The sequence below is a fragment of the Lemur catta genome, chromosome 22, assembly GCF_020740605.2.
Source record: "Lemur catta isolate mLemCat1 chromosome 22, mLemCat1.pri, whole genome shotgun sequence".
Taxonomy (NCBI): domain Eukaryota; kingdom Metazoa; phylum Chordata; class Mammalia; order Primates; family Lemuridae; genus Lemur; species Lemur catta.
In genome coordinates, this window is record NC_059149.1 from 30,586,428 (window position 1) to 30,697,223 (window position 110,796).

General features: G+C 51.9%; 2 protein-coding genes across 2 annotated transcripts; both read right to left on the reverse strand.

The window, feature by feature from the left end:
* Nucleotides 1-21,239: 21,239 nt before the first annotated feature.
* On the reverse strand, nucleotides 21,240-76,582 carry MYOM2 (myomesin 2). The gene is made up of 37 exons (XM_045535284.1): nucleotides 76,543-76,582; nucleotides 72,189-72,409; nucleotides 70,670-70,846; nucleotides 68,868-69,006; nucleotides 68,607-68,764; nucleotides 67,520-67,612; nucleotides 61,378-61,466; nucleotides 61,247-61,297; nucleotides 60,023-60,187; nucleotides 59,645-59,806; nucleotides 57,712-57,853; nucleotides 55,570-55,769; nucleotides 54,926-54,979; nucleotides 53,511-53,638; nucleotides 51,711-51,894; nucleotides 50,267-50,441; nucleotides 48,678-48,799; nucleotides 47,014-47,201; nucleotides 46,278-46,404; nucleotides 44,729-44,907; nucleotides 43,643-43,757; nucleotides 42,839-42,995; nucleotides 42,640-42,746; nucleotides 40,493-40,537; nucleotides 39,838-39,974; nucleotides 37,235-37,379; nucleotides 37,066-37,125; nucleotides 35,956-36,023; nucleotides 33,868-33,981; nucleotides 33,593-33,680; nucleotides 33,022-33,060; nucleotides 27,363-27,468; nucleotides 24,782-24,945; nucleotides 24,493-24,529; nucleotides 23,686-23,708; nucleotides 23,094-23,149; nucleotides 21,240-22,028 (listed from the first exon to the last, which is right to left on the reverse strand). Exons 2-37 carry the CDS (start codon nucleotides 72,293-72,295, stop codon nucleotides 21,711-21,713), a joined length of 4,419 nt encoding a protein of 1,472 aa, XP_045391240.1. The 5' UTR covers nucleotides 72,296-72,409; nucleotides 76,543-76,582; the 3' UTR covers nucleotides 21,240-21,710.
* Nucleotides 76,583-90,933: 14,351 nt separating this feature from the next.
* On the reverse strand, nucleotides 90,934-96,007 carry KBTBD11 (kelch repeat and BTB domain containing 11). The gene is made up of 2 exons (XM_045535405.1): nucleotides 95,834-96,007; nucleotides 90,934-95,749 (listed from the first exon to the last, which is right to left on the reverse strand). The coding sequence occupies exons 1-2, from the start codon at nucleotides 95,879-95,881 to the stop codon at nucleotides 93,905-93,907; spliced, it is 1,893 nt and encodes a 630-aa protein (XP_045391361.1). The 5' UTR covers nucleotides 95,882-96,007; the 3' UTR covers nucleotides 90,934-93,904.
* Between the last annotated feature and the right edge of the window lie 14,789 nt (nucleotides 96,008-110,796).

The window sequence follows — 110,796 nt, forward strand, 5'->3', positions numbered from 1 at the left end:
GGTCTAAGGAGCCGGAATCGGAAAACAGTACTGAGCCTTCGCACAACCTCAGGAAGTGCCCACCTCGGGGTAATGTTTATGGAGGTTTATTAAACTATTTACAATTAAAATGGATCTTTGGAGTAATTGATAATTTGGCCTGGTAATTTCATCACATTCTGCTGCCGGATGGAAATTATGATTTAATTACGACGGCCTGATGAAAAACATACTAGATAATTCTTCAGATAATTTCCTTTTTATTCCCGATTAGGGGCAAGGTTAAGCAGATGCAAGGTTATGGCTTTGCCATAATCTAATTTCCCTGCTTTGAAAACGGAAAGCTTTCCGGGTCTTAGAGTTTGCCGAGAGGAGACACAGAAATGGCAGGAGATGCCTCATCTGAGCTGTGACTTCCGTCATCGAGAGCCGTCAGGGGTCCTGAGCAATCAGCCTCCGTGAGAGGAGACAAGGGCTCTCCCATTAATGGCGAGAAATAGCAAAGGCAACAGGTGGGGAAGAGCAGATACGGTCCCCGGCCTTCCTTCCCTGGGGCGTGGGAGATTCAGAAACACGGAAGGAAAACCGCAATAATGAGAAACGGGGAGTCGGCCCTGGCAGAGGGCAGGGCCCCGAGTGCCCCCAGCACATCTCCGCACGGGGACCCCCCAAGGGTGAACCTGGCCCCGCACGGCGTTTCCGCCTACAGGCAAAGTTCACCAACAGCCTCGAAGGACGGGCGTGTCCCCACTCCCCAGAGAGACCCTGAGCCCCTGAACTCAGGCCAGTTTCCTGCCCTCCCGTGGCTCAGCCGGTTCCTAACAGGCTGCAGGCTGGTGCGGCCCCCGGCCGGGGCTTGGGGACCGCAGGTTTAAGCTGATGAGGTTTAGTGAGTCGTTCCACCCCAATCACCACTGGAAAGGCAACCTGGCCAACGCAGAGCACAAACTAGTGTCTCTACCCTCCCCTACAATGGAAATACTGTGGGTGAGGGTCACCCCATGAGGTCTCTTTGATGCATTCTCATTTCCGGTCAAAATCTCAGAGAGGAAGGGAAGATGTTTAACAAAAACTGCTAAGACACAGGTTCGCTACGAGCCAGAGTGGCAACACATCAGCTCAGGAGTGAGTAACTCACGACCAGGAAGGTGAAAGAAGACCCCTGTGGTCACGAGTGAAATAACTGCAGAACCAGGACTCAGACCCAGGTCTCTCCACGCTTCAGTCCAGCCTTAAAATGAGCATCTTTGTAACTCAAAGGCTGCCGTGAAAATGTCCTCTTTGTCTTCCTGGTCCTAATGAGCAAACCACAGGTGGTTTATATTTTGATTATTTTTGCTCCGAAGCAAACAATTACCTATTAATCTTTTTTTAATCAATTAAGCTATGGTTCTTCATATCAAGAAATCTCATTAAAAGTAACGGTCTTTTCTTGCTGGAATTTAATCTTGTTTTCTTTATTAAAATGTTTTTTTTTTTTTTTTAATGCCTTCATGAAAGCCTGAAAGGAGAGGAAACATTTCCGATCAGATAGAGGTAATTTGTTTGTGGGTCTTGGCCGCCGTGGGTGCTGCACTAATACCTTTTTAATGAAATGGCAAGTTTGGGGGGCGTATTTCACAAATTGGGAAGCGTTACTGCATCTTATAAGAAACTTCAGGCTGTAGAATATGAAACAATGTCTAAAAACACGTTCAACTCTGTTCCCAGCAGTCCTGCTGGACTATTAGTGCTCACAAGCGAGCTGTGTGTTTCTGTTCCACAGAAGCACAGCACCAGGGCCCAGAAGATTTCTGTCTTCTTATTCAACATGCAGAAGCCCAGAGATCGTCTCCCTGAGATGTCTGAATTTATACTGAATATATGAGGGACGGGCGAAGTGGCTCACGCCTGTGATCCTAGCCCTCTGGGAGGCCGAGGCGGGAGGGTCGCTTGAGGCCAGGATTTTCAGACCAGCCTGGACAACATAGTAAGATCCCATCTCTACAAAAAATAGAAAAATTAGCCAGGCATGATGGTGGTACCTGTATGTAGTCCCAGATACTCGGGAGGCTGAGGCAGGAGGATCACCTGAGCCCAGGAGTTTCAGGTTGCTGTGAGCTGTGGTGACGCCACTGCACTCTAACCCTGACAATGAAGCAACATCCTGTCTCCAAAAAAATAAAAAAGAAGGAAACCTCTATTGTTTCTTTTATATTGAAGAAATTGCTTACTCTGTCAAAAAAAAATTTTTTTAAATGATTCAGATTCATCACCAGTTAATATGAAATCTAGAAAACAGGTTGCAGATGACCAATTAAGAAAGGAAAATGAATTAAAGAAAGTTAAAGAAAACACATAAAAACAATAAACACTCAAAGACGTTCAGCTCAAATATAAACAGGCTTGTTTCATTCTATAATTGCTGGAGTAACTCCTTTTTTTAATAAACATAGGAAGTATGCCTTATATATCATGTAGCAAATTTTATTATAACTGAGCCATTTTTAAGTAGCCAAATAATTAATATAGTACTGCTCTTCCAATTGTTCCCTCTATAGAAGATTTTTTTCAGTGTGCACAATGTAAAATAATAGCTTGCTCTTAAAACTCAAGTGATTGAATGACCTGCAGGAGAGAGAACAGTTAACAGAGTGGGGCAATGCTTACCTGTCTGAGTGAAATGTACAAGTCCCATTAAACATTAATGAAGGACTCTGCCGTATTATCATGCATTTCCCCTAAAGAGCTGTCATCTTCTTCCCATCAGGAATTAATCTCTGAATTCTAAAATCTACTCATTTACAATACAGTTTAAGCAGCCCAAGTGATACGTAGGGCTTTCCTGCTAAGAACTACAGTATGAATGGTAATATAACCTAAGAACTGGGAGTCTTTTTAGAAATAGCGTTTCCTAAAATAAAAAATTCAATTCTTTTTCTTACTTAGAATTCTGCTGAAACTAGAATCAGCATTTGTAACGTAGAGGCATTGAAACAACATTAGTCAACTTTTCCTTTACATACCTGAGGATTTTTTAATACAGGAAAAAAAACAGTTGTCTAGCAATTCAGTTAATAATTATAGGACAGGAGAAACAGTGACTAAACTTCCATTTAAGAGAGCAAACTATTTTGGAGCACTTTTAAAGTTCTGATTTACATAAAAGCAATTAATATGTTAATTATAAACAAATCCCATTCATCTATTAACTCGAACCTTATCCACAGTTGACGTTTAACCTACTTAAACTTTCTGCATGTAGTAAAATCTATAAAACTGCATCTTTGTACTCTTGTGTATCCTGAATGGCACCTAATACTAATGATAATAGTAAATGCTAACATTAATTAAGTAAGGTTTTCCATGCGTTAGGTGCTTTGTTAAACACCTCACTACAATCTTACGTGAACTTTTATTCAATAAATGTTTACTGAGTTCCTAACTCTGTCTTAAGTGCCAGGGATAAACTAAAGAACCTCACAGATCGAGTTCTGCCCTCATGGGACGTAAATACCAGGAGTGAAAAGGAAGATAATCACACAAATAAACACATTAAATGCACAGTGTTAGGGGCTAAGATGTGGAGATAGCCTTAGAAGCAAAGTACAATCATTACCCCCATTTTATAAATGAGGGATCTGGGATTAAAGGAACTTATTTAAGGACATGGAGTTAATAAGCCACAGATCTATAACTTAATGAGCAGTTTGTCAAACTCTACAGCCAAACTCTTAATCATTGTGCTTCGTTACTTTACCACGACTTGTGTAAGGTAACGTATATATAATACACACACACAATATATACGTATATGTTTCATAATATACATTGTATATCCATACATAAATACTGTAGACATATGTACATATCTGGGGTTGCTTTTTATTAATTAGGATCAATTACTAATTATCTCATTCAAAAGCATACATTGAGCACCTCCTGTGGGCCAGACATCATGAATACAGAAATAAATGGATACAGGCTTCTTGCGACTCACGCCCGGTAGACTTCAGAGGCAAGAAAAAGGGAACAGAAAAGAAAAGGTACAAACTACACTTGTTGCTCCGGAGAGAAGCAGGAGCCCAGCGGGACCAACGGCCCCACAGTGAGCAAGAGCTTCGCACCTGTGCTGTCCTGCCCTTTGGCCGATACTGTCTCATTCCATCCTCACAAGTTACCTAAATATCTTATCTGCAAATTGGAAGGGTTTTTGCAAGAATAAATAAAAGAAACGCTAGTCAATTATAAAAGAGCACAGCAGGCACGTAACCTTGTTGTTAGTTATTCGCAGCCTGAATAGGGACATGAGAATGGGAGATGCTGTAAAACTGGCAGAACCTCCTCTGTTTCCGTCAGATGCCTTTGTCATTGTCTCTGATGCCACCAAGTTCCCTGTCTTGAAAATACTCTTCAATTCATTTCCGAAACCTTAACCCAGCCCTTTCCCGTGGCAGCTCCTGTGAGCACACGGTTGCTTTCAGGTCTGTCTAAACAGAGATTATTTGGGGGTAAATTTTTCATTTGTCCTTTCAGCTTCATTGCCCGCTAATTATCATTTTTTTAAAAAAAAAACTTAATAGTTTACAAAAACACTTAAAATTCCCCATCCCTGCCAGGACTTTTAATTAATCCCTCCTTCTCCCAGGCTTCCCCCGACTCCTGATATATTTGTCTGCTCAGCCCCGTGTTTTCAGAGCAAGGAACATCCTTCTTATTTTAATCTCCTTTCCTCCCACTCCTTTGCTTGCGCTGTTTGGATAAATAACTTCAACGTGGAGAGGATGATAAACTCCGTCAGAAACAACAAAGGAGGCCAATTGCTTCCCACCTACGAGGCAACCTAATAGAACTCGTAATCTCCAAAGACATCCACCTGATTTACAGGTGCAGCAAGTACCTGCCTCAGGATGTGTCTGCTTCCAGGATGTGTGTTGGGAACACTGAATATAAAAGTAATTAACGAGGTGTCTTGGTTTTTAATAATGTCATTTACAATTCAGCCTGCGCTGTGGGTGCACGGGGGTGTGGAATGACCCAGGGCGGCACGGGTGGGTCTTCTGAATCCCACAGTGCGTGGCTGCAGCCTCGGCTGGGGCCATGTCTTGAGCCCCCCACAGGAGAAGCCCCTTAACGTAGACGACCAGCCCAGACCAGAGGGCAGAAAGGTGATACAGGGTGAAATCCATTCAGTTTCCCTCCTACCTTTCCATGACCCGGCTGTGAACAGCTTATAACTCTGAAAATGACGCACGTTCTTTTCCTCACAATGGCCCTAAATCTGGGCTCAGACAGCATCCCTGCCTTCAGAACAGCCAGTGGAAGCATCACAGCCTGCAGTTTGCTCCCGAATCTCGCTGTGACCAGCCCGGAGTTTGCACAGAAGCTGTCTGTGCACCAGCCCACCCGGCACCACACTGCGGGAGGGTGGGGAAGACCAGGCCGCCGCCCCCTTCCCTGGCCTCGGGGCCCAGCCCCTCCCGGCCCGAGTCCTCCCACCTGGCCCGAGTCCTCCCACCTGGCCCGAGTCCTCCCACCTGCATCCTCTGCTCAGGGAAAAAGCCCCATTTCAGAGCCCTGCGGGCACCGCCCCTCCCACCTGACTGAGCTGCATGTTTCCGGCACAAACCCACCTGGACAGAGGGCAGGTGGGTGGGCTCAGAGCTCTGCTTCACTTCCTGCCGACCAAGGCTTGTGGCACAGAGGGGCCCTTTGTAGATTTGGGGACTGGGAATTTCTGATGTATCTGATATCTTCTATGGACTGTGTCTTCGTGGATTTCCTAAGCTCAGGCACTTGGATGTTAAGCCTCATGAGAGCAGGGCTTCCCGGGTCCTCACTCACTACTCTTCCCACGGAACTCGAAGAGTTTTGGCGATTAGAAGGAACACGACAATTGCTTATTGGAAAAAGGGAGTGTTGCCCTTTAAGAAGATAAAGCCAATGATCCATAATCACTTACGGTACAGAATCCTCACTTTCGACATTCCCTCAGTAATGGCAATAATACCTCCCTGAAATGGGTGAGGTTATACAGATACAATGGGGACCTAAAGTAATGAAGTTTCAATCCCACAACATTGACGATAAGCTTCGCATATTCTTCTTTGATACTTTTGTCTGTCAATCTTGAAAAGCCACCAGGCCCAGGTTGGGCTGATTTCAGAGGTTGCCTCGAGGCCACGCCCCACTGGGGGGAGCAGGTGTGAGCTCCAGGAGTACATGTCGTGTGCTAATCCTCTACAACGCAATCAAAGCTCACATTGATCCACATCACCTGAACATATTACCTGCACGTCTGAGTCGACTATACAATTCTATGATTAATAATGTACCGTCACTTCCTAAAAATCATTAACTCCTTAGACTGCACATTAGGCCTCTAGTATTAATAGTAGCTAGGCATAAAAATGAGAAGGATTTCCACAGTGCACACCGTATTTGATGCAATTTGGAAGTAAAGTAGATGTTATGATAAATGCCATTCGGAACAGTTCTTGATTATTAGAATGCGTTTCAGACGTTGCACTGGGAAAGCAGGATAGTTTCGATCCCAGTGTACGCTTACCTGGAAATGCTTCCCTTCGCATCACTGGCCAGAGCTCTGCAGGACCTGAGGCTCCGTGGACTTCAGGGACGCTGGCCAGAGCCACGGGGTGACGGGGACAGAGAAAAGGCTGCTGCTCCTCACAGGCAGAGCGGTAGCTGGAGTGTCGGTGTCTACCCTGGTCCCTGCAGGTCCCATTCCCCCCAGACAACGCAGACAGGGCCAGGGACACCCGCACACTCACAGGGCCCCGTTGCAGGGCAGGAGCCCCTGGCTCAAAAGACCCACACGTTTTATGGGGGCAGGTGGTCTGCCCGGTCATCGCCCTGGTGGGAGACACAATCTTCACGCCAGGCCGTGAACAAACCTGCTGGGATACGGGGTTCTAAGACGAAGGGCCCTGGAACGTCCCTTAACACCCGGTGTTTATTGTCACCATTCCTCTGATGGACTCGCTGTCCGCCCAGGAGCTCCGTGCCCCGACCGTGCACACCTGGCTGAGACTCGTGACGTCACTTGGCCCTGAGTGAGCAGCCGCAGACGTCCTTAGGGTCCCAGAGCTGATGGCAGAGGGACAGGATGATCACCCAGAGGGGAGAGGGAGCGCTGGGAGGTGAGCCCTGAGTCGCTCCTGTCCCGCCTGCCAACCTGCAAACCCTGGGCGCGATGAGGAGCCACAGGGCAGAAACTGAGTCACAAGGGGAAGGAAGCCCCCCTAGGGAGCCACTGGCCAGCTTTTTGTGGGTGCGAAATAAGTCTCTGCTGTGCTAAACCACGCAATTTCAGGGTTATGTTGCAACTAAGTGTATCCTGGCACTATGCAAACTTACATAACGACAAAAGCTAATTTGATTTTCTTTTACCAAACTCTCATGTATTTACTAGACTCGTGCATTTACACGCTTGACATTTTTATCAAAATAGAACACATTTTTAGGTCAATGAAACGACTCTATGATACTACCCTGGTGGGTACATGTCATTACACATGTGTCCAAAAACATGGAATGTACAAAACCGAGAGCCAGCCCCAGGGGAAGCTGTGGATTTGGGGTGATCATGATGTGTCAATGCAGCTGTGACAAATGCACCCTCTGGGGGTGTCGATGTGACGGAGGCTGTGCATGCCTGGGGGGAGGGGTGTGTTAAAGCGCTACCAAGTATGTAGGCGTATGTCGCAAGGAGCACGATTATCTTGCTTCCCTGGGGACACGTGCCAGTGCCAGGGTCCCATTCCTAAAGGATAAAGGTGGCCTGGTTGGCAAAGTGATTTTCGTGTCACCACGAGGCAGGAGGCCCCGGCGCTGGCTGCACCCTCCCCCCTCAGAAGCCTCACGCAGAGCTCTCTGCAGCCACGCCCACCTCTGCAACTGACACGATGGCTGGGAATTGAGGTCGCACCTGCTGAAATTGCCGGTGGATGTTCAGCCGGCGAGAAGTGTCATTAGGCAGAAAGAGAGCATGAAATCTGGAAACCCAATTTCTGCGCAGGTCGGCGCCTGTCCCCACCGGGGAGACGCTCGGGGCTGCTGACGGCTCGCTCCTTCCTCAAAGGAGAAAACGGGGTGTTAATGGCCAGCTAAAACCACCTAGCATTCGTAGATTTTATTTTTAAAAAACAGTGTGGGGCAGCCTTGTATCAGGAGGTTGGTGTTTTATTTATGTCACACATCGTGTCGTTTGATTCGCCAGGAATCCTGCAAAGGAGGAAAGAACGGGGCCTTGTCTCACCGTAGGGATGGGAGGACGTCTCAGAGACGCTAAGGGCTTTTCTCATCATGCATAGTGCAAGTCACGTGCTAACGAGGCCAGGAGAGCCGGGCCACGCCAGGGCGGGTGGGAGCTGCACTGTCGCAGAGAGACCTACGCCTCTCACCGGGGAAGAGGGTCTGGGTGACCCCGGCCCCCTGTTAACCGAGCGCCTGTCAGGGCCGGGTGACAGGGAGTGCCCTCGGGGTCTGCACGCCCAGCCAGGGTCACTTCCGCGGCTCCCAGCTGCAGCAGCTACCCACGGCCCCAGCTGCCCAGTGCAGAGGCCAAACAGGAAACTTCTGGAACCACCCCAGGCCTGCCAGCCCCGGCCACACAGGAGGCGGGAGCGGAGCTCAGGGCCTGAGCAGGGCCAGGGCAGGGGTCGGCACGCCTGCCTCGCGAAGGGCCAGGGGGTAAATATTGTAGATTTTGCCGGCCACAGGATCTCCGTGGAGACTGCGCAGTTCTGCCGCTGCAGTGTGCAGCCAGCCGTGGATGGAGCACACGACTGTGCTGGCCGGGCCCAAGCAGCGTCACTCGCCACGAAGGCAGAGGCTGGGTTTGGCGCCGTGGGCGTAGAGTTTGCACCCTTGGCACGAGGCTGCAGGTGGTGCACTGACCCCCCCACCCCCGTGGAGACGGCAGACCCGGCAGAGCAGAATGAGGATGCTCGCGACTCCCCGGGACATGAGCAGTGAAGACAGGGCTCGGGGAAAGCCGGGAGTGAGGTCACGCCGTCTTGCTTGTGGTCACTAGACTGGCAGGTCAGGGACAGGACCGGCCACTGGGGCCAGCGGCTTGTGTCCTGAGAGGTGACCGGGCACGGGTGAGGGGTCGACCGTCAGAGCGGCAGCTGCAGCTACGGCAGCCGAAGCCAAGAGAACTCTTGATAATTTAGCTTTAATCTTTGCATTGCCCTCCACACGGACAAACGGTTTCATGTTTCTAAACCTGAGCAACGGAGCATTTGTAACTCTCACATCCTCACTTTAGAGGCCCTCGTCCTAAGCAGCCTCACCCTCTGATTGGCAGAAGGAGGTGTGTTTTCAGCGTATTTCCTGCAGCCCACAGCATGCGTCTACCCCCATAGTAGGCGAGCAAGTCGTTTTCGTTTAATTGAATTCAAGAAAAAAACAATCTTTCGCTTTTTTTCCACCAACCTAGCTTCCCGGCATACTACTTCTATATTTCATTGCAAAAATAGCCCATAAATATGAAAAGAAGCGGTACCATTGAGAATGTTTTTTTTTAAAAAATGTTGACGGGTGATTTATGGTTATTTCTGTAAATAACAGATGTGATGCTGTTGGAATTTGGCTGAAATGATGGTGCTCGAGTCACAGGACGTGATTTGTGTGGCTATAATCTGTCCCACCTATGAATCATGTAGCATGATTTCTCTTGCAGGCTGTCCTCAGCTCCACGCTCCAAAACACGGGCATAAATCTCAAAGGAAAAGATACTCTTAAGAAAGCTGAGTGTGATTGAGGATAAATACATGCATATTCATGAAGGAAACGAATAAATAAATGAGAATATTGAAACATGTGGGTAGAAGATGTGGAAACAGTCATCTTTGACCCTGGAACCATGATGCCAGTTGCTCACTTGGACACAAGTGTTCCTTACAATACCGTTTTATTTTTTATTTAACAATCCCCTGGTTTTGCTCACCTTTGTTTGTTCGCACCCTGAAAAACTACCATGCTAAATAAGTCTCAAAAGATGCATTATGATGATGAATCGTAACTAATCCTTATGATGTCAAACCTAGGATATAGACAGATCATTTTTCCAAATATATGCACATACGGGGGTTTTTTGCTCTGTTTATTTAAACAAAGTACTCATACCATCATCGTTGTATAGCAAGTTGCTTTTCCTTTTACCAGTGTCTCATAAACAACCAACTCTACCTTTTTATACCCAAATTTCTGTGTGCACCACCTCTGCCCATACACAACTTTGTATTGATGGTTTCATATTATCACTGCTGTACTTTTTCATGCATTTTTGTTGCTTGTTTTCTCTCTTGCTCCCGAGACTACACCCACTGGCATGACACCTTCACCCCGACACACCCAGCTCCCCCCGCTCCTCACCTGAAGGGGCCTCTCTCTGAATCCCACACTCAGCCGGCCTTACCTTCCTCTTGCTGTGCTTAGTCTTGTCTTTTTCGGATGCTGTGGACTGAGCTGCATCCCCCAGAATTCATACGTTGACACCATCATGGTGGGGTTCTGTCTAACGGGACCTGTGTCCTCACAAGAAGAGTAGGAAAGACGGGGGGGGGATGGGGGGCTCATGCAGAGGACAGACCCACGAGAGGGTGGCGTCCCCAAGCCCAGGAGAGAGGGCTGGGGAGGAACCACCTCGACCTGCGGCTCCCACCGTTTCCAGCTGTGGGGAATTAAACGTCTGCTGTTTAAGCCCAGTCTGGGTGTTTTGTTACGGCAGCCTTGGCGGGTTGACTCACCTGAGAAGTAAAAATATGCTCTTCCATTTATAGAACACAGGTTAGTACATAACGTTTGCTTTCATTTTATAAGGTGGCATGCTAGAATCTCTGGGGACGCAGGGCTGTCACCTCGTGTTATGGGGCCAAGTTTCACCATCGTTGTGTCTCTGGGGTTCTGTCACTGTGGCTGCAATATCATTTCCGTATGTGATGAGATCTATCTTGTTGCTCACAATTTAATTCGCTGATCAATGTGTTTATTCTCATGCCAATACTCTATCGACTAGACTGCACTGACTTCGCTGTGTGTTTTTGCCAAGGCAAATTCACCCCTCCCGAGATCAGCTATTGCTCCTTTTAATTCATTCTTGGCAATTTTGAAGAATTTATTTTCCAAGCCCTTTCTCAGACAGTCCTGATAGGATTTGACTTTGAATTGAATTGAACATACAGGAATTGGGGAAGAATTAATGTTTTTACTACACGAAATCTTCTCTTCCAAGAATCTGGAAAGCCTTCCCATTTTGTCAGAACTTTGTAAATGTTTTTCAAAAAATGCTTTAAGTTTTTTGTATCAAGGCCCTCAGTTTATGTAGACTTATTACTATGATTGCTAATACTATTATAAGTGGAATTTTTTTCTCCTTTCCATCTCTAGATGTTTAAAGAATGCTATTGAGTTTTACATATTTATTTTGAATATAACCAGCTTAACAAATGTATTTAACTCTAGTTTCTTTTTAACCAGAGTCTCTCGAGAAGTCTACGTATACAATCATGAAATCAGCAAAGGGCGATGATATGATATCTTTTGCGCTATATTCACCTGGATTGATTAACTTTATTACGCTATTGCTAGAAACTTTTCTTGAAAAATAATGATAATCCTGGGGTGACACATTAACTCCTGGATTTAACTGAAATCTTTTTAGTGTTTTGCTGCTTGGATGATAGTGTTTGGTTTTTGCAGCATTTTTTATTAATTTCATATCTATCTAAACTTGTTGTATTCCCGATACACATGGAAGAGTTTGGGGACTGCCTGCTACATTTTACCAAACGTATCTCTGGGATGCAGTGACACGGTTATCTGATTTCTCTCTTCTGACTTATTGATGAATGAGCTGTGTTAACAGATCTTCTGAAAATGAACTTCCTTTGACTGTTGAAATAACCCATGCCAGGCCTTCGTGTATTACTCCATGAATAATGAATCATATTCCATTTACAAACACTTTCATTTGGAATTTCACACCTCTACGCTGAAAATGAATCAATCTAGACTTTTATCTTTATAAAGTTTTGATATTAAAGTTGCACTGAACTTACAATTCACTCTATATGCTATAGATTAGTTGAAATAATGTTAGAGTTACCTGTTCTTTAAAGCCAGTTGGATATTCGTGGAAAAACATCAGATTCCGGTGGCTTTTTACATAATAAACCTTCTATCAGCTTTCCAAGTTCTAAAACGATATAAGGTCTGCTCGAGGTCTCCCCTTCTTAGATTCTAATAATTTTATTTTGCAAAGAAATCAGTTTCTCCAGGTTTTCAAATCTGTTGTGAGTGACGGGTGACAATCTCTTCTGTTTTCCACATCTTGTCTCCTTGATACTATTTCTCTCTCATTTCTAATCGTATAAATTTCCCTCAATTCCTTTCCTTATTCAGACTTAGAAAAATGGATTTATTTATTTAGTTGTTCCCTATTTAGTTGTTACCTACCCATTCTACATTTTTAAAAATTTTGTTAATTTGAGCTTCTCAATTATTAATCTTCTCGTCTTAATTTTTTGGTTATTTTGTTATTCTTTTTAAAAAATTGTTGACACTAATACTAAGCTCCTCTGCTGCAGTTCGTTCTCTGCTGCCGATGTTATTTCAGGGTGTGCGTTGTCCTGCAAGCACAGCTGTGCTGTAAAGATCTGATATCAGGTGTGCTGATATCAGTCGTTCTCATTGTTGGTATCAAGTCGTTCTCATTGTTGTTTTGGTGGTTTTGTCAGCAGACTCCTTCAGACATGAGAAAACGGAAATTTAGTTTCAAGCAGTGGTAAGTTTGGCTGCCTGTTGCTTGCAGGCAGATGGGCTCCTGATTAATTCAGAATTAAGCAACAAGAACAGGTGTGTGCCAAGCAGCGGACCCTGAAATGTGCAAACAGACCCTCAGGCTTGGCTGAGGGGCAGAGGCAGGGCGGCCGGCAGCGAGGCTGGGCACGTGCACCCCTGTACTTCCCGGGGGGGGGGGGGGGGGGGGGGAAGGGGCATCCTCCGATCCCTGCTGTCCATCACTCTATCCTCGTGAGGGTGCGAGGTACTCATGGCACAAACCCACCACATGACCCTGTCCGCTACCATTTTTAATTCCAAAAACATAACTTTCTACTCATTATTAAGTCAGGGGTAGAGCTTTGTAAAGCTTTCCCATGATATTTGCACATAGAATTATAAATTATATATGTGCGTTTTATATTGCGCCAAGAATCCTTTATAATTTATGCCACACATTCACGCCTCCAATAGTGAGTGAGCCTCCCGGCGGCCCTGTGGGGCACGGCCAGTGATGCACAGCCCTTCTGTGATGGTGGGGAGAGGAGGCTCTCCATGGTGCCCTGGGTGTCAGAATCAGAACCTGAACCCTTGGTTTCATTCCCCCCAAGCCCACTCCTAGAGCCTCCCATCCTGGCTGCCTCAATGGCTGTTACTAGAAAACACCTGCAAATCAGCATCTTCCCCTGGCCGAGCACAGCATTCCTGCAAGACTGGGGCTGTGCATGAATCCCTGGAAACATAAAAGTAGGGCCAAGATACAAAACGTAGCTCCTGCCCCCAGACCAGAGCACCTGCTTCCAGCCCTGCCCACCTCGGACAAGGATCCCAGCCTCGCTGCTCCATGGCACCCCTGGAAAGTTAAGGGGCTGCCTTGGGTAATCTCAGGGTCGTTTGTGAATCGGGGACCTCGTGAGTTCTGCAGAGATGCTGCCCGAGGGTCCGGGAAGCACAGCCAGCGAAGCTCCCTCTGGGCCCAGAGAATCCAGGAATTCTCCCTTTGCTGTGCGAATCTTTACCTGCAGTGTATGGCTGTGCCCCGAGCTTGAGGCTCAAGGTCACAACCGCTCCTGCTGAGCCGCCCTGTGTTTCGCAGTAGCCCTTAGGGAGCTCCCCGGAGGGTGTCAGGTCTTCCTCACTCCAATCACCCCTAAGCCAAACAGGATTCTGGAGTGAAGCCTCAGTTCTAGGACTCTTCCTGCCTTTTATTGTCTTTTTTAAAATACCAAGATATCAGACTGCGTCTACCAATACACACATAACTCAAGCTTTAATTGGAGTGAGACTAATTATTCCCATTTACGTGCTAAGGATAATGTACTGTGTGTGCTGCCCTTTCTTAAAATGAAAGATTTATAGATCATTTTAATAGCATTTTAATCATTTCATTCTGTTTTCTAATTCAGCATATTAATTTGCTGAGACACACCGGCAGCATTTAAAGTCTCCGTGTACTTGGAAATAAACACGAAAGGAGGCACTTTCATTATTCATGAGGCTGAACAAGGCAGCCGGGAAGGCAGAGCCTGATGCATGGGCGTCTACTACGGAAAAGCCCACAGTTTATGTCAGAGATGACCAAACAAGCAGCTTGATGAAAAGCCTACTTTTCATATATTGTCATTTGTCCACAAAAGGAAGGAAGGGACCCAGCTGCACTCTCCAGCACTCCATAAGAGAGCTACGTAGGTGTCGGCTGTTTGTTAGGATTTTGCAGAAAAAAATGAGTTGAGTGCTGTGAGACAGATGCACAGGCAAAATGAAACAAAAAAAGACTGGCGGAACCACCGGGTTAAATCAGCAGCTACTTAGTGAGACGCTGCAGTGATTCTCAGCTTTTGCAGACAATCCAGATGGACGTCCTGGGAGTGGAAGACAAGAGTGAGGAAAAAGGATGACGGTGAGAGTCACGGAGCCGGGCAGCCTCTCCTGCTGCCGAGGCCTCCTGGGGGGAGGGGTCTCTTTACCTGTAAAATGATGGTGAGTCGTCCTCACTGGATGCCGTGGGAGGAGAAAAGGTAACTGTGACGTGGTGAGCTGTGCTCCCCGCCCCCCGGGAGGGTGTCAGCCGTGGAAAGCACCGGGCAGGAAGCTAAGTACTCACAGCCCTGACGATTGTTCTATCTGGTGATGTGTCGAGATGTGTTGCCATTGCCAGTTTTTTTTTTAAATAAAATATTGATTCTTCTACAATAAAAAGTAACAGGAAATTGGTTTCTAGATAAAGTCCTAGTGGGCAGCATTACCTAACACGCCGCACACCCCCACCCCGCCCGCCTGCAGACCTTCCCCGGCTCCGGCTGATGCCCGCAGGGCACACTCCCTCGTGGAGTCACAGCCGTCACCTTTCACGGTGACTGGGACAGAATATGTCTTCTGCCTCCTCATCCCCAAGTGTCAGAAAAGATCCAGGACCCAATCGGAGGAGGTAACGTTTGTTGTCATGGTCACAGTCATAGTCACAGTGTCATAGTCATCACCACCATCGTCACCATCACCTTCATCACAGCCACCACCATCACCTTTTGTTCCTAGGTTGTCCCACGCCCCATCAGGTGAGTTTTGCAGGTGAGTCGCACCATTATTCTCCTGCACCCGAGCTTCTTTACGATTCCCCTCTCACCGCCCACCCCGAGGAGTTTTGCCCTGGGACTGTGGGGCCGGGTCCTGACGTCTCCCGGCTGGTTTGTCTGCTACGATCCCCACCCGGCTGCGTCTCCCCGTAGCCCTCGTTCCCGGATCGCCGATGCAGAAACCCTGAGAGACGTTTCTGGCACTAAGTGGTTCCTGGAACCCCACCTGTCACGAGCAGCTGTCGTTCCTGGTTTACTAAATTTCACCTGGCTGATGTGACATCATTCCCTCCTCAGCAGTTCCCCGAAATAGGTGGGTGAACACTAAATCCTGTCTCTTCTCGCTTGGCCAGAAGCTCACAGGTCATTAATCCTTCGGTGCCTGGCAAGATCGCAAACTGCGCCACAGTTGCATTTCAGGAAATCCGAGGTTTGCGTGTCAGCACATCCTCTATAACACGTGCGAGGCCAGGCACGGGCAGAAACGGCGCTCCACATAGCACATCACGGAACACGTTAAAGTTAAAATCAAGCTAACTAGCAGTGAAGTAGAATGTTTTGGAAACCCCATCCTACACAAATATGTCTTCATAATGTCCAGGGAGGCCAGATTTTAACTGACAATGGCCTGTCCCCTCTCACTCTGCCCCTGAATGCGGTGACATGCAGCTAGGAGACCCAGCCCATGCCCCGCCCAACACCTGCGTCGACACCCACACCTGCTCATCCAAGCTCTAGCCACCTGGCCGCCCCACCAACAGGTGCCTCTTGGGTGCACAGAGATGAAGAGACATGTGCCTGCACCACAGAACCTGAAGGAGAAGCCCAAGAATACCCAGAACCAGGACCACACACCTGCTCTGCTAGTGCCCCCTGGCCTTCCAGCGTCACCTGCTGGGGGTTCTCCACCTGCACCCCCTGTTCTGGCAAAAAGTGGTCTCTTCGCTCACCACGAGCCCTTCCCTCTCCTGGGACTCCCCGGGGCTGCCCCTCCCCTGGGGCTTCTCCTCTGCACCCCCTGCCCCTGCCCCTGCCCCTGCCCCTGCCCGTGTTTGCCAGAGGACCGGCTCACCTCACGCCACACCCAAAGTCGTTTTTGATTCCTCTTCTGAGAAGTTGAAGCAACTTACTCTATACGTTCTCTCCTTCCTGGGACCAGTCGGCTCGCATTGCTATATGACATTTATTTAGTCTGACGGGAGAGTGCTGACCCCACGCTTTCCTTTTCCTTTCCGCGTGAGCGGATTCTTAACCCCGTGAAGAGTGGGTGTACCCTCATCCATCTCAGTGTTGCCCTTCTGTGCTTCCATCATCCCACGTTCTCCCTGATTCAGCTCAGCGCCCGCTGGAGCCTGCTGTGTGCCTTGGCATGGTGGGGGGAGGAGTGAGCCCTGGGCCAAGATGTGCCAACAGGTGAGCACAGGATCCGAGGGCGAAGGTGCGGCAGTGAAGCGCTGCAGTGTGCGGATATTAAAGATTCTGTGTGCTAATTGCCTGCATGTTTACAACAGTGCTTTAAGCTTACTGGAAAACAGACCCGGTGCATGCAAATATTTCTCCTGCGATCTTGTTTGCATGCGTTATTTTGCTTAGTAAATCCTTTGCTCGTGGATAATTCCAAATAAAATTTACCTTGGAGCTGAACTAAGTTATCGCCATTTCACATCAAAGGGGTCCAAGAAAGTCAGATCTGAGCGGCTGGGAGAATTCAGTTAATGGAGTGAGGTCTTGCTGTGAGAAATGCCACGTCCACCCCCGATTCCACGCTCCAGGCACATCCCTAGGGAGAGGCCAGCTGCCCCTGCACGATCGCAGTGGGCAGGGGACAGACACGAGGACTCCAGTCCTTGGAGGCAGGCGGGACTCACTTTCTCGGTGGGCTCTGAGCAGGTAGCAGTGGTGTAGGGTGGAAAATTTTTTTAAGCACCCTTTTACTTAGGTAGCCTGGCTGATGGATAAATAGAACAATTCGAGGTTTTTATTCCCTTTTCTTTCTCTTAATCTATAGAAGTAAAAACACAGAAATATATGCCAGTGAGTTTTCTTCTATTTGGGCAAAAGAACTGGGGGCATCTTGAAAACAGAGTCACTCTATGGCAGTGTTGGCAGCCGGGAGGTGGGACTGGAAGCTGCCTGCCCCCCCCACAACCTGCTAGCACAGGCCCCACCCACCTGCTGGCCAGGCCCCGCCCACTTGCTAGCACAGGCTCCACCCACCTGCCAGCCAAGCCCTGCCTACCTGCCGGCCAGGCCCCGCCCACCTGTTGACCAGGACCCACCCTCCTGCTGGCCAGGCCCCACCCATCTGCTGGCCAGGCCCCCAGGTCTCTGTCCCTCTGGCTGCCACACCCAGGACATGACACCTGCACCCCCAGGGAGCTTAAGGTCCCCAGGGCCAGAATCCTCAGAAAACGTCCCTCATTTCCCTCCCAGATCCCAGCCGCTGAGTACGCATGTGGCAACCCCTCCTGCTGTCCCAAACTGGCACCTGCTTGTGAAGGGCCTTCTGCCTCCTCCACGAGCTCACCTGGGCTAGTTCCTGCGGTATCGCTCCGCCCTTTCCGTCCTGTCCGGGCCTGCTTTCCGCAGGTGCCGCTGAGTCCTGAAAACTCAAATATGTCCTGTTTCTTAGCTTCTCACCTAGTGGGGCCCGGAACCCAGCCACCCCTTACCTTGTGGCGACCTGTTTCTTTAAGCGTTTTTAATGGTTTGACGAGGCCGTAGAGAAAGCCGAGGGAATAGACACACAGCGATGGCAGCTCCGACAGCGGGTGTAGAAGTGGGTGTCCGGCTTCCGCCATCCTGGAATCAGGAGACCTCTGAGGACTTAAGACTTGTGCGAACCCTCCTGGACATGCACAAAAGGCCACAGAGTTGGGGTGTGCCTGGTGGGCGCAGCTGCATTCCACCCTCGGCACGGCTGACGGTCAGGAGCTGAGATTCTGAATTTACCCGTCTTCAAAATGAGAACGACAGAAATTGTGGTATCCGAAGATTTTAGGTCTGAGAAGTACCTTAGAAAACCCTTGAACCACATGATCCTAACGGGAAAACAAAGATTCCAAGAAACCGTTGGAAAGGGGTCTCACGGGGAGGTGCGATACCCAAGACGCCAGCCGGCTGGCGTGGAGGGGCAGGTGCGTCCAGGGGTCCCAGGTGACGCACGTGAAATCCCTCTGGGCACACAGGTGGAGCTCAGTTTGAAAACTGCGGATCCCATTTTACAGATGAGGAAAATGAGGCACAGAAAAAGAAACAGGATTTGCCCGAGGCTGCACAGCCGGGTTCTGACGGACTCAGGACTAGAGCTGAGTTCCCTCCTTCCCGCTGCACGCTGGTTAATCACTTCCCTACAAGCAGTGTGTTAAAGGAAATCAGAGAAATGATATTTGCATTACTGGAGAAGTAGGCTCACAGCTTCAGTAAAATAAAGGCAGATATAAATTAACGTGAACGGTGAATCAGAGTTGAAGTCGGGAACCGAAGCTTACGGAGGAAGCTGAAGGGCTGGGATGTTTCTTATGGTGCCGTCAGGCGGAACTGACTTGGAATTGTCTGTTTCAATTTTAATATTTAATATACCTTTTTAATATACTCCCCATGATACACCTGCCATATGCCTTTTTAACGTGCTCCCTTTGTTTTACAAATGCGGTTGTGATTCTACGGGTAAAATGATGTCTAGGTAGGATTTTAATCTATTTTTAAGCCAGTGAAAAATGAGACTATTATATGTAATCTCTCATCCCGTTCATTATTTAACTATGCCTCAACAGGGCAGTTAAAATTAAAAAAATAAAGACCTCAAGAGTTAACCATGTTCCGTTGCTTTAAAACAAAGGATGGGAAAAGTTTCTAATGCCCCCCCAGATGCCGCTTCTCCCAGATATACAAACTAAAAGATTCTTTTTTAAAAAATCAAGGAGCAGAACAACCGTGGAGAAAGTATTCAAGGACAAACCAGGTCGCCTGGGTGCACGCGGCTCCCTGCCTCATCACCACCCCGCGATGGCTTTGCCGTGTCAGATGCTCAATGGGAAGATTTTCAGCGCTGTAATTTGCCGCCTTGAAAAACGAGCGAGCCTGCTGCCTTTGGCGCGCCTCTTTGAAACATGGAATGTTTAAAATTCATGCCCAAACTTAATGCATAGATAGATCACACGTCTTTATGACTCTGCTGATATAATAAGAGCCTTGTAATATCTCAGAAGGCATGTTTTATGCCTTCTAATGTGTATCATGTGCAGATTAAGAAGCTCTGTTAGTGCCTTCAAAATGACCTGCTATTTCCTGGAGACAGTCATTTGCCGGACCTGTCCTTGTCGCTGGGGTGAGCATAGTGCCTTTGATAATCTCCCGTTCGCTAAGGGATGCGTTTGCATCGGACCCACGGATCCGGGCTCCGGCTGGCGCAGGGTCTGCTCTCCAGTGCCACCTAGAGGCCGCGCGGGGCCAGGCAACCCCCGCCCGCCCGCGGGGCCTTTCTCCAGGTTCATGCGATTCAGCGACAAGAATTGCTAAAAGGCTGCGCACGAGAGCGTCTAAGGCTATGATTGTCGTGCAACTTTACTCCAAAAGAGCGCTGGGAGGCCAGGCTGGGACAACTAGTGACATCCAGGCTGGTGGCGGTGACGTGTCCACGCGGGTTCGTCAGGTGTAGGGAATGCTCTGGGGGGGTGTAGCGGGGGCTGCACCTGTCGGGGCAGGGAGGGCTTGGAGCTCTCTGCACCTTCCGCTCAATGTTGCTTCCAACCTAAAACTGCTCCAAAAAAATAAAGTCGGGGGCGGGGGGGGGGGGCATGGGCAATATACCTAACCTAAACTTTTGTACCCCCATAATATGCTGAAATAAATAAATAAAATAAAGTCTGTTTAAAAATATTACGTGGCTTTAGGAAATTCACAACCATTTTAATCCTTCCCTGTGACCCATAATTGCTAAACAAAAATGACTCTTTAAGCTGAAAAATAGCAAATTCTGTTTAACTAAATAAAGGTTAAATATAGAAAGGTCTGTCTGCCTCCCCCTGCCAGGGCTGTTTTTGGAAATGCTGCTCTGCTACGCGATCGTAACAAACCCAGCTCAAGTTCACCATGCAACAGAGAAGGGAAAAATAAAAATTAAATTCTCGTTGACACTCACTTTACTGCTACGGAAACCCGCTCAGCTGGCTTTGTGTTATTAGGGACATATTTAAATTTTAGGATTTTTGTATTATTACCTTTGAAAAATACAACAAAATATTATAAAATTTGGATTGGCCTTAAAGACACAGAGAGATAAAATATTCTTAATGGTCAACGCTGTATCTGTTATAAAGCAACTGTAAAACTAAAATATTAAAATAGGTTTTTTATGCCAGAGGAAGTTTGGCCTCTTTCCAAACAAAGGAAGGAAAAGTTCAAAGAAAGGATATGTGGATCCTAAATATTTTTTTAACTGCACCAAGAGACCTTCTATAGTCAGTCACGTTTTAATTTTTCTTCCATGGGTACCATGATCATTTCAAATGAGCATCTTTCTTTTAAAACCACTTCTGCATTAATTAGCACACTAAAAAAGGAAAAAGCCACCTACACATTTTGTTTTCCTCTGCAGAGATTTTTAGATCCCCAATATAATCACCAGGTAACATTTCTAATCCTCGCACAAAATGCAGGCGCCCTGGCAGTTGTGCTGTGCTGGGCGCGGCTCAGGGCCGGCACCTGTTGTCTGACGTTTGGGTCGGAACCGCCGGAACCAGCTCCCGGGCGGGCATGACTCACCGGGCCTGGCGCTCTGGGCCGTGCCCACGGTCCCCGACCAGCTGTTCACCTGCACTCTGATCCATGATTAAACAGGGCAGGAGCGTGAGCAGATGGGGGGGGGGGGCGATTTGGTTCAGGAAAACCACAACAAGGTGCCTTTTACAGTTTTATTAGCCTAAAGCAAGAGAAAACACAGTGTAACCAGGTAACACATGCTTCAGAGGCTCCACAGCGGGAATTTCAGAGCTGCTGGATCTTGCAGCCCCCAAAGAGCACAACCGCGGCAGGGACGGCGCTTTCCGCAGAACACCACACGCCATGCACGCCTGGGCAGCGAATCCGTGTCCTCGGAAACATCGGCACCGTCTGGCGACCCGCTCGCCTGCAGGTACCTGTTGTTCACCCTCCTGTGCACGGAAGCTGTGCAGCCTTGTGGAAAACATTAGCTTTTCCCCTCAGAGAGATATAAAATAATAATCACCCAATGCAAAAATTAAAAGCACGACATCGAACCAGCCATCTGCCCACACACGAGGTCACTCTGGTCACGGCCAAGCATCAGGAACAAACACACGGCATTCCTGGGATTTTTTTTTTTTTGTCTGCAGGCTGGAAAAACTAATTCTATTCGGCCGGAGACGAGGCGGAGGCCGGGAGGAGCTTGGGCTTCGCCTGCTGCGGCAGGGACACCTCCGGGATCTTCTCCCCGTGCTTGTACACGCTGACCGTGACATCGATCTTCTCGCCGCCGTACTTGTTCTTGACGCTCATGCTGTACTTGCCCGAGTCCTCGGAGGAGACGTCCTTGATGGTCATGCTCACGAACTTGGCCTGCTCCACCTTCACCGAGAAGTGGTCGCTGAGCGGTATGTCCTGGTCGTTCTTGAGCCAGACCACCTCGGGGTCGGGGTTCCCAAACACCGTGCAGGTCAGATTCAGCGTCTTTGGGGGAGAGGTGAGCGGAGAGGGAAGAGTCAGAAAAGGAAAAGCCACATTACCGCCCTGGGCGGCGAGCCCCAGCCACACGCAGTCACATGTGTCATGCGTTCCTCAGCAAGCCTGTCGCACACGGACACACCTGGACCCCAGGGGCCAAGGGACCGCCGGGTGCGAACAGGCCACTGAGGGGGTGGGGCACTCGTGAGAAAAATCAGTGATAACCTGTCCTGCTTATTCTCAGTTTTTAGCCCCGGCCTAAGCTGATTAAAGAATTGGAAGGTAATGAAGCTCTGCAGTTTGCAGTAGATACATTTAGCTCGTTTCTAAGTTTCCTCAATATTTAGACGTGTGGGTCCCTTCCACAGCTCCTCTGGCAAATCCAGAGAGTATATGGTCTCATAACTAGCAAACGGCCGCAGCAAATACATCCTTGACGCGTGGTTAAAACACACTCGCAGTGTATGATGCAGTAACACGACTGCTAATTTCTCAGTTTCCCCAGTATCTACGTCGCCATGACATTGAGTTGGAATCGTTGAAGCAACCCAAGATGCACGAATTAGATATCAATGATTCTACTGACAGGCGACACAGTAAAACCCCAATAAGTGGTTTCCGTTACATGTTCCAAAATGACCTTGGGAACCGGCCCAGAGATGGTTTTTTTCTTTCATTTTATAGAAGCTGCGCTATTTCAGGGTGGAAGCCGGCGGCTTGCACCTTGCACAGATGGGCGGGGCGTGGGCTGTGGCACCTCCTCCCCCTACAGTGGCTCCTCCGAACGAACACGGAGGGCCCCCGGGAGCTGCCTGAGCCACACGTGGTCCCTGTGGTCCCAAAGGCTCGGCCTGTGGATCCGGAACATTAGGCTGTTCTGTGCTTGGATAATACAGGCTCATCAGAGGCAGCCGGGAGTAAGGGAAGGTGGGTGGGAAGTCCAAGTCCCCCGTGGGCCAAGCACGGACACACGACTCTCTCCCCAGGTTTCCCTTCTCTGGGCCCGAGAGGAGGGCTGCACTGCGTGCTGCTTAAATCCTCACTCGTCCCGGCTCTGCCGTGCGCTCCTACCTTTCCTTCCATGATGGTCACCACGTCAGGCAAACCGCCGACCACCCTGCCACGATCTGCAACAAGGAGGCACTCGGTTAAGAACTCGGTTAAGAACACCCCGAAGGTCCTGAGCAGGTGCCTTGGGCACCGGGGAAAGGCGGGGAGGAGCTTGCACTCTCCTGAGAGAGGACCAGGGGAGAAAAAGCTCATAGTTCACACCGAGGGACGACCCACAGGTGAGGAAGCCACTGATCCCGTGAGCGGCAGGTTGTGACACTGCAGGACGGGACCAGAGCTGGGCTTTAGGCAGGAAGAGTTCACCATGGACCGAACGCAGGAGAGCTGCCTGTGCCCCGGCTGGGCACACGGGGACCGGTCCCGCCCCTGCACCGCAGGTCCCCAGGGCAGAGGGTGGCAGAGCTGACATGGGGGCAGCAGTGCAGGACGCGTCCCCACAGGGCAGGGGTGCAAGTGTTGGGGGCGTCGTCGAGTGAGGGCGGGAAGGTTTGCTGGCAAGTACTTAATGCACAAAATCAATTGTCTACAATACGGGCCCTTTTGCCCACCCCAAATTATACATCATTCTTATTACAATCTAACATGTACTTACTCTTCTCTGCAAAAGCAGCAGCCCTAAAAATTAAAGGGGGAAGAGAGGAGAGAATAAAAAGAGTATTAAGAAAGAGCTTCCAACAAAAATGCACACACACTTGTGAGTTCACTAGTGGTAGGGGCAGAAGAGAGCAGGAGGGTGGACGGCTTTCTCCTAGAACGCGCTCGGATCACCGGGTCTGGGATGTACATCTAGATATTTTTCCTGACGGCTGCCCACGATTAGGGGGAAAATGTCCTGATACCCAGATGTTAAAACCCACAGAAAAGTTTCGCATTCAAACTCGTAGATTGAAGGGATTTATTTTTTTTTCACCAAATTCACCAGATTGCATTGGAAACTTTTAGCTATTTTTGAAATTGTCCATTTCTGATTTATCTGACTTGTCCCTGCACCCAATCAAGAAATATTTACAGATTAACGCAACGTGGGCCAGAGACTGTTTTCAGCTTTGGATACGCTAAAGCTCAGACAGACATTTGAAAATCCTGGATTATTCTTTAAAAAGTTGCTCTGAAGGATGTGTTGCCAAGATTATGAGGATTTCAGAAATTCTTCATTTTAATCATTTCAAATAATCCAGGGTTATTATGACTCCAGAGAGCTAATTTATAAATGCATTTCTGGTTTAGGAGAATGCCTGCCTTCTACATGTGGAATTATTAAATTGTCACCTTTATCCCAGGGGCAGCAGGCTCTTTGGGTCACCAGGGCATCTACACATATTCCCACATGTGGCCAAAATGACTTGGGGTGAACTGGACCCTTGCATGATACAATAATAACCGAATACGAAAATCTTACTTGAGTTGCTGGAATTCTGCAAATGCTTCGTCGAAAGCTGCAAGGCAATAGTTCATATGTTACTAACTGCTGCAATGTTCAGCTTTTGCTGATTCACTCTGATGTCCTACTAGTGAATGTGGTCAATGAAAACTGATACACAGCTAAGTGGATACACTGATTTTTCAGAGATTATTTTCTCTGGATGGAAACCACAGAATCAGATGGTCTCCCGACATAACGCCGTCCCTGTTAGCACCTAAATGGCTCCGTAAATACAGAGGGATCAGACGCCGAAGAGTGATTCTACCTTGTCCAGACAGGTCCAGTGAGCGCTGGTGGTTGCTTTTGCCGTCAAAAATCTCGAAGGTGTATTTGCCCTTGTCCTTCTCCGTGGGCTCGCAGATCTGCAGCCAGGCCATGTCCTCGCTGCCTCCGATCCGCATGTGCTCGCTGGACGGAATCTTGGCATCTCTGTTGAAAAGCAACAGGACACACGCAATTTAGGGTCTCTGCGTTACACACACAGCCCCGACGGGGCACTGTCCTGCCTCGGTGGGCAGGAAGCCGTGTCTCACTCGCTGACGCTAACATCCAAACAGAGTTTTCTGTCGATTAACAAATGGACTAACTACATCAGTAACTCAGATCTGAAAACCTCCTAAAATTAAATGACACCTCATTTTGAAAGATATACTATTACTTATTATATACCTGTCACAACATGAGGGACTCTAAACAGTATGGTAATTCCTCAAAAATTGAAAATAGAGCTACTGTATGATCTAGCAATTGCACTTCCAGGAATACACCTGAGAGAAACGGAGGCGGGTCTTGAAGAGGTATTTGCACGCCCACATTTTAGCAGCGCTGGTCACAACAGCCGAGAGCTGGAAGCCACGCACGTGTGCACCGGCAGATGAGGGGATAAACAAGACGCCGTCCATGCGTGTACAGAAACGTTATTCAGCCTTAACAATAACATGTTTTATAGTTTCAGATAGCTGAGCGCCATCTAGACCCTGCCTCCCCGTGTTAAGGGAAGTGTGGATAAAAGGGGAGATTCCCAAATGGAGATGGCCCAACCTGGCACAGCCTGAGGATGTAGCGTGTCCGGCCACCTCTGCTTTCCTACAGCGAACATCGGGAACACAGGCAGGGACTGGAGACACCCTGCACCTTCTAAGTGAGCCTCTCGCTCTGGGGGGCTGTTCCGGAAGCCCCAGGGCACCTCTTAGCAGCTGACAGCCAGGCTCCAGGGAGGGTCCCACCAGCCCCTCGGCCCCCACCCGCCCTGTGGACCCCCAAGGGCAGAGATGCCAGGGGGGGGTCTATGAGGCACCGCAGGCCCCTCCCCTCCGTCAGCCCAAGGGTGCACTGCGGTTTCAGGGGAGCATTTGCACAGCCGACCTCTGCGCGTGACATCTCCTGAGTTAGATTAAAATACACACCCTGAGGCTGAAGCTTGCTATCTTCTCCCTTCTATAAAGACACTATGAAATTGTCTTTAGTTTCTGAGATACTTCTGAGACTTAAGTGGTCAATACTTCCACAATTTGAGGTCTAGCAGTGTCTGGGTGATAGATGAATTTCACCTTTGAGCAAGAGAACAAAATCCTTTTTCCGAAGAGCATTTCTGCTGAGTCCCTCTCTGCCTGCTCCTAACTCAACACTGAACAGGTTCCCAACCCTTCCTGTAAAGTGGTATTTTCTACAGTCCTTGATATACGTCTCGGCATTTTTAACCAAAGAACAATTGTCTTTGCTTACGCTTGCATTTTGCAAGATTCTCATCGTGCTCTATCGATCTGATGTCACCCATGAAAGCAAAATATGCCAGTACGCACGGTGCAAGCCTCAGCTGCTGTCTCCTGGCATCGCAGATTTCGTGAAGTGGCTCATTTAGCCCCAAAAGGCTAAACTGTATTTCAACAAATTTTCATATTACTTTCTATGTCTCCAACTGATACCTAATAAGAGCTCACTTAATTGTCAAATGGTGAAATATACCCAGATATTTTAGTTATAGAATATAACTGCATAATATAGTTTAATGTATAGTCTAAACTATAGTTCAGTATCGTTTAATAGTCAAGAAGTAAAATAGGACTAAACGTTATATACTTTTAGACAAAAAATAAGAATCATTAGTTTTAATGATTGGATTATTTTGGTCCTTTTACTTAGTCTCAAAAAGAGTCTCACTCTGTTGCCCAGGCTAGAGTGCCGTGGCATCAGCCTAGCTCACAGCAGCCTCAACCTCCTGGGATCTAGCGATCCTCCTGCCTCAGCCTCCCGAGTAGCTGGGACTACAGGCATGCGCCACCATGCCCGGCTAATTTTTCTATATATATTTTTAGCTGTCCATATGATTTCTTTCTATTTTTAGGAGAGACGGGGTCTTGCTCTTGCTCAGGCTGGTCTTAAACTCCTGAGCTCAAACAATCCTCCCGCCTCGGCCTCCCAGAGTGCTAGGATTACAGGCGTGAGCCACCACACCCGGCCCCCTGGTCCTTTTACTTTTAATCAAGCCCAGTGGGGAACTGACAGACTGGAAACGTAGAGCCTGGTTGTGAAGTATCATTTCCGTGTTGGCTCTCTGCTGGCGGCAGGTAAAATGCACGTTATGAGCAGAGCCACTTTTGGTAAACTCGGGACACTGGAGAAATCTGTCTCTAACACCTTCAGGCATTTCTTTCTCTTTCTCCTTCTTCCAAGTCCTCCCCACGGCCACGATGGCTCCCTGTGCTGAGCCAGAGGTGGTCACAATTGCTCAGAATCGTATCGTTTTGAGGGACTGGCAGTGCCCCGATGTGTCCCCTGCAGCTCAGCGTCCCAGCCCCGGCTGCCCCGTCCCGGCTGCAGCCTCCGTGGACTGCAGGCACACTTACTTGTGATACCAGTTCACCTTCATTTCCTCCGTAAAGTACTTCATGGAACACTGCAGTCTGATTCCCTCCGGGGTGCAGAGCACCTTCAGTGGAGATGCAGACATTCCTGTGGAAAACAAAACTCAGACCTGAGAAAAGCGGTGTGTGCTGTCTTGAGGGCAGGTGCTGCGGCCGGCACGGAGCATCCGTGCAGGCGTCCTCCCACGTGCGCGTGTTAGAGCCGGCCGGCCACAGATTCTTACGTTTAATTCCCGTGCCGTGTCCATTCATTAAATAGCCACTCGCCACAGTAGAATTATTAGAAAACCTCTTTGCAGAATACTGTGAGAGACACATTATTGTTAAAAAAAAAAAAAAGAACCAACATCTGCCACTTATCAGTTTGCCTTAAGAGGAGACAAAGTAGTATGAGTAACAATGTAGCGTGGCGAATGCTACATGAATGGCTCCAGGTCTCAAGCATCGAGGAGAATCAGCAAAAGGGAGATTAGGCGTTAGCAGAAAAGTTCTAGGTAGCGGGCAAGGAGCTGGTAGGACCCAGGTTGGCCATTCAAGACAAGTGAAAATTGGGTCAGAGGATAGAAGGCAGAAACCACAGGCAATAAGAAAAATTTAAGAACTGAGAACACAGGTAGTGTGTTTGGATACAAATTTAGACTGATTTGATCTATTTGGGGTGGATGGTCCGGGGTGAGAGTCAGAAAACGAGGTTAAGAAGCAGCTTATGGTTATATTATGGCAGTGGCTCTGAGTTTGAAGCAGGGACTGCTAGGTATGCCTCCTTAGAGAATTTACATGACTTCTGGTGTTTCCTTACCTGAAAATGATACCATATAATAGCAAAGATAAAGGAAAATAATATGATTGCAAACTGCTGATGAGGATGTTATGGCAAGGAGGCTTTTTGAACAGCATTTCTTAATTTTGGCGAGCAACTTTAAACTTACATTAGGAATCTTAAAGCTATTCATAGTATTCTACATAGTAATTGCACTTCTAGGAATTCACTCAAAGGAAATATTCCTAAATATTGAAAAGCCTCTCCTTGGCCACATATGTGCATCGTACAGTTATTTATACTGAAAAATTGTTACTATCCCAATAGAGAAGAGTTTAAGCCATGGTCCTGTGATTCCATGAAACATTATGCCATTATTAGAAAAAATAGATATAAAATCTAAATAAAACAAAGAAAATTATTAGAAAATGTGTGGGGGGAAGAAATAATAAACAAATTATTTATGACTCCAACTAGGTAGAGAAATAGACACTGAAATAAAAATGGCCATGATTGTGATGTTCTTTGTTTTCCATTTATTCTTTAGTGCACATGGGGTAAGAAAGAGCATCACCCAAAAAGTAAACACATAGAAGCCCCCTCCATGGAAGCTGAGCGAGAGGAGAAGAGGACAGAGGGGGGGTGGGATCCCAGCTGCAGGCTTCGGGGGGTGCAGGGAAGGGCGTGACACGGGCTCACCCCTCCCACCTGCTCCAGCGGCTCACACCCTCGCTGGGCAGGAGGAGAATAAGAGACGAGGAAATGGAGAAAATTGTAAACTGAAACACAGGGGTGCTGAAAATACTCTGATTTGCTAGAAACTGGGGCCATAATTGAAGGCCCATGCAGAAAAACAAAATGATATTTGGAGACCCCTCCCTCCTCTCTGTTTCTCCCTGAAGTTTCACGGCATCTGTTGAAGAGGAAACAACCCCTAAAGCTCTCCCTGCATAAAACCACAGAGGGGAGCGAGCCAGACAGCCTCAAGCAGAGAAGGATGGAAATCACATCATCTTAAAGAGGGTCAAAGAGTGGCAAATCGGTGCTAATTGATCAACACTTATGTGTACATAAGGTAGTAACATTCATCGGTGTTGGGCAGATGTAGGGGGAGGAGGGGATGGCATATTCACACCTAATGGGTATGGTGTGCACCATCTGGGGGATGGACACGCTTGAAGCTCTGACTCAGGTGGGGCAAAGGCAACATACGTAACCTAAACATTTGTACCCCAGTAAAATGCTGAAATTAAAAAAAAAAAAATCAGTGGCACTGAGGTTGATTCTGTATCTTTGCTATTGTGAACAGTGCTGCAGTAAACATGGAAGTGCAGGTATCTTTTTGATATATTTATTTGTTTCCCTTTGGGTAGATACCCAGTAATGGGATAGCTGGATTGAATGGTAGTTCTACTTTTAATTAATCTCCTATGTATGTAAGTGAAATGCTATAGAACTTCTTCCATGGATATGAGTTACAGGGTTAAAATAGATCCACAGAAGAACAAAGAGATCATAGGTAAGAATGAAACTGACTTGGAATGGTGAAACAACAGAAAACTAAATTAAAATTGCTTGCTGATTTCAAAAACAAGCAAACAAACAAACAAACAAACAGTGGCAAGTTCCGAGTCATCTCTCAGACTACAACTGGAATCAATAGGCGATCATGAGCCCAGGAAGTTTCCAACGAAGCCCAGAGGACGGGCAGGGAACACAGAGAGACCAGAGGCTGAGCAGAGCAAGAGCAGCTCTAGACAATTTCTCCACTCACGTGTGAGGACCCGGCCCGGTAGCTTCCCTAAATACCGAGCTGCATCTAGGTTAGGATACACCCTACAGATGCAGACACCTCTTTACAGCCACAAAATCCATGGGAATTAACTCTGCCACCCACAGAGAAGAGTCACCCACGGGATGCCTGATCCAAGCAAGCGGATTACACATGCCTGAGTTGCAAGAATGATACTGACCCGGCCAAACGTTAGCCTGCAAGTTGTGTTCCTACTTTCTGGACTTAGATGGACTTATACCAACACCCCTAATCATTAGAGAAACGCAAATCAAAACCACAGTGAGACATCACCTCATGCCCTTTAGGATGGCTACTGTCAAAAAACAAGATGACAAGTGTGGCGAGGACCTGGGGAAACCGGAAACCTTGTGCCCTGCCGGTGGGAACGCAGAGTGGTGCAGCTGTTGTAGGAAACAGTATGGCAGTTCCTCAAAAAGTTAAAAATAGAATTGCCATATAAAATTACCATATGATGCAGCAATTCTATTAATACTTCTGGGTATACATCCAAAAGAACTGAAAGCAAGGTCTTAAAGAGATATCTGCATGGCCAGATTCACAGCAGCAGAATTCATGATAGCTAAACTGGGGAAGCAACCCACCTGTCCTTCCTGAGGCGAATGCATGAATGAAATGTGCCATTTACCTGCAATGGAACATTACTCAGCCTCAACGTGGAAGGAAATTCTGGCACATGCTACACAAGGGATGAACCTTGAGGACATCATGCTACATGGAATAGGCCAATCACAAAAGGACAAATACTATATGCTTCTACTTTGACGAGGCACCTAGAGTATTCAAATTCACAAGAACAGAAAATAAAATGAGGTTGCCAGGGGCTACAGGGAGGGGGATGGGCAGTGAGTATTGAATGGATACGGAGTTTCAGTTTAAGATGAAGAGTTCTGGAGGTGGATGATGGAGATGGCTGCACAACATTGTGAATATATTCAATTCCCCTGAATTGTATACTTGGAAATGGTTAAGAGCGTAAACCTTACGTTGTATATATTTGCCACAATAAAAAATAAATTAAACAAATCAAATAAATGATGAGCTCTCAGTGCATTTTGTTAAATGCAGTTAATGAAGATGTCTAAAACTGGCGTATAAATTTTCCTTTGAGTGATAATCCTTATATGCCTTCTGTCTCTCCTATATCTCTCTCATCGTTCTACTTCTGAGAAACTAACTTTACGATTGTCTGAAGACCAGAGATGACTCTACGAGCAGCAGCAGCTACAGATGAGTGACTGACTGACTGACAGGTGACCCAGAAGTGAGCTCACCCACTGACACCCGACTCCCACATTTGGATCATCGATGCTTCCAAGAAGGAAGACTTTTGATCAAGAGAAAGAAATGAAGAAAGAACTTTCATTTGAGGAACATGAGCCCTTTCAAATGATCAGCCCAGAGACATCAAAACGAGACCCCAATCCCACCCCACTGCCCCCTAGAGCGACATATTCACCTCTGGAAACTGCTTGCTTTGCCACAGTAGCTGTAAATTAACCTGACAATGCCACACGCTGTGGCTTAACGATGTATAGCCAATAACTGATCGATGTTATCCCTGTACGCCAGTCAGAATTCCTGACACAGGACTGCCTATCTGCCCTCCCGCCCTCCTCCTTTTGGTTGCAAATCCACCCGCAAGCGCTGCTGACAGCAGTGTGCCCTCAGGGCAACCCGAGTCTCTGCTCCCGGGTCGCAGCCGTAAGCTTGGTCCAAATGAATGCTCTCATGTTAATCTTGCCTCAGCTTCTTCCTTTCGGGTTGACAGCTGAACCTGGACAACCCTGCACGGTATCACTTATACGCAGGATCTACAGAAGTCAAACTCACAGCGACAGAGAGTAGCACGGCGGGTGCCCGGGGCTGGGGGAGGGGAGAGACGTGGGGGAGGGGAGATGTCGGTCCAGGTGGGCACCATCTCAGGGGAGGAGTCAGTGTTAGGTCTACCGCACTGTGTGGTGACCACAGCTAACACTAATGTGTTGCCTATTTCAAAATTGCTAAAAGAATAGATTTTTAAAATTCTCACCACAAAAAAAAAATGATCAGTATGTGAGATGATGGATACTTTAATCAGCTTGATGGAATCTTTCTACACTGTCCACGTAGATCAAAACACCCCCTTTGTACCTTGCAAACATACCCAATTATTTTCTGTCCATTAAAAATAAGTAAATATTTTTCAAAAAAGAGTGAAGTCACTTTTTAAGGGGCTTCATTTAGCTTCACACAGTGGCTGGCACGTCCGTGAAGCGGTATTTGGCCCATTAATCATCACCGAGGGTGAAATTCTTATAAAACGTGCCATTCTGACCAAGCAGAAGCAGAAAGAAATAAAGTTTACCTTATGGAGATGTTCTGAGAAAGCAATGAGAAGTCAACATAAAACGGTTTTCACAAGAATGCCAGAAAAACTGTGAGATGAGAGAGCAGTTTGGGACGGAGAGAGACATGTTCGCTCCTCGTCGGGGTCCGGCTGTCCTGGCTGCACACGCGGTTAGACCACCCGGCTGCCCGGGGTTTAACTACTTGCCCTGAAGGTATAAATTAGGCAACCTCTAGAGAGCCCACAGTAAATGAAAATTGTATAATGCTCAGTATAAAGCGCTTTGCAACTATAGGGTATCATTATGGAATTAATAACTAATATCTTTGTTCTCACAGTTTCCATGGAAGGGCCAAGGCGGAGGGAGAATGCGTGTGCAAAGCTAACACGGCTTAACACATATGACGCAAAGTGAGAGGCTTAACGATTCATCATGGCTACCCACGCTGCAGCAACTGTGCACAAAGCAGGCGTCCGAGTTAACCCAAGGCAAAGTGGACGGGAGTCCACACGGGGCTTCTTAAAGCAAAGCACAGACTCTAGACATGATGCTGAAAAGCCCTTTAAGAAAAAGTGTCACCAGGCAGCATATAACTGTCCTGCCTTGTAATCCAGGGCCTGTCATGGGGCACCCACTGTGGTTCCATTAGCTTCCTCCTTTGCCGCGGTGAATGCCCGTCTCAGGAAACAGCGAGGTTAGCCCCCAAAATGACTTGAAAATGAGAAGGCATTTACTTACCACAGACTCTGCTCATGGCCAAAATTATGTCCTCATACACTAAAAAGGAGAAGGGAGAAAGCTGCTGTTACGATGTATCGTTTTAACAGAAAGCAGCATTTTCAACGTTTAATTAAATTGATACAGGAAATTGTGATGTTCATTTGAAAAACGGATCGTTAAAACGGCAATATTTATCCATAAAAGGCAGACGTGTGCGATAAATCCTTCTCACCTATTCGCTTTTTAAACAAGGAACAAGAACATTTCACTCAACATAAACCCAGCTACATGTTTAATTGAAACACTGCAACAGTGTGTCAATCATTTTAAGTGTGTTAGTAATGGGGTAAAACTTAGCCTCTGATGATGGGCTGAAACGACATTTCATATAGGTGCAAAATAATATCATGCACACATTTTTTCTAAAACATTAGCAAGCCTTTGAATGCAACTAAAGAACAAATACATCTTCGTCTACAGTGTTACAGCTAAAGAAACAATGTGCGCTATGGCTAAGGACACGGATGAACGTGTCCCATCCTGTCGGCAAAATGGATTTCTCTTTAGCAGCTCAAAGACTTCCTGTTACCTTTGCCGGCGATTTCGAGGACGGAAGCGTCCTGGCCTCTCTCGTCCTTCAAGGTGGCCTTGTATTCACCATGGTCCTTCTTTGACAGCTACACACAAAACACACCCCATGTTGACGAAAAATCAACACCCCAACATAAAATGTGATAAATGCTAATGCAATCTCTTTGCAAATCCTGGAAATTCAGGATGCAAATTAGAAGAATGCAGAGTTTCTTTATAAGTTATTGGGAAGCGCTATTTTTTTTGCTTGGTGTTTGTCTCCGTTTGTGGTACCTTGGGTATAAGGAGCTCGCAGACCCCCTTCTCCAGGTCTGGCGCCTTATCTGTTTCATAGAGAACATCATCCTTGAGCCATTTGAACACTGTTTCTCTCTTGGTGTTTGCAACCTGTGAGATGGAAACCCAAAGTTTAGTATGTGAATCCCCCTGGCTCGTAAGAAAATAAGTCGATTAGGATTTCAAATCACAGACCTAAAAAAAACAAAAATCAATTTTTACTATGTATCAGACAGAGGCTCATGGAAAAGCTGTCACTTCCAATAATGGCAAATACCTTTCTAAATCCCAGCATCTGAAATAATTAAGCCCTTGCAGGTGCACAGGGAAGGATGGCCGAATCTCATTCTATGAAATTAGAGGCGTAAAGATCTTTTCTTGTATATGAAATGTCGCTAATACAGACAAGTCATAAGCACTGTGTTTTGGGATTTGCAAATAATATAGAATATTGCTAGAGCTCTGTGAAACTATCTGGCAGCTGCTTTTTTGGCAACATGACACTTCAGGTGCACGGACACAGAGGAGACGAAACCTTACCCCAAACAGCCTCCTGGAGATGAGGACATTCCCTGCACTGAAATTCCTCACCATTCAGTCACTGGCAGTAGCTTGAATTAGACACAAAGCTTTTCAGAATTCCAGGGGTGGGTGAGCATTGCAGTTTGCATGCTCTGACATGCGTGTCTTAGGGAGGAGAAGGAATTCTGATTCCCTACAATGGAGTGTGTGGGTTGCACCTAAAGTGTACGTAAGTATCCAGGAAAGACCACAGGATGCTCCCTGACTGCACACGGCTCAGCCTGACTCTCACCTCCTGGGAGCCCTCTCGAATCCTCCACCTGTGTGTGTGAGAAACTTTTAACAGATTTTCTTGTTTATGATTGAGGTCTCTCTTATCTTAAACTTTTCTTTTAAAAAATGGTTTTCAGTAAAGTATAACATGAATGTATAGTCACATAAATTTTTCTCCATGTATTTTCTCATGTAAATAAATTTTAAGTAACCATCTGCCATGGTATTTTTAAACAAAAACTGTGCAGAAAAAGCAGACACACGTGGCGTGGAACCAGGTGAGCAATGGACACACCCTGGGCGGGTCCAGGTGGCTCCTGGGAGTCCTGGTGACTGAATCAGCCCGACCAGCACCAGGTCCTCACCCAGACCCAGTTACTCGCCAGCTCCTGTACTTCTAACTCCTGAATATGTCTCCAGGCCCCTCCTGCTCTGTGCGTGTTACCTCTGCCCTGTTGGAGCTGCCCTCACCTCTCAACAAGCCTGTGGTCACACCTGCTCCACCTGGCAGCCCAGCCTTCTCTCCTCAGCAAGCAGCCGAGGGGCCCCTGTGCACCCCAGTCCCCTCGAGGCCCCTCCTCTGCAGACCCCACCGGTCTCCAGACCCTGCCAGGGGACGGGCTCGTGCCTGGCCTCCCCTGTCCTGCCAGCCTCGCACGGCTGTGCTGTACAAACAGCACAAACATAAGATCTATCCTCATGACAGTGCAGCTTCCTTGTCCTGCTGCCGGGCCTCCCGGGACAGTCTCTCTGCCCTTGTTGACCTGCGTGATTCTTGGTCATCTCAGGACCTGCCCATCAGTGAAATCACCTCTCTTCTCCACGGGACTGCAAGCAGTTTGAGGACAAAGATAACGCGTCATCAATCTTTTCCTCCCAGCTGCCCGCACAGCGAGAGTCGCAGGTACTCGTTAAATTAAATGTGTGCTGCTTAAAACGCAGGTTTCACAGCGAGCAGTAACTGCAGCGTGTTGGATTACTGAATCGTAATACGGGAAAGCGTCCTGCGCCCAGAGCAGACCCTCGTGCCCTGATGCCAACCCGTGAGCCGCACACGGGGCGACTTCCCCCACACCTGCGCGAGCGCACACACTGAAGCCCTGTGCCATCAAACCCTCTGGAATCCATGACACCGCGCCCTCCTCGTGGGGGAGAAATGACAAGCACGACGTCTGGGCACCAGGCAGCCCACGAGACCCAGAAGCCGCTCTGCCCCCTCCCGCCCGACGGTCCCGCCCTCAGCGGGGCCTGACCCCGCCGCTGCCCTGAACGGCGGTACCCGCGTCCCACCTTACAGACAAGTCGAACTTCGCAATCCTCCGTGACGTCCCAGTGCAGATACTCGGCGAAATGGGGGCCTACGGGGGAAAACAGGTGTTAAAAAAGGAAAAAAGTAAAATAAATAAACAAATAAATACATGATATAGATATTACACATACACATATACATACGTGTAAGAGGTGCACGTCCATGCACTGGGGGTCTGTATGATACGTGTTTACATTAATGCGTTTCTGGCGGCCTGAGACCGAGAGGGTTTCCGGGGCTCAGAACCGCGGGTTAACGCTGGAATCTGCACTTCCCGGCGGGAACAGGCCGCCCCCTCCTCCCTTCTTGCTGACATCTCATCTCTACTGCTCTTTAAAAAGAATATTAAACTCCGTTCTATTTTCTTTCTCAAGGCATCTGCCTAATTGACATTCAACAACATAGTCCATAAAACCTTTAAGAGAATAGAGATGAGATTAAAAAAACAGCTTGACCTAGCGATTTTGTCAACACGTATTCACGGAGCATTCAAATGCAAAGATGGATTTATGAATGTTTTTCCAAAATATCAACCATTTTCATCTGAAATAAGTGTGGCGGTTAGCCTTATGCTAATAACACCATTTTCCCATTCAACATACCAATGCAAAGCGGGTTTAGAAAGTATGTGTTGATTTCTTTCATATAAATACAGTCTAGGAAGTTGGTAAAAAAAAAAAAAAAGGTCGTCATGCGGAAATGAGTGAAATAAAATATTTTTGACCATTAGAAATAAAAATATAACAAAAACTAATATCTTGATCTTATATTTCATAACCCATCTTCTGATTTTTTTTTTTTTTTGGTCAGCAGAGGGTGGTCACAGGGACCCCTCCCTTGACAGGGACGACAGCAGGAATGTGAAAATTATTATTATTACGTCTGGGACTTTTAAAGGTAGAAGCAAGAAAAAAATACAGACAGAAGACATTAAAGAGTCAGGCAGAAAGGTACCCAAATTTCCACAGCTAAGAAATGACCTAATTCGCTGATCACCCAAGATGCCTGCAGAGCCTCTGGGCATCACCTGGGGTCTGGGACAGACAAATACTCAAGTCACACAGTTGGGGGACAGCCAGTCAGCCACTCACCTTGTTTCCTGAGAAATTCTTTTCTTTGAAATTCAGCTTCATCTAGGACAGTCCTGAATGCTGAATTCAATATTTAAGAGAAAAAATAATGTGAAATATGCCTACTTCTCCCCAGTCCAAAGAATTTGAGTTATTTTTCACAGACACGGAAACGTCCCGCACAGCGTACCGTCCCCGATGAGCACCAGCGAAGACTGGCTCTTGGCTTTCCCGTCGTGAATCTGCACCGTGTAGGTGCCCTCGTTCTCAATGGTAAACCGATCCATCACCATCTCGATAATGCCGGTGGCCTTGTCACATTTAATTCTGTGTGCCTGGGAGCCATCGGGGAAACAGAGTTCCACAGTGAATTCCCCAAATCCCTTCCCGCTGTCTCTCTCCACATTTCATAGCTGCGTCGACTATTATATCTTAAGGGATTGTGACACAAAGAAACATAAAATGGCATTTTATCGATGAAACCGCTGGGTGAACCAACGACCAAGCTCAGGGTGCCAGCTTCCACTCAGTGACAAAGCCCCGCTCTGCGTGGGGGACCCCCGAGGTGCAAACCACTCCAAGTCCCAGCTGAGCAGAAATGCTACACGTTACCCAAGAAGGGGCTTCTAATGTGAAATGTTAAAATCCACGGGAGAAAATAACATAACATGTCGCCAGCTGTGACGGAAGCCCACGTGGACAGCAGCAATGGAGTGAGCTCCATGCTGTAGCTGTCCTCGCTCCCAGGACGGTGACAACAGACTATATTTCAGGCCACCCTGGGACAGTGCGGGGTCTGACGTTAGGCAGAGCCCTAGAGGTGGCCGGGCCACATCCAAACACGGGGCTCGTCCTGAGGCAGTGGACACAGAGGACCTGCGCCCGGGCACTTGCCCCAGCGATGGTGTCAATCACAGGACACTTTGTCCCTGTCCCTCAGACTAAAGCAGCCCTGGGCAGGGCACAAGCTGGGGAGGGAACTCGAGAGCCCAGTGAACTCCCTTTGGTCCTTGGATTTCTTTACAGTTTCGAGCATTTACTTTTGAATACCAAGGGTGAATTTCAAGTTGATCAGACCAAGGCACGGTCCTTGTTTGTATGACGTTATGCTCACGTCAAACATCTGTCAGTGGAGAAGGGCAGGACCTTACTCTAATTAGCTCTGAGAAACTGAAGGATGTGATTCTTGCCCATCAGACTCTCAACAAGACAGTAAGTAGCCTGTCCTGTGCTCTCAGCTACCGCACTGCAGAGTCTGGGCAGGTTTTAGAAAATAATTAGGCTCCTTGCTATGGCCAATTATGCAGCAAGATGAAGTTCAATGATTTTACGAGTGCCATAAATACAGGCTTTTATGGGACTTTCACAAAACAGCATCAATCTTCAAATGTCAAAGTCACCTGTGGATTGCTAATTAAAGAAGTGAAATAGTGAAGCCACATTCCAAAAGATTAGCCAGGGAGCAACGACACCCATTTTTAAAGCAAGCTCCACACGGCAGGCAGGAAACGTGAAGCCAAAGGCCTTCTGCGAATAAAGAGCAATGACACTGAATTCCATTCCGCTTCATAGCGCGATCTCTGCTCAAAGAAAATTCCTCCAGTTACCTCGATCAGACAGTACTCTCCCACAGATAATACTTACACCGTTGTTTTTTTGGCAGCCCAAAAGAAGTTGCATATTTTCTACTTTTTTAGCCAGCTCTCTCATTTGTAGGAGGCTTAAAGTATGTCCTGACTCCCACGGGAAAGGCTGGCTGGACTAGGAAAATCATGTGGTCCTCGTCCGTGCAAGATTTCCGTCCGACGGGCATCCCTCTAACCAACCGAGCTTTAGTAAACACCCACCAGACGCAAAGGCTGGGCTGAGGATGGCGGTCCAGGCTGGAGAAATCTCAGCGGTGCTGCCCTGAGGCATGAGAGATTCCTGCCTCACACAGTTTTGCTTAGTGTTTGTGCAGTGAGCAAATGAACTCAGCACGTAGGACTTAGTAGGACAGCCAAGCGTATCGACACCACTACACGCTGGGTAAAGGTGGGGTTCTAGAGACCCCTGGCCCCCTACTGAACAATAAGGAAAAACCCCCTCAAATAGGCCGTCCTCTAACTGTTGTGCTATAATTAGACAAGAGGAAAGGCATCTAAATGCAATCGCTGTCTTCTAAAATACTCCACCGCCAGAAAAGGTGCGCCTGCTACCATCGTGAGACTCACTGTATACCATTAAAAGTAGAGCAAGGGCCAACGTGTTTGTACCGAGGCAGGACAGGCACTTTTGACAGTTGTCCTGCCTTCTTCGTCCAGCTCAGCTGGCCATTCCAGGAGGGTGGCTGATATGGTCACGGCAGTTGCAGAAACTTATTTCCCAGCCGGGTCCTCCCTGGGCAGCTGTCAGGGGTGGGGGACGCAGGCAGGTGTTTCTCGTAATAGGGCAGAAAACATACGCCCTCAAAACCGGCATCAAGAATAGATGAACTGAGCCATCAAGGACATTCCCCCTGTGTAACCTGAACCTTTTCATAGAAGGGAGCTCAAAGTCTCTAAACATAATCTGTCATTTTCCAATTGCAACAGGCTTGGATGTGAAAGGCTGCTGATGTCTCATCTGAGCCCAACCACAGCTCTGAGCGTTGCAAGAACCAACCGTCTCCAATCATCTCGTCAACCTTCCACACCCCGATCTTGACAGCTCAAAAAGGGATGGAAACAAACACCAAACATCGACTTAGGTCACCCACCTAACAACACAAAACCGGCTCCCTCCAAGCCAGAGATCAGCCACACCAGAACTCACCTCGCTGTCAGAGACTTCTCTGTCGTTAATAATGAACCGGTAGCTGGCGTCTGGTGACAGGTGCTCGGCCTGCAGCCAGAAGCGAACCTGGCCTTTATCAAAAATCTCATAAGCTAATTCCGATTTCAGAGGGATCGCTACAGGAAGAAAAGAAATCGCAAGTCAATAATGCATGGATCCTTGCGAGAAAGAACAGCCGCATATTGTAGGAAAATATCAACCCTAGTTATTGAATTGTTTGAGAATGTGAAACCCTGGAGTGTCAGATTACGCAAACTAAAAATAAAAAATAAAACTCTGGTTAGCCTGAGGCTGCATTTAAAGCCTCGTGCTACCTGTTTGCTTTCTGGATGTTCAATGATAGAAGATGCTGGAATTCTTTCTATACTGAGTGCAATCCAACAACCGAAGGTTTCATTGGGTAGACATCTCACCTGGATTAGGAACAGCTATACAAAACCCCAAATTAAAAGCACTCTCTAAGCAATACAAGTTTCTAGGAGCTGCAGTCTGAGCTACCATTTGTTGTAAATCACCAGGTTACAAGCCCTGTAATCTGGGAGCGTGAGACAAGGCTGCCCCCTCCCGGGCTCCTACGTTAACAAACATGCCCTACGGGGCTGCGGTCACGCACTCGGGGCCGGGGCTTACTTACTGGGATTCTTGATTTCATTGCTCAGTAGCATCAAACGTTCAAGCTCTGAAATTCAGAAACAAATATTTTAACTGGCTTTGACCTGTACGTTCAGGAGTTTGTAGACAACAGCGAGGCTAAACCAAGAGCCAAGATTCCACAGCACCAAGATTTAACTTGAGGACATGAAAGAAATTAGAACTCAAAGTGAAAAGGACAGAAAGGAGACCTTTAACACTTCAATAAACTGCCAGCCGCCTGCAAATCAGAGCTTCACCAGGTGAAGACCCCACTTCCTGCAGGGACAGCTGGGAGCACTCGAGGGCCGGGTCTCGGGGAGCGTGGGTGTGTGTGAAGCAGGTGTTTCATGGGATACAGGAAGCTCTGCACGAGGAGAGACTAAAGGGAGATTTTCCAGGTCCCCTAACTCCGTGTGAACTCTTTTCCTAAGCCGATTTGGTTGGCTGAGAATGTGCTTGTGGTCTATGATTTTCCTTCCCCTTTTCAAAATTTCTTTCTTCAATTTCATTAAAGAAAAATGTACATATTAATACTTCTCGTGGCACCACTGTGGCATATCGCCACGAGTAAAAAGAAAGAAAGAAAACCAAAAAACCGAAATGTATTGCTCCTGACAAAGTCCCAGGAGCAAGGTAGGAAAACTGAAGCTCTGAGCTCTTCCTGTCTGCTCCTTCCTTCTTTCCTTCTTAAAATTGGAATTCGAAAATGAGATAGTGGGCACAGAGGACATGAAGACCTTTTTTCTGAGCTGAAAAATGAAGTCAGACTTCTCCTGACCAAAAGAAAACTTACTTTGGCAATTGGTTTCACGGCGAGGACTTTCCCAATTAGCTCTCCTGTAGGAATTCCCATAAACGGAATGAGCTACACCTGCAACTCCAAGGTGTTGCCTCAAATATACTTAAAGTCCATATTCAATATAAGATAGGGTAGAAATTTCATCCTTTGCAACTATTTAAAATAAAGATGAAAACTTCACACATACACTTAAAAACGGTGCAGAGGAATGTGTAGCTTTTCAGAATTTAAGGATTTTTTTGTGAGTGTAAAACTTTGAAGACCCCGGAGCCAGGGCCGGCAAAGGCAGCTTTAAAAGCGTGGGAGGTTTTCCGGCCCGTTCCTGTCCCTGTCTGGGAGCAGCGAATTGAGGGCCAGGAAAAGAGAGACAGTGTGATCTCCTCACTCATTCGTTCCGCTGTGGCTTGTTCCACTTGCACGAGTTCACCCAAATTTAACCGACATTGAGCCAGCCCTGCCAACGCCCTAAGCGGCCTTCTCCTGGGATAGGTGCCTGTCCCCCCAGGCCCACCCTCAGCACCCACCCTGGGTCAGGTTTTCTCAGCTCATACCCTCAGCGCACTGTCAACGGGACGCCGAGGATGACTAAAGAATTTGCTTATAAATCTTAGGGCATCCCAGGAGATTTTGCATTTTAATAGAAAACTCCGGGAGGCTCAAAGGTGTAGAGTTCACTCCACATCCTGACTCCTCCCTTTAAAAGGGCTTAAGGCTGGCTCTGCCCTGTGGGCAGGGCGGATCAGGGTCACACACAAAATCCTCACGATCCCAGGCAGCTAAAAACACCAGCCTCACTTGCCTGAAGCCGGTTTACCCGGTGAGCTCAGATCTGTGAACCCGCCTAGGAAAACTACTGTTTTTATCTGGATTCTACTAAACAGGCTGTTCTCACTTCTTTCCCCTGTCTTGTATTTGTAAAAGAGCAAGAGATTTTGACTATGGCAGTTAAAAATTATTTCACCCACGTAAAAAACTTTCTTCCATCACCCCGATTTCCCTGTGTTTGGGGCGGGGAGTCTCCCATGGGTGTGTCGGTCACTTACTGCAGGGACTTGTGTGCTAGTACCTGGCTTCCCGCTCAGCTGCGCCTGAAACTCGACTTTAAAGAAGCAAGCTGAAGGCTGTACAAGCAGCATGTCCCGGACCAGTGATTATTTGGTAGATACGATACAAACTCCAGAGTTAGTTTAATTTCTAAAGTAACTGTCGGCTCATAAAAACACTCCCCCCGCCTCCCACAAACACGCATTGTTGTTTTTCTAAGCAAAGAAGTCTTTTCAGTATTGGTGCCCATCTTTGAAAGTGCGACAAGACCTTCCCCCGGCCAGCCTGCACCCCGTGGGTGGTACCTTCCGCATCCAGATTGAAGCTGGAGGACACGCCGTCCGTGTCGCTCACGGACACAGAGTAGGTCCCCACGTCCTCCTTGTCTGGGTTCTTAAAGTACAGCTTAGAGCTGGAAAGGAAGACGAGCAGGTGAGCGTCCACGGTCCCCGTTTGCGGGAGTGTCTGGGCGTTCCCGACCCGCAACTCGCCGGCCCGCCTTACTGATCCCCGGCGGTCTCCACGCGGAACCTCCCCTCGTCCGCGATCTCCTCGTAGGACTTGCACCAGGTGAACTGAGACGCGTCCGTCATCTCCTGGCAGTCGAAGGCCAGGTAGATGTTGCCTTCCTCGTCGACGCCAGCGCTGATTTCCTTGGTGCCTGCGCGGCAGGAGCGTGCAGTGAGCAGCGTAGGAACGTGGGGGGGGCTCAGAGCTCTGTTTGGGGGGGGCGTGGCGAGCAGAGAGCTCGGCTTACGTGGACTCAGCGTCTCATTTAATGCCCACCCAGGGCTGCCGCGGAGCAGCAGGTGGGTGCTAGAGCCGCTTGGCTGTTTTGTTGTTGCTTTTTTTTTTTTTAATTTTCCCTATTTCTGCCCACTTCCTTTTCTGCGTTTGACACCACGGTAGAGAACGTCTGGCACTGCCCGGCCAGGTCCCTGAGACCCCTGCTCTCTCCGAGACGTCCTCCCCTGACCCTGCAGAGGAGGCCCTGGCAGCCTCTCGGTCAGCTTTATAATTTTCTGATCAAAACGCAGCATTAACATAGAAACCACCTTCCTTCCTGCGCACTCTTGGCTGTGTCAAGAACGATCCCTGCCTGGTGTGACGATGACCTACGCCGGGTCACACTGCACATGCCACTTCACTTGCTGACCCACGTCCTTTTAAAAACATGACAAGATGTCCATCCACCCATCCATCAGCACGCACGTATTAACACACACGCAACGCACGCACACCGTCCCCCCACATTATTGCAGCTCCGGGACGTTTGCTGTTTCGAGTGGCTGAAAGGTAAAGTCGCACCTGGCCTGGCCTCCACGAGCACCGGCTCGGACGTGTCCGACGGCCGCCCCACGCCGCTGGCGTTCACCGCGCGGACCCTGAAGACGTAGATCCTGCCTCGCTGCAGGTCACAGGCCTGGGAAGGACGGGAAACGCCGTTCGCGCGGACACGCAACAGGGACGACTTTGTGACTTTTCACACTGTCTTACAAGTACACCCTCTGTTTTAAAATAACTTATGTTTCCAGTTGGAAAAACTAGACACAGTAAACCAGAGGAGGAGGGAGAAGGGTTCACAGCCGTGCACGATCTCACTTTGCAGGAATTAGCAGATTTGCCACAATTTCACCATAACCTCTTTTGTTCCTTTTTCTTCTGAATTTCTTTCTCTTTTGTTTTTTTCTTTTTTCTGATTGTTTTAAAGCAGAATTAAAATCACATCAACTAGTTTGTAATCTAGGGTTCATATTTAATATAATTCTCTGGGACTCAATATTTTAAATGTGACGTTTAACTGTGCAAAATCATCATTGGACACGTCAAAATGAAACCAATCACTTCTTATACGTACATAGATTATCCATACTATAATCTGCATTGATAACCATAAATACATACTAACTAAATTTCTAATTGATTTATTTCAATGGATTCTTAGAAGCTGATTCGTTCACTCCAAAGAAACCATTTCATATCGTCCGGTCATTTTCTAGAGGCTGTCGCCCCTTCCCGCCTCCCTCAGCGTGTGCGTCTGCCCGGCTGGGACGTGCCCTGGCTCTAAGTAAGGATGCAGGTTGCAGCCCTGTCTCGCCACACCTCAGGGCCGGAACGAAAAGAAGGAAACCTCTGGATTGAGGCAGCCGGCAAATTAGCTGAGGCGTGTGAGCAGAGTCAGGCTCAGCTCCGTGCGGACAAGGCGAAGGCGCCTCCCGCCGCCTGCTGGGACCTGCAGACCCGCGCAGGTGGGAGATGTCCCCCCACCCCCCCTACCCTGTGCGGCCCCTGCCAGTCAGGCCGAGTCATCACATTTGCACAGGTTCGCCCTGGGGTCTGTCCCGTTTGCCCTGGAGATCAGACACTGTCCCACAAAGCCAGGGGACGCGTCACCTTTAGATAGCGGTTCGCAGTTGCCGTCTGGTTCACGGTGCGCCACTCTCCAGCGTCCTCTTCCTTAAAATCCACAAAGTACCCGGAGACGGGGCTGCTGCCGGAATACACCGGGGCCTTCCACAGCAGGACCAGGGAGGAGTCCCTGACCTCGCAGAACGTCAGGTCGTAGGCGGGACCTGGGGGTCAGACGCGCCCTGAGTCCCCGCCTGCACTCGCCGGCGCACACCTGCTGCCCCAAGGTCAAGCACCGGGGACCACTGTGCCCTTGGCAGGTGCCACCCTCCAGGAACGTCACTGCGCCCTCCTCGTCACGTCACCCTCTCTCCAAGACAGCTCACAAGGAGGGCGCTGTGCCCGGCCTGGGGGGCCAGCTCAGTGTCACCAAGGCCTCCTCTCTCAGGCAGCCAGGAGACTGTGCGCGTACTTGGAATAGTCCACAAGGCCACGCTGCTCCCTTGGGACCAGCAGGTGCTGCCACGGAGGACAGGAGGGGCTCGGGTCACCCTCCCACAGGGCTAGAAACCTGTCGGCCACAGCGACCACTCAGCCCGAGCACCTGGCCAGCCGGGCAGCTTCAGCCCTGCTCACTGCAAATAGCCCAGGCAGCTCTGGAAGGGTTTGGAGCTGGTGGCCTGGGCCCAGGTGAACACCAGGCGGGAGAGGGGACAGGTGCCACCACCACCCCTGTCCCCATCCTAACCATATCACACTGCGGCCTTTGGGCCTGATGAAGCCATTTCCTATCAAACCCTCCAAAAGGCTCTGGAAACTTCAATGGCTTTTTCTTCCACTGATTTTTCTAAGTAGCAAAAATTAATTTCACTAAAACAAGAAAGGAAAGAAGGGAGGGAGGGAGGGTAAAAAGCAGTATAATCAGGCCACAAAATTAAAAGACACTATGAGCTTTTTCAGCTTTGACTTTTAGATTTTTCTTTTGCAAAGAATGAGCACATTCTCCATTGCATTTGAATTCCCGACAGGTTGGAGACAAGAACCAGAAATGGATGCCTGGTGCTTAAGAATTTGTGAAAACAGTTAAAAAAAATGCAGGTCCTCAATAAATGCAGATTTGCAACAATTATGCATTTTAGAGCTGGAGGCCCCCAGATGCCCGAGTGTTGGAGCAGGGGACGACCCTGGCTAAGTGTCAGATGAGAGCCGATGCCACGCTCTGTCTCACACCAGCCCCCCACCCCGGAGCCTCTCACCCCCACGCTTCTCTCTGCTTTGGGAGAAGGTGCTTGTCACACGGGTCGGGTGGGGCTGGTCTGCGTGTCCCTTCCCTCCTACCTCCCACTTCAGGGCGTCCCACTCTGCCCCCAGCACCTGCTCCGTGTCCTGCGGGGCCCAGACCACAGACACTGGGTGGGCCTCACTCACCACCTCCCCCGGGCCTGGCACCCAGCGCCTCACCACAGCGACACCACCGGTGTCAGGTGAACACACGCTCGCTCTGGGAGGCTGCTGAGGACACGCTGCAGACAGCCGCCACCGCCACGGAAGCCCCTTCCCGGCCACCCCTGCATGCGGGAGGGAAGCGGCTCACCGGGCTCCGGCATGGTCCAGGCCTCGCACTTGAAGTGCTCGCTGGGGTCCGACGGCTCCCCGATGCCAGCAAGGTTGGTGGCAGCGATTTTGAATTCATAGAGCGAGCCTTCCGTCAGCCCCTCCACCTGTTTGGATTTTGTTTAAATTAATACTTGAAATACAAGCCGCATTGCAGGGCCCTAGGCAAAGGTGTGTTTGAAACTGACTCTTAATAGAAACGTGAGTGGAGACGGAGCCTTCTCAGCAAAGGAGACAAGTGTTTGGAGATGTTTATGCACCTGACCAGCCACAGTCGGGTGTTAAAGCTGCCGGGCTTTGCTTCGGTCATGCCCTGGTCTCCCCCCAAGGGAAGGAAACTGAGGCCCACAGAGGCCGCGCTGGCAAAGGGCAGAGACCCCGGGAGCAGCCCCTGGCCCTCGGCCGTGGGGCAGGGGCCGGTCCCCGCTCGACATGCACAGCCATGAGGCGAGGGACCCGCAGGCCATGAGGTATCTGGGTCCCAGCGTCTAGGCCACCCCAGAGCCCTGCACTAAGTGTGGGACCCACCCAGTTACTGCGCTTGCTCCTCGGGGGAAAATGGTCCCTGACATCTTTCTAGTTCCAAACTCCAGGGTCTCACGATGCTGTAACTTGTTTCCGTACCACATGCTCTAACGTCATCAAACGGAAACACTGGGTGAAGGACGCCCCAAGATGCAAAGTCACCCAGGCAGAAATGAGCAAGTGAAACCAACCGTGAAGATGGTGTCTTTAACGGGCGAAGGGTTGACCTCGTGCCAGTTTGCGTGGTGCACTTCCCGCTTGTCTATGTAGTAGCCCAGGATGGCCGCGCCGCCGCTGAACTTGGGCACCTTCCAGCCCAGCGTCATGGCGTGGCCGTCGCAGTTCAGCAGCGTGATCCCGTAGGGGTGAGACGGCGTGGCTGCAAGCGAGCACAGCACGGACGTTACGGGGCCCCGCAGGCGGCCTGCACACGCCTGCCCACCACGCTTGCCTGCTGTGCTGTAACTGTTGGATTTTACATCTTCCCGTAAAGGGGGCAAGTTAAAACAAAAGGTTTCCCTCCTACATGTCCGGTGCTATTTCTAAATACATCCACCAACCGTGCAAAAATAGGGGGGCAGTGAATTATTTAAATCTGGTCTGAATGTTCGACAGGACAGACCCCTCCCTGCTCCCTTAAGGGGATCTCTGAGGATCTCTCCTCCACAGCCACGAACAACACCTGTGCCTCACAGCCGGGGACGACAGGCGGGACCTATCCGGTACCTTTCAGTGTCCTGCACAATCATGGAAACTTCAAACGAGTATGCATTCACATCTCCCTGATTTAGCACCAAATTTGGAAACGATCGTGTTTTCCTAACAGGTGGAGAGAGGATGATGTGTCTGCTCCTCCCCGGCTCCCAGCAACCTTGGTGCGGTTGCCCCCAGTTACCTGAGATACCCAGGACCGGGATAAGGGATTCTTTTATTGTGGAATAAAAAGGCAAATGGTGGCTTTCATTTAGTAGGCATGACTTAAAAACACAAATGGGAATGTTTGAAACCCTCTCCTGGAAAAAACTGAGAGGAGATTAGAACAATGAGCTTACAGCAAAAGAGATTTTGCTATCGTGACTGCCTAGAAATTATCCGATTTGACATTCCTTGGAAATCCCAATAACAGTGTCATTAGAAATTTTAATTTCTGAAAATGCTCGTGAATGTAGTCGGCAATGAAAAATAATTAAAGAGCAAAACATTTTTTCTCAGGAAGGAAGAGATTCAAAGTGTGTAACATGTAACGTTTGTGCTTCAAAATGTTGCTAAATGTGTTTATGGGCATAGTGCCGTAAACTGGAAATAACTAGAGAAACAATTGCAAAACCCAGAGGATTGAAGAGCAACTGTGCTGTGAACCCTCACCAAGATTTAGGACCTGAATTGTCTCATTGATCAAAATAATAAAAGTTTAAACATCACTATTTATGAACAAAGCCACAAAGTTACACAAACACATGAAATTCTCTGAAATGATTCATTAAAGTTCTTTAAACTAAGAATAGCTAAAAGGCCACTGATGTTGTTCTATTTTAGTATATATTTTTGAAAAGACAAATCCATACCCTATAACATATATTTTAATGTGAGTACAGGCATTTGGAAGCAAATGTGCCCTCTAATAATGTTTTCTATTTTTAATTTGCATTTTATTAGCATGTTATCGTTTCTCCCTCTCATACCATCGTTTCCAAGTAGCCAATTAATGAGGTTTAATTGCATGTTCTCCATTCAACAATTTGCATAACTTTTCCCCTCTGCTGATATCCAAACGGCATCATAAATGTTTAATTCATGCAGAAATTACGGTGGGCGGGGGAAGGGAAACCGGTGCAGGTTCGCGTGAGTGACTTACTGAGCGCTGCCTGGACCTGGATGGGGTCGGACTCCTGGGAGTTCTCGCTGGTGCCCACGGCGTTGACGGCCTTCACCCGGAAGATGTACTGCTCGCCCGTGGTCAAGCCGTGCACCACAAACCTGAGGAAAGCTCCAATCAGGCTCTGAAGTACCCGGCTACAGAAATCATCCTGAACACGCCGTAATGATTTTGTACTTGGACTAAAGCAAAGTGCACTTCTTGAGCGCCTTATGTATGCATAACATAAACCCTTCGTTTTCAGGGTGAGTTAATTAGTTTAATATGTAAGATAAAAAAACTAACATCACAGCACCCCGTCCTACCAGGGGCTGACTACACTTAGCGTCAAAGTCATTTATTCTGTGACTCTGCCTTCATTTTTGCATTTCCTGGGTCTTGCCTGGATCAAAGGGTTATTATGTAACAGTATCCAATTCCTTATCTAGAAGAACCCGCCTATGTAAAAATTAATGAAAAGCAATTACACGGCAGTGGTTAAAGGCTAAGACTTTGAAGTCAGCTAGACTAGGCTGGAATCCTGGCTTTGGCACTTAACAGATTTTACATCCTTAATAAGTTCCTTGATTAAGGGACTTAAGCCCTGTAAGACTCTGTTCTCCTGTCGCTAGAGCAGGGATAATATTAATAGCACCGCCACACGGCACTGCTGCAAGCCTGAAACAGGAAACTGCGTAAAAATCTTAGCACCATTGCCTTGTGCATGGTGTGGACTCAGTAGAGGTAAGCGATAATTATTTATCTTATATAATCAGCGAACATCTATGAACCATCTACAAAATCCTTCTACTGGAATAATATTTGCAGTTTCTTATTCCGATCGATCTCGCGGTGTTTGCAGTGGGGTGTGAGGAATACCTACTACTCCCTCATGGACATCTCTTCTTTCCCGGACACAGCTTTTTCCTATGTATTTTTTTAAAGATTTTAAAAGGAAACACGGATGTGCCATAGTTGATAACCTGTCCACAGGGTGACCCCGACAGCCACCGACACTGTCCTAAGGAAGCGTATTATATGCAAAGCTCGACAATCTCAGCCGATCTCCGCAGCTCGGCCTGCAGCAGGAGCAAATCGATCCCAAACCAGAGACGCCACCTCCCACTGCAAGGCAGCCTCTGCCCTGCATTGCCCGCCACGAGAGAGGTGGGGTCTCAGGTGGGGCCACAGCCAGGGGCTGGGGAATGAGGCTGCCAGTGAGTCAAACAGAATGAGGTTAAAAGTTTGAAAAATCGACACAGAAAAATAAAATGACTTTCACATCGTAGTTGCTGTTTTTAACTCTCCTGTTCAAAGAAAAGTCCTAAACGCTAATTATATCAGGGAAAACTCAGGTTCTGGAACTTCCTCTTTCACCCTTAAGTAAATCGTGTCAGCCAAGAAGAGCTAGTGTTGTAACCAGCACATGCAAGTGCTCAGAACTTGAACTCTGCACGTGAAAACTGACTCATCACACAGAAGCTCAGTGGACGTGCCGTCCTGGGGGCTGTGGGGTTCCTGTTTGGTTTTGCTTCTCCTACTGTGTTTCAGAGCAGCGATTTCGGGGCCACGGGAGGTGGCGTGGGCACCTGTTGTATTTGATGGGCTTGTGGTTGCAGGGCTCCCACAGGTTGGTCCCAGCCACGCAGCAGTCCACGTAGTAGCCCAGCAGGTCCTCCTCCTGCCTGGGCTTGTCCCACTGCACCACCACCGACGTCTTGGTGTTTCGGGAGGCGAGGACGCGACCAGGGGCAGAAGGAGCAACTGTGCGGAGAAGACAGAATGGTTGGAGAAAAGGGATGAGAGTTTTGTAAGATGCGCCAGAAACTTGGAGCCCTTCTCCCAGCGGGACCGAATGGCAAACTGGGTTGGGCTTTGGCAGAAATGTGGACGAGGGATCATCCACAGGGAGAGGAGCCTCCCGCCTCTTCCCCAGCTCCCCGACTGCTAAAGGAAAAGAACGAAGTCACGAAATCTCCTGCCCCTTCCACCAGAGCTGCTACTAAAGACCTTCCGGTGGGATAAATGATTACGATATCTAGGTGATGTCTATTTTGGGAACATAAATTACCTATTTTAAGAAAATGAGGCACATTTTTATCCAATCCATCAGAATCCATAAGAAGACTCAAAATTAAATCAGGATTTGGCCATCTGATCTTCTCTCCTCACGCCAGGCCCCCACGGGCTGCAGACCGGGGTTCCGGAAGCTCTCAGTGACACAGTGTCCTCAGAGCCAGCGCCTGGCCACACGCCCCAGGGTTTGCCAATTAGTGTCACTTTCTGTGGGTGCCACTGGGGGAGAAGAGGCCGGGCCCTGCTGAGAGACCGGGTCTCGCCCAGGTGTGGCTCTGGGTGGAGCCTGAGAGCTCGAGTAAACCAGAACCAGGTAGACGCCCGAGGACAGGCTGGAGGTAGCGGCCTCAGTACCTCGACTGTTTTGACGTCCAGCTTTTTTATTACCATAAAGCATTAAGGGGGGAGGGGAGAGGTTCCAGTTACTCAGAATCGTAACCGCAGACGACTAAACTGTTTCTATCACGAAGCCGCCCAGGGATTTCAAGAAAGCCTCCTGTTCATCGATACAGCTCCTAAGTGGATCGCAGGTCAGAATTTCCATAGTTTGTATTTCGTATCTTCCGGCCGGATGGGCAGGAAACTAGCGCGTCCGGGATTGTCCGTTTCTCAAGGGACCGTGGCCGCTATTTTAACTCGTCCGCAGGCTCCACCTAAGACGACGGAGCTTTGCCGAGAACCAACCGGAACACGGCAGGGAGCCCTTTACCTCTTGGAAAGGGAAGTTTTAAGGCAACGTGGATTTGAACTCACATATAACATTCACGTCTTTATTCACCCGATTGAAAGGTTATCTGAGGTCCCCGTGTTTGGGCGGCGCGTGGTGATGACAGACGTCCCTGTATTTGGGCGGCGCGTGGTGATGACGCTCCCCCACCCCCGCCGTGTTTGGGCGGCGCGTGGTGATGACGCTCCCCCACCCCCGCCGTGTTTGGGCGGCGCGCGGTGATGACGTACCAATCGCGTCCTGCGCCTGAACCGGAGACGTGATTTCCGACGGGTCGCTCAGGCCGTGCCTGTTTGCCGACAGAACGCGGAACACGTAGGATTTCCCGTCGGCGAGGTCGAAGACGGCGTAGCGGGGGGACCTCACGGCTGTCTGGGGGTTCACCCTCTGCCAGGTGCCGCTCCCGACCACGGACTGCGGAGAGAACAGCAGCTGAACTCTGAACCCGCGTCCGCGTCCCGCACGCGGGCCGTCACCTCGCTGTCCCCCCGCGCGTGAAACGGGGCGCTCAGTTGGAGAAGCGGATGCCCAAACCCAAAGCCGAAACCGTTTACCAGTAAACATTTTCCCATTGACATGAAAAATCAAACTATAGAAAACTGAAGGGAATCAACACGTAGGTTGTGGTTTCGGTAAAATGGCACGAACTGCCGATGAGTTACAGATGATTTAGGGGAATATTTGCAACATTCCAGCATAACTCAGTGCTCCACATTTCCGTTTAAAATGTTGCCATATTGTAGCTACTTGCAGTACTAAGTGACCGCAATCTAAGTATCTACCCATAGGGCAAGACCCTTTATGATATGTTCATATATGTAAAAATGCAGCCGTTTGAATGATCGCATAAAGGTCTTTAATCACATGAGAGGAGTCATGTCATTTTGTTAAATGCAATAAAGAATGCCAATTATACGTATGATACAATAAGTACATGAAAATCTCTATGTATCATATTAACACGGCTATTTCATATGATGGAATTATTAGTGATTTTAATTGTATTCCAACAAGTAACTTTGCTGTATTTTCCAAATTTTATATACTGTGTGTTTAATTTTTATCTTTGATAATTACATTAAGAACCTTGATTATATGTTTTATTATTTTTTCCCCTACACAGATAAAACGCCCTTTGAAAAGTAATTTTGTGGTAGTAAAGATTGGATATACATTGACCCTGCTAAAGCCTGCTGAAAACATTTAGATACCAATGCAGGCTTCCGGAATTAGATTCATATCTAAAAGAGATGTTTTCTGTCACTTTGGCAGAAGTGAAAGGTCAGGATTTTGGAGCTGCCTGGGCATTTGTGTGGTGGGTGGCCCCATGGTGTCCCGTGGGCCCGGATTCTTCGTGACTGCGAGTGTCTGTGGTCCGGATGGCAAAGTCCGGGGTGTGGGGGACGCCCAGCTGGGGTCGGGCGGAGAAAAGGACATCACATTCAAGGGGAGCCTGCCGGGGACTGACGCCAAGCTTCTAGAAGCCGCAGAAGAGCTTGCAGCCAGAGCCCAGCCCTGCCCTGTCCGTGTTTCAGGCAGGGCCAGGAGGGCAGCATTGGTTACACGCATATACACGTGTGTTTACAGGGCTGCACTTGACAGTGTAGTTTGCATTTTTTTATATGTGTTCAGGGCAAAAAGGCTTTCAAGCCCAGGACATAGTGATTCTGTGAATTCCCTCTACGAGATCGCCACCCAGCGGCCACACAGCTGTGCACACACCCGCCAGCCAGGGCAACCTCCTGCTGCTCTGGGACCGGCATCCGCAGCTCTGAGGACCCTGGAGTGTGGTTTGGGGGCGGGGGGACGCCTTGGGTCCCTGTGGACCCCGGGGGGTCAGTGCTTTGCAGCCCAGTGGACAAACTCTCGCCCAGGGGCAAAGCCGGACGCTCACGCAGCCCCTCGGGGCCCGACCGTCCCAGGACGCCCCTCCAGCCCCTGCACCAACTGTCTGTGAGGGACTGTCTGTGACGACGGCTGGGACGTGCTTCTGCTACAGCACAGCGAGCACCAGGGTGCAGGCCCCGTACCTTCTCGATGAAGTACATCAGCGGCTCCTTGCCGCGGGGGGTGGGCGGCTCCCAGCTGAGGACCACGTAGTTCCTGCTGATCTCCGAGGCGTGCACATTGGTGGGGGGTCCCGGGATCTGGACGTCACCTGCTGGAGGAGCAAACCTGTGAGCACGCAGGAACCCGTCACCCCGCAGCCCCCCGGGGTGTCCCTGGGGTGTCCCTGGGTGCTGGAGAGCTGCCACGTCGAGCTGTCCTTCGCTTTTGTTTCTGTTTTGGGAAAACAAAAGAACCCAAAGACTATTTTTTCAGAGCCAAAGTGTAATACACTGTTAAACATCATGCAGTTACTAAATACTTTTGTTTCTAACACAGGTATACAAGCCAGTCCACGCGAAGAGTCTCATCCGAAAGTCTTTCAGAAGAAGGGAAAGGATTTACCAGAAGAAATCCGGCATTTGCCCAGAAACGGGGCCCTGACCGCACTGAGGTTTGTGCAGAGAAACTGTCACAGCCTGTGTTCTGCGGCACGGAAGCTAACGACCCTCTCCGGCTGCTTTCTCCCTGCTGTAATATCTCGGAGAATCTAAATCATACACCAACTGTTAAAGCACCGTGTTCGTTCCTCCCTCCGAAGATCTGACCCACGCTGGCAAGCACCATTTCCTACACCTGCACGTCTGAAATTCTAGAGTGACATTGACGTCCCTTTTACAAGCAGCGGGAAGAGAACAGTCGCCGTTAGAGATGTCCAGTACGCTGACATACGGCTTTTTTAAATACCATGTGAGGGGCAAGGATTTCTGTTTGAATTTGCAGGAGATTCTCATGAGAGGTGGAGGTTTTCCAGACCCACAAAATATTACGAGCCTCCTGTTAGATTAGCACATAATTAAGGTGGTTTGAAACCTCCCCGGGACATCCCTGAGGCCTTCTCCATATCCAGTTGCTGCCTCCAGACTCGGCTGCAGGCGAGGACTCGAACAGCCACGGAACAAGATTGGGTTTCATTGCATGAGAGTCCCGTTACGGGCTCGTTACATTTTAGAGGCGACTGGGGCCTGGTCTGAGATTGTTCTGGCGAGTGGGTTGAATTTCAGACATGGAGTCAGCTGTGGCCGGGCAGAGGGACAGGGAGGACACGTGTCCACTCACACAGACCACAGAGAAAGTACAGCAGACCCGTCTTCCCGCGACGTGTGCCAACATCCCAAAGCTGCACTCGATCCATCCCACTCACACGAGACGTAAACCGGGAGGACAGGAGGAAACAGGGCAGGTAACAAAAGCTGGGCCAGGTGCGGGCAGCGGACTGCAGAGCCTCCTTCATGCTCCGCCAGAACTGTCTTGCGGATGTCAGACCTGCACGCAGCTCCCGGGCCCAGCCAAGGTGGAACAGGAGAATTTGCTCTAAGGCCCAGGCAGGCCTACCTACCCTCAAGGTCGTCTTCATAGATGACAATTTCTTTCTCTCCCTCCAAGTGAACCGCTGCGGAGAGAAAGGTGGACACTGAATTTGACATCCAAAGGTTTCCCGAAGGAAGCACCTGATTTCCCCAGCGCAGGGCAAGGCCGGAGTCACCCTGTGTCAGGACTGCGCCTTCGACTGTCCTCTGGGTGATCAGAGGACATTCTGGAAGTCCTGGTAATATTTAGCGCCTTTCAGCGCTTTGTAGTGGATCGAAAGGACCACGCGGGTTCGGAAAACACAGAGGCTCAGTTAAAAACCGTCATTAAGGGCCGGTCCCATGAAGGCGTCTGTGTCGTGTGAAACTAAAGCTCAGAAATAGAGCGGCTTGGCTTCAAAACTTCCCAAGTCTCATTATGTGCTCAAATTTTATCGCCAGTGGCCTGAGAAAGGTCCGATTTTGAGCCAGTTTAACTGGATTGCAGCACAGAGCTTGAGGGAGGTGAAGTGCGTTAGTTTCATGGTGTCACTCCCAAGGTGACGCTGACGGGACATCGGGGAACGGAGAGGACCCCCCCTCCCGTGCTGCTGTGCTCAGCACACAGTGACGCCCCACGGCCCACGCGCCCGGCCTCTCCCACCAGAGACGGACCCGGCGCCCAGCGGCCCACCTTGCAACCTCTTGAGGTCGCCGGGATCCAGGGCGGCCACCGCGTCGGAGACCCTGGAGGGCCGGCTGACGCCCGCGCTGTTCACCGCCCTGACGCGGAACACGTAGGACCTTCCTTCGAACAGTCCCGTGACGGGGTATTTGCAGATCTTCACGGGTGCGTCATTGCACTGGACCCAGTTGTTCGTTCCCACTTCACACCTTCAAATAGGAAAGAGGCAGTTGACTAAATATTTGTACAGGTATATACACACCTACATCACAACAGGATGTAATCTCCACACCGTAAAATCTATGCCGTTAAAGTACCGATGTATACAGTGGCATAAATAAACTGAAAGACAGAGCTATTTAGAAAATGTAATATATATATATAATATTACATACGATACATACCATATATGAAATATACACCCCTGCAACCTAATAATTTATAACTGAAGATCAATTCCTGCTTTCAAAGTTCAGCAAAATCTCCTCAACAGTTACTGTAGATCTGTCCTTTCCTGACCTGACAATGTCACAGGTGCCCCTGAGCTCCAGGCTGAGGACGAAGCCCCGGCCCCCCGGCCCCCACCTGGGCCTCACTCTGCCGGGCTGGGGGAGGACTGGGCCTACAGTGCCTGGGATACCAGTAAGACGCTTCTTTCTAGGTACTTCTCACGTGGAATTTGGAAGCCTTTTGAAAATATTAATGAAGTCCTGACCAGAAACCTGGAAATGTGGGGAACATTGGTCTCCCTCGTTCAGAGGGTGAGAAATTTAAGGACAAAGACCTCACGTTAAGTTCTTGGGAGACAAGAGCAAGTTCGGAAAATCAGTCTTTCCGAATGTCCGACCTCAGAGTCGTACGTTCACTTTGGAAAGAGCCAATTCCCCTTCCCCCAACTCTCCGGAACTTCAGTGAAAGTTCTGGTCCACACACCCGGGTCCTGGCTGTTTTAGCCAAAGAGAAGGACGTGGTCAAAACTGAAAGTCCAGCAGGGAAACCCCGGCTTATGCCAACACCTGGCAGGTCCCAAGGTCAGGAGCCAGGTCAGGGAGCCGCCCCCTTCCAGAATGTTCTGCCGCTTTAACGAGGGGCAGGGAGGGTGGATGATTAACTGAGATGGGGCATGAAACAGTCTTTGCCAACATGTTGGGAAAATCATCAGATGTCACAGGAGCAAAAACGATAGTTTTTATTGTTTTTTTTGTTTTATTTGTTTTGGTTTTTTAATCCCAGATAAACCCTGAACAATACACTCTACAGACCTGTCTCCATCCTATCACAAAACTGCCTCCGTGGTGAATGTTCCAGCTAAACAAGCAGCCTTGCTGGGGGCAGAAGGGAATTTAATCAGAATAAGCCAAAAAAAAAAAAAAAAGCCCACAAGCCAATTGATTCTTTTCCCTGAAATAACCACCTTATTTAACTGTGTTCTGCATAGAACATCTCAGATTCCTGCCAGGAACCATCCTCTCCTAACTTCTGTCTCACCTCTAAATTCATTTTCTTTAACTATAATTTCTTCCAATAATGGAAATCTATATCTGACACGTAAATTACAAATCCAACAAATTCTGTGGCTTTGCTGAGTTTTCTCCTGGGCTCTGGGCGCCGTACCAAGTAACGGACAACCAGGGAGTCAAAACCCCATTGGGTGTAGCGATGATCTCAATTTAAGTTATTAACAAAGAGAAATTCCAATCTTCTGTACTTGAGGCCCCAGTATTTGTTACTTGACAACAAAAAAGAAAATCTCACCGCTTGATAGACAAAAACAACAGACGTGGGTACTAACGAGCCGGAGTCCCGACACCCTCGGGGGGGAGGAACAGTCCTGAACGAGGAACCTGCCGAATGGAGCCCTTGGTGGCTCGGGGCCCCCCCGGCAGAACCCGGACGCCGGCTCGGAGCACGCCCACATGTGGGGACTTACTGCTGCGTGTGGAACTGGCAAACGAGACCCCGGTTGCAGCAGAAAGAAGCCCCAGGTGGGACGCTGGGCTCAGCCTACCTGGCGATAATCGCCGGTCACCAGCTAGCCATCACCTGGGGCCACTCAAGAACCGAACTTGCGTTTAACAAACATCCCACGTGTCGTCGTGACAACACTCGTTTCAGGACGTCCCATCCCCCGAGGATGCCTCGGGCACTCACCGGTCGATGAAATAACCAAGGACGGGGCTCTCGGTGGTCGTGTTGGGGGGCTTCCAGGTCACGATGACGTAGTCGTGGTTGGCGTCGTGGCACTGCAGGTCCATGGGTGCTCCGGGGGCCCCCGTGACCAGCGGGTCAGCGTCTTGGGGTGCGGGGAAAAGACACGTCACTGTCACTCAAAGGTGGGGTTACGCCAAAGCCTGCCCGTGGCTCCTGCAACCCAAACCCCATCCGCTTGACGATCCACTGTCTAATCCCACGTTCAGATGGCTAGAATGTTCTTTCACCCTGGTGCCAAGATTGGTGACAAGAAATATAAATATATTTATGAGTTTTAAAAAAAACCTCAAAACATTGAGTCCTCTACAAAACACTCAAGTCTACGATTTTCCACCAGTGGGGCCCAAATTACAGTTCACCTTCTCTTGGTTACATTTGTGACACAATAGCACTTTCGTTAAAAATGTACTGAGGAAACAGCAATAATAATAATTTGGCCTTTTTAATGCCTGAGAAATATTACTTAGACCCTCTTATATTTCAAAACCCCTAGAAAATTTGGTGACTTAAATTTTTGTTTTCTGCCAGGTGTGAGCAAACCTCTGGGTCAATACTCTGTCCGTTCACTTCACGGCCTACTAACGATCGTGACGCAATGAGGTTCTGTTTTCAAGTTTTAATGGCAGCTGCACTGAAGGCCAGCAAAGCTCTTTAGCAAGTTAATACACTGAGCATTTGATTTTGCTTCTAAAATACATATTTATTCCGTCACTGCGCTGTTCTGTTGCACATCTTTGGCAGTGTAGGCCTCGCTCGGGTTCTCACTCAAGTATCCTCAGCGTGTTAAAAGCTGGGAATTTGTTGACATTGAGCCAAACACTTTCCCTCCCATTCTAGATCTTCAGAAAGTGCGGGGACGGCGGAGGCCCCCAGCTTCGCACTGTTTCCTCCCTGTGGGTGGAGCTACGTGAGCAAAGCTAAGTGAGCCGCGCTGGGTTTGCTGCATTTTCAGGGGGCAGAACATCATGCCAGAGGCACAGGGAGCGCGGAGGGACGTTTTAATGCCAACCTGATAAAAACAGTAAACTTGGTGGAAGTGTCGAAGCTCACAGACCCGCCAGCCTGTGCCACGTGCGGGAGGTGGGGAAGGCGAGATGCGTTTGTTCCACCTTTGTCCTTTTTTTAATTTTGTTAAGATAAAATATTCCCTAATGACACAGCCCCTCTCCGATCCCCAAGAGGCGTTCCTCGTGCCTCGGAGCCTCAAAGGATTCCTTTGAAAAGCTGAAAACAATATTTTCTTACAAAATCATCATTATAAGAATTTTAGATTGTGTATCACGCATGTATGTATAAACACATACACACACCCTATGCCTGTAGACATACATGTATGTGTAAAATGCCCAACACTGCCTGGTGGTGTAGCATGAATTTTGTTTTTCTTTTCCTAAAAGGGGATGAATAGAAACTTCTTCATGGGTCTGTTGCGAGGATTAAAGGCACGCCGGGCTCTGAGTGTGTCCCCTGGCCTACAGCTTTCGGGAATGACTGGCTGCAGGAAAGGGGGTCTCACAAGAGACACAAGGCAGCTGCTTGACTGGTGTTCTACGCGGGGCCCCCTTCCCCCCGGGCTGCATTCCCGGCCCCCCTTATCCCTGGGCTACATTCCGTCAGGAGTGAGCAGGTCTGGTGCATTCACTCTCAGGACTCGCTTTATAAACGCTGATGACTTTATGAGTGATTAGAGAGAAAGAAATGCCGATTCTGGTCCACTCCAGATCCTGTCTTACACGTGTCACCTGCTCACTGGCCGGACGGACGCACCTGGTGGGCTTGTGCCCCCGGGGAGTGTCTACGTCACACCAGGCAGCCCCCAAGGAGCAGAGACATCTCCAAACCGCCCTGCACCCCACCCCGCCGCCTGCCGCACCTCTGACAAACAGGAAGGCGCTGTGCTCGCTGGCCCCGCCTCGAGACACGATCCTCAGCGTGTACAGGCCCTCGTCGTCCTTGTTCAGGTGGCTGAAGGACAGGGAGGCCTGGCCCTCACCGAAGAACATCTTGGTCCACTTGGACTCTTTCACCAGCACATCTGGAAGAGTTGGGATGGAGCGTTTCCGTCAGAAATCATCCCAGAATCACAGACGACCTGCGGGGGCTCTGGTGCCGTCTGGCTGGGGGACGGGAAGGGACAAAGCCCCGACTGTGGGAACCCGACGGCCGTGCTGGATTCAAAAGCAAAGCGGGACTCGGTTTCCGGGACGTTTCTGCCCAGAGGCTCGGCGTGGCCGCGCGCCCGCCCACTCACCGTCCCGGTACCACTCCGCCCGCGGCTGCACCCTCTTCAGGTCAGGCGTCACCAGCATCGTGCACTTGAGGGTGACTGTCTCGCCTTCTCTTCTGAAGGTGACCCCAAATTTCTCCAAAAACTGGACGTCGAAGTGCGTGTACGGGATCATAGAGGAGAAGGGCACTGCGCAGAGAACCGGGCACCGTGAGCGCCGACGGGGCGTCTCCCGCTTCCCGGCCTCCCGCCCGAGCCGGCCTCGCCCTGGTGCCCACGCGCCCGTCGGGGTCCTGGACGCCTGCCGAGAGCCGGACGCGGCCCCTCCGCAAAACTCACCCAGGGCAGGCTCCACCCCCCGCTGTCTGGTCGGGTCTTCACCCCCCGGCACTGGCTTGGGGACGGCTCAGCCTCCCTTTACCGTAAAACCAAAGCCTCTGTGGGAATACACGGCTACTCCTTGGGGAGTCCTGGTGAGCCCCAAATCCCGTTCCCAAACCATGAACAAGCCACGATGAAAAACATCCATCACGTGGCTGTCCTCGAGATGCCCTGTCGTGGGGACCTTGGCCACTGTCACCGGGCATGGGTCACCCAGTTCCGTGGCCTTTAGTGCAAAGCTAGCCAGGGTCCTGGGAGGGCCGGGCCCCCTCACAGGGCTGTGGCAGGTCCCGTGACCGCAGGGGGCTGGACAGGGACGGGGCGTGTGGGTGGCATTGGGGAGAGGTGGGGACTCGGGCGTAGTAGCAGCATGACAGCCAGATCAGGGCAGGCAGCGTGGCACACGGTGGGTGTGGCGCACACGGAAGGAGAGGAGGTTTAAACCAGGCGGAGGAGCCCGTGTCTGAGCCGACATCTGCCGCACACCCTCAGTGTGACCAACGGTGGCCCTTTGTTGTAAGTGACCTGCACACTTTGGAGGGGGGAAAAAAAGTATCCAAAATCACAAAATATGGCAACGTTATGCATTCAGGTCAAAAATTTGGATTGGTTTCTTGTTTTTCCAATTCAAAACTGTGAATTCTCTCCAAGTGGAGATTCCAGCAGTGTCTAAAAATACCGCCTGGCCGTAGCATTGCAGGGGACGGACTGTCAGCACAGGAACCCCGGCCAGGAAAAACGTGGGAGAGTTTTTCGAAATGTAATTTTTTCAAAAGATTTGACCCTTAGAAAATAATCTTTAAGATCATACACTACGTCCGTCCCTGAACATCTTCCTGCACGGAAAGCGAACCGCAAAGTACTCACGTCCGATGGGGAGTTGCACCGAGCGGAAGGGCTCATCCTCATCCCGGAACCCTGCAAGGGGCTGGGGTGAGCGCGGCGGACAGGACAGAGGGGCGGCAGCCCCGCGGCCCCGGGGGAGCCCCCGCACTCACGTCTCACCACCACCGCGGCGTTGGTGGACACCTGGCCGTAGGAGTTGGTAGCCACCGCGGAGTAGGTCGCCGTGTCGTCGAAGTCTGCCCTTTGGGAGAGAGAAGGCAAGGTGGCTGCGGATGGCTCGCAAGAGCCGGCGACCCAGAGAGAACAAAACCATTCCTCGAAAGCCGGTCGTGTGACCCAGGTAACTTGCTCATGAGTGATTTGTGCAAGAACAATGCCAGCTCTATCCCTGGCACCACGGCTGGGCAGCGCGCGGCATTAATTATAGACGGGTGGACGTCTGCGCCCGGACTGTGCTTGGCTTCGGCTTGGAGAGTAAAAAGCTGCCGGCGCTTTCAAAACCCTTCGTTTCACCCTCAAGGAGCCGTCTCTGTTCCATCCTGATCCTATTTTTCTCCCTCTGTAGAACTCACGGTTTGACCTTGTCCCATGGTCGGGCTTCCGTGACCTCAGCCTCCGGCAGAATCCCAGACGCTGGGACAGGGAAGGGACGGGCCTGGGAGAGTCCCGCATCTGCTGCCTGAAGGAGCAGGGATACCGGGCAGGAGGACACCAGGGCCCTGGGTCAGGGAGGCCCCCGAGTGCCCCGGGGGCAGTCGTCCCCGCTGGTCCTAAGCGAGCCCAGGAGCTTGCATGTTGTCCTACTGCCACCCACCCTGGCACTGTGCCCAGGAGGCTGCCCATCCTGCCGTGCTCCCGGGACAACAACCCTGGAACAAAGCGGCCACGAACTCATCACAGCCCCCTGGGAACCAGCCTCCCCCAGAGCCTGACACGAGGGAACCGCAGAATGGCCTGATATCTACCAAGCTTTTGTTCGATGCCGGACACTCCACTGCTGCCTCCACCTCGGCTGTTTCACATGACATTTCCAAGTCCCCAGGAAAATAGACCTTATTATCCTAGTACGGTTGCAAGAAAGTTGACACCCTAAGAAGCTGGGTAAGCAGGGCCCGCGTGGCTCCACAACACGCAACCCTGCTTCTCTCCGAGGGTGAGGACCACGAGCAAAACCCCAACCTGGGACAAGAAATAACGCAAAAACCTACTTCCTGGAAAAGGAAAAGTTACTCGAGTCTTACTTTTTAAATGCATTAAGAAGCCAGTGCTCCCAGAAACAAAACCCGTTCTGGGGAGGTCATTAGTAATTTTATTTTCTTCCCTACTCCACTAGGAGCTGAAGATATTTTCTTTGACCACAACCTTCAGTGTCTCCCATAAAGAGAAGAGGAAGGTTCGGAGACCTGCGCTATCCGCCAAGAACTCCTTTACCCTCCCCAAGTTCAAACCCAGTTGCCGTGTGTCAGCAATGCCTCTGGTCTCCTGCTGGAAGCCAGTGCCCTGAGTCTGTAAATCCACCGTCTTCTGGCTCACCTTGCAGGAATACAAGCCTGACTTCAAAGCCCATCAACAAAGCTGCCCAGTTCCAGCCTCAACTCAGTAGGAGCTGCTCTGCTACCCAAATTCCAGACAGGCTGTGGGGACAGCCACACCCCCAGGGGCAAAGCAGTGGTGTCCAAAGCACACAAAAACCCCATCGTGCAGGCGCTTTCTCCACTGTGAAGCTGTAACACGCTGTGTGGATCTACCCATGTAATACCTGCACACACGTGCCCGCAGGGAACATGCCCGGTGTCGGGGCTGCGGTGGACGGAAGAATTACTTCCTGGCAGCACCCTGGGCATTGCTTGAATTTTTTTTACTTTGTGCTTGTGTCTTCTAAACAATGCAACCGTTATGTTTTCATAAATACAGTCTCCAAACAGGAAGATATTCTTCGGGATTAGCCCTAAACCTTCCTCCACAGCCATCCGCCACCACCAGCCATGACAACAGGTTAGAGAAACGGGTTCCACAGCGTCCCAAGGCACAGCCGATGCCTTAGAGCACACGGTTACACCAGAGATAAGCAAAGCACTCTGTACAAACTGCTTCATGGAAATCTGCGGACCTGGAGCGGGTGCTGGGGACACACAAGTGACAGAGAAGCAGGGTGTCGTGAGCCAAAAGCAAACACCCGGCACAGAGCAGGGTGCACGGGGCAGGCCGGGGCAGGACCGGCGGGGCCCCTTCCCGAGAGAGCAGGGACGAACTAAAGCTCCCCCACCCGCATCCTCCCAGGTGTACAGAGATTGCGCTTCGGGGGGTCGATCAGCCCCAAAATCTCACCATCGCCAACGCCTCTGTCCAGACCCCACTGGACATTGTTTAGTTTCAGTGGTTTCCAAACCGCGTGTCATAGTTTTCAAATAGAATGTCCCACATGTCTCCTTCAGTATGTGCCTCAGCAATGTTTGAACTGCAGCAGAGCACACGCTAAAACACATCATGCCCTAGTCACACGTCAGCCCAAAGACACACACGTGTGTTTGTTCCTGGGCCTCAGATACCTGTTTAACTGAACAATCTTCTGAGATTTCAGGGTAAAGACATTTCCATTTTCAAGTGGGATGAGTCCCAGGCTCCCCCGGCCAACAGCCTCTCCCGAAGGACTTTGAGGTTGTTTTTCGAGGGACTTAAGGCATTAAGTCCGGGGGCAGCGCCACCTGACACATTAGCGCTGACGAGCTTGTCCCGCGACCAGTTAGCACCAGTGCCCGGGGGAAGGGAACTGCCGGGCAGAGGGCCCTGAGCCGGGGCTTCGGCCTCCTGCAGCCGTGTGGGAGACGTGGGTGCTCACGGGTATTCACCCAGAGCAGAGGGCCCACGGCTTGCGCCTGTCTGTGAGGAAGCCCCCAACCCGCACAGATGTTCAGACCACGGTGGACTCGGAACAGGACGTGCCCAGCTGAGGGACAGGAGCCCACCCGGCAGGTGGACAGGGACAGGCAGGGCTCTGCTTACGTTGCCTGTTATCAAATCCGTTTACATCTGCAATGTTTCGTGCTGCACACAGTATGTTAGAACAGAGGGGCTCGCCCAGGTCAGAAATAAACGTGCATAAGGAATGAGGCTGTGAAGATGTGTCCACGCTGGTCCGCTGGGTGGGCTGCAGAAGTGTCACTTGAGGCAGAGGACAGAGGGGACAGCAGGAGGGGGGGTGCGCCCACTCTAAGGGAGACCCTCCCCTCGTTAACATTCCGTCCCTGGGGGATTGGGCGCCCGGGAGCCTGGACTCTTCTCGGGTCCACATCCCAGCAGGACCCCATTCTGCTCCCCTCCCCAAGCTGATGGAGAAAAAGCTCTTAGCTAAGACGCGGTCTAATTCTGACCCTTACTTCATGCTGTGAGAACTTGCAAGCAAGTGATTAGGAGGTGAAGGTTTTATTTTCTGTCTGGACAGGTTCCCGGAATAGACAGAGACAGTTTTCTCTGGTCTCGATTTATGTGAACTTCCACGGGGCACTTTGCCACCCAAAGTCTCAGTCTGAAGTGCCCCCAAAACAGCTCCTCAGGGGAAACTGGTCTACTTCATCTATTTTAAAGATGGGCAAACAAAAAGTTAAGTGGCAGGTGAATTTCTCGTGGGTAATTGAGGGGCCCTGTGTCCCCAAAGTGTGAGTGGTGATGACATCGGATCTATAACTTAACTCAAATCAAAATTTAAATATCAAGGTGTGAAAATAATGTAGAAGAAACGTGTGGCTCTCAAATCATTCTGCAAGGAGTGGGAGGTAGGGGTATCATGACTGAAAATCCAGATAGAGGGTTCTAAACACTTTTATGAAAGTACGAGAATGACATAAAAATTCTTTGAGGAAACAGGACTCACATCGTGAGTCCCGAGAGAAAAACCTTATGAGCGTATAAAATAGTGTCAATTGTAAGTTTAAATTCAAAAGGCACCAAGGGGTCAGTTTCCTTTTCAGCACTTTAAGAATTCAGCTGTAGCCGCCAAAGAATATTCATAGGAGTAAATGTCACCGGCGTAACCCCTGAGAGGCGGGGAAGGGCCCGGCCACACCGCCGAAAACGGCCCGGATCGGGTGACCCACAGCTCAGCTGTTTGGTATGAACAGCTGAGTGAGCTGTTTAGTGTAATTTGTGGCTTTCTCCCTTTGCTTTTTTCCTGACGAATATTAACATTTCCACTGTGAAAAACATCCCAATACAAATAAGAGCACTGAGAGAAAAGTTGGTCTTTGGAATTTTCTTTTCCCAAATTTCCCAAATATTTGCATATTTTTGCAAAATCCAAGTATAGCCAAGCAGATCTGGATTTTTGAATTGCTGGTATTCTGCGGCATGTTGGCCAGCTTTGCTTGAAGTTTTAGTTCACTCTGGTCAAAGCCATGTGATTCCAAAGGGAAAGTTTAAATGTTGCCGACACTTGCGTGAGTAGGACATTTTTCATACTTGACAAAGGGAAATCGGTTTTCTTTTTAAAACAATTATCGTTATTAAAATGTAGCCTGGAGACAAGCGAATCTCTGATTCAAACCGACCTGCTCACCCCCGAACGCTAATAGCACACGCCGGTTGGAAAGCAGACGTCCCAGGCCAAGGCAGGTGTCCCCTTCTAGATAGTACAGCCGTCACCCGCTAGAATGTCCTCAGATCTTGGAAGTTCAAGCAGAGAAAGTTACTCTCTGAAAAGTGCAGCAAGAGACCAGGGGCATTTGGGGTGGGTCTGCAGAGTGAGAGATCCCTGCGCTCCGGCCCTCCCACCCCCCAGGGACCCCCCACCCCCTCCGGAGACCCCTGCCCCACTTGACCTGTGACCCCCTCCCACCCCCCAGGGGACTCCACCTCCCTCCCAAGAGACCCCTCCTCCCATCTCAGGGGGCCCCTCCCACCCCCTCAGGGGACACTGCCCCTCCTTCCCTCAGCTCTGGGACAGCTTTGAGGTCCCCACTGGCCCCGGTCCTACCGAAGAGCCTGTTCCCCTTACTGACTCCACAGCCCTCCCCCTCCCAGCCCCCGGGGTCTCTCCTGAACTTCGGCAACAGCCCCAGGGCCCGGCCTCTGCCCCCCATCTGCCCACAGGCAGGGCTCCCCGGACCCCCGAAACGAGGCCACGTCCCCCCACGTCCCTCAGCCCTCTGGAGTCCCCCCTTACCCCGGGAAGCCAACGTCCTCACCTCTGCCCCTTCCAGCCCCCCAGCCTTGCCACACACCTGGTCTCCCCCAGGGGCAGCCTGGCCCCTATTTTAAGCCAAAGCTTTTTAAGAAAAAAAAAAACCAACTGAGCCTAATTAAGATGCCGTCACAATAAAATCAGGTATTTGAATGCCTGACTTAGTCTTTACATTATTTTTACTAATATCACTCATCCGTTCCCAGGAGGGATTTGATATCACAACGGCCCAGACACACACACACACACACACACACTCTTACCATGCGCTGTATGATACACATAAACATGTGTGTATGCGCATGAAAAGAACAGGCATCTTTCTGTTTGATTCTCACAAAAACTCCACTAGGCAAACGGAGAAGACAATATTGTCACCACCTGTCTCACGATAACATCTTCAGATCAGAATATCACCGTTCGGGAGGAGGGACCGGCTGACCCAGGGTCACAGGTGAGCGGCGGGAAGGACGCAGCCCCAGCCCCCCGGCTGCTGGACAAGGGTGAGCCGTCTACACCACGGGATACCGGCAGCCACGTCCCTGTGCACAGGACCCCGGAAAGAGCCCTGACACGCGATTGGTGAGAACAGGCGACTTGCACAGGCTACGACGCTTTTGCCAACAGTGAAAACCAGGTACGCAGAGAGACAGAAAAAGAACATCAGGGCCTCACTTCTATTAAAAATAAATCCTAAAATCCCAGATAAACGCCAAAATGCTGACGCTGAACGTTGGACCTACGGATGATTGTTTTTCTTTTATTTACCTGTATTTGGTGCAATTTCTCGATTTGTTGTAAGACAGAGAATAAAGGTCATACTTCCTTGCAGACCCTGAGCGCAGGGACCGTTTCTCAAACCCGGCAGCAGGAGTCGGGAAACCTCCTCACGCTTCCCGGCAGCCTCTGCTCCCCGACGCCGCCTGTCCCTGAGTTGCGTCCCTGGTCTGGCCCCGAGGACAGACAGAGGGAAGCTCCTCACACCGTCACACTAACCGGCAACTATCTCCTAACTCCCCTGGGTGCACAGACGCGGTGCCCCCCGGCCTCCAGCTCCCGTCTGACTTCTCCTTTTGGGCCTGAAGCGCCCATCACCGGCCGCCAGCCGAGGGGCCTACCTGTTGATCTCTAGCGTGTGCACCCCATAGTTGCTGTCGATCCTGTACTTCCCCGGCTCTGCCGCCTGGCAAATCAGGCTGCCGTCCTTGTACCTGCACACGGAACGGGGGTGTCAGGGCAAAGGCAGATGTTTTCCTTCTTTTTGCAATTTCACCCCCAGCTCCCATTCGTAGCCCTCGGACACAGCCCTGCTCCATTTCTTTGAGGTCCCCTCCGGGCCACAGGCAGGAGAGCGGCACGGCGGCCTGAGAGCCAGAGCCACGCTCGGTCTGGGTTTTTAAGAAGAGAGCAACACTTGAGTCATCCAAACTGTCGGGGTGACCCCTGGCCCGTGACAGTCCTGAAGTCGGCTTGACCTCTGTTCGGAATTCAGGAGGTGTGACTGGGGGTGGGGGGGAGATGTTGGGCCCCAGACTAGCCCCTTAGGGGCAGCGGGGCCAACCCCGGACAGCTCTGCGGGGCTTGGCCACACGGGGTCTCGGCTGGAGGGAGCCGGCCTCGCCACCTACCCAGGGACGAGACCACGACGACCCCCGCCTGGCCCCGAGGGTGGCCGAGTCTCAGCCTCCCAAGCCACCTCCCGAACAGCCCCTGCGTGAGCCACACTGCTCCACGCTGAACGTGCAGATGTACAGATGTGTCCATAGCAACAGATGCTGACACGAAAGGGTCTCTGGGGCTCAAAGATTCAATTCCTCAGTTATCGCGAGGATCAATGAACCACAGCACTCCAGTCCCGCAGCTTCGAGGTCAAGGTTTCCACTGACGGGTTTTCCCGTAATTAAAAGCTGACTCAGGCTTTGCATACGGAGTCACCAATGAGCAAAATGGACGAGGGCCGTGAGTGTGAGGACAGGTCATTTCAGGGACTGACTTTTACATAAGAACCCTCTGAAAATTCAGTTGAACCAACACCAGGAAAACAGAAATGCCCGGGCACCGTTTGTAATGGGAGTCCCCTGGGTTGTCACAGCCACGGAGCATCTGGAGCCCAGCAGGCTGCAGAAGGGGTGGCTCGAGCCTCCTCCCCGGGACCTTCCTCCAGGGAGACTCCCGTGGCCTTTCTAACCCCGGGGCGGCCCTCACCATTGCACCACGGGCGTGGGAAAGCCCTGCACGGTGAAGCAGAGCTTCACGTTCATCCTCTCCCAGACGGTGTGGGACCTCAGCCGCACCAGGATCTCGGGGGCCCGGCGCATCCGCTCCAGGTACGAGGGCCGCTCCCAGGACATCCTGTCCTCCACCTGCCGAGATGCGAGGACGGTCAGGGTGGGCTCCCGGGCGGCCCCACGCGGACGGGCGCGCTACGATCCGGTCCCCAGGTCTCGGAGACCAAGGCTCCCCTACCATCTCCAGAAGGGCGTATTTGTCCAGCTTGTCGCGGGCCTGGGACCGCGCCAGCTGCACGTCCTCCTCCAGCTGCGCCAGCTCGCTGAGGAAGCGCTGGCGCTTGGTCTCGCCGTACATGGCCTCCAGGGACTGGTACCTGCCGGGGACAAGAGGCCGCGTCAGTCTCAGGACACGCGGGGCCCCGGGAGTGACAGTGGCCGGACCGACCCCTCCGGGACCTGCTTAAGTGGGTGTGAGAAGACTTAAGAAGTTCACTCGGGCCCAACGCGTCGAAATCTCAGAAGACTTAACGTTTACTTTTAAAGGAGGCAAGAACTTACTTCACAAGGATCTTTGACTTAGAAGACAGGCACATGGGCTAGGAGAAGAGGATGCTGTGAGCCTGCTAAAAATACCTAATTCCAGAGCCTGAGTGGGGCGCAGCTCGGAGCTGGGACAGTCCTGTCTCCGGGACCCTCGCAAAAGCGGCTGCGTCCGAGTGAGTCAGACGTGCTCTTGCAAGAAAGACAGTCGCCCTGTGTGTTTTAGGAGATTTCCAGCAGCCGGGGCTGTCAGGAAAGTCGCTTTTGCTGAAAACGTATGAATTACGGTAACCGCTCCCTGACCGTACAAGTTACCACGGCACCCGTGGGGAGACTGAGGGAAGGAACGTTTGTACGATGTGTTCAAGACTGCACCACCGCACACCTGGTAAAGGTAAAATGAAACAGCTCAAATCTTCTGCATCTAGCCCCCAACACTTAAACAGAGGCAGAAGAACCCTTTAAAAAATAATTCAGTGCATAAAAATACAGGTTGCTTTAGTGTCTACATTTCGAAGAGATCTTTTTGCAAAACAAGACTTCACCTTATAATAAAATTCATTTGCTTGGCGGAATTCTTCTAAGGTGTTTAAAAAATAATTCAAATGTAACTAAGGGTTAATCTTTTCAGCTATACATTGTTGCTGTTAAACAGATGACTTTATCGTAATGCAACTTTCAAAAGGAAACATGTTTGCCCAAACCTCCTTTTTCCTTCAGGTCCTGAGTGTTTTGGAGAGAGAGAGAAAATTTCCTGGAAGTAGTAGGGGGAGGTGAAGGGGAAATATAGCAGGTATAAAATGAAGCGTTCACAAGTATTTAACTGTTTGTTTTGTCCTTAAAAGATCAAAGTCACATCACCACCTGTTTCTCTGTCATCTGGAAATAATTTCAAGACCGACATTATTATCAATCCATCTCACTCCCATGGCATTTCGCCCTCATGAGCTGATTCCATTGACATGTAAAGTATGACAATTTATAGAATCCCTTCCCGACTCTTCAGTTTCCACACGGACAACTGTTTGAAACGCTGGCTCCCTCTTGGGACGATGACCTTGCTGAATCTACAGCCCTTCCCTGTGTTCGCGAATAGCCAAAGAAGCTGTGGGTGGAAATTCAAAATCAGCCTCGAACCGTTCGGTCTTGAGGTGTCCAAGTGAGATGACCCTGCTCTACCTCGAAAGGGGTGAGTTCGCACAAAGCGCGATGGAGACCTGAGATCGAGTCCCGGGTCCACGGGCGCGAAGGGCATCCCCTGGACAGGGCCACGCGTGTTCTGGCCTGGCCGTGGCATTCTCTGCTGCAGACGGTGCCGGACACGCGTTCCCAGTAGTTTTCTTGGGACTAATGGAAATGACGCTGGCGGGGCGTAAGCAAGGGGCTGGAGAACGGCAGCATCGTCACTCGCACCCGGTGCTCTCGCCACCACTCTCAGTGGACGCCCTTTGCCCTTCTCTCCCCGCCCAGACCCCACCGAGCCGCGGCCAAGGTTACCTTTTCTTGCTTTCGGTTTCACGCTGCTCCTCTTCCTGCTCGCTCACCCGCTTGGCACAGATCCTGCACGTGGTGGCCCCCAGCGACGTCTGGCTGGCAGCCCTCTGCGAGGACAATCTCTGCGAGGACGACCGCTGGGAGAGGGACCTCTGCGAGGACGACTGGGTCGAAGTGCGCCTGACCAGCGTGGCAACAGTTGGAAGATGCGCCGAAAATTATGAGCATTTATCCTGAGGCACGACGAGGTCTCCCCACCCCCCATCCCTCCCTGCAACACATGTGCACACAGGACACACACACACAGGTATGCACATGGACAAACACGCACACATGTGCATGTGCACACACCCACCCACGTGTGTGCACGTGCATGCTCACATATGCACATGTGTGCAAATACATGCACAAATGCAGGGACGTCCATGGCCATAGGCACACACGTGGACACGTCTCCGTGTGTGCACACACATGCATGAGTTCACACATGTGTGCACGTCTACATACTTGCACGTGGGTGTCTACATGCCTGTACACATGTGCACTTGCACAAGCCCGTGTCTCTGTATGTCCACGTCCACCCCACCCCGCGTAGGCACCGCCCTGGGAAGCCCCGCCGAGCTCCGTGGTGCCCGGTGCCCTTCAGAGCCCGCGAGAGCCTCGCGTGTCCTCTCGGCTCGGCGCTGGGATTAGATATGTCCTAAGGGATTTGAAGCTCCCTGAGGCCGCTGGGAGGGGCTGCAACTGTTGGGCTTTGTTTGTTAGGGGAGAGCAACTACATAAAAGTACCCAGAGCATTTCTAAATATAGGGTGTTGGTGACACGGGGCAGGCACCTGGGCTGGGGAGCGCTGCCCGTGGTCTCTGCCACCCTTCACCACAATCAGCCCATCGGGACCGCAGATGTGGCCCAGGCAGCAGTGTGGGCACGACCTGGGCCGCAGGTCCCTGGGGCGGGTCCCCGGGGCGGGGGCGGGGGGACGCCCTCCAGAGACCTGCAGAACCCCTGGCCGGGCACCAGCCGGGCAGGCAGGGAACAGACACACGTGTTGCGCATCCGCTTTTAACTCCACAGAACCGTTGTTAACACCGGCATCCACGCCCCCTTCCTTTGCCCCCGTTAGCTTCCCCATTTGTTCCCTTCTCACTGCTCTCTCTGACACTGTTTCCAGCCCTGGTCCTGGAGATGCGTGAGAGGGAGTGAAATCAATGAGCTCAGACCAGGAGCCTCCCCAGCTCAGCCAGGGCGCGGCCAGGCCGGCAGACCCCGGCAGCCTCCGTGTGTGGGTGCAGGGGACACCCCTTCATGTACCCCACGATGCTGGATCCTTCTGGGCCAGGACCCCTGTGGCCCCCCCTCTGCCGGGGGACTTGGGTGTCAGGGGACACTGCCACACTGTTCTCAGACTCCGGCCAGACCAGTGCCTCTCCAGGGCCCCGGGAACCAGATGAAGTTTCCTGCCTGTAACTACCAGACCCCATAATCCAAGCTCTAGGAGGCTTATCAGTGAACGCCAGCTTACCTTTTCGAAGCATATTCATCCAGAAGGTACCTTGTTCGAGTGTTTCGGTACGACTGATCCAAGTGTCGGTGTCTCTTCTGGTAGAAGGGGAGTGCCACAAGGGACATCGTGGTGTACCTGCCGACAGTCACACGCGGCTGAGCCCCTCCTCGCTCTGCAAGCTCTGCCCTCACATTGCACGTCGTTCCAAAGAGGGAAATCTCCTCTAACTAATAAAACCCCTTTGGTGGGGGAGGAATGAAACAGAGGCCACACAGGTGGAAATCAGCCCGGACCAGGAGTCAGGGAATGTGTTAACCTCCCTGAGACCCAGTTTCATCTTTTGTTTTCTTCCGTAAGAATTGGAAGACTGGTCTGTACATTTTGTTTAACTGTGAACGCAGCACATAGTTCTAGAGACCCTCGTGTTCAGGGCAACGCTCAAAGCGGTGTGAGTGAGAGGAATAAAAATAATTAAACACAGATTAGAGAAGTAAACACATGCTTAGGACACAAAGAGAAGGTGGGATGAGCACCCGGAGTGAGGGGAGGTGACACGCCCTGGGACACGCAGAGACCACAGCAGGGGCCGGGGACAGCCCGAGAGGCCCAGGAAGCGGTGACAGGACCCCTGGTGGACAGTCAGGGCTGACAGGCTGAGACGCAGGATGGGCATCCCACAATGACAGGGTGCACCGGAAGTCACTCTGGGAAGACGCAGGCACACACGGAGCCTGCGGGGTTGGCCTCAGGGGCCCGGAGCCCTTTCGCTGCTCAGAGGGGGACGTGGAGAGAGGCTGGTCCCAAGGTGCCTCCTGGCTCGGTCTCACTGGCCTCTGGTGGACAAGCTCGGCCGGGGTAGGCAGGAACGTGGGGACCGAGCCCAACATCTAAGCCTTGGGGATGTGGGGAAATTGGCAAATCTGGGTGAAATTCTACCAAAACAATAATTGGGTTCCATCCTCGTCCCTGGGGATGTGAAGTTTTGCAGGTATCAGGGCTGCCATGTGTGGCACAGGGTCACCCAAAATAACTAAAATCCCAGTGTTCTGGCTTATTTGATCATCTCTACAAAGTCAGAGTATTCCTAAATCTCCGTGATCATTAATCCCCCAAATAAGGTGCAAAAGAACTCTTCCAAACTGAGCTCCAGTTTTGTCTCTTCTGCTTAAATTAGAATAATCTGTGGTGCTTTAAAGAAGCAACTCCCAGACAAAGCCCCTTCAATCAGAGAAGGAATCTCCGCTCTGACCGAGGGCGGTTTGCTTACAGCAGAAATCAGGAACGACCCCCATGACGTGCTATTTCCTCCCAACACTGACTTATGGTTAGGTAGGGTTGGCCTGCAGATTCATTGTACTTCTTGACAAAGGGAAGCACCCAGACGTGGCCCAGGTAAGAGTCAGTTATCTTGAAGTCTTTAAACTGTGGCAGCTGAAACCGCAGGAGCGGATACTCCACCCCGACTGGCTCCGCGCTCCTGCCCGGGATGAGGTCAGACGGCTCGGCCATTGCACCCCGGGCCTGGCCACCCCTCGCCCAGTCTGGCATGTCCCGTCCGACGCTGACACTGTGCTGTCACCGCTCGGGACAGCACTGACTTCGCCCGAGGTGGCGTGCGGGCCCGGAAGTCCTCAGCACTTGCAGTGTGAGCAGCACACACTTTGTAGCAGTTCGCAGCCTGGAGCCGGCTCCAGGGCCCGCGTTTCCTGTGCTCCTCACTCCGCCGCCCGGACCTGCTGCAGACTTTGCCCCTCGGGACGTCTCTGGATGGTGGCAACAGAGCACGTCCCCGTTCACTTAGTGACACTGTGCTCAGGGACATGGAAACCAGCAAGTGTCAAAGCCTCCACAAACGCAGTCACCCTCAGTTCTGCTTTTCATTCCACAAACATGTGGATCTCCTGCCGCTGCCAACACAGCCCGAATCAGAACCGCTGGATTTCGGGGATGGAAGCGTCTGGAAGGCAGCAAGCGCCAGCCCACCTGCCTCCTCTGCTCCCATCCACCCCACGCCCGGCCCAGACCACCACGCTGGGCCCCCACCTGTGCTCTTCCACCATCACCCCACTCCTCAGTGGACTTCATGTCTCAGAACGTCCCCAGCTGTCCTGGCCCAGCCTGGGACCCCACCTCCACCTCTGGGGCCGGCACGGTGATGCCCTCTGGACCGAGTTCCTGCTGGCTGGGGTGGCGCCGTAGCTGCAGCCTTGGCCTCTGGGGGTTCAGGAACTGGGGCGCCCCGGAGAGAACTCGGCTCAACTCACCCCACAGGTCCAGTGTCCCTGACCCAAAACGCTTGGGACCGGAAGTGTTTGTACCTGCCATTCAGCATCCCAGATCTGAACATCTGAAATCCCAAAGCCTCCAGGGAGCATCTCTTTTGAGCTCATGTCAGTGCTCAGAAAGTCTCAGGTTTTGGAGTATTTGGGATTTCAGATGTTCAGATCTGGGACATTCCACCTGTGCCACTTCTCGTAGCATAGAGAAGAGGGGGGTGTCCAGACGCCCCTCCACTCCACACGGAAAGCCGCCTTCCTTCCCAACACGACTGCCGCAGACGTGTGTTAAATGTGTCCCCCCCACACAAGACAAAGAAAATAGCTTTTCCTCCAGGCCCCTTTGTGATGTGAGTATCTGGGGCACCAGCAAGGACACTGTGACCTTGAGCGACCTTCAGCTCTGGGGGCCTCGTTCCTGTGCTGCAAACCAGGGGCTGAGCTAGGCGGCAGCCCCCACCCCTGGCTCTGGCCAGTGCACGTCGGCGGCTGGGTTTGGCACCGCTGGGGCCGCGCTGCACCCTCAGCCCCGACGGCCCCGAGGAACAGGGCTCGCCTGGGTCACTGGGGGGTCCAAGGGACAGCCCAGGCACCAGCCGGGTCTCCTGACCGCGTCCAGCCAACTTTCCATCACAGGCCAGCGCCCGGCCACTGCCAGAATGTTCCCAACACGTTTAGGAATTATGACACCAACTTGAAACGTGAGCTCGTCCTCAAGTGCAGAGGACTGAGTGTGCCGCACCCTCGTCCCTTCCTGAGAAGTGTCTGGAAGCCGTCCCTCACGTCCCCAAGAACGGCTTTAATTTGTGAGAACGTCTCAAGTACAAAACTTTCACTTCCATCTGATGAAAGAAGCTGTTGTTTGTGCAGCTAAACATGTCAAAGTCAGTAACTACCAAACCCCAGCATGGGTAGCCGGACGCGAGGACGAGCTGGCACACGGGGCTGGCCCGGCCCCCGTTCCCACCTCGGGTTTATCTGGGGACTCGGTTTATCAAACAGCCCCTTGAGGTTATCTTTGTCCCGCGTGTTCTGCGATTCCTGTTTTCCTTCCACTTGGCGAGATAAAACCCTGGCACGGGAGCCAGAAAGAGAGGTGTTTTGGCTGCCGCGACCCCGTCCTTCCCCAGCGCCCTGCCTGGGGCTGCAGCCGTGTGACCCGGCCTGGCTCTCCCTGCCCGGCCGGGGGTCTCAGGAGCCCGACTGCGAACCGGCTCCACGGTGGGACTGAGCCCAGGAAGCTGCAGGATCCTGGCACGTCCAGGAGCACCCGGAGAAAAACAGCCCTGGGGGAACCGTCACTTTCAGGCCAAAGTGTGAGGGTCCTGACACGGACATGGTTTCCTTTCCCAGCCCTGCGATCACGTCGTCTGAGCCTGCGCTAAACGGCCTTGTTTCTTTCATTTTTCCTGAGAAAACATCCAGTTTTCTGTTTCACACCTTTTCAAATCTGCCCTCTTGTCCAGAGCCTTTGGTTTTCGAGAGTCTCATGAAAGGTGCAGCCGTGGACCAGCTGAGTGGGGACCTCCCGGGCCAGACGGGGACCAGCTGAGTGGGGACCTCCCGGGCCAGACGGGGACCAGCTGAGTGGGGACCAGCTGAGTGGGGACCTCCCGGGCCAGACGGGGACCAGCTGAGTGGGGACCTCCCGGGCCAGACGGGGACCAGCTGAGTGGGGACCTCCCGGGCCAGACGGGGACCAGCTGAGTCCAGACCTCCCGGGCCAGACGGGGACCAGCTGAGTGGGGACCTCCCGGGCCAGACGGGGACCAGCTGAGTCCGGACCTCCCGGGCGGCACCGGGACCGTGGGGGGGGAGACCCCGGGTGCTCCGAAGGGGGTGGGAACAGGACAACCGTAAGGGGAAACAGAGGAAAGGAGCTGAGCGTAAAATCCAGCCGCAGACGCGCAGCCCCAGGACTGGCGCTCTCCCTCCCTGGGGCCCGGGTGCCCCCCTGGAGCCCCCTGGAGTCCCCGGGGAGCCTTCTGCACCCCGAACCGGGTCCCTCGGGAAACGCCGGTGCAGCCGCGTTGCAGAAGCCGCTATTCCTCCCCCCAAACCACAGATCAGACAGGGGAGAAGGAAGGGACACTCACCAGGCAGACAGGAGAGAGCAGGGAGGAGAGAGCAGCTCCGGCCGGGCAGGCGCCAGTCCCCGGGCGGCCGGGCCTCGTCCCTTTTATGGCCCCGCGGGTGCTATAAATAGACGCCGGGCGCCGCCCCTCCCCGAACTGATACCTGCATCGGAAACCATCCCTGGATCCTAGGAGGAAAACACGTCTTATTCAAATTTGGGGAAAACATCACAATTAAAAAAGTGTAACTCGTCCGTTCTGGGTCCCAAAGTGCTCTTTTCTTTCCCAGCAAACTGGGTGTGGCGACTTGGCAGCCACCAGGGCGGAGCGGGCAGGCGCTGGCATCAGTCCCGCGGGCTCTCCGCCTGCTCTGAATTTCAGGCTCAAATTCTCAGGCACATTTTCAACGCTTCTGAGCTCCGGGTCCCCTGACACATAAACTCCAGACGGGCCTGTGACAACCGCGGGAGCCTCGGGAGCGTGGGTGCCGCCTGCGCGGCCGGCTCCGGCGCCGGCGTGGAGCGGGGAGAGCGCAGCCCCGGCTGTCTGTGAGCGCACGCGTGGGTTTTGTTTTGCTTTGTGACTTAAAGAACTACTCAGGGTTTCACTTCTTTTCGGTCTTAGGGTCAGTTGAGCGAGAACTGCCTGTCCCCGGAGAAGCGCAGCGCCTTGCCCGCAAGCCTCGGCTTATTTATAGCTGTCTCCGCGGGTGCGCCGCCCTGACCCTCCTTTCCCGCAGCGGGTCCCGGTATAAAGGACGCACGCCTGGCACGGCCGTGGGCTGCGACCTGGCGCCACTGCCAAGCGCAGGCCCCCCGCCCCGGGACGTCCTCGCTCTGAGAACCCCGAGAACCGCGCCCCCCGGCTCGGGGAGCTCTGGGACCCGCGTGGCTGGCGGGTCTGGGGTCCTGCCCCCGCCCCCGGCTGCCAAACGCGAGTGGTAACAACTGCCCCGGCCGCCTGCGGAGAAAACACTGGGGAAAATAACACAGGGAACGTGCCCGGACGCCTTAAACACTCCGTGTGCCCACGTCTGGGCTACCAGGCTCGCGGCCAAGGCCCAGCAGCGCAGTCAACGAAGGTGCAAGTTAAATATCAGAAAGACACAGACCAAAGCCACTCAGTGTCCCCACGCGGAGTCCCTCGGACACCTGCTCGGGAACTACACATTTTTATTCTCGTGATACGCCAGGGGCCTGACATTTAATTTAGTAAATGTTTGTTGAGTGATTTCTTAGCCTATCCAGGCAGCTATAACAAAACACCGTGGTCGGGGAGGCTTGTGAACAGCAGAGTTTATTTCTGGCCATTCTGGAGGCTGGAAGTGCAAGGTCGAGGCACCAGCAGATTCTGTGTCTGGCGAGGGTCGCTTTCCTGGTTCTCTCGGACGGCACCTCCTCGCTGTGTCCTCACGGGGCCCCCCAGGCCTCCCCGCACGCAGGTGACAACAGCGGTGTGGTCTCAGGGAGGCAGCAGGGGGCTTGGCACAGGGAGAGGGTCCCACGGGGTTGGGGGGGAGGGGAAGGGTCTCCGCCCACCGGGCCCCTGTCCCCGTCCCAGCTCACGCTCTGCTCTCCGAGTGACGGCTGACGCCTTCAGGATTCCTCAGAGGCAGCTTCCTGGAAACGGAGAATAGATTGGACACACGAAATAAAGACACAGACGATATGAAAAAGATCCAAATCAAACTTTTAGAGATAAAAATAGGATGCACGAGACTTTTTTAAAGCATTGATGGTATTGACAGCATATTGTTGCAGAAGAAGAGATCAGTGGAGATAGCAAAGACAAAAATAGAAATATATAGAATAAAATACTAAGAGAAAAAAGACTAAAAAACCTGAAAAGGTCGTCAGAGGATGACTTGGGCAGACAGATATATGCCTGTCTTGTCCCCAGAGGTAGGGGCTGAGCAGAAGAAAATATTTGAAGAAGTAAGTGCCAAAGTGTTTCTAAATTTGCTGAAAAGTTGAACCCACAGACACAAGAGGCTCAACCTAGAATCCTATACCCAGTTAAAAAAAATTATATATATATGAATATATATATATATATATATATATATATACACATCTTCCAAAAACAGCAATGACACCCCTGCCCCCCAGAGCCAGGGTGGTGTCAGGGGAGACCCTGCAGCAAGGAAGCCCCCATTCCCCACACGCCTCTGATCAGGGGGCCTGGGCTCCCCCACTGCACCCCACAGTGCGGAGACAGCACCTCGTTCCTCTGCCAACGCAGCGTCAGAGGAGGCTGCGGAAACATAACAATTCACACAAGATTCAGAATCTCCTAACGTCAACCCAAATGTCCAGGTTTCCGTTGAAAATTACTCCACCGTCCTTCATGCAAATAACTTCGTCTCCTCCCCACGAAGTCAGCAAAAGCCAAATTTAACACAGACAAGCAAACAAAACGCTCCTTGCTCAGACCCACTCCATCCCCCAGCCGCTGTTCTCTCCTTCCCAGCCAGGCTTCCCCACAGGGCTGTGCACCGCCACGTTTTCCCATTTCTCCACTTTCCACTAGCCCGTTGCCGTTTTCCAATTCCTCTTCCATTCCTATCACATCAGTCACCAAAATAGCTCCAGGTCACTGATGGCCTCCGAGTCGCCACACCCCCGGGATGCGGCAGCTCTCGGGTGACCTGCCTGTCTCCACCAGCAGCCCCCGAACACCACCCCTACCTGAGCTCCCCTGGGTCCCTGCAATGCCTTGGGCTGCCCGCTTCCTTCCCTGCTGTCTGTGACCTCAGCCCTGGCTGGGTGGTCTCCACCAGCCCACCCGCACCGGTGGGAGCTCATCCAGGCACTGTTGCCTTCTGTCTGCACTCTGCCCAGGGCCACTGCAGGCGTGCCCTGTGCAGAGGTGGCTTTAACCACCGTCACTACCCAGATGGCTCCCAGCACCAGGCTAGGCTCACTCCTGGAGCTGCCTCTCGCACCTCTTTGAACGGTGAAATGGAACCTTAATCTCAAAAAGTCAAACAGTAAACTCAGGATTCCCACTCTTCCCCACCTGGTCCCTTTGGCCAGTATTTCTACCCCATGGATGCCACAAGCCACAAACCAACGACACCTCCCCCAGGCCCCTCCCAGCCCTGAATAGTTTTCCTCCTAAATATCCCTCAGATCTATCCACTTCTCCTCAGCTCCATCGCACCCAACTGGTCGGAGCTTGATGATGACTTCCCTGGAGTACTGGGACCCCTGCCCTCCCGCACCTCCTGGGTCCCACCTGGAGGGCTGGGACCCCTGCCCCTCCCACGCACATCCTGGGTCGTCTGCAGTGCATTCCCCAGACTAAAGCCCAAAAGATGCCTCAGAATGCACATAGAGCAAGTCACCCCTACGCCCCGACAGCCACTCCTATCTTAAATTAAAGCCTGACATAGTTAACATGTGCGTCCGTGTGTGGCCTGGTCCCAGCCTGTTCTTCATGGCACTTGGCGCTCTCCGTGGAGCCAAAGGTGGTTGCTCCCCCACCCCTACAGGGTCTCTCAGACCGGCCCCTGCAGACCTCCTCCCTGTATTCAAACTTCAGCAAAAGCGCCAGGTGTTCAGATGCCTTTTCTGGCCCCACTTTTGTGTCACTTTCTTTGCTGTGAGTTTCTTCCCTGCAGAGCCCTCTCTGTCACCAGCCGTGACCAGTGACCGCGAGGGTCTCGCCGGCCAGGCTCAGCCCCGGACTGTGAACACAGGGAGTCTGCTAAGCAGGGAAGTCCCAAGACCTCGCTCAAAACCCAGCCCACAAAATACACTCAACAAACACTCGCTTGCAAAGAGAATAAGCCACGTAAATTGGCTCATGTGTGTCCTTTAACAACAGCGACAAAGTCAATGGTGACAAAGTCAACATTCTTCCCAACCGTCAAGGTGACGAGGCTGCTGGTGTTCAGGCATTACTCAACATCTCTGTAATAGAGCCCAAAGTTTTTCCATATTTTGTTAATCAAAACATATCCTAGGAAACCTGGCAGCAGGTCTTAGCTACGTACCCTGCAGATATCATATGTGCACTCGGCTTAGCGTGACCTCTCGTTCTCATCGGCAAGGTAGGGCGCCGTGAACTGCCACGGGGACATGAAGTCCACAGCTCACAGGGGTGTCCTCTCTGACCAGCAAGGTTCGCCTGGACCAGGTGGGGCTGGGGATGTTCTCAGAAAACAGGAAACCCAACGAGGTCGTGAAGGCCTGCCGCGTGGGTGAAGAGGGAAATGTGAGACTGAGGTCATTTGCCATTTTGTCTAGGCAGCCACAGAGTCCTACGTCTCAGTAACATTCAAGATTATAATGCGATTCTTGATGCAAAATCCCTGGCTGCATTTTAAAACTACGAGAACTGCCCCTCCGGCTGAGTTAGAGCTGTGTGATAAAACGCCTTTCTCCGAAGCTTTCTGTGCCAGGAGACCAGAGATCTGTGCAGACACATCCGCACCTTCACCGGGACGGACACGGCACCTTGCTCATCGCAGAAACCCAATAGATACAAGGGACACCTCCAGCCCCAGAGCCCCGGGCTGCTGTGAAGGGCAGGGGCTCTGGGCCGGGCTTTATGTTGTCCGTCTGCTGTTGAAGTTGCTCTGTCAGAGAGCTCTCCACCCGCCCTAGGCCCTGGCTTCCTCGTCTGTAAAGTCAGTGGAATCAGAGGATCCTCGTCCAAGCCCCGGAACGCTCCGGTTCAATCCGGAGCGGTTGTGCTGGGAAGAGGCCTCACCCCGCGGCAGCCGGGCGAGCAGCTGCCTGGCTCAGCGCGGGGCCCAGGAAACAGGAGCCAGAGCACGGCGGGCCCTGCCAGGAGAGGATTCCGTTCTGAAAGCGCTTAAAGGCTTAAAGATGGCAAACAACGCGGCCGAGCCACGTGTCTGTGAGAATAGTGGCGGCACCGAAACAAAAATGGATGTCAGGCGCAAGAGCCACGCGGCTGGCAGGGGTGGCCAGTCCCCTGGGGAGCAGGAGGTGACCCGCGTGCTCTGGGCTCCGGGGGGCACAGGGGTGAAGACCCAGGTGGGGGGGCAGCCCGCAGGGGAGTCTGGATGGGGCAGAGCAGGGGACACCATCCCACCCAACCCCGCACCGCAGACGTGGAAACTGAGGCCCAGGAGGGGCTTTAAAGGAAACAGTGCAGGGTCTCCCTGCTACACAGCGAAGGCATTTAGACTAAAGCTCCAGGGTCTCGGCTCCTGGAGGGGCAGGGGCCGCAGGAACCGGCTCAGGGAGGCCACGGCCGCTCTCGCCCCAGGCTGCACGAGACACCTCCACACCACGGGCTCTCGGGCCAGATGCTTCTGAAACGCAGCGAAGTCAGAAATGGTCCCTAGAGTCAGACTCACCTCGTGACCGTTTCTTTTACCGTCGTGTCACCGATTCCCGGCAGCGTCGGCAGCGGGTAAGTGTGGACTGGAAGGAGGAGATCCCGGGCCCCACGCCGGGTGTTTGAATGGGGAAGGCCCCGAACACACAACAGCAACACACAACAGCAACGGCCTCCCCCGGCAGGGCAGAGGCTGCGTCCACGTGAAGTCGCGGGAGCGCTGTCAGCTTTCCTCGGGCTCCCCGGAGACCGCAGCACGCCCGTCCGTGTCGGCCTTAAGATCAGCCGCCTTAAGATCAGCGGGCGCAGCTGTGCCGGATCCTCCTAAGCAGCACAGTCCCGGCTTGTTCAACCCACAGGAAGGTGCGGGATGAGGGGAGGTTTCTTCTCGGGGCCAAGCCAAGGTCAAGGCTAACCCTCACCTGTCATCCTCAGACAGCGAAGTGCTGGGTCCGGAACCAGGGGGGTCAGCACTGGGGGGCGTCCTCTGTGCCCACCAGGCCTGTAGCTCTGGGCGAGGCACGAACACGGAGTCCTACTGAGTGACGTTACTTAGACAGAAGGTTCTCCAAGGCCTCCTCTCCCCAAATTCCGGATTCTGTTACGATTACGGGACCACACGATTCGTCATCCAGACTGAGCCCATTTTATTATAAGAGCCAGAGGAGAAACTGTCAATAAGCACTCGGGGCCGAGCGTGCACGTAACATCACTCGAATTATAACCAACATCCCCGACAGAAGGGAAGCGCCCAGGAATGCGGAAGTAGCAGCTTTACATTTTGGAGAACTATGTGCATTTTAGGAGCGTAGACTCAGTCCATAAAAAGTGAAATATCTGAAAGGCAGGCTCTCTGATGATGATTCTGTTTTCTCCAGAAGACCATTATCTTTTCCTCCAGGCTGACTGAAAGCTGAGTGAACTTTCAGGTTTTGCCTATTTCCCATGAGCTCTGCACTCGTTACTTGATTGTGGTTCTATGGGTCTGTCATTGAATCATCTCCCTAAACATGAGCCTGAGATAGTCATTCTTCCTCAAACTTTTATTAGTATAGACTTTGCTACTTATAAAGCAGCCCAAGGGGGAAAAAATGTATATATATATGATACATTGCTGGTTAAAATAGCCTATGCTAATGGAAGAGTTATTTGTATAAAATTTTAATTTTTCTCAATTATATATTACATTGCAGGTCCTTATGCCTAGGCCCTAAAAGTATTTAATTACTCATAAATTAATAGATGAGCTTCCTGAGTTAAGTGAGAGGGTGAGTGCAAAAAATTGTGCAAGTTATTTTCAAAGGCAAACCATAAAGGAGAGTTATTTTCTACCCGTGGAGAGACTGTATCTCACCCTCTGTCTGTCGTTAGCAACTGTTCCTAGGAGTTGGCAGATAATAGACACTCTGTAAATATTTTTTTATTTGGTTGTTTGCAAGAAAATAAAATGAGCTGAGTCAGGAGATGGGGTCGAGAGGGGACCGAACCCGTGTGAACACTGGAGAGTAAGACAGTGGTGTCAACTATCAACTTCTTTGATGTGCGAATGAAGTGAGTTTAATTCCTCAAAAATTAACAATACGTAAACATTTATCATCACACGACTCATTCTAGTTTTGAATTCACGATTATACTTTATTATCCTCTGTAGGTGATCAAATACGATTCCTTTAGCCCAAAGCTTCTCAAACTTTTTGGTCTCGGGACGCCTGTGAACCCTTAAAAATTATTACTGTCCAAAACAGCTTGTATTTAGGTACATTATGTCTACCTATAGTGATCATACTGGGAATTTTATTTTTATAAAATTTTTAGTTAGTTATATGACTATTTAGTTAATTCATTTTAAAATGATCATAATAATCCCATTACTTGTTTACATAAACAACTTTTTTAAAAAAAAAGGTAACTATTTTTAAAAACAAAAAAGTAGTATAGAGTGGAAGGTTTTTTTTTTTTTTGCAAATCTCTTTAATATTTGGCTTAAGACAGCTGGGTATGTGCTTTTGCATTTAATTTGCTGCAATCCAATCATTGGTTGCAATATGTGAAGAAAATCCAGTCTCAAGTAGATGTGTAACTGAAGAAGAGAGAGCCATGTTAGTGGTTTGCGTAGATAATTGAGAATAGCCCTTTTTACTACACTAAAAATCTATGTGGCACTTTCTTAAAGACTAGTTGCAAGTGGGGTCTGAAACCACAGAACTGAACTTTCCATGCTCTGCTACATAACGTCCTCTCACGTCTCTTGCACTTTGGTTTTGCAACATGATGCATCGGTCATAATAATAGATGATTTCATAACATCATGCATTAAAAAATAATAGTGTACTGAGTGACGCAGATTTTCCAAATTTCATTATACAATCGCATAAACTCACATTGTTAATGTGGACACGATCTCACCAGTGTTATCAGAAGGGTTTTGGCTTCCCGGATTCCCTAAGAGGGTGTCGAGGCGGCGGGGGGGTCTCCCAGCCACTCTGAGACTGTTCCCCAGTTCTGACCTCTCAGCCCTTGGGAATCTCGCCCGTGCGTTTTTGCCGTGTAACCACCAGATGGCGCTCCAGCCCTAAGAATTACCTTTATCCTTCTATAGGAAAAAATCTGTTAATACCAGTGTTTGTACCTTCATAATATCCTGAAATAAAAATTAAAAAATTGAAAAAAAAATACCAGTTCTTTTGAGAAATTCAAAAGCATTTTACAGAAGAGAGGAAAACATTGTTAAAAATTTAAATAGCATTATTACCAATAATCTTTTGTCATTTTGGATACTAATCCTGCCTTGGCTCTAGCTGGTCGTGGTGATTGTATCTAACCAACAGTGTGTACGGGAACAACTACATGGTGAGAAAAAAAAAACCATCAAGTTTTAAACATCTGAAGGACGGAAGACGGAGTTAGAGATAAATAGAGCTGGGGTGAAGCTGTCTCTATCCACCTACACGCATGTGCACACACACACACACACGCATGCAAGCACACACACACACGCATGCAAGCACACACACACACTCGCACACATTGTGACTGTTGAGGTCATGTCACCTTCACTAGGCTACAGTACCCAAAATTCGGTCACACATTGCTGTAGATGTTGCCATGAAGGTCTTTCGAGATGAGCTCAGCATCTAAATCAGCAGGCGTGAGCTAAGTCCATCCCTCTCCTGCTGTGGGTGGGCCTGGACTAATCAGTTGAAGGCCTTGCAATCGAAGGGTGGCCACCGGAGTACGCACAGGCCCCAGGAGGAACGGATCCTACAGAAATATACCGGTGGGAAAGTTTGCCGCCTTAGTTTTAAACATGATTGAGAATTTTAAAGGAAGGTGTTATCTTAATATGGATGAACAAAGGCAGGTGTATGCGGTTCAGGCCTCTGTTGGGTACCAGCCCTAAATGTCCTCTACGTTTGTAAAAACTCCAGGGCCGGAGATGAACCCAGGCGGTGGGGAGCGTCTGAAAGAAGGCCCGGGTCTGACGCGGCCTCTGGAGACCCACAGGCTCCCCACGGGCTCTGGGCCTCCCGTGAGCAGGGCTGGTCCAGGCGTGGAGGTCACGCGGTAGCACGGCAAGATGAGGCACCACCAGGATGCTCGGCTGGGGCCCGAGCCACGTGGAGCCAGAGCAGGGAGCGAGGCGGGGCCGGCCCTGGTCACAGGTGTCTCGGGGCGGGAAGGCATCGGGCTCCAGGATGATACGGGAGGCGTCTCTCCTGCAGCGCTGAATGACGTGGTGCTTCCAAATACTCGCCCTGCGGATAATCCTCCTCTCGGGCTGCCAACTGTGTGTGCTCTTAACGCTACACGCTATAGTTTTCTGTCTCCAGTAACTCTGATGACTATGATGATATTTGGGATTTTCCAAAAGCCCCTGTGGGTCAGAGGAATCCACCAGGTTCACTCTTTATAGAGACTTTGGATTCATCCAAATTGAATCTGCATCCTGCCCCGTAGCAGCACACGCGACACGCGTGTTACACACACACACACACACACACGTCACCGCAGATCTGACTCATCACAGTCCACGCACCACATTTGAAAATAGACGTGCATGTCAGTCCTTTAGCTGGAGAGCCCGTGTTGTGGACATGCTCTTTAAATAATATCAGATGTGCTTAAAAGGTTTTTAGAAGTGACTCAGGTGCCCCAGTTTGTTTTCAGTAGCTGTGATGTACTTTGAAATATTTTTGCATTTCTCTCATTCGAGGTCCTGAGTATTTTCCTCAGCTCGGCCTGGCGCTGTGATGTCCCCTCGCCACCAGGTGGCGGTGTTGGGCCGCAGTGTGAATTTCACAGTTTGAATAAATTCTGGAGAAAACCGGGAGCCGCGACCTGAACCCCCGCGTTCCGGGGCCAGCAGAGCCAACCCTGGGAAGTGAGGATTCAGACCCAGAAATGGCTCAGGGTCGTGAGCTGAGGCCGTGGGGGTGGGGCCCACGGTGGGGTTAGTGTCCCCGGAGGAAGAGGAGGGCCCGGAGCCCGTCCCTGCCCAGGGGAGGACGCCCCGGGAAGGCGCCCTGGGGGGCAGGACGCGGGACCTGCGGTGTCTGCTGCGCACGAGCCGCCGGGCTGCAGCTCCTTGTCAGCGCAGCCCAGACGGCTGGCACGATGAGCTGCCAGCGACGTGCAAATTTATGGCAGAGTTTTGGTGGTAAAATAAATTACAAGGAAAACCAAATTATTTTCTAAATGGCCCAGTGCCAGCCGGATGAAGCCCGTAATGCCCCGTCAGCCGTGGACTTTGCCAAGGGCTGGCTGGCCCCAGACGCAGCTGCCACGCGCAGGCCTGGGGGGGAGCCAAGTCCGGGCCCCACCAGCCTCAGCCCCCCAGGGAAGCCCGGCCCCACCCAGGAGGCCTCACGGGGTCCGGGCACCACGTCGGGGCCCCTGGTGGCCAGAGGGGCCGCAGCTGCGTCTTGTCCAACCAGGCGCCCCCCCCCCCCCAAAACGGCCAGAACCCTCCACTGGCTGAAATAATGACAGCCGCTTCTGTAGGATCCGGCGCTTCCTAGACCCAAATAGCGGATGCGTTAACCCAAACAGACGGACATTTGAAATGATGTCAACTGGGCAGACAGAAGAGACGGAGACAGGGACAGCGTGAGGGAGGGGGACAGGACCCCTCCCTCAAGGGTCGAGGGTCACGGGAAGAGTCCCAGTCCCGAGGCTCCAGCCACGAACACGCAGCTCCCGTCGCACTTGACCTTCCCGCCAAAACTGCGGGGGGAGCAGCGTGGAAGGACCCTCCAGTTGTTAACAGAAGTGTAAGGAACCATCAAATACGTGCCCTTCCTCCCCCTCCCCCCCCAGTGACCTCTCTAACCAGCGAGGCCACTGAGATTGTCCCAGTTTGTCACCGAAGGCCAGGGCTGCGGCCGAGGGGGAGGGCAGGGCCCTGACAGGGGCGGCACAAAGAATGTGCCATTGTCTGCGGCCCCCACCGCGGGCCCCCACCGCGCTTCCGCACAGGGACAATGGACACTGCTCTGCTCTGCCTTCCCGTCCCCGCTGCACAGAGGGTCTTGTGTCGGGCGAGACACCAGGAGAGAGCGTCTGGGGCACAGAGCACAGCCCGGGCTGGGCACCGTGTGCACACACAGCCCTGGGGGGATGGGCACCGTGTGCACAGCCCTGGGGGGTCGGGCAGTGTGTGAACAGCCCTGGGGGGACGGGCACCGTGTGCACAGCCCTGGGGAGATGGGCACCGTGTGCACACACAGCCCTGGGGAGATGGGCACCGTGTGAACAGCCCTGGGGGGACGGGCACCGTGTGCACACACAGCCCTGGGGGGACGGGCAGTGGCAGGGGCAGAGCAGCAAGAAAGAGAGAGAGAAGGAGGGAGGGAAGGAGGAAGGAAGGAAGAAAGGAAGGAAGGAGAGAGGGAGGGAGGCAGGGGAAATTGCCAAGGCGGTTTCCACAGGAAACCCCACGTGCCTCTGTTGTGTGCGAGTCCCGTGCCGTTGCCCGCAGACCTCTGAGCATTTGCTCCTTGGCGGTTACGATCCGCCTTCCTAGGAGTTTCCAGGACTTTGTTGCCCTTTTGAAAACCTAGGAACGCTGCATCCGGTGCTCTGTCTGCATCCGGGTTGCTCCTAGATCTCCGTGTAGCCTCTGTCCCGCGCAGAACGGGAGTGTTGTGAAAACACACGGCTCATTTCACGCACAGAAAGGAAAGTGGACGTCAGAGCTGCACAGGGCACCACGCCATCTGCGAGACAAAGTTACCGCTGGAATCACAGCGTCACACGACATTTTAAGTGTAGACACTTTCTAAATAGCAACAGCTGTTGGGCTGCTATTCGGCGGGAACCTGACTCTTGACCTCATAATTATCTGTAGGAAAAGAGCATTTTACACCAAGTCGCCCCATGTATTACCCCAGAGGATTCTGTGGTCTAAAACCCAAGAGAAAATGTGCCTTTTTTTTTTTTTTTTTTGGCACATGCAACATATTTCATGACGCTCTGGCACTGAAATCTTGCTGATAGATGTGACATATACTTTTGATATATTAATTTTTTTCTCTTTTCTTTTATTCCAGACCTCCCCTTCTTGGTGTAATTTTTTTCTTAGATTGTGTGTGCAAGATCAGTGATACCATCACTGCTGGACATTTTAGAGAGTTTCCAAGTTATGCCACGGAAGCAGAGGAAAACTTTGAAACACTGTGTTGCAAAGGTTAACATCAAATTTGCACAAAAACAAATGGCTTTAACAAGTGGCCAGGTGCTGAGCATTCTGACCCAGCACGGAGCGCAGAGAATAACTGAGCTCTGACGGCTCCAGCACACACAGGAGCCGACCCCCTGCACACGCAGGGCATGGAGTTTGCCGCTAGGAAGGGCAGGTGTGTGGCCTTAGGGGACGCAGCCTCCACGAGGGGAGGGGATTCTGAGGACCACCGTCCTGGCCTCACCTGCCGATCCCCGGGGGAGGGACTCGGGGAGCGGCCCCTCCCTCACTGTCTGGGCCCCAACAGGAGCAGGGCTCTGTGCCGGCTCTGGGGACTCCGGGGCTGGGCATGCCTGGGGGGGACACCTGACACCCAAGACCACGTGGCACACAAACCCAGCACCACTTTCCCACCTGTGCTGGTGGGAAACGGGGCCGACGGGTCTCCGCTTGCCGGTGGCTGGGGCTGCTTCTCTGTTGTCCTCAGCACGGGGGACAAGCAGGAGGACGTGTTATACGTCAGCTCCCCCAGACCCCCCTGTGCACCCTGGAATCTGAGTGGAACCCGGTGCTGCTCAGGAGAGGGACGGGAACTCCAGGAAGACCCCAGATGGGCATGATGTTTCCGCCTGACACACTCCCTGGCACCTGCCAGCCCTCTCCAGGAACAGAGGGGTGTGGCTGATGGTCGCACTAATCACGCCCCTTATTTTCTGTATTTTAGGATGTTTTGACAGCTTACAGAGCTTGCCAGCCTGGCCAGGGAGAGGCTGCCCCTCCCAGGAATGACCAAATCTGAGATGGCAGCAGGCGTGGCCAGGAGCCCGACTGTCCTAGGCAGACCGACCCCTCCCGAGCCCACTCTCCTGCACCAGCCAACGTCACCCCCGCCCTGAACCACCACAGCGCCAGGTCCAGGCCACAGAGGCTGGCGCTGCAGCCCAGGGCCCCTGGCATTATTCGAGGAGCTGGCCCCACGCTGCAGACTGTCCTGCCGCACCTTCCCAGGGAAACTGCCACAAACCCTCTGGCCCCGCTTCCTCTCGCTCCTGTCCCCGCCACCCTGGCATGTCCCCTGCAGCCCTGCATGGTGTGTGGCAACCCCCTCGCTGGGACCTGTGAGCTTCCTCCCTCCTGCTGTGGCCACGCCAATACCATGCCACGCCCAGCGTGGACGTCCAGGGAGCCTCAGGCCTCTCTGGGAAGCAGGAGGGCCAAGCGGCCACGGCCTGGCTGGACGGGCAGAGGCAGAGGAGGCACCTGGATGCAGCTGGGGGAGGAGGAGACACCCCACTTAGAAATTCTGCCCTGGAGGGAACCTGATCAACTCCTTGTTTAATGATCGGAGATGCCGGCCCTGGGTCCTGCAGGCTCTGAGGCTCCTGGTCTCCCATGAGAACTTCTCACCTGGTGATCTGCTGCCCACAGATCAGAAAAGCCACCGAGGCACAGATTTCAGGAGGACTGGCGTCTTCCATATGATTTATTTCATCTCAGCATAAATTGACATTCGTACAAGGTTTTGCAGTATTTATGCCCAGGGTTTTAAAACTCAAGCATTAATAAATACATTAACTACACACATAGGAACAGCTGGCCTGAACTTTGCTTTAAACAGGTATAGTTTATCTTTAATAAATGACAACATGTGAGTACTATTTAGAGCTTTAACAAGCTTCGGAGGAGCTCTACTCTCACATGAGAACACATCTAGCCTTTCGTATCAAGTTAATTCAAACCAGTTCACTCTGCGTGATTCAAGCACCTGCCAGTCCCAGCTTCCGTGCTCAGGGCTTGAACACCACGTGGTCCGGCTTCTTCCTGGACTCGGAAAAGGTGTCATTGACGCGGATGCTGAAATAAATCTGGATGCAACTGAAGCATTTGCGTATTTCCATTTTTAGCTCATATTATTACCTTATGAATAATAATATTGCAGAAAAAAGGGGAAACGCGAATACTGATTTTTAACCCCCCCCCAAATATAACTTTTTATAAGCCAGGAAAGCATTTAAAATAGCAACACAAAAGAACACTTTTGTTTACATTTGTCCTCCTAAAATGTTACAGCAGATCAAGTCCTGAATCTATGCTGGCTTTAGGAATGGAGAAAATGAACCTCCAAACCAGACGATTTCAAAACCTTTTACAGGAAGTTACCTAAGAGACCAACAGATTCCACAGCTGCCACCAGAATTACCAGCGGGACACCGGAAATGAACAGAAACGGAACAGATGATTCACATCTTGCTTAAGTACTTGCAGCAAAACTGACACAGATGAAGAGTTCTAACCAAGTAGTCAAAGAACTTCCACAGCATTCATTCTCTTAGAGGAAAAGAAACACTGTCACCACAGACGCAGAAATCAAACCACCAAGTCCCAAGTCCAAGCTCTATAAAGCTGCCAACCCCTGGAGTTTAGGGTTGTTTCCAAGACAAAGAATAAAAACAGAGAGAACATGACACAGTCTGAAGCTCATTCCTTTGGGTTCCAAATGAACCTTGATTGACAATGTAAAAGTCACTGCTTGTCAGCTAACGAAAGCAGGCTTTTCATGCATACCACATTTTCCCCATAAAACACCACTCTTCTTTGAAATATCTGGAAACGTCAGCATGCATGGGTTAATTTTATGAAAATTATAGATGGCTGTTGTAAAGGCACCAGCCTCCTGTGGCTCTTAACTGATTGATAATCAGGAATATTTTTCAGCAACCGTTTTCCTAAACGATGTTGGATGCAGACTCAGAACACCACACCGAACATGGAAAGACGCTACACTGCAGCCTCAGACTTCCAGAGGCGAGTCTCCGCAGTGACTGGTGACCCCCAGCAGTCCCCAAAACAGAGACCTTGCAGGGGGTGGCTCTTCTGTGTGTGTGTAATGGATCCAATCAGTGTGTTTCCACACCCCAGGTACCGGCCCCAGAAAGCAAAAACTGGTGCTCGGGACATGTCAGGTCCTCTAGTATCTGCTTTTGTGTGATATTGCTATTTAGAAATATGATATACAATATGCTATATGTTTTCAGAATGGGTTGGCTAGACATCCACTAATGGTTGGTGGTAATTCCTTTTCCTTATTCTTCAGGTTTCTTTGTATATTTCATTATGACAATATGATGGGAAGTACCTGGTGCCAGGTAGCCCTGGCAAGGATGCCAGGTGCAGCGCAGGCATTTCTTCACTAAGCGAGATGCTAGAATAACATGCACAGGCGTGTTACTGTGCGGCTGCCCACGTCTGACATCCACCACTTCCCATGTCTTCTGAAGTGGACAATTCCGCTCTGGAGGCCCCATGTCAATGTTGTATGTTTATACAGAAAACATCACAGAAATGATCTCGCAAGTAAAATCACAGTGATGGTACTTTATGAATTTGATACTTAAGGGATGAAAGTATTAGCCTGGGATGAAAGTATTAGCCTGGTCCCATTTCATATAAAAACTTTAGCATTAATATTAAAATTCTAGAGAAAATGTACTACAGTATGAAATGTACATTTCTTAAAGGAACATTACATTATTTGTCTCCTTTGGCTATAACCACTTTTTCTACTACCATTTCTCCTATAAAAGACCAAGGAAGTCAGGCAATATGAAGTCTGTTTTTCTTTCCTAAGACAACTCACCAAGTTGCCAAGTCGCTGGGTGCATGAGTAACTGTGAACAAGCATATTCAGTCAGAATATGCTCTGACTGAAAGCACAAGTTCCACTCCTGGGTCATGCATGAGATTCAAGCTGATCGTTTCTAAATACACTTAACTGAAACCTTTCACAACCACAGACTCTTTAAAAAGCATAACCTATTTTTCAATTACCCACTCATTTCCACAGTGATGGGAATTCCTATCACTGGGTTAATAAGAAAACAATATTAAGGTATTCGTGATTTCTTCTAATTATATTCCAGTAACTTTCAACGTGTACTTCTCCTGTTATGTGAAAATGGATTGGATTTTGAATCCAAACCGGTTTGCCTCTCTTTGTGAGCAAGTATTTCATCCTTCAACTCTTGATAAGCAGTAAGTCCCTTCTGCACATATTGGAAAAGTCCAATATTCTATTAAATGAGGAAAGATCAACTGGTTTGTTTGTAATCCTTGCAGCCCCTCAAAGCAGTGAGTCTCTCGTTAATTCTATTGGGGCATATTAGAATTCACAACTAAATGTGGTTCATTTGCTGAACTGCAATAAAAATGCATGTTACTTCCCTGTTATGTTCTTTGAACATGCCCTTTGTCACTGGGCCATGTTCTCTGGGCTGTAAAAGTTAATCTCCCTCATCACAGTTACATAATACATATTCAAAACATCATAAATAGGAGGTTCAAAATGTGCCTGCACCTGTTTTTAGAATTGCCAAAAATAAATGATTTTAGCCTTTTTTTTATAAAGGAATATTTCCTTTCATCTCACTCTAAACTATGAAAGTGGTTGAGTGTATACGGCCGGCTGTCAAAGATTCCTTTTAAGGTAGACAAGCACCCTTGTCAGTGTTTCCTATTTATGACGTGCTATTTGGTAACATGTAGTCACCAGAGATAGTAAGTCGTGACTGTATCACTGACCAAAGTTAACAACCCTTAAAGTGAAACATGAAATCCATCTCACAGGGTGAGGCGCGACTGCCCCTGGGGCCGTGAGCCTTGGGGAGTCTGTGGTACCTAACAGGGAATAACTTCCAATGTTTACTGGACAGGAGCTCTCACTGGTAATCAAAGATTTTACCTCTGTTTATTAAATTACTCTTTTTGGAGTTAAGCCAACCAAAACGAGTACACAGTAGCATGAGCTTTTAAACTAAATTAGAAAGAGCTTTACTTATCAGTTATAATTTTAAACCTCAAGGCAAAGAATAAGAAGAGTGACCTCCCGGTGGCTCCACTAATAGTTGGCGCTGGCCTACTTCTCGGGTCCCAAGAATGGCGCGGTGGCCCCGGGACCCGCGTGGCTTTCTAAGTCAGTCCTCCTGTCCCCCCTCGGGAGCGGGGTGTCCCGGAGCGAGCGCACCTAGGGTCACCCGGGACCCGCCCATGCGCCCTCAGGCCTAGTCTTCTGATTGCATTCCAGTCTCCCTCGGGTACCCCTGTCCGCTGTCTCGTCTGTAAGGTCATCTGCTGGCACACACCCTCCCTCTTACACTACCGACCCCATTAAGCAAAATAAGCAAAAAGGAACGCAGAATAGGGAGGCGACAGTGCCCCCAGGGCTACCTCCAAAGCTGTTAAGCGATCCACCCTGGCCAGCGGCCCACCCCACGCCTCTCCCTCCTCTCCTCCGCCCCCGTCGCCCTCCCCTTCCCACGGGAACCTCAGCCCATGGGGCGGCTCCTTGGACCCCAGAGCTGCCCGAGGGAGATGCCCAGCTGACCCCGGCCCGGCCTACACGGCGCCCTGCTCCGTTCTGTCCGGCTTCTCGGGCAGGTTGAGCACGAACGGGAAGAGCGAGGCTCGGGCGTCCACGGGGGTCCCGGGGGCCTCAGGCTGGAAGCTGCCGCCCAGGCCCGCGTCGCCGCCGGGCTCTCCGTCCTGGGAGGGCACGAAGCGCCAGGTGCCCGAGCGGCTCACGCAGTAGATGGTGCCGTCCAGGGCGGCGCAGCGGAAGGGCTGCAGGCCCGCGGGGCTGCCCGGCGGCCGCAGGAGCGAGGCGCATTGGCTCCACTGCTTGGCCAGGCAGTGGTAGCGCGAGACTCGGACGCCCCCGCCAGGCCCGGCCGCCGCCTGGGCGTCGCCGCGGCCCCCGCACAGGTCGAAGCGGTAGATGAAGCCGTCGAGCGCCACCATGTCGGCCGAGCGCTCGCGGCTGCTGCTGCACGGGCACTCCTGCCACTCGTCGCGCCGGGGGTCGTACTTGAGCAGGCGGTAGAAGAGCGAGCCCCCGGACACATAGATCTCCCCGTTACACGTGGTGGCCTCGTGGGCCACTGCGAAGGCGCCCCGGGGCAGCGGCGCCACCGTGGCCCAGCGGTCTGCGCGCGGGTCGTAGCGCTCCACGCTGAGCAGGCACTCGCCGCCTACGGCGTACAGGTGTCCGTCCAGGGCCAGCAGCTGCAGCTGCGAGCGCGCCTGGCGCAGCGGCCGCACGGTGCTCCAGCGGTCGGTGGCCGGGTTGTAGCAGAAGACCTGGTCGGACGGGCGCGCGCGGCCGTCGGGGCCCGCGGGCGCCACTCCGCCCGCCACGAAGAGGTAGTTGTAGAGCACGCACAGGCTGCAGCCCCGCGCCGGCGCGCCCTCGGGCAGCCGCGTCAGCTCGCGCCACTCGCCGGCCTCCGCGTGGTAGCAGTAGATGGCCGCGTCGCCGCGCGCGTCCGTGTCCCCCGAGGGGCTCTGCGGCCGGCTGCCCGCGCGCTCCCCCGCCGGCCCGAGCGCCGCGGCCAGCAGGTGGGCGCGGCCGGAGCGCAGGCGGCGGCGCAGCAGCAGGTCGCGCTCGGCCCCCGACAGGCGCCCGAACACGGCGGGCTCGCGCAGCACCTCCAGGTAGTGGTCGCCCATGAAGCGGTAGGCGGCGTCGCGCAGCTCCGACAGCCGCTGCCGCTTGGCCACGCTCAGCACCTCGTAGCAGTTGGCCAGGCTCAGCTGCGGGCCCACGGCGTCGGTGGCGCGCTGCGCGGCGCCCGGCAGCTGCAGGCGGCGCGCGCCGGCCACCACCTCGGCCACGTTGTCGGGCCGCACGCCCGCCATGCGCCCGCTGTACGCGTCGGCCAGCAGCAGCCGCAGCGCCGCCAGGCTCACGCCCTGCACCCGCAGCACGTCCCGCGACGCGCGCGCGCGGAAGAAGTCGCTGCGCGCCGCCAGCACCGCCTTGTGCGCGCGGAGCCGGCGGCCGGACACCTCGATGACCAGGTCCGGCTCTCCGTAGGCGGCCGCTGCCCCAGGCGGCACGGGCGCGGGCTCCCCGGGGTCCTCCGGGCACTCGGGCTCCGCGGGAGAGGCGGGCTCCTGAGGACACGCGCGCTCCTCCGGGGACGCGGGCTCTTCCGGGAACGCGCGCTCCTCCGGGGACAGGGACTCTTCCGGGGACCCGGCGCCCGCGCTGCTGGCCTCCCACTGCCGGTCCACCACCCGCTGGCCGCGGCGACACGGGGGCGGGGAGGTCGCGGCGTCCTCCGCCGCGGAGGCGCGAGACCGCGGCGGGGCCTCGTCCCCGGAGCTGAAGCACAGGGACGCGCTGAGGCTGCAGGGTGTCTGCGCCGGGGACGCAGCGCCCGCCCCCCCGGCCGCGCCCGGCTGCTGCGGGCCGCCCTCTCCCGGAGTCCCGGCCTGGCCGCGCGCCGCATGGGCAAAGGCGCCCCCGGGCTCGGCTCCGCGGACGCGGTCGTCCCCCGGGTAGAGGACGCAGGGGACCACCGAGTTCTCCATGGCGGGCTGTGTCGCCGCCGCACGCCCGCACGCCCACCTCGCGCGTGGCAGCCCCGCAGGTCCGGTCAAGGTCGGTGGTGACTCGGGGGTTTCTAGCTGCACACGCCTTCCTGGCACGCGATCGGATTTCGCTTCTGTGTGTCCACGGTTTTTTTTTGTTGTTCGCACGCCGCCCCTCCCCTCCCGGCCCACTGTCCCGGGAGGGGGGCGTGTCCAACTCTCAGTGAACTTTGGGCCGCAGGAATTGTAATGCTGGCAGCGCGCTCGGCGTCCCCGCCAACAACTGCGTCGTCAGCACCGGGCGGGCGCGGAGCTGTGACCGCCGCCTGACTGCGGTGCTGCCCCCGCAGCCCTGGGGTGTCGGGTACGCAGCACGCTGGGCAGGCCCTGGCCTTTAGGGCGTGTTTGCCCCGCGCTGCTTTCCGTGCCACCACGCCGGACCCCCAGGACCACCCGCGACCGGCGGCCCAAACTTCAGAGCCTTGCCTTGAAGCCCGTTTTCTGTGGAGAGCCGCCGGGTGGGCTTTGCTTCCTGGGGGTTGAACTGGAGGTGGGCTGCAGGGGGTCTGTCTCGCGCCGCGCACCTGCAGCTGCCGCCCTGCGTCTGCGCCCTCGCCGCGCGCCCGGGCGCCCGAGGTTCACCCGCAGGCGGGCGTCAGGGGGCAGCCCCTGTCCACAGGGGACCTTCCTCACTCATCAGCCAGGAGCCTTCCTCTGCCGCTTCCTCTGCGGGGGTAGCAGGTGTTTCCACAGCTGTCCGCCATGCTTTCCTTGTTCCTGTTTGTGGGACAAAGAGAGAGGATGTCGGAATTGGGTTTTTTCAGTACGGTCATTGCGAGGGGTCATTGCGTGTAGACCCCCATGGGGTCTACACACCTCCCTCCCCGACCTTCAGATTATGGAATCCAGTTCTGGCGGCGAAGGGGACTGTGATGTTCCGCTGCTGCAGAGTGTGGTGACCAGGACACGCAGAATTATTTAGACATTTTTTAAAAGTGTCTTCTCTTCCTCTCCTGATTTCAAGGACTAGGAAGGAGAGCCCAGTTGGAGCAACAGGCAGTAGCAGACATTACGCCCTTGAAATACTAGGTTGAACAATATGACATTGCTAGTTCTGTAGGTCAAAAGCAGCCAAGTGTCAACAATCTCATATTTTCAACCTAAAAAAATATACATAGAATCAAGAACTCCTGTTAGTGAGAAAGCATGGCTGGCTATGTAATTTTATTAATTTTATTAATGTATGACAGTTTCCTTTTGGTCTCTTCCAGTCAATTTTTTTTAAATTCAGTGACAACAAATATTTGCAGAAGGTGCTAGAACACTCCCCTGGAATCCATGTCAGCCAACAGCATATAGCACAGACTCCAAATGGCTCCAGCTCCTAAGGCTGTGTGAACCGGTCATTCCTAGAATTACATCTCTGGCAAGCGTCAGAGCAGCGATGATCCAAGCAGCCCAAATGCAGCAAAGGAAAAGTCAGAGCAAAACGGCTGCAGTATTTGGAAGACAGGCGTGAGCACCTGCAGACGGATTACGGAACAATGCAGTGTCTTTCCTAAACTGGCAGAAGCTTCACTGAGACTCCCTAATGTACCGCGAGGAAACTTAGAGGTCTTAGAGTCAACATGAGCCAAATCGTATTCCAGCTTTCTCCAGAAAAGAACATGGACAAGAAAAACATAGAGTATGACTCAGGCTTATAACATTATATAGAATGTATGTCCACCTCTCAAATGAGATAGATAAAGTGATATTTAGCCCCCTTCCCTGAACATATTCTGATGTTTATCCAGGGCACCATTTCCTGGTCCCTATAAATGCTCAGGGGCATGTGTGTGTGTGTGTGTGTGTGTGTGTACACACGTATGGATATGGATATATTTACATCTATCTCAATCTTTACACACACCCATACCCTAATCTGCCTGCCACTGAAAAGGCTCTCCTGTTATTCTCAGAAATAAAAATGTCTTCAAGTTGGAAATTCAAGACATTAAAATCCCCTCCCTCCCTCTCTCTGCCAGGTGTCTTTCACCACAAATGTTTTGGCGTGGTCACTACAGCTGGGGCATTGCCGTGAGATGCCTGCAAATGCAACGTGAAGAAGGTGTCGAGAACCCTGAAGCTCCGCCCCGTGGCGTGTGTGTCTCAGATCCTGAGGACACAGGGGCTGTGTGGCCCCTCGGCTGTGTCCCACCCCCCTGCTCTCGGAGCTGCCACCCCGCTGTCTCCCGGTGCGCCGTCCAGGGCCCTGGAAAGGACCACGGGCCAGGGCGGGAGCGAACCCAAACCGGAAACACCATGAAGATGCGACAGTGAGGCGCTGGGGCAGCCCGAGGGCTCCAGGCGCTTCTCCAGGCAGCTGAGCCATCCGCGGAAAGGGGGATCAAAACTAAACGTACATTTTGGGCTCAGACATATGAACCTTAATGTTTGAAATAAAGTCAGAGACCTGGCTTCCTTATTTGGCCTGTTCATCTAACTCCGCTGCTATACACTCCAGAAGACCGTGGACCCTAGAAAACTGCTGTGTGACATTTCTTTCTCTGGCCTGGGCGGGGCCGCAGAACCGCCCTCTGCAGCGGGACCCGCACTGGCAGTGCAGTGCACACGCCTGGGTCCCGTGTCATCCACTGAAAGGGAAGTTGCGCAATAGGACAGATTTAAGGAGCTTAAATGTGCAACTCTGCCCTTTAGAGATCCTTAATCCTGAAAGAATGTTTGATGAGAATGTATTTCGTTGCAGCTGCAGTCAAGCAGGAGCGACGTCTCATGGGTGAAAGAAACGCCATCGGAAGCCATTGGCCATCCAGCCATCTCTGCGGTGCTCATAAGGAAGCCGTCTGGTGACAGGGTACGCATCTGTTATCCAAAATTTCTAGGACCAGAACTGTTTTAGATTTTTAAAAATATATATATATATTTTTATTTTGGAATATTTGCATTTATATTTACATCCCAAATCCAAAAACCCAAAATCCAAAGTGCTCCAACAAGCATTTCCTTTGACCGTCACGCCAGTGCTCAAAAGCTTTCGGATTTTGGAGTATTGGGGATTTGCGATGCCCAACTGGTACCCGGGATAGAACTGCTTCTTGTTCCGGCTAAGCCCAGGAAGGCTAAAACTCAGTTATGTCAAAACTCACGACCCTAGAGTTTAATAGCTCCATTGCTTTTCCTCCCCAACACCCACAGGCTACCTTTCGAGGTGCACTTCCAGCAGTTTCCACCAACACTTCCTCCCCTGTCCCCCTGTGCCCCTGGCATGTTAGAGCTGGGGGCAGGATGTGGCCTGACATGGCACAGCCGTGCAGTCAGGTCAGCAAGGCTGTGGCTGGACACGTGCCATGGTGTCAGAGGGGACAGATCTGTGGCTGTGGTGTCCAGCGGTAGCTGGGAGGCTCTGGGGCAGCTTTTCCGGAAGATGGTTCCATTGCCCCAGAACTACATGGGCTGCTCGCCAGTGTGTCACCACCTTGCAGGACACACGTGCAGGAGCAGCTCCACGAGGGAGGTGAGATTAAACAGGGGCCCTTTCCTTTTTCAGATGGTGTTAGAAGAAACTCAACATGAAGAGTAATGTCTCTCTTTTTTTTTTTTTTTTCAGAATAACCCATTACTGTGACTTTTACCTTCAAATGGATGGGGAAGAGTGAGCCCGTTTTAGTTCAACAGTCTTCTGAGATGTCAGCATCTCTGCTGAGACTGCTGGTGTCAGTTTTGTTTGGATTGGGAGGCAGGGATTTCCAAAGGGATTTTTGTGGGAATTCCACGAAGAGGCTCCCTGAGGTTTGTGGACAGGACATCTGTCCTTGTCACTGTGAAATAACTGGAACTCCCCACCTGACCAGGGCATTTGGAAGGATTTTTCCCTGACTGATGTTCACTATTAATAATAATATTTCCCCAGCCCACATCTGGGGCGACACAGTCAGACGGTGACCACAAGCTACGCAGAGCACGTCCCTGGGACGAGTGTGGTGGGTGCAGGAAAGGTTCTCCTCTTGCCTGCAGTCAGGAAATCACTGAATCAGAACAAGGTTTAATTAAATACAATGTATGAAGCATTTTTCCCCCAAAGGATACACATTTCTTCCTGACCCTATACCTATCTAAGCAATTTTTAAGCTTCTATTACTTTCCTCACTATTAGTGTGAATTTAAAAATATGACTGGGTATGATTTCCCAATGTGGACATTAGTTTATATATTTATTAAAAATTAAATCTCACACTTTACTATAATAGTACTGGTTGCTAAAAAGAATCTTTCTTTCAAATAGTCACAGTCAGCTTTATTTTTAAAAAAGAAAAATGTGTGTTAGCAACGCAGGAAGCTTCTGGAAACCTCCGCTCCTTACCGGCAACATCTTCCCCGTGACACACCTCTGACCCTTGCCCTCGAGGTCGCAGGTTCCCTGGAAGTAGCACCTGTGCCGCGCCCACCTGTGCTTCCAGTCGCATAGCAAGTAGTCAACGCATGGTGAGGTTAATTAATTATACTAACCCATAAGCACAGGAAAAATTATAGTCTTGGAAACTTGCAGGGAATCTCGGGATTTCTATTCTATGATAGAATGTGTTGATTCGCTTTCATCCGATCATGCCAACATTGTTTTTGAGGTTATTTCCTCTTTAGGCCCTAGTTAAAGTGAGTCCACTGTCTCTGGGCTCTGTGTAGGCTGGGAGGGAAGCCCCCAGCCATGGCTGTGGGTGCCCTGGGAAGCTCTCGGCCCTTGCTCCAAGCTGATGCACATTTTCTCAGTATTCTTTAAAGCATGAATCTCATGTTAGAAGGACCATCAAAACACGCAGGATGATGCTGTCCGGAGCTAGCAGAAGGCATCGCTCACGAAGCATTTTTGCATTTTGAAATGCATCCCATTAGCGACACTCTGTGGCTACTAACAGCAAGGCTCTGTGCTGAGTCTCGGGGGACATGAATGGTGGTTGTCTGCTCCTTAGTGTCTGCCCTCAAGGTATCTGTCACAGTTCAAGCAGTGAGATCCCACATGGATAAAAGAAAACTAAAACCAATTTTAGGCAATATTTTCTGTGTAGTTTAGAAACGGAGAGGGTGTCTACTGAGGGATGGAGTTTGTTGAGAAATCGTAAATAAGCGGGTGTCCCACAGTATATCAAGCGACATTAATTAGAGTCTATTCCACCAAAGCACAATCTGCAATCTTTTATTCTTTTTTTGAGGGACATTCTAAAAGACCAGATGGACTATAACCTAACCTGATGACACACAAGCTATAAGACTCGTGGGCTGCATCCAACGGCAGGGGGAAGCCATGGAAGGCCCCACGTCAGATCTGTGTTGCTCTGACTCCCGCAGGAGGAACTGGGAGGACATTCAAGGCCCTGCCAGAGACCAAGGCAGCAGCCCCAGCTGAGACGAAGGAGGCCAAAGGGAGCAGACTTGCTGGAAGTACACTGAGCCCCCAACCCTCAGACAGCATCACGGAACGTCAGCACAGTGGTTTTTCATTTACAAGACATTTTATGTGCATCATCCTATTTAATGGCTTCACCTTAGGATCTGGGAGATCTCAGTCTGGTAAAATTAATCCACGTGTTGCTCCATCTGGCCCTAAAGTGTGAAGCTCCATCAATTTACATAAAGGAAATTCCACAATTAATTTAGCAAAGAAACTAGTTATGTTGCAATTTTAGGACACTTTGCTGTAGTGCCCTCCCTGGTCTTCTCTCTCTTTGTCCTCCAATTCCTCACCACAGGGCCTTTGCATGTGATGTTCACACAAATTTTCCCCTCCTGTCCTCCCTTGCCACACCATCTCACGTTTCCAATCTCAGCTCGAGATTCCTTTGTTATTTGCGTTCATAGGAATCTATTCCTTTCCTTCAGAGCACTCGTCTCAGTTTGTTATTACACATGAAATACTGTAATTATATGTTTAATGCCCTTTACCATATTAGAGTCTAAGCTGCAGGGAGGGGGAGACTGCGTTTATTTTACTCCCAATTGTACTCCCAGCACCTACAACTGTACCTGACCCACAGTGGGCATTCGATAAATATTCATGAAAGAAGGAAAATTAATGCTTAATCCTTCAAATAAAACATGCACAAGAGGCCTTGATGATTTCAGTATCATTTCTAGCAGGAACCTGGTTGCTGGAAAAAGGTAAACTCCTAGAAGTTTTCATTTTATTCTTAAAGTTATTGCTCATTGCAAAATATTTTGCAAATCTGTGCTGGGTACCAACGCTATAATTTTAGCTTAATTACAACGATGTCAAGAGAAAAACCAAAATCAAGACCACAATTGAGACAATAAGCCCTTGCGCTCCTGAGGAGAGCGGAGATTGCCGGGAGTTACTGAGGGAGCGTGTGCAGGACGACAAACCGCTGCTCTCAGGGAACCTCCTAAGCCCCACTCTGACGAGACCTTCTTGGTCACAGCCTGGGATGCAAAGAAGCTTAGAGGCATTACAGCTGCCTAAGCAATTCCAGATTTGCAGCAGAGCTATTATTACGGAGCAATTTATGCTATTGGCATTTAGAAAACAACTGAGGTAGGAGCCCAGATGGAGGCGTTCGCAGCAAGGGGAGCCTGTTTCAGCACAGGGTCAAAGGCGCCGAGAGCATCATCGAATCTGGAGATTCCCGTTGCCGCTGTTACCACTCGTGCTGGAACTTACAGAAACCGGATCGGGAACACAGGACTGTGTGGGAAAATGTTTAGAAACGACATGATGGTCCCCAAACTACCTTTCCAGAGTCTTCCGTCCTCCCAGGGCCTAGCATTGTAAGGGAAGGCCAGATGGCAACACACATGTTCATGCTGCTGGGAATTTCTTTAGCCACGTTCCAAGGTCCACGGCACTGAACCGTTGTCTCCCCTCCTTCCCAGTCCAAGGTGGCCTCAAACACAGCCGAGCACCGTCAGGACCGGGATACGTTCTGAGACACGCACCATCAGGCGATGTTGTCACTGGGTGAGCACGAGTGCACTGACAGGGACCCGGGTGCACTGACGGGGACCCGGGTGCACTGACAGAGACCCGGGTGCACTGACACGGACTTGGGTGCACTGACAGGGACCCGGGTGCACTGACAGGGACCCGGGTGCACTGACACGGACTTGGGTGCACTCACAGGGACCCGGGTGCACTTACAGGGACCTCGGTGCACTGACAGGGACCCGGGTGCACTGACAGGGACCCGGGTGCACTGACACGGACCCGGGTGCACTCACAGGGACCCGGGTGCACTGACAGGGACCAGGGTGCACTCACACAGCCTGTGGCGCCCCCAGGCGGGTGGCCCCGCCTACTGCCCGGCTACAAACCTGTGCGGCAGGTTGCTGTACCCAACACTGCAGGCAACTGCAAACCAGTGGGAAAAGGATTTGTGCCTCTAAACACATCCAGACATAGAAAAGATGCAGGAAAAACAGTGTTACAATCTTCTGGGACCACCGTGGTATGTGCCTGAGGCCTGTCATTGGCCAAAACACCATTTTGCTGCACACGACTGTCCCGGAAGCAAAACCTCTTGACTATTTTCATCGTGCGCTTTCTGATTATACGACACGATGCCTGTGTGATTGACAGGAAAGGCTCCAAGACTTTATCTCATTGGAGTTTTTGCTTAGTTATCCCAGACGGGAGCACTGGAAAGGCAACTTCCGGGAATGTCAGACAGCGGCCGTCGCTGGAGCAGATCTCCAGCCCAGGGCACGCTCCCAGCGCGACGTCGCGCGTGCGGGGATTATTCTAATAATAGCGCCCTGTTAGCGCGGGATCATTCTAATAATAGCGCCCTGTTAGCGCGGGATCAGGCCGGAGGGCTCCAGCGACAGCCACCAGGAGTCCCCGTTAGAGAAGAGTGACTGCCCTTCAGTGGAACCTCAGTGGAACCGGGACCTGCCCGCTCAGCTCCCAGGGTTCGTGCAGGAGCCTGGGGACCCGCAGGCCGCGGCCTATCGCCCGAGGTGTCCCTTTTCTCTCCCCTTAGAATAGAGATTTGGGGTGGGTGATAGGTACGGAGTATGTTCTCGCAGGACTCTAAGGGGTGGCGGAGACCGAGGAGGGACCCCGCGGCGGCTGGGGGTCCCCGGCACGCGGTGGGGCTGCGTTTAACCTCCGCTCCCGCGTCTCGGAGCCGCGGCGAGGGCTGATGGGCTGAGCAGCCACGGGCGGTCTTCGCCTAAGGGCAGCTCGGTCCCCTCCTTTCCACACCCTCCGCGCGGTGACCGTCCACACCCACCCAGAACCGCGCACGGCTGTCGGGGGCGGGCGGGCTCCGGGCACACCCGCGCGCGGGGCAGGAGGAGCCAGCGCGGGGCAGACGGGGGCCGGGGGCGCCGGCGAGACCCCGAGTGTGGGAGGGTCCCGCCAACCACTCAGTGCGGCTCCTCGGGCGCGCGCTCGGGCGGCCAGTCCCTGCGATGCCCGTCGGCGCCCGAGGCCCGGAGGAGCAGCCGGGAGCAGGGGGCAGCCCCCGCCCGCTCCGGCCGCCGCGCGCTCCGGCTCAGCCCGGCGGGACCCGTCGCGGGTGGGCGGAGGGACGGTGCGGTCCGGCCCGGGACGACCAGAGCTGAATCTGCGGGCGCGGCCCCCGCAGGCGCTCATTGTCCTTGGCCGGGATCGCTGCCCGCTGCGCCCTCGCGCCCTGCGGGGGGCCCGGGAGAAACCCGGTGCGGCGCCCCCGCGGCCCCCGCGCGGCTCTGGTGCCGGTGGAGACGCGGCCCCCGCACTCCCGCGCCCGCCTCCCGCCCCCGCGCCGTCCCGCCGGCGCCAGCCCCGCCCCGGCCTCCCCCGCCCGACCAGCGCCCCCGGGCTTCCTTCCCCCGCCGCCCCCCAGGGATCTCGCCGCCGCCGCCGCCCCCCGGGACCACCCCTACCTCGCCGCTCCGCGCCGCTCCCTCCGCCCCGGCGCCCACCGGAGCCCGGGACGCGCGGCCCGGCCGGTGGTCTCCGGCGCGCATGCGCACGGGCCCCTTCCCGCGCACCTGCGGGCACCGCGGTCCCGGGCCGCGCGGGGCCGGGGGCCGGGGGCCGCGCTGGGCAGAGCCGGGCTCTGGTCTCGCCGAGGCCGCGCGGGGCCCGGCGCTCCGTGGGGCGCGCGCCGGAGCCGGAGAGGCGGGCGGGGGCGCGGCCGGGCCTGGGTGCGCGTGCACACGAGAGCCGCCCCCGGGCCGCCGGGGGCCGCCTGGCACGTCGGCTGCGGCGCCCGCGCCCGCTGGGCCCTGCGCGGGCCGGTCCCGGTGCGGGGTCCGCGGCCGGGGCGCTTCCCGCAGCCGGGCCCGCTGCAGCCTGGCGGGCCGGGCGGGCCGAGCAGCAGGTGCCCCCGGCGGGCGCGGGGCCCGGATCCCAGGGCCGGCGCTTTCGCCCGTCCTGTCCCCCCAGTCTCCGCCTACAAACCGCGACATAGTGGACCTTAGTGTTTTTATGTGTCTGTAAAAGCAGAGGCGATGCGTTGTTGGCCTAGTCGGGGGTCAAAATCCTACTGTCCGCCGCCTCGATTCCCAGAGAGAAGTGGACGTGGAGTCGTGACCTTTATTTACCCCGCGGTCCCGGCGGCTCATCGTGGGGACGTCACCTCCCGCCCCCGCCGGGCAGGGTGGCCTCGCGACACTGGGTCTCCCTCTGCCGAGCTGCCCCGGTTCCCGCAGCTGCGTGCCAGGGTGAGCTCTAATTTGACCGGACCCGGTGGCGAATGCTGTTTGTAATGGTTTTGTGCAAATTAATGACGGTTAGAGAGTTCCATGAGCACAAAGAACCGGGGCCTTTAGTTTCTTCTTATTATTTTTTCTTTTGACCGTCTTTGCTGGTTAAATGCTGGACAGGTGACGAGCCCTGGCGCTGTCAGCGCCGCAGCCAACAGCCCCAGAACGTCTTCAAAACCCCTTTTTCCTCCAGTTGCCGAGAAGAGCAACCTACATGGCCCCGGAGTAAAGGAGGCAGAAACTGGGCACACTACTGAGATTAAAAAAAAATTAATTGTCCTTGAACCGTGGCAGAAACAGACCTTTTCAGGGCTGAAATAATCCCCCTGGTGCTCGGTTTTTATTTTGTTCAATTTACTTCTAAAATATTTCAGAATTTACAGGGATATTTTTAGGGTATCTCTGCCTACTTTTGGCTGGAGAATGCATTAACTGTACCCCACCCTCGAGGGAAACTCGAGAGGGCTGACGCAGGGCTGCAGCCTGTTCCCCCCACCCCAGGGACGGGTCGAAGGCCAGGGAGGCTCCTCCCCATCGTGGGTGTCCTGGACAGGGACGTCTGGGACAGGGAACATGTCACAACCCCCACTGGAGCTTACAATGCCTGGCATACACTGGGTTCTCAATAAATATTTATTGAATGAATGAAAAAACAAATGAAGTGACTTAAAACCATCTAGTAGACAAGCAGTATGCAGGTACTTTCCATATATTTTCATACTTAAGATGTTTTATTTAAAAAAATGGACCATAGCCACGACGTCAGTGAGAATTGCAGAGGAACATTCCATGCGTCTGGTTACTTCTTTGTCACTGCAGAGACTTCCAGAGTTCCTGAAATTGGACCGGGGATGTAGCAATGTCAAGAAGCAGGGGGACCTATTCTAAATAACAAATCTATTTCAAGAGTAAGAATATTTTACTATGTAAATCTTCCACTTCTCCGGAACAGCCTAATCATGCCTGGCAGACTCGAAGCACGCACATGTTTCCCCGTGCAAAACTGTGCCCTAAAGATAGAAATGGAGCTTATTGAATTGTCCAGGGTACAAGGATCCGATGTCCCTGAATGCCGGATCCCATGGACCTGGGTCCCCGGCTCAGAGGACTTGGCCACGTCGGGAAGCTGCCTGGGGTGTGAGACAGGCGGCTGCGGAACTCAACAGACAGGACCTCAAACTCCAGCCTCACCATTTGCAAGTCTTGTGATGTGGAGTGAGACACTTGACCCCTCTCTGTGCTCCTTGGGATGTGACAGCATCTAGCTCAGGGGATACATGAGATGGTCCTGGCACTGCACACAGCACGCGGGATCCAGGGAGGACAGCTCGCATCTGCCACCTCTGATCTGTCCTTGCCCTCTGGGTGGCTTTTGGCAAACCTTACCCTGCCTCTCCAGCTCTGTGCACCCTGCACAGTCCCCACCTTGCACGCACAGTCCTGGAAGGCAGGAGAGGTAGAGGCTGGTAAATCACAGTCTCTCATTCTGAGCAGCGTTGCGCCTCTCGGGAGAGCTGGTTGGGTCCTGCTGCCTGTTAGGATGCTGGATGTTGTTTTCCTGCATCCGCTAACACCAGACCACGGATAATTTCCCAAATGCTTTTAATAGCCCATAAGGGTTTGTGCATTACCCTCCCCCCCCCCAAAAAAAAGCAGTTAAATTCCAATAACTGTCAGGAATGGGGCCAATTGCCATAAAGTACTTCCAGCTTCTTGGCATGAAAAACTAATTAGAATGTGTGTGTTGGTTTTGAAACAATACTCATTGGTTCATTTAAAAATTCTGCCCATGCTGTAGAAAAGTGAAGTCATTGCCAGAGCCCTCCCTCGAATTAACCCCACCCCGGCTCCGCCGCCCCCTTCCCTCCGACGGGCTCCGTGGGCCTTTGTGTCCTGCGTGAGCCGCTTTTCTGTTCTTTGCGCCTTTCCTGTGTTGCTCCTTGAACTTGCACTCTTGCTCTTAGAAGTGGAAAGAAACAATGAACGTGGAGATATTCTGAAAGGTCTGTTTGGAAGGTGTGCTGCGTGGCAATGCCGCTGCAAACCGTGGATTTCGACATCGGAGAGAGCAGCTCCGCTCCGACACGACGACCCTGGGAGCCTCCTCCCGGGGGGACGCAGCGGCCGGGACACAGCATGGGTACCTCTGTCGGAGTTCCCAGGCCCTGCCTCGCAGGGTGGCCCATGGCCGTGGTCCTGAGGAGTGAGATGCAGGATCCTTGGCCAGAGGAAGCTGCTGCTCCAGGAATTCTGGAAAGTCTAACGTGAAACTCTGATACATGGAAGACCAAGCCCGCATTTGCAATTCCTGCAAATCTGGGTGACATATGTTGCATTTGCTTAAAATAAGGTCTGTTAACATGTCTCCCGCCGCCAGGAATTGTTCTTTCTCTCTCTGGGCTGAGTGTGACTCCACACCCCGGCAGGCTGGGATGGCACCGTCCTGTCTGGCTTAGAGACGGTTGCCAGGGTGTCCCAGGTTGCCAGGGTGTCCCAGCGTGGGCTGGTTGGCCGGCTACTCCTGCTGGCCTGGACGAAAATCCCCCTTCGTGACCTGCAGAGGAGATTGTCTCGTTGCAGTTGGAAAAGCCGTGCTGGAGAGCACAGAGCAGGAAGCCGTGTGGTCACAGCAAAAAAGACATCGAGCCCTTGATTTCCGGGAGAGGAAGACGATGAGGATGATGCGTCTGTTCCATAACCGGCCAGGCCGGGGTTTTCAGCCTCAGCGCTGTTGGCGTCCGGGCCGTCCCGGGCACGGCGGGGCGTGGCTGCTAACGCCAGCGTCCCCCACCCGCCTGCCCTCCGTGTCAATGTCCAAAAGTGTCCCCAGACGTTGCCAAATGCCCCCACCCCGATTGAGACCCACTGAACTCGATGTAGAACAAAAATCCCCTGCGTTAACACCAAAAAACAAAGCAATTGCTTTTGAATGAGCAGGAGAAAATAAAATAAAAATAAACCCTCTGTTACTTACCTAACGAGAGCCACACGCTGTGTCTCCCCTCTGCTCACTTCCCTTCTCGAGCCTGCGCCAGGTGCCCGCCGTCTCCAGGGGTCAGACTGAGAACCCGCCGCTGTCAGCTCCTTCCTGGCTGTTCCTGAGACCCTCCCGCCCTCCATCCCCCGCACGTGGCAGCGCCTGTGTCCCGGGAGCCCTGGCGGCCGGACAGGCCGGTGAGGCCAAGGCTCCTCCGTGACGTCTCAGAGCGGCCCCCACGCCCAGCCCTGCCCTGACTGCCTGTCATTGTCCCAGACCCTGCACAGATGACCCGTCTCCTCGTCCTCACAGGAGGGGGCCCTGCCACGCTCGGCCGTGTGTGCCCTGCACAGGGAGCCCCGTGTGCACCGGGACTTACGGGAAGGACCAGTGGCCACCTGCCAGCCACAGGCCTGCGTTTCATTATCACTGGCCGTTCACAACAGACGCCGACTTGAAAGCTCCTAGACTGCGTGGAGTCGCCGATTCCTGTGGCAGTTTTTGTTTGGTTTTTGCCTCCAGCGCTCTTGTTTGTTTGCTCTGTGCCCTGGCCGGGCTCCAGGCGGCACATTTATACCATCCGGCTGGGCCCGGAGCCGCCCGGCAAGGGGCTGAGTCTTAACTCCTCTTTCTCTGTAACTCCAACCCCATCACCTACTTCTGGTAAGTTCTGGGAGTGGGAGTGGGCTGACCCCAGCCCCCTGTGCCAGTGCTTTCGAGACCCCCAGCTCATCTGACGGCCACTGCTGGGCGGAGCCGGCCGGGGCGGGTGGGGCTGGGCACCAGCCCAGGGAGGGAGCAGCTCGTACCCGGCTGGCCAGGTCGCCTGTGCCAAGGCTCCCAAACCGGCTGAGCCAGAGCGTCCCCATCTGCAAAGTGGGAACATACCAGCATCATCACGTCAGTGCAGTCACACTTAGAAATGCACCAACCTTGGAGAAACGACGGCACAGCAGCCGGAGGGCCGAGGTGGAGGCAGGTGGTGCAGGTGGGGGGTGGCTATGACCTCATCTTGCAGGTGAGGAAACCAAAGTCGACGACTGTCACATCCTGCGCTGGCTCTGCCCCCCCCCCCAGGAGCCCCGGCTGGCGTGTTCTCACTGGACCTGAACAGCAGCACCCGCAAGGCCCCCAAGCGAGGGTGGCACCAGGGAACGCCCGGAAGGAGCACGATGGCGTTTCAGGTGCTGAGGGACTCCGTGTGCACAGAGACACACGTGCACACTCACCCCGCAGCTGCTGCCAGATGCCCAGAATTGACTAACCTGCTCGTCAAGGGTTAATTCTTTCCGAGGCTCTTTGGAAAAAGCCACAGGAGCAAACAGCCAGGCCAAAGCCAGGCGGTGCCAGCTGAGCCTCTTTCCACTCGAACAAACGTCGCCCGACAGGCCCTCGCAGGGGAGCTGCAGCCCGTGCACAGCGGAGTGCGTGTGTGTGCACGTGTGTGTGTGCATGTGTGCATGCATGTGCATGTGTGTATGCACGTACGTGCACCTCTGTGTGTACGTGAATGTGCAGGTGTGTGCAGGTGTGTGCCTGTGCGTGGGTGGGGCACAGCAGGAAAGGGGAACTGGTTTCTGAAAGAGCAACAGCCGTGCTGTGTCCACGGTTACCTGAGAATATTCAGCAGAGTGCCTGGAATACTAGAGCATCATTTACTCCTTTTTCTTAATGACATTCACTTAATTTTCTAAAGCAAGTAAGCGGGACGGCTACAATCTCTCCACACATAGCTTCTCCTGCTAAGACTGAGATTTCCATGTCTTGTGCTCTGTGCTGACAGCAAAGCTCCCTCCCCTTCCAGACCCCGTCCTGAAACACATCCACCCTGACAGGATGTGAAAGCTGCCCAGGCCGCAGGGTGGCTGGGCTCCCCTCCGTCCGCCTGGCGGTGGGGCCCTGGCGGTGGGGCCCTGTCCCTGCCAGCTGCCCCTCCCTCCCTCCAGAGGGTTGTTGGGAACAGCCCCCCGGAGCGCAAAGCCTGTGCTTGCTTTCTGGAACTTCATTTCATGTGGCTTCTCAGAAACACAAATGAGCGTTTAGAACACAGACATTGAAATCCAGATGTGAACTCCTGGACCTGGGGTCACTCAGGCTCAGTTTCCTTGGCTGTGTCCATGGAGTTAGCGGGAGCTATTGACCCCTCGCGAGGCTGGCAGACGTGAGTGAGAGAACATCTCAGCTCCAGCCTCTGGCTGCGGTCAGACCACCCCACCGTCTGGAATGGAACTGCCCT

Bases quoted from the DNA above. Each gene is read 5' to 3' on its own strand.
- KBTBD11 (XM_045535405.1), bottom strand. From the start codon at position 95,881: ATGGAGAACTCGGTGGTCCCCTGCGTCCTCTACCCGGGGGACGACCGC. The intron at 95,750-95,833 runs GTCCGCGGAGCC...GGCCCGCAGCAG, and splicing joins TCTACCCGGGGGACGACCGC to CCGGGCGCGGCCGGGGGGGC.
- MYOM2 (XM_045535284.1), bottom strand. From the start codon at position 72,295: ATGTCCCTTGTGGCACTCCCCTTCTACCAGAAGAGACACCGACACTTG. The intron at 67,613-68,606 runs GTGAGGGCCGCC...TTCCGTGTGCAG, and splicing joins CCCACGCCCGTGGTGCAATG to GTACAAGGACGGCAGCCTGA. The intron at 33,982-35,955 runs GTGGGACGCGGG...TCCATCTCACAG, and splicing joins AAGTTCGACTTGTCTGTAAG to GTTGCAAACACCAAGAGAGA.